Source organism: Rhipicephalus microplus, chromosome 2 (assembly GCF_043290135.1).
Source record: "Rhipicephalus microplus isolate Deutch F79 chromosome 2, USDA_Rmic, whole genome shotgun sequence".
NCBI classification, from domain to species: domain Eukaryota; kingdom Metazoa; phylum Arthropoda; class Arachnida; order Ixodida; family Ixodidae; genus Rhipicephalus; species Rhipicephalus microplus.
In genome coordinates, this window is record NC_134701.1 from 27,414,455 (window position 1) to 27,558,633 (window position 144,179).

At 45.8% G+C, this 144,179-nt stretch overlaps 1 protein-coding gene and 1 long non-coding RNA gene across 4 annotated transcripts; one reads left to right on the forward strand and one right to left on the reverse strand.

Moving 5' to 3' along the window:
- Positions 1-8,895: 8,895 nt before the first annotated feature.
- crim (QVR superfamily protein crim) lies at positions 8,896-71,661 on the forward strand. Of its 3 annotated transcripts, XM_075886342.1 has the most exons (5): positions 8,896-8,966; positions 10,023-10,072; positions 23,090-23,227; positions 60,333-60,486; positions 68,072-68,579. In XM_075886342.1, exons 3-5 carry the CDS (start codon positions 23,101-23,103, stop codon positions 68,217-68,219), a joined length of 429 nt encoding a protein of 142 aa, XP_075742457.1. In that variant the 5' UTR covers positions 8,896-8,966; positions 10,023-10,072; positions 23,090-23,100; the 3' UTR covers positions 68,220-68,579. The 3 variants fall into 3 exon arrangements, with proteins under 3 accessions (XP_075742457.1, XP_075742456.1, XP_075742455.1); XM_075886341.1 differs by lacking the exons at positions 8,896-8,966; positions 10,023-10,072; positions 68,072-68,579 and adding exons at positions 14,209-14,774; positions 68,606-71,661; XM_075886340.1 differs by lacking the exons at positions 8,896-8,966; positions 10,023-10,072 and adding an exon at positions 14,209-14,774.
- A 50,274-nt stretch (positions 71,662-121,935) lies between these two features.
- Positions 121,936-125,279, reverse strand: LOC142796189 (uncharacterized). Its single transcript, XR_012893603.1, has 3 exons — positions 124,742-125,279; positions 122,700-122,780; positions 121,936-122,618 (listed from the first exon to the last, which is right to left on the reverse strand). It is a non-coding gene; the product is annotated as an uncharacterized LOC142796189 (long non-coding RNA).
- Between the last annotated feature and the right edge of the window lie 18,900 nt (positions 125,280-144,179).

Sequence of the window (144,179 nt, forward strand, 5' to 3'; positions counted from 1 at the left end):
CGGGGCTTTATTTACGTGGCCGATTTCATTGTGCTGCCAGAATGTTCAAGGGAACTCATTATAGGAATGGATTTTTTGCGAGCTAGTGGCGCCGTAATTAACCTGCGTAGATCCAGCGTGTCGTTTTCGACTGAACGAGCTATACCTGTGGAGGAATCTGAGGAACGACGCCTAACTGTTCTACGCGTTGTTCATGATGACGTAACTGTGCCGCCACGCTGCAGTGTAATGGTGCTCGTAGAAAATGACGCATTGTACAACTGCGAAGGCATAGCAGATACAAATGCAGGACTGTTTTAAACAAAGGTGTCTGCGTAGCTAGGGGTCTTGTTCACTTGACGAAAGGCCGTGCAGATGTCCTACTCACAAATTTCTCCAATGAACTTCAACACATCGCTCAAGGCACGGCTATTGCCTATTTACATGACTTCTGTATGGCGACTGAACTATGCAGCTTAACGACATCAACCACTCGACCAGTGGCCTGCAACATCGACACATTCGTGACCGTCAATCATAGGCTTCCGGACAGTCAAAAGAAACAGATTTACGCCTTAGTAAAAGAATTCTCTGATCGCTTTTCAATTGCCTCGAAGGTCGAGCGCACATCAATTACGAAACACAGAATAATAACGCAAGACGACACGAGGCCTATATGCCAGCATCCATATCGGGTGTCACAGAAAGAACGGCAAATTATCAAGAAGCAAGTGGAGGAGATGCTTTCGGATGATGTCATCCAGCCTTCGAATAGTCCATGGGCGTCCCCCGTAGTGCTCGTTAAGAAGAAAGACAACACACTTAGATTCTGTGTCGACTACAGAAAACTGAACAGTGTAACTAAACGAGATGTCTACCCCTCGCCACGTATCGACGATACACTGATCCGCAAAGTTTTTCTCCTACTTAGATCTAAAAAGCGGATATTGGCAAATAGAGGTCGACGAGCGGGACCGTGAAAAAACGGCATTCGTAACACCAGATGGCCTCTACGAATTCAAAGTGCTTTCATTCGGCCTCTGTTCCACACCAGCAACGTTCCAGCGAATGATAGACACTGTCCTTGCCGGATTGAAATGGCAGTCATGCCTAGTGTATTTGGATGACCTGGTGGTATTCTCTGCAACGTTTGACAAACATCTAGAGCGACTACGCACAGTATTGGAAGCCATCCGGTCAGCAAAATTGACAATCAAACCCGAAAAATGCCACTTCGGCTTCGAAGAGCTGCGATTCCTTGGACATGTCATTAGTTCCGATGGTGTTTTCGTCCCGATCCCGAAAAGACAGCCGCTGTTCAGAGGTTCCCTACACCCAGAGACAAAAAGTCAGTGCATCGATTTTTGGGTTTATGTGCCTACTATAGGCGATTTGTTGAAAATTTCTCAAAGATTGCGGATCCTCTTACAAAACTGACGAAAGGCAACGTGCCCTTCACATGGGAAAGCGAACAATAGAAAGCTTTTGACAAATTAAGAAAACGACTACAGTGTTCACCAATACTTGCCCATTTTGATGAGACAGCCGACACTGAAGTCCATACCGATGCCAGCAATGTCGGCCTCAGCGCCATCTTTGTCCAGTGGCAAAATGGTCAAGAGAAAGTGTTAGCCTATGCCAGCCGCAAACTATCAAAAGCTGAGGCTAACTACTCTGCAACTGAAACAGTGTGCCTCGCAGTCATCTGGACAATAAACAAGTTTCGACCCTACCTTTATGATAGACCGTTCAGAGCTGTCAGTGACCACCATGCTCTATGCTGGCTGGCAAATCTCAAGGACCCGTCAGGTCGACTAGCAAGATGGAGCCTCAGGCTTCAGGAGTATGACATTACGGTCGTGTACAAATCTGGAAGGAAACACAGTGATGCCGACTGCCTGTCACGCTCTCCCGTCGATCCAAGTGTACCTGAAGAGGAAGACTTCCCGTTTCTAGGCGTTGTCGACGCATCCGAAATAGCTCAACTACAATGAGATGACCCGGATTTGCTGGCGCTTATACAACACCTGCAGGGTCTCGACGTTCAAGTCCCTCGCATATTCTCCAGAGGGCTCTCCACGTTCTGCCTTCGAGGAAGTGTCCTTTACAGGAGGAACTTCGAACCTAATGGTGAAACGTTTTTACTAGTCGTGCCCACAGCCATGCGAGAGGAAATTCTGCACGCATGCCACGACGAGCCAACATCTGGACACATGGGTGTGAGCCGAACATTCGCCAGGATTCGCCTGAAATACTATTGGCCTAAGTTGCTCGCATCAGTGCAGCGCTACGTGAAAACTTGTTGTCAATGTCAACGGCGCAAAACTCCACCCGTAAAACCAGCCGACCTCCTCCAGCCAATAGACCTTCCAGATGCCCCATTCCAACAAGTCAGCATGGGCTTCCTAGGACCTTTCCCGACATCGTGTCCAGGCAAGAAATGAATAGTCGTAGCCACAGACTATCTGACCCGTTATGCTGAGACTGACTCTCTGTACAGTGCAACAGCTGCCGAAGTCACCAAGTTCTTTGTGAACAACATAGTGCTCAGACATGGTGCGCCCATCGTCGGGGCACCGCATTTACTGCAGACCTAATGCAATGCCTGATGCGCATGACAAATACCAATCACAGAAGAACGGCGTATCACCCTCAGTCAAATGGCTTAACCGAACGCCTCAACCGAACTCTGACCGACATGCTATCAATGTATGTCGATGTTGAACATAAACAGTCGGAAATATTACCCTACGTAACATTCGCATATAATACAGCCGTGTTGGTGACGTATTCGTAATACCGAATACGCCACCAACAGCATGTCGATTCTAGTCTGTACAACAAGCGACGCAGTGACGCACTTTATCATCCCGGTGACAAAGTGTGGCTATGGATACCAGTGCGCTGCGGCGGACTCTCTGAAAAGCTTCTTTGCCGATACTTCGGCACATATGAAGTACTCAACCGTATCAGCAACGTCACTTGTGAAGTCAGAACCACTGGACACGTGAGTTCAAGACGCCGCAATGCCACAGAAGTGGTACACGTAGTCCGCATGAAACCCTATCATGACAGATCGTCGAAAAACGAGTGAGAGTGCGCATGTATCTTTTCACTGTCTTAAGCATGGGAACGATGCGTCTGAGGAGGGGGATAATGCCGCGACAGGTTGGCTACGTTCAAGTAGCCCGCCGCAATCATCGTGGCAAGAGCACAAGCAAAACCCGGCTGGCATGCGCTACGCGTTCGGGCACTCCGGCAACGAGGAAGAGAAAGATAGTTGGATCTGTGCCACTCGGCTACTCGGACTTGACGACCATAGTCTTTAGAATCGTGGGCACAAGTTCGCCCTAATAAATATGCTTGTTTTTTAACCTGTATGCCTCAGCATCGCTACAATATTAAAAAAGCAGAACTCGATAGAGAACAAACAGGGCTAGATGACACTCTAGCTGACATTAAGAAAAAAAAAGGGTGAACCTGGGCAGGTCAAGCAATGTGAGGGAGAGACAAGTGACCAGTTAGAGAGATTGTGTGGCTACGAAAATATGGAAAAAATAACTGAGAAAGGCAGAAGGCTAGATAGGATTTGCATGCATAAGATTGAATAAGCTTGCACCGGGTTGGGAAAATTGTAGGTAACTGGGAGAAGCCTTTGTATAGCATTGGACATAAAAAAAGGCTGATATACAAGAAGAGCATGCGTTATCGAGCTGTTGCACATCGCATGTTGGTTTCAATACCAACAGGTTATTCAACTCGCATCGCAGTGCTACTGCTTACGTATTGTAGTTGTACTACCAACTACTTTTCGACATGTTTCTAGCAACGTTGAAACATATCTGGAAGATTTACTAGAACCATGTACAGCCATGTCCCCGACTCTGTACAGTGCATCTGCCGCCAGGCTTAATCCGTGGTACCTTGCAGAAGTTGTGGGCTCGGACATGGTGCGCCCAGGAGCACGCGTGACCTAATAGACATGCAGGGCTGTTTTGAACAAGAGAGACCAAGTTGAAAGGTGTGCCTCTTTAACCGTAGATGCATGGTTCCTCAGGGTGCTTTCAGCATGTGAATTCTGAGAGATGATGCGTTTCGACTGATAACACATGCCTGACTAGACATTTGTTATTGTGCCTGGTCAAGTATGATACGGTTGGCATTGCAAAACTTCTTTAGCACCAACCACTCCAGTTCTAAACTAAAGCACATTGCATGAAGGAGATAAAAAAATAAGCGCGCCTGCCACCACACTTCAGATTTTAAAATTTTGCATATTTGCTAACACAATCAAACGAAGGCATGACTTCTCCGAAAGGCCATGTTCTACAAGAAGTGAGTGCTCTTTTTGGGGAAGTTGCGCCTTCATTTGGTAATGTTAACGAAAGTATGCGAAATCATAATTTGTGGCAGCAGGTGTGCTTTCTTTACCTGCTTCGTTCTATTTGCTTCAGTTTGGACCTGGAGTGGCTGGCACTGAAGAAGTTTCGCGATGCCAAGTGTTCAGCAGCCCACATCACTGAGGCAAACTGGAACCTGAAGATGAGGCATGCCCGCTGTTCCACACTGAAGAAGCCTGCTCGCATGACCCGGGGGCCTCACTGGGCTTGGAAATGTTCACATTGCAGAAAGTGTACTACGCTATGTACTCAATAAGGGCCCAAAATTTAGCCACGAACCTCTGTTGTTGGCTCACTAATTACTGGCATTGCACCGACAAGTTGCGGCAAAAGTCGATGTTGCAGTTTGGGACTATTGCTTACAAGACAATGTCTAAGCTCTAGCAAGAACAGGGGAAAAACACTTTTCGTCAGTAGGATACGTTGGTGGGTGTTGTCATTCTTCAAGTGCAACGATTTGTGCCCATTTCAAGTGGATAAAAGTAGTGGCTTCGTAGTAATGAATCTAGATTTGTGTAACGTTCAAGGCAAGACAAGCAGTCTACATGAACTTCGTCAAGTTAAAAGTCATCAAAACAAGAGTTTTGAAAAGCAAGGCAGTGGCTCTGAGTAAGGACTTGGAACTTGCACAACTAGCAGAGTCTATAGCATACTGCAGCTAGCAAAAAGAACACCCTTTCTGTGTTTGCTACGGCCAAGGCGCATAAGCCGGTGTTTCATTCAGGACAATTGTGAGTGATTGAGGTATCTGGCAGAACATGATTAGTCAGTTTTTAATGAAGCGGCTAGACTCAGTTGCCATGAGAGACCCATTTTAAACTGAGAATTTCTCATGCATCATCCACTTTCTTCAAAGAATCCTTCGATGGGTACTTGTTCTTGGTAGATGTTGACGACTCATTTCATTCTGTCCTGCACGGTGAATTGTTTTTCTACATAAGAAGTTGCACAGACGAGAGTGGTGTGGTTGCCTTCAGAAATGCCGCGGACATGGCAGTATAAGCTTTTATGGCCCTTCTCAAGTTTTATGTTAAAGGTAGCTCGTATGTTGCTCCTGTGTTGTGCAATTTCTTATGTTTGACCGTAACTGCTTTTATTATGTTCCACCAACATTTTAATTTGTGGGAGGTTATGGAAGTTTTTACGGACGATGATAATTTTTTTATTATTTTAAAGAAACTAACCACCGTCTTATATTAGCCCATTGTTAACTTTGTTCTAGCAGGCTTTCGCAGACTGAAAAAGAATTGGTGTTTACACATGAGTTGAAGGCTTGTGTCTTTGCAGTTTTTGGCTTAGCGCATTACCTTGCAGAGTCGTCACGGCTGTTGGCTTTTTTGTCTAGGTGTGCTGAAAAATTGCTTCCATACGAGTTAACGCATTCCAAAACTCTGAAAAGGGCCATTGCTGAACAATGCCCAGAGTATGCATGTGCAGGGTCGTGCTCACAAGTTATGCAGAAGACTTTTCAAAACCGATTGGACAGGTTGTCTGTGGTTGGTTTCCTTTGCATGCTCCTTAACGCTGTAGCTGAGTTGCTCCACCAGACTATCAAGAGAGAACGCCCCGGTACTGGGGTAGAGCAAGAGCGCAGAACAGCGAGACCTGAAGTTGTACCGTGTATGCACCGAGCTGCACACGACCTAAAAATGGTTACTAACAGAGATGGTATGCCGATTATTTTTTCTGCGCCACTAAAATCATCTCAGCTTTCTCATGTATACTATATGATGGAAGCAACAAAGGCATGCCAATCATGCACAAAATGTGTCAACGTGGTCATTTATGAGTTCGCACTATCCTACGGCAAAAGATCGTTGGCAAGGCAAGAATATGCGTGAATGAGCATGCACAGAAACGTGAGCTTTTTTAAAAGATAAAGATGGGGCACATTTGCTGACACATTGCGATTCTCATAAGTGTGAGCCGTACCTGGATAAGGTTTGGATTATTGGCAGAAGCAGGGCCACAACTACTCGAGAATGCATGGATGCATTCTGTATAAAATCACGAGGTTCATTAGGTATCAGTGATACTTTGTCTTTCTGGTAGGTAGAGAACAAGTTCACAGATTGTGATTAGTTAGTATGCTCTCAATGTGAGCCTAGCTTACTCCACACATGTGTGCCTATAATTTTTGATGCAGGATATGATGAATAAACTGTCAAAACTTTGAGCTCCCCTAGACCCCTTTTGTCATTATTTGGTCATTAAAAACAGCCATATCTTTATGGCTTCTACTAGAACATGGACCGATTAGAATAGCAAAGAGTACTTCTAGCCTGACCTTTGTGTCTTAAAAATCCATAGGGGCAAATTTCACATAGAGAGACATCGTGTCTGGGTAATGCAGACTAAGGAGACATGAGGCTATGACAAGTTACCGATATGCAATGTCAAGGAGAATGAATGCAGTGATTGTGCAAGCATTCCAAGCTAGAAAAAGGCTAAGAGTGACCAGTGGCTTCTGTCGCATAAGCCATGAAATAACAAAAACAACCACCGTCACCTCTGCCACCATCTGGAACGTAAAAGCACTACCAAAGGCGGCATTCATTGTTCTTCCGCACAGGCTTACGGCATGCAGCTCCATAAAAGTAAAGCGAGGGCACATAAATGCTTCAATGTGGTAGTGTCAGAGCGCATACTCAAATCTGTTGCAGGAAATCTGCTGCAGGAAAAAAAGGAAAATCTGTTGCAGGAAATCATTTAAAAAATTTTAAAGCAGTCTGAAGACAACATATTCTACAGATTTTTGCTCGTGAATGGAAATTCTTCACTAAATTAGAAACTTTGTAAGATGGTTTTGCTAGATAGAGTTTTATTAATATTTATTTATAAAAATTACACATTGGGGAGCCAAGAAAATTTTGTAAACGGGGGTGGGTGCTAGAGACGACGTTTTGACAAGTAGACTTGTCTTTTACAAGGCCCAACAAAATTTTGAAAAATTTCGCTCAATACAAGAACCATATTACTTTATCATTGTGCCTATCCCAAGAAATTAAGTTATTTATAATATAGAGGAGCCGAGAAATGTAATTTCATGCTATTTAACGTTGCACACACGCACCAACAAAGACCAAAAGCTTGTATGGTGCACTGACTACTAAGCGGGGACAAATGTGCTAATCTGATAGTGAAGTAAACATCACATCCTTTGACACGCACAAAAACTAGTAATAAGACCCAAAATGACATTGTACTTCTTAAAGAATAAAATGTCCTTCAATTTTACATGTGATACTTAATTTAGCAAGACCAAACATATACATGAGCTTGAACATATTGTAACACAAGGCAGGACTACACAGACACTAGAGAAGGGACAAATCGCTCTTGTGCGTGCATAGTGGTGCGCTGTGTTGAAATATGTTAAAGTACTGCCACCAACTGGCCCAGCTTTCAGTCCTTCTTTGTACATGTGCTTATTTGCGGACGTCCATTTATTACATACCTAGCTACCCAGTATGATGCACCTTTTCTGCATAATTTTGATAGAATAGCTTTGTATATGTAGTAAACTGTTTTTCTTGCATGCTCGTCTACGGATGCAACCAGCAGCCAAGAAGCTAGAGACCACAAGAGCGCACAGAAAGGGTTTGAGCATTCGCACGTGCGATCATACCGGTGTCACACGGGCACGTTTGATTGCAATCAGCACGGGCGTCCGCGCCAAATCGATCCGGCGCAGCAGCGACAGACCTGTCGATCTCGATCAAAAGTATTCGAGTGACACCAGTATTAGTCACCGCTAGCCGCCCAAACTAATCGGATCAAACACGGTGCAGCCGTCATCTAACTGCGATATAAAAGGGTACGACATAGCAAACAAGAACCCGTGTGACAGTGGTGTTGTCAGTACAGTGTGTCAGACCTTAAATCTCATTCGGAAATATGTCTGCACAAACATGATCACGCCTACGCGGGTGTAATTCAACGCTACAGCTCGCATAAACCAGCCAACACTAACGTATCATCAAATTAGCAGGAAACTAAATTTGTCAAACAAACCACCACACAGCACACACAAGACAGCCAGCACTTGAGCATGTCACATCGACGCGGGATATCGGTCATTCAACGCTACCGCTTGCTCGAAACACCCACGGCGCTCGATCTCCCCCTTTGAAGGATCGGTCGGCCGAGAATCACAGCCACATCACTACATTCGCAAGGAATAATACCGCATACACACCGCCGCACAACACCAAAATCAACCTTGACTAAACTAGTGGAAACGCTGACAGTCGACGTCGGCGCACCGCTAAGGACTAAAGCACAGAACACCTACCAGTTTAGAGAAGGGAAACTGTACCTTTGGGCTGTTGTATCAAAATAACATGCAAATTCGTAGCGGCGGCGTACTGAACTGCAATACCGCGAGGTAAGGTGACGCTAGTAGTACTATCATCATCAATAAACAGACGCATTTTTTTTTGCTGCAGGGAGGAGCTCGCAGCTGGTTCGCGCTCCTCGCTTCCTCTGGGTTTTTTTTTTTTTTTTCGCTGCCCAATCGCGTTTCGCGTCTGTGATTATCGCCAGGGGAGCTAGCTGGCCTCGACTGGCAAAAACAACGTCAATCAAGTAAGGTTTGCATCGTTTATTGCGAGTGTCCAAGCCGGTACAATCAATGTGTACGGTCTGGTCCGAACAAAACAAGTCACTCATACATATCGAAAGCTTTCAACCTATGTGTAAAGACTCTTAAAAGCTAACAAGCATATGCATATAACTGAACATCGAAATCGCTGAATGAACGTCGCTCTCATTGTGTTGCGGCGCTCGAGTTTAATAGCGTGGCTTCAGGGCAAGGGTCCGATTCTGCCTTCACACGCGGCGCTTGCCCCGTAATGCTAATCTTAAAAACCAAAACTACAAAAAAAATTTTCGGCCAAATTTAGCGGCAGCCTGGCAACAACTACCCTTCCAGTCTGGCAAACACTTATGCAACGCCAAAAGGAACCTTGCCTGCATGATGTGGAATCGGGAAGGCAACTTGTACATAGCCGATAGATAGCTCGCGCAGTTAGAGCAATGTAGTTTTGCTAAATTTGTTAAATAAGCAATTGCGGATGCGTGCATTTCTGAATCATTCTCGCTCTACAATGCTACATTGAGTACTTCACAATTCTGCAATGTCGTGTCGAGAGAGTAGGCACTAGTTCTAATACTCAGCCGTAAGCCCATATCATAGGTATTATGTATTTAGGGGATGGGCCTAAAATATTTCAGACTTGCTACATTTATTATTAGAGTTGAGTTACACAGTTACCACAGCTAGAATTTCTCGTCGCAGGTAATGACCAGTCTGCTGAGTATGCAGCGAACATGTATGCTAAAGGGACACTTATGAGGTGTGTGCTTACAGATCGAAAAGGCCCAATTCTAAGAAAATAAGCTTCAGGTATGCATTGTACAATTTTGTTGTTTTTACATCTTTGTTGGTGCTCTTACGGAACACTATCTGCTCAGCTCTGAGCACAATCTCTTTTTTTGCATAGACATATAGATAGAACTTGAGTACTCTCTTGCAAGCTAGCACTCCTGAAATCAGTTGGTAATACATGATGTGAATCTGTCTGAATACTGGATCAATAAAGGTCACATTTATTACACACTTGTTATTGTTTACTTTTTCAGTATACTTGTGCTTGAAAGCTGAAGTTGTTTTTTCCCTGCTACTTCTAGAGGTTAGTACTTGAAATACATATTATCTTGCAGTGTGGCTGTGAATAAGTCAAGATCAAGTATGTTTCAACTACCAGTGTGATTTCCTAGATTTTTTCATGATCGTAGGGCACATAATTTCACTTCGTAGTGGTAGACACTATAGTTATGGCAACTTAATTTCAACAGAAACAGATGTGCTCAAAAAAATCTTGGATGTTTCTCTGCTATACGAAAAAAAAAAGTACCACATGCAATGAACACAAGCTTGCTCTTCACGACAGCACTCACGTCTCTGAGGAAGCTGCGCTGCAAGTGCTCATCACTTTTACGATTTATTATTTTAGGAGCCCATTGAACATGTGCAAAGCAAAAGCAATTGAGTACAGCCCTATGAGCTTTGGTGCATCTTTTTGCAAACTTGTATGAGTTAAACACAGTTAAGACAAAACAATTCTGGGTGTTGTTCTTAAACTGTCACAAGGCACAACCTAATGTCGGAAAGCCTGTTAATGCCCCTCTCTGCTGGGGTGTTCATTTTGCAATTAATAATTTCTGACGATTGACATGTCAATGATGAAGTGATCGTGAGTCATACAGTAGTGGGCAAATTTAGATTGACTCTGGCTTCCAGGGGTTCAGACAAATGACACTGTAGCATCACAGGACACAAGAAGGGTTGTCGAAACATTTGCTCTGACACCTTATGTTAACAGATTTTTCATATTTTCAAGCTTCCATTTTTTAAGGGTCAGTTTAGTTAACCTGCACCAATCGAAACTGTTTCACAGCTGTGCACGAGAAGTTCAGAACTTGTGCAGCAAGAGTTCAGCAGTGCGGCATCACAAGTGAATAACAAGGCGCCGACAAGATGGAATCCTTATTTTTGTTCGCTATTTAATGAGGCGCAAACATCGTGGCTAAACACGCCGCATCTGCAGTGGTGGGCACAGTACCTACGGCTAATGCTATGTTGTTTGTTAAGCTGTGCGTGCGGCTGCACCAAACCAGCGCCGTCAGAGCAGAAGGTACAGGAAAGTCATGAACTAGTTTTGGTGCTGTACCTCTCCTGTGCTTTTCGAAATGAATGGCACTATTTAGAAGGTGTCATTGCTGCGCCATGAAACTAAAGAAGAGGAGCAGCACTTTGTAAAATGGATCATGTGGTGCAGGTGAATCGAACAAACCCTTAAGCACACAAGCGTCTTAGCGTTTCACACCCATCAAAATATGGCCACTGAGGCTGGGATCAAACAGTGTGTTGTTGAGCTCAGCAGTGCCACACAATCTAACTAATAGTGTTGCAGTTTCAACATTATTGAAATGTAGACTCCATGCCATGGTAGACAGCCAATGCTTGTGGTCAATCTAAAGCACTCCTCCACAATATGCATGGTAAAGCATTCACAAATACAGCATTACATGTGTGAGGTTCGAGATGACCTGTTGTAGTGGACATTCAGATGTTTCAACGTGCTTGCAGAGTGGACATTCGGGGGTAGTCATCCTGTCATTGCATGGAAGTCTGGAAAAACAAGTAACATCACCAGATATCAATGCATGAAATTTTTCAAAGTAAACAAATAAACTCAGTTAATTAGTAAACAGCAGTATTTTATACATATATGTAGTGGTACCTCATAACACGTATATCACTCAGGGCTGCTTCTTCACAAGGCATGTCATGTAGCAGGTTCCTTGCCCAATGTACACATTACACATTTGCTTCCATGTCAGGTGGGCCAGGAGGCTGTGGCAGAAAAAGAAGTATTTCTCATTTATGTGACGCTTCCTTTGTCGCACTATAGCAAAACCAGACCCATAATTATGTGATGTTTTTCAAACGCGACTGCAGTAAACTATTAACTGGTAGGTTTTTTGCACTAATATATGGGCTAGCTAAGAAGACACATGCGAGGCGACGGTGATTTATTTGCCTTCTTTTATGGCAACGGCCTGGTTGGTGTGACCTGGTGATAAAATTTCAGAATCAGCTATTGAGTCAGCGACTCGTTCCCACGTGAAGCTATGCACACCGCAAGTAACGCACGTTTTTCGTGTTACAGATTGAGACGTTCAACAATTTTAAAATTTAATACTGCAATGCGCTGCCACCGTGTGACGCCTACGCAGTCGTTGGCAAAAAAAAAAAAACTACATATGTTGAAATGAACCAACTAGCCCCGCAAGCAGCCATCCTTAAAGAACTGAAGTGGTTTCTACTCACCGGTCCGGGCTTGCAACGGGTGTTCATCCGGTGAAAGCTTCAACGGTCGCTTCGTTCCCTGAAAGTCACTCCAATTCCCTTCGCGAAAGCATTTGAACGAGTCAAAATAAACAGAATGAGAAAGAATGTGTCGGTCGGCACAGACTCGAAATATTTACAGCGAAACGAAACAGTCCGAGACACCTCCGAACGTACCGCGAGCCGTTACCTGCCGTCGCAACCGTTGGCCGCTGCAAACTTTGAAATGAGGATAATGATGTCGATAGGCTGCTACTGACATCGAGTCAGCTGCAGTAAAAACTACTACAAAAAGTTGATGACGCAGCACATGTTTAGGAAAAACTGCTTGTTAGAAGAACAAAATGTTTTTATTCTGTACGGGTACGCAAACATGTAGTATTTGATCATTTTAAAATAAAACTTAGCCCCGACGAAGGCGCTTTGAGATGTTCGCGCGATTAGGGTGCCTAGGCAGCGTGCGGTCGCCAGAAAAGCACCTAGGGCGCAGCCACTCGTATTAGTTCGCGCCATGACTCGCCGTGGCGCTGCAGTCACTGTCTGCAACGGTGCTGGAATGTAATGTCGCGAGAGGAATATGGAAAGGGGTCATGGTTCTAGGTGTGACGTTGAACAGCGTGGTCTTCTGCATGAGATCAGAAGTTCAAGCAAGACTAGGACGTAGAATAGGTTGGCTTGCTTTAGGAGCTCACGGGAATACACCAAGTGAAGGAGTACAAGGTGATATGGGATGGACATCATTTGAAGGCAGGGAAGCTAGCAGCAAGATAAAATTTGAGAAGCGATTGAGAGAAATGGGGGAAGAGCGTTGGGCTAGAAAGGTATTTAGCTACCTGTGCATGAAGAATTTCGATACAAAATGGAGGAAGCGAGCCAGGAAATAGACGGGTAAATACTTGGAAAACAGCAGGGGGCCAAACCAAAAGGAACTATCGGTTAGGAAGATGGTGAAGGAAACGGAGACTGATATGTAGAGAATTGGCATGCTTATAAGTCCGCACTGGAGATCTATCAAACGTTTAGGCAGAAAATTGCCAAGGAAAGGATCTATGATAATACTCGGGATAGTTTTCTACTGTTTGAGGCCAGGACGGGAGTATTGCGAACCAAGACATATCGGGCCAAATACGGTGGTGGTGGTAGTGGTTAGAAGATGAGAAAAGGCACCTAATTTCTGCAACCCGGTCGGGAGCACGGCACAGTGCCTCCAAATACGGAGGGGTAGACACGGTATGCAGTGCGTGTGGAGAGGAGGAGGAAACTGCCAAACACTTGATAATGTTCTGTAAAGGGCTTCACCCTGTAGTTAAGGATGATGGCGCAGGGTTTTTCAAAGCACTAGTGTTTAGGGACAGGGAGGGCAAAATAGACTTTAAGCGGGTAGAATTAACTAAAAGGGGGTTATCCAATTGGTAGCTAAAGTCAAGCCACGAGTGAAAATTAAAACTTTCATTGCAAAGTACCAGTGCTCAACCTCACCATATAAAGAAAAAAAAAGATCAATCTAGTTTTTGGTTTACTAAACATTTTGGCTGGGTGTAGCCACCACCTGATTTAAAGGGCACAGCTATATCATTCCATCCATCCATTCATAGCAGACGATGCACGGTGGTATGCACTTGTGCGTGCGCGTTTCTGCAATTTTTTGTTTGTTTATTACGGGTAGACCGAGCAACCCACAAATTTGACGAATTGAAGCAACATTCTAGCTGTGAAAAGCACCGTGGTGATTGGCTCTGGGATTTTCATTACAGTAACTCCATCTGCGTGAGCGCTTTTGGGTCCCCGTCTAAGCGCAGGCGAACGCGAGCAATATGCGACACACCGATAGGCGCGATCGGCGTCCACGAATCCCACAAACGGCGAATGCGTTTCTAGCCGAGGAGGTCGTGCTCATAACGAGCCTCATGCCGCCGCCGGTCGAAAGTGCCTCGGCGCACACCTCTACTAGAGTGTACTAGTACACACTAACTCTATATAGGTGTTCTCTGACCACGGTGGTTGAGTTAAGGGTGCGACCACCGTGGTTATAACTTTGGTCATCAAATAATTTTGGCCTAGCTGCATTCCACAGGCCAAAGTTATTTTCCTTCCTTCATTAGGCGTATCAAGTTTGTTGCTCGCATTCTGAGCGCGTCTTAATTCATTCAGTCTTCGGCAACGCGTAAATTAAAAAAAGACCTGCGAGCAGTTGGACGTGACGTGACGCTGCTGCTTCAATCGGTCGACTAAGCGGCTCATTAGCATAGCTCACGGCGTTCTCAAGGGAAGCCCATTTGAGCTTGTGCCGGCCAACGCCCTGCGTCTATGGTGCCGCCATCTGCCGCTTACCATCATCATTCGCTGCTCGCATGGTTGCTCCTACGTGTTCCGACTCGTACCAACCAACGGATATGCTTGCTCGAATGTGTTTCAAGCGGCTGTAACGAAGATGGTGCTAGTGACTTTTGGCACCGTGCTGCTCGTCATGTGCCATGTCGGTAAGCGAGCGGCTGTCACTGTGGCGTGCATTATGTTTTGATCAACATATGCGTCCATGGTCCTCAAAGTTACCCTCGATATCATTTCTACTTTTATTCTGTCAAAGGGATGAGTAACGCCGGACGATCCATACATGATCTTTTGTGATGTGTCAAGTATTGCTTCGTACTACGCCACTTATTCCAGCCTGATACCTAAAACTATAGTTGCTAGAAGGTTTTCTAGCTGCTGTACTAAAACAGCGCTACTAGGCACAAAGCAGGCCGTGCTTAGCGTTCCGCGCAGAGCGATCGGAAGTGCTCGAGTCAACAGTGGTGCCTCGTCGCTTGCGATGCGATTCGTTGATTAACATGAGACTTCACCTTTTAGAACATAGTGCAGTAATATTCGCCTTACTATAAAACGCCTTACGAAAATGCGTTCATTGAAGGCGTTTCCTGCTCTACGCACGTTCACCCCTCCATGTTCCTGTGTGAAAGTATGCGTGCACCGCAAATACTTATCAAAAAGAATGCTATGTGAAATGCACCGCTGATGGCCCGGTGCACGACGATCGCTTGATCCCTGACAGAAGTGATAGTGGCAAAATCATGAGAACCGCAAAGGGATTCCAAACGTAAAAGTAAAAAAAAAAAAATGTTAGTTGGGTCTAGCCTGACAACAACACAAAACCGGCTTGTTAATCGTTCTGATCCGATTGGCAGCTGTGGTGCAGTACAATAAAAAAAAAAAAATGCAGCTGTGGCGCAATAGGTCAAAGCGGCACAGTAAGGGCTGGTGAGGTTGGCGGTTCGAGCCTCATTGCAGTCTTTGTTACTTTTTTTTGTTCGCGCATGTATTGTTTAAACATTTATGCGGCCTCATCGGCCTCCCGTCATCCCGACTTACTGCTTCTGGTGGTGGTCTTATTCACAGGCCCTTTAATATTAGATCTTTGATGTTGTAGAACTGGCTATGTTTATTATGATATAGTGTTTTGCGAGCTATTGCTCTTGATCGGCGAGACGCAAAACGACTCGAAAAATTCAAATGCAGCTGGCTGCATTGGTTTCTCCGGCACACGTGTTAGGAATGTCGATTTCCACAGTTTATCAATGTTTTGATGACAGAAAGGCTCACTGCAACGTAGTCTCAGGAATCTTTTTTTATGTCGCTCAGTGTACCATCACCTGGCGAGGTAACCTGCAGGCCACTTCAAAATATTGACGTGCCACCACAATGTTCTAGGCAATCAGCACTTGATGAACGACGCCCAAGGGGAAGTGCTAACGGCGTTAGCCCATCTAACTACAAAACAGCTTGTCTGCCTTGCTGAATAACATGCGCTGCCTGTGACAGCACAGGATCATTTACGTAGCAACGGATGAGAACGGCCGTACGTGTTCGCACTTAACAAAAAGCCGGCAAAGCAGTAGCTTTGGCGTTCGGAGATCATAGGCTTCATAAGAACACTACAATAAAGTTGTTTCCATCCTTTGTAAGAACACTTCGCAGACGCACTGGGATTTCATGCATGTGCGTCCAGTCAGTCACGCGTAAACTGTGCAAAAGCATTCATTTCATCGTCGACCTTGCCCTTCGCAACCATCAAATCTCGGCAGCAAGGACAATTTTCCTTTGACAACACCTCACTTGGCATTGCAATCTAGAAAATGCAGTGCGTCCAACTACAATAAGTCGCACTTCATACTGAGAAACTTCATGGCACACACACTCAGATAAAGCTGCGGCGCGGTGGACGGCCGCGCTAGCCCTAACCTCCAGGTTCAACTAGGCATCCAGCAATTACACGAAGCAGCGACAACAGAGGGTCTCGGTCCTCCTTGGAGGTGGCTTAGGCCATGGCCATGGCCACGACTTTGTCGGAGTTTTTACCACCAATACGCATTGAAGGCAGCTACCATTTTGCAGCCGTAGTGCCCATGGTGCCTTCTGTATTTAAGATACTTGTAATATGTGTTTAATGAACAAATATAGGTTGATTGACTTGCCAAACACCTGCTTAGTAAAATTTTTGAAGGTTTAACACATTATAAATTAATAATTTACACATTTATATAGCTTTGATAATAATCTTTAAAGGGAAGTCACTTCCGTGCGGCGCAGGAGCCACTTCTGTGTGGGGCTGGCTGCTGCAGCGCTGGAGACGCTGCCATAAACATTGGCCGTCATTCTTCCCTGTAATGTAAATGTCCAGCAAAGTGGCATAAACACCACATATGCTGGGTGAGGCAGGGGTATGTCTTGTATTACTTCAGAGTAAGGCGAGTTGCTGTGGTAGAGCGTGATGGGTTCTGCACATTTTATTGTTTAACAGCAAATAAAGACACACACATTGCTTGGTTGTCCTCGCTCCATGTGCCGTGAGACTACTGCACCAGCTAGCCCAACGCTCTACCTTATACCCTATTGAAAATCCTAGGTAATGGTGGATGCCGAAATCGTTGGTGGATATAGTAGAAAGAGTGCTGGATATGGTGGAAATAATAGTGGATATGGTGGAAGCTGTAGTGGTCATAATGGCTGATGACGGCGAGAATGGAAATAATGGTGGCAGAAGGTGGTGGGGTGGTGAAGCAAAGGGCGGGGACAGTAGAAAATTCCAGCTCTGGGTGGTGATGCAAAACATGTTTGGTGAAAGGCTTGGTGAACAAGCTGAATGACGGTGGCGTGATGGAAGCTTTGTGAATGATGGTGGAATAATGAAAAAGCACATGACAGTATGTGAAATCATTTATTTATAGTGTTTCATTCTTGAATGCTCAGAGTAGTATCTTTATGGTCAAAAGAAACCAATGCTGCTCATTATGCTTTCTAGCACGTTTCTTTTAAATTCCTGCGGTGTCAACAACGCCTCAATTTTTGTGGAGCGTAGAATGCGACCGTGAATGTTTACACTTTTGCACATACTTACATCAGTTTGACATGCGCAATATGTTCCTTTGTTGTGATGTTCAGTAAACTTCAGAGGAGATTTATAAATCTCCTCAGAAGTTTACTACAACAGAAGACTAGAGGTGTCGCTGTGAACAGTGACAGTAAATGTTTTACACCGCTGCGCAGTTGTCGATAAATAAATGAGCTCCAGTTCGCAATTGCCCCTTCAGCGGTAGACCGGAATACAGCGGTCACTTGATGTCGTTACTCTAGAAACGCAACTCTGGCAATTCTTGCACACTCAATTGCTTGAGCCGTACTTTTCAGTTAAAAAAGTGCATGCGACTCTAAAATGCATAAACTTTTATCTTCGATATGCGTCGAGACGAGCCCCAACGAGTTTAACTCATGTCGTTCTACGACCATGATTTACGACACCCTTCGTTCTACGACCATGATTTCCGCCAAGTGTTATCGGCTCTTCTGGGTTGCAGAATACACAATTTCGGCAAGTAAGAATGACAATACAGCACATCCGTGGCATCATTTAGCCTAAATGAAGCCTTTTTTTTATTGTCCACTGTGTCCTCTCTAGAAGCGACCATCATCGACGTGACGCTGTTATCACTTCTATCAAACGTACACCTCCCCTTACCGACATCCGCCGGTCGCACTCGCTGGCACTTCTCTGGCTCTTATGCAAGAAGACGGACTTGCCAATTCGTATGCTATACCATAATATATCCGATGCACTGCATTCGTTTTGGCCAACCGGCTGCGGCGGCTGCATTTCCGATGGAGGCGGAAATGTCGAGGCCCGTGTGCTCAGATTTGGGTGCACGTTAAAAAACCCCAGGTGGTCAAAATTTCCGGAGCCCTTCACTACGGCGTCTCTCATAATCATATGGTGGTTTTGGGACGTTAAACCCCACAAATCAATCATCGTTTTGGCCAAGCCGTTATGTAGTTGTTGCTAACGATAGAGCTACAGCAGTGCACTAGCAACAGCTACAGGTGCTGGCTCGTGCAGTTATGTTTCCTTCGATGTAGTGAGACGGGAGGGCCGGGGTCTCCTTTTTGTTTTCCACATTTCGTTTCGGTGCCAAAACTTACCCGGTCGTCTGGCCATCGACTTTCATCAATCGGCCTACTATGAATTGTGGGGGAGCATGCGCGCTCAGCCTCCTTTTCCTTTTTACGGCAGTGCGAAAGCCTAGTTGCGGAAATACCCGCATGGCCGGCGCTCCCGATTGCCCCCTTTTCCGGCACGTGGAACGGGTTTCCCCACCTCAGGGAGAAAAGGTATTATTCTTGTCAGGGAGAGGGAAACCGGGGAAGAGGACAAATCTGGCGTGCGGACGGCCGCACGGTCTCTCTGACACCGGCCCGGAACGAAGGGGGTCGGACCCGCAACCCCCCCCCCCCCCCCCCGCGAGCCGAAGACGTCAACAACGGAGTGTCTACTCTTGTTTCTTGACTATCTCCTCTCGACATTTGCGCGCTTTTGCTAACGCCTAGCAATAAAGTGTCGTTTTGTTGATTTTGCCTGTTGCCTTATTCATCCGAACCCGTGTAGCTGCAATGACACGAGCTACGGATAGGGGACGTTAATCGTGCACGGTACGACTGTGTGTGGCTGAAACATTAGTTAGGCTTCTGTGTCAGCGGTACATAGGACAGACGCCCTACAGAATATAGCATGATTTCTACCGAACTGCCATCACTAAGGCCACCTCGGCGCTCAATGCCTTATTAGCCGACTCAGGGACGCTAGCTTTCTGGCTGCAGAAGGTCCTCACTATCATTGTGACGAAAAACGCCTCCCTGAACAATGTCGACAGGGAAATCCAGGCTGACCTTGACTACGACGAGGACTTGGAAAGAGACCTGGCCACAGCCAGCGAGTGCGAGGACAAAGTTGTCTGCACTCAAGGGAGAGCTTGCTGCGGCCACGAACCCTACCCGCATTCGTCACCGACACAACCAATGCACCTAGTAATCCACTCGCATCCACATCAGAGCCTGCTGAAACTTTCTCTTCAATCATGTCCTCAGCCCCTCTCGCCTCGACATTGCAGCAGGCCGCAACATCACTTTCAACCGGCCTCATGACTCCTCTCGCATCGACGTCACAGCAGGCCGCGACTTTGCCTTCGACCGGCCTTCCGAGCCCAACGCCTACTACCACTCCAACGAGCTTTGAGTACACGTCGAATGACCTGTCACTTTCCACAAGGTACATCATGGAGAGTTCGATAGCCAAGGGAACCCCAGGTGCATAATGTGCATTGGCTACGAGGACCCGGTTTCTCATGGCCTCAACGACAACTTTCTAAAGCAGTGCTACTTTCCAGACCCAAAAGACAAATGCATGGGCTATTCGTTGCACGGCATCGTGTAACTCCAGAAATGGCCTCGTGAACAACAACATGTGGAGCCCTACCACTCGCCCTACATGCTCCTCAAGCCCGTTCCTAGTGTTAAGGTCTCCTGTTTATTTATTTATTGCATACTGCCAGCCACCTCTTGGTGGCCAAGGCAGGAGTGATACAAACTTTCATACTTGCAGCCACATATAACACTACACTTCACAGCACAGAAATAAAATCACCACATAACAGGTTTTCGTGGAACATGAATACTCGGGTTACAGGAGCAACACAAGAGCGGTATCAAAAATACAATCCAAATTTTTGTTCCTAACACGAAGTGTAAAAACATCATTAGAAGAATTGAAATCTGCACATACGACCAGACAGCTTTTACTACAAACAGGCAGTGGCAGCTGATAAGAATGCGTCGGGCGCTGCGATGCTGGTGACGTCATGAGGTAGTTCATTCCAGTCGGAAATTGTTCGTGGAAAGAATGAATATCGCCGAGAATTTGTTTTTGTAAGCGGCACCACTATGGTGTTATCATGCTTGTTCCGAGTTTTTCGCGATGTATTGCAGTGCATGTAAGTGTTAAAGGCGAGTCCTGAGTGTCCGTTGACTATGTTATAAAGGAATTTTAAGCGATGTAGCTTTCTACGGGACTCCAATGTGGGAAGAGCGGATCTATTACGGAGTTCAGTGACTGAACAGTGTCTACTGTACGCGTGGTACATAAACCGAAGGGATTTATTTTGGACTCGTTCTAGTAAGTATATTTCTGTTTGTGTGTGAGGATCCCATACAACGTCAGCATATTCCAACAATGGGCGTACCAATGTAGTGTAAGCAACTAGTTTTGTTTTGCTGGTGCAGTGCCTCATGCGATGCTTTAAAAACCACAATCGCCGCAGTGCTGCTGATGTTATACCTTATAAGACCAAGCAAGTCGAGGATTGGGGCGGCGAGCAGTAGTGGTGCTATGAGCCGCACTCAACCGAGTACATGCACACCACGACTGCTTATTAAATCGCTGAATACCAAAAGAAAGTGGCACATAGCACAAGAGACCTGCACTAGATGTACCATCGTTGCACCACACAGCTCCAGCACTACACCATGCACATCATGTAGGAAACCCGTGGTAACAAGGACTCTTGCGAAGCGGGACACACCGTGATGGTTATGTCTTCGGGAGACTTCTGCAACGATATCTCCAAGAATGCCATCATGACTCAGACTCATGCACATGACAATGTCAGCCCAATATGCATCATTGTTTGCGATGCCATGACGGATGCTGACAATCTGCTACCGGAAACCAAGCATGTAGATGTATTTCTACTACCTTCAAACGCAGCTGAGATTCTCGTCCTTGGCTAGGTTGCCGCATGATGGAATCAGGATGTTTCGGCATCGTTGTCATCCTCGTCAAGCGAAGAAAAGGAAGAATCGTTGTCGGCTTCAGAGTCTCATGCAGATCAGACGCATTTGTGAGCCAGGCACACACTAAGAACTACCTGACTGCCAAAATAGTCAAGCTGCGCATGATCGCACGTGCGTACGACAGGAGGCCGATGCCGGACTCTTTTCACTTCAAGAAGCCGTTTAAGCAGCAGAGAACAGACCAGGATGTACAGAGAACAGACCAGGATGTGGTTTTTACATTGTGTCAATGCAACCAGCCATGCCAAGCAGGATTTGGTTTGATTGATTAATTGGGTTCTAACGTCCCAAAACCACCATATGAGAGACGCCATAGTGGAGGGCTTCAGAAATTTCGACCACCTGGGGCTCTTTAATGTGCACCCAAATCGGAGCACACAGGCTTACAACATTTCCGCATTCATCGGAAATACAGCCACCGCAGCCAGAATTTGATCCCGCGACCTGCAGGTCAGCAGCATAGTGCCTTAGCCACTAGACCACCACGGTGGGGTGCCAAGCAGGATAGCAAGCACACCAGGTCCCAGGACGAAAAACTAATGATGACGTATAATGTGACTGCGAAGTCATTAAGGCACTACAGTGAGAATGAACGACTTTCCCTGCAAGACAAGCCGCTGCCTCCCCAAGCTTCACCGTCATTGGCGAAGCCCTTCGATCGCCATGTAACACCTCCTGGCAGACTCAAAGCTTTCTTAAAACATGTGCAACTTTGCCAGCTGCGTGAGTGTGTTACAAATAAAGGAGGAAGAAGAGGCGGTAGGCACGAGCAACAGTGATAGGTGCTGGCTTGCTCCATTGTTCTGTTACTTTGGATGTTGCCAGACGTGCAGGTCCACGTCTCCTCTTCATTTTTCACTGAGACATCATTCTAGTTGTCTACTTTTTGCACTCATCAGTGTTTCAGTTGCAGTGTTACTGTTGAAAATTGTTGAATCACATTGTGCCAGAATAATTACTAGGAGCTGGCTTTTTGAAATCTCGGCAATGGGTTCTTCACACGAAGAACTTTAATTGAACATAACTGCCTTACTCCACTCAACAAAGGTTAATTCAGCTTCCTAATTTCTATTCTAAATTATGTCTTTAAAAATCCGAAAATGCCTGCCACTGCAGAAAAAGCAAACGTGAAGACAGTGAGCAAATATTGCGTTTTTTTTATTTTTGAAGGTTACTGACATGTTTCGTTCTGGATTAAAAGCTGTTAGCACAGTGCTTGTCTCGCCTTTTTTCTCTTCCAAGGTTTCTGTTATGTTAAGTAAACTCACCCAAGAATAAGATTTTATGGAGACCTTATTGGCTGTAAAAAAGACTGTTCCAAATATTGGCTCTATCGACCTTCGCTGTTCAGGGATTCTACGCATACACCAAGGTTGAAAGGTAGGCGTTGAAAAACCTGAACACCGTCTCTGTTGTGCAAGTGCTCAAGCTTAGCTAATACTATTAGGTCTGAGACACTTGCACATTGTAGCATTGCCTGAAGGTGGACTTGTTTGTAATAGTTTTTTCCTCTGTAATGTTGTGCATATTTTATTGCGTATTACACATGGCAAGAAGGCAGGCAATGCCATGCCCGGTGTTTTTTTTTAGGTCTCAGCGTTCTTGTCGCTTGGTATTGCAGGAGCAGGGGAAATGTGGTGCTATTCCTGCATCAGCAACCAACCGGGCTGCAAGGATGAGGTGAACTGGCTCATTCACCATGCCATCACGTGCCCTCGAGATGATGACAAGTGTGTGAAGATTATCGAACGCAAGGGCTGTAAGTTTGACCACGATGCACCTTTTCTTAAGATGCAGTTACCATAACTTTGTAGTTTCTGGTAATGTATTTATGAGCTTAAAGGGAAATGCGAGTTGTAACACTTTCTGTTTTTGTTTGCTGTTACAAGTTCGATTTCTCTACTTTTACAATAAAAAAAAACTTGAAAATTTTAATTTATCTTCAATTAAGTTAAGATCGTTTTTAAAAGGCACAAGGTGGCTACCGAAAAATTGGCAGATCCCATGTACAGTGGGAATCGATGATATGCGAAGCACGAATGAGGAAGGTTCACGTTAAAGTTAGCTCAAGGTTACGAGGTGGACATAAATTATGCCATTTATCACTTCCATGTCATGATTGTCATGTTTGGACGTGTAATTAGACAGTTATAGTTCCCCGTTAGCATGATAGCCGAGGTTATAGAGGTTAAGGGAATGATGTTACCATGCAGCAAACATTCGTTGCGGACAGTGTCTTATATTTTAGTGGGATAGCGTTTTTGTGGTTTACATGCGCCAGCTCGAATGGTGGCGCCACCTACCGAATGGTTAATACGTTAAAGAACAGTGAAAAGGAAAAGAAAACGAGAATGTTTGGCAGTGCCACCACGCGAAGCAATGTTACAAGTTCATTTTAGTAATAATAAAGTAAATAAGTGGGAACCACGCATCAAACGGGAAAACATTTAAGTCGCCGATTTGTTAACATCGATCTTCTAGTTAGCCCTAGAGACGTTCTAAATTAGATGCTAACTCAAAAATTACACCAGCGTATTCGTAACACTTGTTCATGAAAGCTAACTGAAGGCAAGCGAAGCCATTTTAAACAGTCGTTTGCTGCGAACAAAGTGAATCTTTCAGCAACTTCACCAAAGTCACTTCAAAGCGGGCGTCCGATAGTGCCGCCATGTTTTTATGTACACTATGTACACCTACTTGAAAACGGTAACATTAAATCTGAAAAGTGACGCGTATTGTAAGCGGTACAAGTAACAAACATACTGTGGTAAAAAAATGCTGCCCTGGAGAGTGTGCGGCATGCTTTGACGTAGAAAATTGGTGTGCGGGGCCGATTTAGTATTTAAAGGTGCGCGAGAATCATCATGATGGTCATAGCGGTAAAACTATGAGCGCGCCTATGCACGTGCTCGTGCGCGTTCCACGTGAAAAAGCTCCCGAGCCACGGGGACAGCTCGGCTAACCACAGAGAGCAGAGAGCAAGGACAAGTTCGGGCCACGCCCCGGCTGCTCGTTCTGACCCTCCGTGTCCGGGCCTCGTCTCGGCGTTGAAGTCCTCGGGTGCGTCCTGGACTGGGCATCGCCCCATCTCGCCACCCACATTGGTCTGAAGCGGCGTTCGTCCTGGCCAGCTGCTGTTCTGGTCTCGGAGCGAGACGCTGTCCCAGGTCTGTTCGCGGCAGTCGGCGGTACGCTGTTCTCGGTGGTGTATAGGCAAGCCGAGGCGTTGACCACCGTACTGGGATGCCCCTGGCGGTTATCTTCTAGACCGGGCCCCGCCTCGGTACGAACTCCGCAAGCACAAGGCACACCGCCTCCTGACTACCAGAGAGCTCAAGGTCAAGCGCAACGTTCACGCCCCAAGAGTAGAATGTGAGTGGACGAACAAGAACATTAACTCCCTTTCGCGTAGGACCGTGAACGCGTGTATATATGTGTGAGTTTATGTTGTGTGTATCCCTTTGTTCGTCTTCGTGTATATAAAAGTCTCTCGTTGTCCTCGAACGTCCTCTGTCCTCATCTGGTTAACCTGCGCCCACAGTTGCCCACAAATTTTGGCGAGCCTGCCAGGATAGATTGGCCTTACCTTCTTGCCGAGAGCCAGACGGGCGGGACGAACCGATGGATTTAGAGAAATCGCACGCGATCGGAACGGACATGGGTCTAATAGAATCGGCACTGCAGGAATGGGTTGACGCGGAGCGCGTTATCGAAATGGACCTTCGTGCACAAGTTCGCGATGAGCAGCGAGAAAAGATAGCGCTGGAGGAAAGACGGCTGCAAGCCGAGGAGCGCGTTTTGTTGTTGAAGCTAAAGTTGCAAGAGCAGAAGACTGGTTCGAACACGGGAGAGATAGGGAGACCGGTAAGCAATGACGCTGTGTCCCCAGCTGTAATGGATAGCTGTGGCCCGCACAAGCTATTGCCACCGTTCAACAAGATGCGAGATGACCTCGACGCATATCTGCAGCGTTTTGAGCGCGTTGCGGTGCCTCAGGAGTGGCCTCGGAGCAAATGGGCCTTTTCGCTCAGCTTGTGCCTGACGGGAGAGGCGTTATCCGTGATTAGTCGACTTGACTCTGCTTCCGCCACCGACTATGATCAGGTGAAGGCAACATTGCTGTTACGATTCCGCTATACGGCTGAAGGATACCGTGAGAAATTTCGCAAGACGAGACCAGAGGACAAGGAGACGGGGCTCCAATATGCTTCTCGCATGCAGGTCATTTCGACCGTTGGATGGAGCTGGCAAATGTCGAGAAAACATATGACGCTCTTCTCGATGTAATGATTTCAGAACAGTTCATGAAGGGATGCTCACCCACCCTTAGGGTATTTCTGAAGGAGAGGAACTGTAAGAAATTGCACTCTTTAGCGCAGAACGCAGACTGCTTTCTGGAAGCCCAAGATTTGTTCAATTTGGGCAAGGATAAGCTATCTAAGGAGAGCTCAGCAGATGCTCGTATAGCAGAAACTGCGAAGCGCCAGTTCAAGGGCCAAAGTCTCTGTTTCTTGTGCAATAAGACAGGGCACCGTGCGTCTGAATGTTGGTCTCGGACAAGAAATAACCAGTCGGCAACAAGCTGGTCGAGTGGCAGAAACGGCTCGTCTGTGGAGACAACTCGAACCCAGGGAAAGCAGTTGGCGTCGTGCACGCTGTCACCCAAAGAAGGAGACAACGCTGACACACCGGAGAAACCGGATGAAGGGTACGTCGTACTCCAGACTGGGGAGACTATCCCGGTCGTGAATATGACGTCGACGCATACCCCAACTGTGGCTGATGTGGGAACTCGGCCTGTAGTGAGAGGATTGCTTGAGGGCAAAACTGTATCTGTACTTCGAGATACGGGATGCAACACGGTAGTGGTACGAGAAAGGCTCGTCTCGAAAGGGAAGTTTACGGGCACTACAAGTCCGGTTTTTCTGCTCGACAGAACAGTGCACAACTTGCCGGAGGCAATCGTTTCTATTGACACACCGTTCTTCACCGGTGTCGTGCGAGGTAAATGCATGAAGAACCCTCTTTACGATGTCGTGCTAGGCAACATCGAAGGTGCCTGATCTACAGAGCTAAAATATTCGCACAAGCCTCAACAGCATCGTGAGAGGCATCGTGATTACAGCGGAGGGAAGGTAGTCAGAAAACTCGCTAACTCGCCCGTGCCCATCATCGCGGACGACACGCAAAGTGATGTCGGAAAGGATTCAGGCTGCTTACCAATGACAGTAGAGACAACTTGCACACCTCATAGACCCGCAGATCAAGTACCACTAGGTGATAGTGCTGCAGCAGTGAAAGAAACACGCGCCACAACCAGGCTACCTGTTCTGAAAGCCACTGCCACAATCATAGATAAAGTGACGCTTGAGGAATACCAAAGAAATGACCCATCGTTACGGCAGTGTTATGAGAGTCTTGGTAAAAAGTTAATAGTAAAGAATCGCGAAACCTGCTTCTTTCTTGTAAATGGTATCTTTTTTCTTGTAGATTGTATCGGAAACACAAGCTACTCTCGGAGAAGGAACTCGAACAACTGGTCGTACCGAGACAACTGCGAGAGACTGTGCTCAAACTAGCCCATGAAGGTATCCTCGCGGGACACCAAGGGATATCCCGAACAACTGACCGTATTCTTGCCGAATTCTTCTGGCCAGGTGTTCAATCAGAAACCAAGAGGTTTGTGAAGTCCTGCGATATCTGTCAGCGGACTGTCCCGCGCCATTTGGTTGTTCGGGCTCCGCTAGGTACCATGCCAATCATTGAGACCCCGTTTTCACGTGTGGGCTTCGACATCATCGGTCCTTTGTCACCGACATCTTCCAAGGGCAACAGGTACATTCTAACCATGGTGAATTTTGCAACGAGATATCCAGATGCCATCGCACTTCCTTCGAGTGAAAGCAAGGTCGTGGCAGAGGGACTAATGGAAATGCTGTCGCGAGTTGGTCTACCACGCGAAATTGTAAGCGACCGCGGGACAAGCTTCATGTCGTTGGTTATGAAGGAGTTCAGTCGGCTACTATCTATCAGGCAATTACCGACAACCCCTTACCATCCGATGGCAAACGGGTTAGTGGAACGATTCAACGGCACGTTGAAGCAAATGCTCCGCCGAATGAGTCGGGAAAGCCCGAAAAATTGGGACCGCTACCTCGGCCCCCTCCTTTTCGCGTATCGGGAGATGCCGCAAAAGAGTACCGGATACTCGCCGTTCGAGTTGCTTTATGGCCGATACGTTCGCGGCCCAATGACGATTTTGAGAGACTTGTGGACTAACCCAAAGTTGGATGACGCGACCAAGTCAACCTACGAATACATCGTGGAATTTCGGGAAGGTCTGCAACGAACCTGTGAAATAGCATCTCAGGACCTTGCGAAGGCACATGTTCGTCAGAAGACTTACTATGATCGCAAGGCGAAGAAGCGGGACTTAAGCGTGGGTGACAAAGTTCTCGTGCTGCTACCCGCCGATAACAACAAACTGATACTAACATGGAAGGGCCCCTTCATTTACTGCGACAGACAAGAAAAGCCCATTGGATTATGCTGTGCACCTCGGTGACCGAACAACTGTCTTCCACATCAACATGCTCAAAAAGTACGAGCTGCGGAATGCCTCGCCATCGTGTGGGGTGTCCAAAATTTCATGTGTACCTCTACGGCAGGCCATTCGTTTTGCAATCAGACCACCAGCCACTGAAATACATCAACTCTGCCCACAAATCAACACACGAGTGCTACACTGGACTCTAGGCTTGATGGACCACGACTTCCACGTAGAATACATTCAGGGCTCAGATAATGTCGGTGCCGACTATCTTAGCCGCACATCTCTTACTACTGACTAGGCTGTCCGATTACTCGTGTAGACACACAAAGAACTCATGACGCGGGTAATACGTTGTCTACTCTATGAACCATGCCTACCCTTCTTATCCCACCGTTTCGCTGTTCTTGAACTGGGGGAAAGATGTGGTAAAAAAACGCTGCCCTGGAGAGTGTGCGGCATGCTTTGACGTAGAAAAACTGTGTGCGGGGCCGATTTAGTATTTCAAGGTGCGCGGCAATCATCATGATGGTGATAACGGTAAAACTATGAGCGCGCCTATGCGCGTGCTCGTGCGCGTACCACGTGAAAAGCCAGATGAGGACAGAGGACGTTCGAGGACAACGAAAGACTTTCATATACACGAAGACGGACAAAGGGATACACACAACATAAACTCACACATATATACACGCGTTCACGGTCCTACGCGAAAGGGAGTTAATGTTCTTGTTCGTCCACTCACATTCTACTCTTGGTGCGTGAACGTTGCGCTTGACCTTGAGCTCTCTGGTAGTCAGGAGGCGGTGTGCCTTGTGCTTGCGGAGTTCGTACCGAGGCGGGGCCCGGTCTAGAAGATAACCGCCAGGGGCGTCCCAGTACGGTGGTCAACGCCTGGGCTTGCCTGTACACCACCGAGAACAGCGTACCGCCGACTGCCGCAAACAGACCTGGGACAGCGTCTCGCTCCGAGACCAGAACAGCAGCTGGCCGTGACGAACGCCGCTTCAGACCAACGTGGGTGGCTAGGTGGGGCGATGCCCAGTCCAGGACTCACCCGAGGACTTCAACGCCGAGACAAGGCCCGGACACGGAGGGTCAGAACGAGCAGCCGGGGCTTGGCCCGAACTTGTCCTTGCTCTCTGCTGTCTGTGGTTAGCCGAGCTGTCCCCGTGGCTCGGGAGCTTTTTCACGTGGAACGCGCACGAGCTTGCGCATAGGCGCGCTCATAGTTTTACCGCTATCACCATCATGATGATTCCCGCGCACCTTGAAATCCTAAATCGGCCCCACACACCGATTTTCTACGTCAAAGCATGATGCACACTCTTCAGGGCAGCGTTTTTTTACCACACATACACATCTGCACATGCCCACTTCGGTCCCACTATCACGGTACACCCGGTATCCTGGTAAGCCCGGTATACATAACTGTCTATTAACCTTTGTCGTCTATTCACGTCACGTCATACCAAATTTGATATATTAGGTAGAGCTAGCGAAACGGCTGCGAGCACGCCATGAGCGTAGGTAGCAGTCATTTAAAACATTACATGCGGAGTATGATTATGTTTTGACAAGTCATTTGCTTTTGTTGTCTATGAACATCACGTAATACCAAATTTGGTATATGTGGAGTTAACGAAACGGGCGCGAGCACGCTATGAACGTAGCATATAGTGATGATTTACATGACACGCATATCATGATTATCATGTTTGGACATGTCATTTACCTTACTAGCTGAAGTGCATTGAACTTGAGAATAAGGCACGATTCTGTATATTTTCTTTCTCTTGCGGACCGGAAGTTTGCAGGATGTAGAGTTTGAGATTGTTGAAGTTGTGTCCTGTTTCTTCAAAATGCTGCGCCACTGCTTTCCGTAATTTCTTTGCCGTGTCTGCGCGATGATCATTTAATTTAACATTAACAGGCTGTCCTTTTTCACCAATGTACTGTTTAGGGCAATTTGAACATTCAATCATGTAGATAACATTTTCACTACTGCAGATAAAACTAAATTTTATATTCTAGACATAATCACTTCTGCTGCTTTCAACTATCATGTTATACTGAAGGTGTTTGCAAGTCTTTCTTGCATCTTGGATGGGAGCAAGGTGTTACTTGGGCAGTAGAATGAGACTTGCTTCCACATGCACTAACAGCGTCTCTCATAATCATATCGTGATTTTGCGATGTAAAACGCCATATTATTATTATTTAATTTATATTAGGATAAATGAAGTCCCAAGCAGCAAAAGTGACGTCGAAAAGAAGTTTGTTGTCATGATAGAAGTTATATCATGTATCAGGATAAAAAAAAATCACGGCATATCCATGAAGTGAATGATGATGAGTGGGCGCAGCAGTGAAATTGTTTGGTACTGCCGTAAGGGCACGCTTGAGCCTCTCGTGGTATGCACTATATTTTTGCCGTAACTGTGTCTGAAGTTTTTTCTTCTACATGTAGGGGGCTTTGAAAAGTGTTTGCTGTACGTGGATGCAGTTTGTAGGGGATTTTGAGGCTGCTTGGCCCAGAAGCTCACAGAGAAGGTGCGAAGCCAGACGAGGAACCTTTTTTTATTGACCGGAACCCGGGCCGCAACTGCCCGCTGCCTCGTGCCACTCCTCTCACACCCGATCATCGTCCTCCTCTTCCTTCTGTCATTGGCAGGCTCGCAACTGCTGCTCTAATATGCCCCCGCCCCTTTGGCAAAATGGAAAGGGCGACGTCGATGTGGTAGCTGCTAGCCCTGGCCACAACGGACCGCACGTAGCACAAAAGACCACATGTCGGCATAGTGGATCCGCGCACAGAGGCGAACTCCGCTGCCACCACAAGACAGAGGCGCACCGGTCTCAGTTAAGCTAATGACTATGGTCGTTAGTGGCAGCATGATGGGAAGCCGATTCTGACATCTTTTGCCGTTGTAGCTGCCTGGACCTCTCACCTCTGGGTGGCGGCCACTCCTCCATGTAGTAGTCGTTGAACGCTCGCGAGCTCGGCAGCCGTGGAAGCGTGACGTCCCCGCAGAGGCTCTTGACTGCTAAAGCTTCCGGCGCTCACGTCTCCGCTTTCGCTGATGTTTATGCCAAATCGCCTTTCTCGACGAAATTTCGGACCTCGATGATAGCCACTTCGCGCTCCAGGGCACACACGCCAGTGCAGTCATTTGCGTTGACCGCAGGTTTTTTCTTTAACGTGTCCACCTTTTCTGTTGCTCTCTCCAAGGATTCCTGCAGCTGTGTCTCCTTTCGTTCCTACTTGGTTTATTTATCTGTTTTCTGCTGCCTTGCCTCAAGCTGCTCCATCAGCCACTTGTTCTCTGTCTCAGCTGAGTCCAGCACCCGCTTCAGCTTCGCAAGCTTTTCCTTCATAGTCTCTAGTTCATCCTTGCACCTCCTTAGGCTGTGCTTGAGAGCTGTCTCAGAATGCGACACAATACAGAGCTGCGTCTCTAGATTGGAGACCTTTGCTGAGAAAGTCTTCTCACCAACTTCGAGCTCCTTAATCGGCTCCTGGTTCTTATTGTACTCGGGCTCCTTCTTGTTCAGTTCCACTATTCGTGCCTACGCTTGACTAGCATCTCGGTGACGGTCCCGCTGGGCCTGGGTGATTTGTGCACAGAGGTCAGCTGCTTGCATTCATAGCTCGTCCAGCTGAGATTCCTGGAATGCACGCTGCTGCTTAAGCTCCTTTTCGTGAATACACCGCATGTTTGCCAGCTCTGTGTTTCTCTCCAGCAACTGCATTTCGAACCGGACAGTTCGAAATGCAGTTGACGTTGAGGGGTGAATGGGTGGGGACATTGAGTTAAACCCTGGTCCGACTACGGCAGAGGTACTAAATCAAATTTTGGATGGTCAGAAAGACATAAAGGCCAAATACAGGCTATTGAGACGTCGCAAAATCAAAGTAACACAGCTATACAAGAGCTTAAGTCACGAATAGATTCAATGGAAAGCGCAACAGCCCAGTTCGCAAACTGAAAAGAAGCTGTGACAGAAGGCAGAATAACAAACCTCGACCGCTTATTGCAATGTTTTCAACGTACAAAGATAAACAGACGATCTTAGCCAACGCTAAGAAGCTAAAAGACTCCAGTATTAGTATATCGGAAGATTTCTCAGAGGCAGTGCGCAGGAAAAGAAAGTTTCTCTGGGAATTCGGCAAAAGGAATGCTTCTAACGGTGCTCGTGTACATCTGAAATATGATAAACTGTTTTTAAATGGGCAAATATACGTGTCCGATGAAAGTCGCGGCCAGGTTGTGCAAACTACATGACGCATGGGCAGCTCTATAGCAGATGTAGCTTTCCTGGTTGTCAAGTGCCGTAGCATCAAAAACAAAGTGGAAGATTTCTATAACCTGCTTTGCATGATAAAATCAAGCATTGTGCTTGGAACCGAATCATGACTAGATGCTGACGTAAGAGACGCCGAGGCCTTTCCAAGCTGTTACAACTGCTTTAGGAACGATAGAAATCGTCATGGTGGTGGGGTCTTTATACTTGCTGATAGTTCGCTGTCTTGTTCCGCACTTGATCTAGGTGGCGGCACTTGTGAGGATGTAAGGTGCAAGATCAGATTGCCAGATGGAAAAACAGTATCAGTGTGCTCATTTTATAGGCCTCCTGCAAGTTCTACAACCGATTTTGTCATGACCGATTTTTTAAAGACACTAGAGACCGTCCATACTGATTATCTTGTTAGAGGCCGGGACTTTAATATTTCAGAGCTTTCGTGGAATGATCAGTCTTCCAGTGCAAGGGCTACATCTGTAGCAGCAAGGGAAATGTTGGACATGCTTAACAGCTTTTCTTTAACTCAGATGGTAAAGCAAAGCAGGAGACAAAATAATATCTTAGATTTATTTTTAACTAATCAGCCAAACTGGGTAAAAACGGTTTTCGTGGTACCGGGCATTAGTGACTATAAAGCTATTTTGTGTGAAATAAAGCTAACATACGAAAAGACTCGGAGAGCCGCATCAAGAAAGATGTATAATTACAGCCAGGGAAACGTAAACCAGATAGGCCTTGCATTGGAAGCTTTCTTTCCAGTTACAGACCGATATCCCTGACAAGTATAGCCTGCAAAATATTAGAGCACGTCTTGTGCAGCAATGTAATGACACACATAACCAATCAAAATCTTCTTAATCCAAGACAGCATGGTTTTAGACGAGAGCTTTCTTGTATAACTCAATTAACAGAATTTGTTCACAAAGTTTGTACTTCACTGGGTGAAAGCTCCTTTGTTGATTTGATATTTGTAGACTTCAGGAAAGTGTTCAACCTCGTAGATCACGGGCTGCTTGTATGTAAGCTACGTTGGTTTAATATCAATGAACAGGTGATAACATGAATTTGCGAATATTTTTCCTTGCGTTCTCAATACGTAGTGGTAAATGGCGCAAAATCGGGTATGGCTAGCGTAACATCTGGTGTCCCTCAGGGCTCAGTGTTGGGCCCCTTGCTCTTTTTATTATTCATAAATGATTTTCCCGACACCATCGCTTCTTTCATCAGATTGTTTGCTGATGATCTAATAATATATAGCGAAGTTACAAGCGTCGATGATACCGTTCTTTTACAAAATGATTCAACGAAAATGGAAAACTTGTGCCGTGATTCACATATGCAAATAAACGTGCAGAAAACTTCATATGTGTTTCACAAAAAACGTATGGCATCGACACTTTATAGTCTGTCTGGTTCTCTGTTACAAACTGTTTCAGAGTGTAAGTACTTGGGCATATTCCTTACATCATCCATGTGTTGGCACAGGCGCGTCAATTACGTTACTGTAAAGGCATGTAAGGTGTTGGGATTCTCGCGGCGTAACACAAAGCTGTTTCCTCAGCAGGCCCGCGATCTTCTCTACAAGAGCTACGTCAGACCAATATTAGAGTATGGGTGCACTGTGTGGGATCCTCCCACAAATGCCGATTGCGACAAGCTTGAGCGAGTTCAGAACATGGCTGCAAGATACGTTATCGGTAGCCATGAGAGAAACCTTAGCATTACTGCTACAAAGGAAACATTAAAATGGGAGCTTCTAGAAGAAAGAAGGCAAATATTGCACTTGAAGCTTTTTGACAATATATATCATGGCCACATTGGAATAGACCGTAATCAGTATATTCTTCAGCCCCATTATGTATCAAGACGAACAGATCATGAGCTCAAGGTTAGAGAATATAGCTGCAGGACTAATCTTTTTAAAAGCACTTTTTTCCCCAAAACTATTTCTGAATAGAATCGTCTGCCTGCTGACAAGGTCAGCATAATAAATAACGAAGCTTTTGCGGCCGCTCTTTGACATCTTATTCTGTGTTCAGCTGCAGCCGAATTTTATGCAGTGTTTAGTTCTTATCGCATCGTTTTTGTATTTTTGATGTTTGTACAGTATAAATTTCATTTTTGTTTTCTCTCTTCGTCTAGGTTAGCTGATCCTTATGAAATTCATGTGTGTTGACAACAATGTATGCCGCTATTTCTCCTTAGTTTTTCACTACCGATGTTCTTGAAGTGTATGATTTATAAATTCTCTGTTTAACCCCCCCCCCCCCTCACTGTAATGCCTAAATGGCACTGTGGGTGTGAGTGTAAATAAAAAAGACAGACTGCTGTTGCTGATTCCTCAGGTGCTGCTCGGCATCAGCGAGCAGCTTCTCCCAACTGTGAACCTCGTCTTCCAGGCCAGAAATGTGGTGGTCCTTCTCATCAATGATGGTGGTTGCCCTGGATTTGTACACGTTTTGCGTGTGCTTGAGCCCCTCATGTTCATGAGTCAAGCGTCCCAACTCACACTTCAGCTGGCTGATGCAGGTAGCGTGCTGCAAGGTAACTTGCTTGAGATGACCCACTTCAGCCGCAAGGGCCGCCTTGTGCCTCTCGAGGTCACGAACATGAGCTTGTTCTCCTACCTTGTTGTAATACATGACGGCATCCGCAAGTTCATATTTGCCATCTGCGCTGCAGCCTGCTTCCTTCCAGTCTGCAGCACCATCTCTCTCAACGAAATAGTCGCCCTCCCTGTGCTGCTCGTCTTCTGTCTCAAGATCAATGCACTGCACGTTGAGTTGTCTTTTTCTGTTTCTTTGCTTCCTTTTCTTCCTATTCTCAACGTCACCAATAGAGCCATCTGCCGCAACGACTTCTCACGCTGCAGTGCTGTCTCGTCGCGTGGCGTCTCTGCACATTGTGTTCATTGCCATGCCGACCTCGGCGACGCTCCATGCCTTGCCTCTGCGACAATGAGTAGGGCCAGAGTTGATGGCTCGGCAATTTGCTGAGCAAAGCGAGCAAGTTCCTCGAAAAGAAAGGAGCGACCTAACAGGTACTGCTTGAAACAGGGGTGACATCGCTGCATTACATGCGAGACCTTAATAGCCTCTGGTGCAGTGGGGTCCCAACGGAAGAGCTTCTGCATGGCCCAAACATAATCTCGCAGACCCTCCTCTGGGTGTTGCGTTTGGGTGCCGAGCTCACGCCTGATACGATATTCGGAAGCGACCGGTAGAAATTCTTCCAGGAATGCTGCGACGAACTGGTTCCAGGACTGAAAGAGTGGTTGAAGCTGCCGGCATCGTTCGGCGTTACCACGCAGAGCACCTGGGAGGACCCGCCGGAGCACCTCGGACTCTGAGACGCTGCTAACGGTGGAGTACATGAAAAGATTGTCAATGAAGTCGAGGACAAATTTCCTCGAGTCTTGACCGGAAAAAGTGGGCAGCGTTAGCGTCGTCGTCAGGGCCATGGTCCCAGACTGCCAGGTACCGCGATGTCCGTGGCCCAGGGGCAGGGTTCTTCCCACTGGGGGCCAAATATAGGGTGTTTTGAGGCTGCTCAGCCCAGAACACCGCAGGGAAGACGCGGAGCCAGACGAGGAACCTCCTTTATTGACTGGAACCCAGGTCACAACTGCCCGCTGCCGGCCGCTGTCACGTGCCGCTCCGTGCACCCCCGATCGTCATCCTCCTCTTCCTTGTCATTGCTTCCTTGTCTCTTCCTTGCTCGCAGCTGCCCCTCCCATAAGTTTCAATAAAGAGTACCGCAAAATGGTATGTGGACTGATATGTGGTCTTTTTTATAATTTACAAGTTGTTATATCTGGGGTCTGTACAAGTGGTTTCAACTGTAGCTGTAAGGGTCGTGTTGGCTTGGAAGCAAGTACAAATTACAGAACTTCAACTTCAGCCTGTATGGAAATTAGAGTGCCTGTTGCTTTCTCTTTGTGCACTGGGCTTCTCCCACACAATTCGTCTTAGCTAATGAAATATTTTATTTCAATTCAGATTACTGCTTACGTTAAGTGCCTGAGAAAGGGTAAGAATACCAGGAAACAGGGCTTTACACAGTCATTATTCCAATCAATATATTAATAATTTGTGTGTCACCAGTACTGTTTGACCAAGTGTTGGCTTAGGCTCTTGAAAGTGCAAAAGTACACAGAATGTGATCGGCATGTTGTTTTGACTTTTGGTAAGTTTAACTGTTAAATCAGGTTTACACCCACCATCTTGGTGGACGATATTTCAAAAAATTTTTGACACGCGAAGGGGCTGTCCTTAATGCATGAGCTACATACAAACGACAAAATTAAGCTTTTCGGTATGAGCTCACTCAGTCAGAAGAGCCTATTCGCCTCATTCGTGCAAAGAGTTGATGCCATATGTTGCTGCTCAGTCCTCAGCAGTGATGATGATATCAAGTGCAAAGTACTTTTTTGGCTCGGGCTGTCGTATGCTGTTGTCTCGCCAGGCATAACACAGGCAAAACCATGTACAAGATTAGGAAACAACAGGAAGCAAGGGTGAAAAAAGAAGGGGAAAAGTAAGCAAAAAATATAAATAGAAAAAGGCTGCAAATACTGGAAAGGAGAAAAGGGGAGAGGAGGAAAGAAAGAAGACCACCTTTTAGCTTTTGAGGCTTGGTTGGCATCACTAGTGCGAGGCTGCCTTGATTTTACTTTTTCAGGCAGGGAAAATTCTATCTCGACTACTTTCGAAATACCCGAGCTATCCTAAAAATTAAGAAGACATATGTGTAGCGACATTGGGGAATATTTAAGCCACTGAATGAGCGGCATTAGAAGTCTTTTCAAGCATGTCCAGCATCGTTGATTCACTTACTTGCATTTATAAGCAAAAAAGAGCTGTGCGCTCCATTGCCAATGTTCCACGCTTATCTTTTACAAAATATCTGTTCGTAAAGTGTGATATTCTACCTGTGTTCTTTTTATATGATTGTCGCTTAATTTTAACCTACAAGTCGTACCTATAGTCCAATATTTTTATTACACTTTCCTTGACTGATTGGAATATAAACCGCAGTATTCATCATACCAACCAGGCATAAGGAAAAATGGCATGTTCCTACACCTCGAAATAAATATGATGAACAATCATTAAAACATACTGTGCCAGTCATACTTAATAAGCTTACAGAGGCCGAAACTGCAAGTTCGAAAAGCTCTTTACCCTATGTTCTTTGCTTAAATAGCTGAAATTTGGAGCTTTTAGCACTAATGACAGAAAATGACATGAGATTACTAGAAGAGACCTGGTAAACATTTCGTAAATGCTTTGTTTTTCAGTATGCATATCGTATATTTTATAAATTGAAAAGGAGGAAAGGGTGGCGGGGTACTTATCTGAAGTAATGTACAGTGTATTATTAACTCCCCAGGAAGTTTTGACCACCTGGTTAGCGTCTGTAAGAATGCGATTACCGCAGTCAGGATCGAACGTGCATCAGAGCGCTGTGCCACCGCGGTACGTGGTTATGTTGAATGTGTGTTTATAGGTTCCGCAATTGTGCAGCACTTCTTTTTTTGGTATCATGTATGAATATGTTTCACAAGATTCATGGCAGCAAGCTGCTGGCATATCGTTTGAAAGAACGACGAACCCAGCCTTGAAGGGCGAGCGCACACAACAGGATTTAAAAACACACAAGCTTGTACCTGTATTAGTTTAGTGAAGCAGCTTGGCTCGAAAGGAAAACCAAGACGCACATGCCCTACACGTGATGCAGCTGGTACGGATGAAAACACTGTGCATGAGACAATCCAATAATAATTAAGTACTAACACGCCCATGTGCAGTAAAAACTATGAAGATATTGCACAGTATGTTACATTCTAATTACCTTTCTCTAAAAATGATGATCAGTCTCTTTTCATGATAACGATATCGAAGTTACATATCAGAACAGTGTTTTTATTGCGATAGCAATTATATGGGCACTCTCGGCGGGATTTTGCTGCTCGGCGTTGCTGTCACTCATCGTATATATATTCATATTTATATATAAATATAAATGCAAGAAAGAAAAGTAATCCAGAAAATGACCTGGCTTGCGAAATCAAATGTGGGACCTCTGAATAGTCAGTGCGAGGTGTTAGCCACTGAGCCACAAAGGAGCACCTCCTTCAACGTTCAAACGGCAAACTGTTTATATCTACCCCGTACCGCTGGTGACGGGCATCTTGGGGGAACTATGGTGGTTGAGCATTACCAGCAAGATGGTGCAATGAGCGCGCGTCGTCACACCGCTACAACGCGGCGGCGCGCGCTCTTATCTCCCACTAGTACTTTGCCCTGTGGAGAGGGTGCAGGGTGGGCCTCACACGAGCGCTTATTTCACGGTGGGGACAATCCGATCGTACGTCTTGACGGGATGGTGCTTTCTCCCGAACGATTCTGTTGTTGTTACGGGGCGCTCAAAGGTCACTGCAATTGTTGCACAGTATCCGTTTGCGAAAAGGGCGAGTTTTTTAAACACAGTGAAGTAACAACTGATATGCCTATTCTCATTCATCTGTACCTGTGAGAACGTTTCGTGCGTCATTTGTGCGTGAGAAACGCGGGGCATGTTTTGATCTGCTTGCCATTCTATGGGTAACCTTCGAATTCGCTGCTATCGCGATCATCGCTTTGCCTTTGCGGCAAAGCTTTGACATTTTTTTGCATTTTATATGCTTCAGTCAGTACGGTATGATATGAAAAACTTTGTTAAGGTCCTGAGGATCAGTCCAGGACTGATGCTGGCTGCTCCCACGTCGGGACAGAGCAACCAAGCTCCTCTGCCACCGCACGGGCCCTCTAGACAGCCCTGAGTTGGTCCGCCAGCGCGTCACTGTGCAGCATTCGCTGCCACCGCTATTCACCAGGAGAAGCCGCACTGGCTAATGCCAAGCAGCGCTAGAGCATGTGTTCAAAATCGAGCAAGCTCCCACACTTACTACAATAGATCAAAATCCTGCAGTCCGGGTTAATTTTGTTCATGATGGCTGAGTTGGAGTAAGTTCGTGTCTGCAGAAGTCTTAATGCAACCGCCTGTGGCCTGTTAAGTCTAGAATGTGGCAAGGGGAATTCCCTTCGTTCTAAAAAATAATGTTTGGTTATATCATTGTACATTAACGTACAATGATATAACCAATCAACCTGGTACCGTTGTCTGCATCGTTTATCCGCGGTCAGGTGTCGACCTCCACAAAGCTTGCAACAAGGCTCACAGTTATGGTTCTCTGCAGGATTCCGAGCATCGCATCCTTGCATTCAAGGCATTTGGGCACAGGACAGACATCCACCTGATGTCGCAGTTTCCCACACATAGCATACGTTGACTTGCTTGCAGTACAAGTAACAACGCACCAAAGTTGGCCCATGCCTTAGAAAAATGGGGACTCTTAAGCCATGAAACACAATGATTACAGAGCCGGTATTCTTGATTCTTTTGACAGCCAGAGCCAGTGGATTGTGTTCATTTGCACTTGAACGGAACATCGTTGTTTCGCTAAAGTGCAGCTGGTTCATTCATAATGTTTACATGGCGAATGACCCCTTTACACGTAGTGTGTGGGGCATTCTCATATATACTGACTTCAAAACCCTTGTCTGCCACCCTTACTGACCTAATTCTGGCATAGCGTTCAACGTTGCTCCTTTCTGGCATACTAGCCACCAAGATATTTTGCCTGGTCTTCTTTCATCTGCTCAGTAGCGAAGCCTGCCGCCTCGAGGATAGCCCTGCCCACAGTTGTAGAGCCTACTTTCTTGAAATTCAATCCACTCTGTCAGCGAATTGATGTGCTCTTCCGGCATTGTTGGCATTCGCGACTCCTTCAGAATGCGTTGCTTAATTGCAAAGCCTCTGCGTCATCCATCTGTGCCCCGTCGTTCAGCTAGCTTGCCTTGTGAACCATCATCACCTGGTGCAGGCTTCGTCGGAAGTCTTGATTTTTGGTCGGACACTGTCAGCCATTCTAGATCTTCAGTAAATTTCTCTGCCAACAGCACTTCCCCTTCTACTTGCATAGCTTCCATGCCGGACGGCATAGCAGGACGGCATGGCAGCTATGCCGGCATAGCTGCCATGCCGTCTTGCCACGAAGGGCTGCCAGACGCTGTGCCTAGCGCTTGGCCAACGCAGCGGCAGCAGAAAAGTTGAGATAATGTCCTGAAAAGCAGTGGCCCACTTCAAAGTTCGATATCTGCTGAATCCTGTCATCTTCACGTATCTGATGACATCAAATATGCACCACACATTGACAAAAATGCTGCGGAAACATTTGCAGAAGACTGAGCCGAAGTGGACGCATCCGCTCTTCTTAGCAACCGCAGTGTCTCCCTTCAGTCAGCTCCCCCTCGCATTCATTTCGTTGCTGGACATCATTAAGAGGATACTAAAGTCAAATAACAATTTACGTCGGAGGGAAAGCTCAATGTATGATATCTAAAACAACAACATTATCAACAGCAGTGCCCTACTTACCGGGAAGTTAAGGTAAGTGCACAAAAACACATGCGCCGCAGTAGGAAATTCTCAAAACGATCCCGATGACATTAGACGGACCGCTTACATTTAATCACTAGTAAATGATCTTGCTGCACTAAATAAAGAACCTTCTGTGCGTCAGGAGACGCAATAAAATGCTGCTTGTTTGTTTCTGTTTCATTCATGGAAAAAAGAACCGCCGGACGTTAGCATGGGGAATGGCACGAGTAGTTCAAAATTTCGATTTCCGTGCAGTTATACTGGACAGGTGGTGCCATCTGCCGGGGTGCAGTTAAACCAAAAAAACGTCTGCAATTTTGGAACCAATGGCAGGAAATTGATCAATGGCGATTGTCGTTGCTGTGGCTCCTGCTGCTTCTGGTCTGCTGCCACTAGCACAGTAAAGCCGGGCAACGTGCATAGCAATAGGGACGTGAGTCGGTCTGGTTGGTCTGCTTCTTGAGGCGGGTAATTTGAAGGGCGCTAATCCGATGCGGACCACTAAAATGTTATTTTATTTCAAGATAGATTCTTCCTTGGCACGAAAGTAACACTACAAAGTTTCTGGGGCACTATTTCAACCATCGACGTTAACTTATTAGTAGTTGTCTTTAGTGTCCTTTTAAAAACAGGCGAGCAACTGCACACTCTGCAGAGGAGACGAGTCTCCTCCTGCTGATCCGACAGACGTTTCATGTTATTTGAGCACCTCGCTTGTCCTATGCTCATTCTACCACAACACAAAGAATGGCTAACAGCCCCGTTTTTCCCTTTTCTCTTCCTCTTGCTCCTGTTGCAAGGAAGCAGTATGCAATACGTATGACATCTGACAAAATAATGAGCCCTTAAATTTGCACTTCTTTTCTGACATTTGCAAGTAATTCGGTTAATTTATTATATGGCCTGTAGTGCAAATGCTCCTTGATCTCCGGTTTTTGATGATCTCACAAAATCGCGAAAGTATTGCATGGCGCCAAGAATTCGTCAGCTTCTTTTTCACACTATGATAAATCCTCTACTTTTACTCGTCTGCTGTACTCTCTTTTACGGGTACCTGAAGTTTCATCTGTTTTTTTTTTAACATCTTTATTTCGATTCAGCACTGCGGCCTTTCAACGGGTAACTCAACCCTGCAGCCTTTCAACGAAGGCTCTCCAAGTGCAGCCTAATACCCTCCTCCGTAATGTCATAGATATGCGTGACCCCCGAAAAATTCACCTTCTTTCTACTGAAGGTTTTTTGAAGCAATAAAAAGGGGGGGTTAGCTAGAGGGGCTCACCGAGAAGTATTTTTCTTTGCGAGTGTTTCAGGAGGAATTTTCCAGCTCTTTAGGGGCGAAGCTCCTTTAAGGGCCCGTAAACCACCTCCAATATTTTTTTCAAGCATTTCAAGTGAATGCGCGCATCGTGTGCAGAATTCCGTCGCGACCAATTATTCTGCATGTTGCAGCGCTATGAGCTGCCGGTGCGCCACTAATTCCAAGAAACAGTCCCTTCTCCTTTCCAGGCCTTTCGAGCATCCGCAGTGCTGCCAACTCTGGGGAAATTTCTCTAGATCTAGGGAATTTTGGCTGTACTTCGGGCAAAAGAGAAATTTGTCAATATCTAGGGAAATATTTTGCTTCCACATGAAGCAAGCATATCGACGGAGGATCCTCCCGCTCACAATTTCTTCTTTGTTTCTTCTTGCACCTTTTCTCTTTTACAATCCCTCTATACTCATTCAAAGGCACTGCGCCATGCCTAGTAGCCGTTTCGAAAGGTGCAAGGGGGGGACAGGGGTGATCTCCGCCCTCAATGCTGTTTCAGTGCTCTCATCTCCCCCACTATTCTGTGCTGCCAGTGTTCGATGTCGACTACCTGAATCCTAGTTCGAGCCAAAGAAACAAAAACTACTAAGTATATGTTTTGATTTACACCAACCTCCCATTTTCTCGCCTTTCATCCGCGGTGTTATTTCTTTGTTTTTTTTTTTATCAGTTTCCCTTCTTTGCAAACGCTGTCATGTTGCCAGTGAGCTGCCCCGTGGAGCAATGTGATTGCGCCATAGTCACCAAGGCTTCTGTGAAAAGCGCGGCCCGAGCAACAGGCTGCATGTTCGCGGTTATTTTCACAGCTCAAAAAAAAACTGAAAAAAAAGTGTGGCTGGTGGAAGAGTGCAAGGAGATACTTGAATGAATATATGGCACTCAACATTTCTAATACACATTTTTTTTGCAACCATTCAGCAGGTTGCGAGGGATGAACTGTGAACTGGCTTGATATGCTTTCATGGTTAAACTATTTTTTTTCACGAAACCCTGTATGAGACATCATGACAAAGCTTGAGAGTATGTTTTTCAAGACATTGCTTATAAGTTATGTAACCGTGCACTACTTCATGTTTTATATGAAGATCACCAAGCATTTTCTGCAGGAGGGTTGCAAAATAACAGAATTTATCGATTTTTAAGCTTGCTTGCCGATATATTTCATGTACTGCATTTTATATGCTCGTTCTGGTTATTATTCTTCTTATTATTATTATTATTAATATTACTATTATTATGATTAATATTATTATTATGTCTCTTGCTTGCTATTACAAGTGCACTGTATCGTAGTGTAAGATTTCTGTTTTACAATCAACAGCTAGTATTGCTCCTAAATATTATTTAGATAATTTATCTCTTCTTTGGCCTATATGAAATGCTTTGTAATATATGTACTGTTTCTTGAAATGTAGCACGATTGTGTGTAGACGGAATGATTGCTTTTTTCTTGGTGATTTGTACAAAATACTGCCATACACGTCCTCGCCCCCCCCCCCCTGCCCCATGCGATGACCGCTTTACCTTCATCAAACACGTCTAACTCCGCTGTTACTACACTGTTTCAAAAAAATTCAGCTCGGTGTTTGTCATACACTCGTGCACAATTTCCCCACCACAACTGAATTTCAACCTCTGGGTGGTTTACGGTCCCTTTAAGGCATAGGTCGGTCGTCCCCGATATATGTAGTACGTAACCACTTCGTTCCAGGATTCACTGCTAGGTGATAGTTGTAGGCAGAATAAACCAATGCTGATGTTATAAACAGATGCGAGATGGCGGTGCTTGAATTGTTCACCGGATTGGCAAACGAACAGTCGCACGGATGCACAATCAGACAAACAGACAGACAGATGCATGAACGGACTCGCGGATTGACAGACGAACGCAGGGCAGATGGATGCACGCACGAAAGGACAGATAGACACATGTATAGACGGAAGCGCGTACGAACTGACGGACGCTTCGCCCCATTCATCATCGTTCAGTCCGTGAATATGCTGTAATTTTTTTTTTTAATGCGGAGTAGCTGTCGAATTGCACACATGCACTTGTCATTGGAACACCTTGTTGGGAATGGTGCCAGAGTTAAGAAAAAAGTGGAGTCGCCTGTTTTGCAAATAAGTCGCCGAGGAGCTGCGGGCGTGCTGATAGCCATCCGAATATGTGCGTTGTCCTCCCGACACGCGAAGTGAGGTGCCATGCAGTCCAACGCTGCAAGGGGTTCTACGAAAACTGCGATAGTTTCCGGCCACGACACCCCCCTTGACGAGAGCGGTGTCACTGTGGACGACAACCAGCCCTGCTGATTGAACGTGGCCAGCAGGGGGCCATCAGCATGGGACCCATGACCCACGGGTTTTCTCACATCAAGGAAGAGACACCCTGGTGCCACCGGTGAAGTGAAGTGTGGTGGCCACGCCCTAGTGAAAGACGTTGACCTAGGTGGGCGTGCGTTATGTGCACACGAAATCTTCGTCTGGTTTCATGAGATGTTCGTTATGTAGTGAAATGCTCGTCCTGTAATTATTGTAAATAAACTTAAGTTTCCTTTAGTTGACAAGCTTCCTCGACACCATCTTTCCGAGTCTCTGGTGCCAAAACAGCTAGACGCAACACTTCAACAACCTCTAGAACCACTGATATATCTATACAGAGTTGAAAGCCATTTCGTAATCTATGTCATATAAAGGGTTCTTTTTTATTCGGCAGTTTTATGAACTATTTGATTTCTCATATAATGATGATGATCTATGGTAAATACTATCCTAAATAATGGAAGGAATAAAATGCAAACGAGATAGAGAGAAGAGACTGGACGAATGCCTAGGCGTTCCTCCAATCTCTTCTTGTGTCCGTCACATTTGCACCTTATTCCTTCTGCAAGGGAGTTTAATAGCGACACCAGGTAGTAAGCAGGCAGCCGGTACGGACAGAAATGCTCGAGCATTCCAGCGTCTACAGCTCGTGCACACACTCGCGCTTCGCACTCCGAGAGAGATGGTCCCACTAGTCAGTGCCTTGTGAATTCCCCACTACAATACCCCGGCGACGAAGACGAGCCATCCTGGCAACTCAAGGTGACGAGAGAACAGGAGGGTCGTAGCAGGGCTTGAGGCGACTGACGTGGACCGTCTCACGACCAAGGCTGCGCTCGTCCTTGGATGGCTTGAGCGGTTCAATCACATAGGTGACAGAAGAAGGGTGCTGTATGACGCGGTAAGGGCCCGTATACTTCGGTGCAAACTTGGGAGTCGGTCCAGGAGAGTGGAAAGACAGTCGGAGCCACACAAGAGAAACGACGGGGAAAGTGTCCTGAACAAGATCACGGCCGTGGCGATCTTTTTGGAGGGCTTGATTATCGGCTGTGAATGACCGTGCAAGCTGACGACACTCTTCGGCATGTTCTGCCATTTCAGAAACAGGGCTGAACTCGGAGGCATCAGGATTGTATGGCAGAATTGTGTCGAGTGTGCTGCATGGGTCATGACCATATAAAAGAAAAAATGGAGAAAAGCCTGTTGTTGATTTAATCGTCGTATTGTAGGCATACGTCACGAAAGGAAGGACAACGTCCCAATTAGAGTGGTCGGAATCAATATACATAGCGAGCATGTCTCCGAGGGCTCTATTAAAACGTTTCGTTAGGCCGTTCGTCTGAGGGTGGTAGGTTGTTGATGTGCGGTGTATCGTACGGCATGAGTGTAAGAGCTGCTGCAGATCTTCGGACAAAAATACGCGGCCCCTGTCACTCAGGAGCTCCCGTGATGCACCATGACGAAGAACAAACCAGTGCAAGATGAAGCTTGCAACGTCACGAGGACCAGCCGAAGGTAGCGCTGCCGTTTCGGCGTACCTTGTCAGATGGTCGGCAGCCACAATCACCCATCGATTACCACCAACAGAGCACGGTAGCGGGCTGTATAGGTCAATCCCAACACGGTCAAATGGACGTGCAGGACATAGTAAAGGGTGCAGTTGACCGGGTGAATGAGGTAATGTCTTGCGCTGCTGACACAGGGAACATGAGCGAATGTGTTTGCGTACAAACGTGTACATACCCCGCCAGTAGTAACATTGGCGGATCCGTTCATACGTCTTTAGCGCACCAGCGTGTGCGTGTTGCGGCTCAGCATGAAAATATTCGCAGTTATCAGAGCGCATATGGCTGGGTATGACTAGCAGCCATTTACGACCCACTACTTGATAGTTGCGACGGTATAACAGGCCATCTCGTATGGCAAAATGCGTTGCTTGGCGGCGAAGAGCACGCGGGTAACCGGAAGTTGATGCGTCAGAAAGCATATTCAAGAGCGGGACAATCCAAGGGTCTTTCTTCTGTTCAAATGACATGTCTGTGACGCTGACGGCAGAGAGGGGAAGGTCAAGGGCTGATATTTCCGTATCATCAGATTTCACGGGTGATCGTGAAAGCGCATCTGCGTCAGAGTGCTTTCGCCCCGATCGGTAGACGACGCGTATGTCGAATTCTTGGAGGCGGAGTGCCCAACGTCTGAGGCGACCAGAAGGATCTTTCAGTGAAGCCGACCAACAGAGTGCATGATAGTCTGTTACCACGTCAAAAGTTTGGCTGTAATAAGGGCGAAACTTGTTTAACGCCCACACAATCGCCAGGCACTTTTTTTCCGTAACAGAATAGTTGGCTTCTGCCTTAGTGAGGGTGCGGCTGGCATAGGTGACCACATACTCCGAAAAACCTGGTTTGCGTTGCGCCAGTACTGCACCAAAACAGATGCCACTTGCATCCGTGTGTACTTTGGTCGGCGCAGTAGGGTCGTAATGACGTAGTACGGGTGGTGAGGTAAGGAGTTGGCGCAGTGTTGTGACGGATTCGTCACAGGCTTTTGTCCAATTCGAAAGATCTGCAGGGCCAGCAAGGAGTTTGGTGAGCGGAGCGATGATGGAAGCAAAGTTCCGGACAAACCGATGAAAATAGGAGCACAGGCCCACAAAGCTCTGTAATCCTTTAAGGATTGTGTGCTTAGGAAATTCGGCAACAGCACGAAGCTTGTCAGGGTCGGGAAGGATGCCGGCTTTCGAGACGACATGACCAAGTATGGTGAGTTGTTTAGCCCCGAAGTGACATTTCTTCAGGTTAAACTGAAGCCTGGCGTTTGTAACGCACTGTAAAATTTTACGCAGGCGAGTGAGATGCGAAGTGAAATCGGGTGAAAAGACCACAACGTCATCAAGATAGCACAAGCATATGTTCCATTTGAGACCGCGTAAAATGCTGTCCATCATTCGCTCGAATGTGGCGGGCGCATTTCAGCGTCCGAATGGCATTACGGTGAATTCATAGAGACCATCTGGTGTGACGAACGCCGTTTTTGGATGATCAGACTCAGCCATTGGGACCTGCCAATAACCTGAGTGAAGGTCAAGCGAGGAAAAGAATTCTGCACCTTGGAGACAATTGAGAGCATCATATATGCGGGGAAGAGGGTAAACATCTTCCCTCGTAATGTTGTTTAGGCGCTTGTAGTCTACACAGAACTGTATCGAACCATCCCTTTTTTTGACGAGTACAACTGTTGAAGACCAAGGAGTACAAGAAGGCTTGATGACTCAATACTGTAGCATGTCGTCTATTTGTTCTGCAATTACGCGACGCTCCGCCGGGGACACACGATAGGGGCGCTGGCGCAAAGGAGTACTCTTTCCTGTGTCAATTGTGTGCACCACGGCGTTCGCTCTTCCTAGAACCGCTTGGGGAAAGTCGAACGAATGCCTGAATTCGTGCAACAGGGTAACAAGCTGCTCTCGTTGAGCCGGGGCTAGATGACAGTCAATAGAACGATGAAATGCATCGGACGACACACTGTTCGAGGCAAAGTGAGGAACCAATGCGTTCAGCTCCATATTCGGCTTGGTGTCGAAGAAATCGGCAGGCACGATAGTACCTTCATCGATAAGCTGAATGTAGCCGAGCGTCTCGTTGCGGCGCAAACTGGGGGGGGGCACGAGTTCGGATTGGAAATAAATATTCCGGTAGTATCTTGACAAAGCGCAAGAACGGCGAATGGCAGCGATGTGTGATGGCGGCTACCGAAGATGTGAGATGGCGTGAATAGGACGGTAGCATCAGAAAGTGAAGTGCAGCAGGCAGGGACAAACTGGGCGCTGAAAGGAGGAAGGTCTATGTCCGTCGCGACGACAAGGTTAGCCACACTAGATACGGCCACATTAACAGAAGGCGCATCACGAAACGGTAACAGCTCTAGTTCGGCCCGAGCGCAGTCCACGACGGCGTGATGACGTCATAAGAAATCCCATCTTAGGATGACATCATGGGAACATGAAGCCAACACGTGAAATTCAATGATGTACAACACGTCTCGAATAACCACTTTTGCCGTACATGCCGCGACGGGCTCAATTTGTTGGGCACTCGCAGTGCTAAGAGAAACTACGGGAGAAAACATCGTCACTTTACGAAGAGAGCGGCAGAGTCTTTGACTAATCACAGATATCGCGGCACCAGTATCGATAAGTGCAAGTTTTCGTACACCTTCCACGATTACATCGATAAGATTCGCGGGAGACAGGCGAGGACTTAAACGATTAGATGATGATGCAGCTCGTGACTCGTGCCTCCGGAGCTGTGGCAGTTAGTTTTCCGTCTCAATGGAGGTGGGTCGTCGACGCATAGGCGACAAGGAACGACGACTTGGTGAAGGGGAAGGCGAGCGGGAAGTAGAACGTCGAGAAGCAGAGGTTCGGGTGCCGGAAGCAACTTGCGCATGGCGTTCGTGAACTTCAGGTGGCACGTGAGGCGCATGGTATGGAGGCCGAAAGAAGTAGTCAGGGTATCTTGGTATATTAGCTGCGAAGTGCCGACGACATAGATGCGCAACGTGACCTGGAATCCCGCAAAAGTAACACATCGGCCGGTTGTCAGCAGTGCGCCAAGGATTTCCAGCGTGCTGCTGTGTAGCTGGAAACGGCGTGGTGGAAGGTCGCACAGCTTGTGGCGTATACAATGGCAGACCAGGCGGAGGCATTGCCGCGACGACCGCATAAGTCAGTGGCGCGGCAACAGGTGTTGATGGAGAGGCAGGCGTAGGTAATGGCAACGCCTCGGAGACCTGCTCCTGAATAGCCTGTCTGATTGTCGGCGTTAGACGGTTCGTTGGTGTTCTGTGGTCGGCTGATACGAGAGACACGAAAGCTGCCGGGTGACCTCTTCACGTACATATTCTTTTATCTGCTCCAGCAGGGTGCTGTCACCACCGACGGCCAGGGAAGCGAGAGAGTCGTCTGCTGTCGTTGACCTCCGAACTAATGCATGTTGCTTGCGAATCTCTTCCGAGTTCTGGCACAAGGTCACAAGTTCGGATGCCGTACTTGGGCCCTTTGCCAGCAACATTTAAAAGGCACCATCGTCTATTCCTTTCAAGATATGCCTGATCTTGTCTTGTTCGGTCATCTCATGGTTAAAGCGCCGGCATAAATCGATAACATCTTCAATGTAGCTAGTGAAGTTCTCGCCCTGAATTTGTGCTTGTCCGCGTAGGCGCTGTTCAGCACGCAGCTTGCGCACTGCGGGGCGATCGAACACAGCTGCAAGGTGGTCCTGAAAGCGGCCCAAGTGGTAAATTCAGTACGATAGTTTGTAAACCACAGGCTGGCGACGTCTTTGAGATAAAATGGAACGTACTCCAATTTCGAGGGTTCGTCCCACTTGTTGGCGGCGCTCACCTTTTCAAACAGCTGCAACCAGTCTTCCACATCTTGGTCCTTGGTGCCGCTGAAGAAGGGGGGATTTCGTTGGCGCAGGGTGGTAGGTACGATGACCAGTTGAGATTGGGCCGTGCTCTGCAGGGGGGTGCCTTGCTCGGTCGTCTGATCAGGCATTGCTGATGCAGTGGGCAGCTTCCGGCTTCAAAGTTCCAGGTTTGCGTACCCCACACACTTCCACCACTTTGCAAGGGAGTTTAATAGCGACGCCAGGTAGTAGGCAGGCAGCCGGTACGGACAGAAATGCTCGAGCAGTCCAGCGTCTACAGCTCGTGCACACACTCGTGCTTCGCACTCCGCGAGAGATGGTCCGACTAGTCAGTGCCTTGCGAATTCCCCACTACACTTCCAATAATTAGTATAGTAATTTATTATAGATCATCGTCATATGAGCAGTCAAATAGTTCATAAAACCGCCGGTTCAAACGAGATGAAGAAAGGAGACTGGACGAATGCCTAGGCCGTCGCCCAGTCTCTTTTTGTGTCCATCTCATTTGCACCTTATTTCCTTTGTTAAATATGCACCAACTTTCCAGCAAAAAGTTCCACTATCCTTAAGACAATTCAGATTCCTCGTACAACATGTGAAAGGAAGTTCATCTGTCTGTATAATTCTTGGGTGTATGGTGCAATAGATCTTGATGGAATCCGCGACTTCAACTGAGAGCTCACCACCCAGCGACCATGCCTGGAAACGGTGCTAACAGGATCAACCTTGATAAGAGACATGTTGCCACGTTGTGTGTTGAGAAGCAGCCGTATAGTTCCTTTTTTTCTTTTTTGCCGTGCCTCACGGGTGAGCTGGAAAAAAAAAGAAAGCGATGTTCAAGGGCTATTGTCTGTGCCATAATGTGTGGCATCGCGTTGGAAAGATGGCAATGTATCGTTATATCACTTCCCGAAGGATGCAGGCGACATGCGACGAAGAACAGTGCAAATTTGAAACTTACACATTGGAAAGAAGCTGACGGACGCTATAGTAGTTTGTTCTAATCAATTTGCTCGCGACGGCTTAATTCTCATCGGTGAGTGTACCATTATTTAGCTTGTGTGAATTATCTATAGTCTGGTTTCTCTAAGCGCAAAGTATAGTTTCTTTTATATAAGCAAGTGCTTCAAGAAATTGGTTGCATTACGTTTGTGAGAGTATTTTTCGGATATGCTTGTTTTCTGTACAAGTCATGGTGCTACCCCTTTTCATTTGAGCTGCTGTAACCTTTCTCCCCGAACGTCTTTGATTTCGCATGTGTATATAAACATGCACGCAAACGTGCGCACGAAGGTCATGTATGCATATCATGGTTGTATGTATGTTTGTGAATATATACATAATGTCTGTGCGTAAAGTGCATGCATGTATCTCCTTTGAATATCAGCTACTGCCAACATGAACAAGTGTGTTCGAAAACACACGACCTTATTCATTAGAAAATTCATGACATAATTGGGAACGAAAAGAAAGTAGCACTCTTATTGCAATCAAAACTACGGTTTGCCTTATCTTAAGATAAACTATCCCAGGCATAGCCCTGTTTTATAATCACATGAATGGCATGAGTATTTAGCTTTTGACGACACAACGAAACTCAACAAGATGCATGCTATCGGCAGCACGAGTCTCAGTGTAGTTACCTCAAAAACTGATAAGGCCTTGCCTTCAGCAGTGTAGCAACGCAGCGTAAAAGTGCTAGCACATTTCGGAGAGGCCCACTACACACGAGCAGTTGCCTTCAAGTTTGGGCTCGCTAGACAGGTTCTTTAACTTGAAGTAAATCTGATCCAGTTTGCTGAAGAGGCTCGATTTTTGCACGCACAGGGCAACTATTCTTCTGTTTCGCCTGTGAAATCCTTTATGTCGATGAAAACGAGGCAGTCTACAATCAGCACACTTTCGCCTTCGGCAAAGCAACGCGATTCAATGCTACAATAAAAAAAACTTCAGCACAGCGCCAAGTGAAAGTACCGTGTGGACCCCATTAACCGCAGCCAACTTTGTTTTTTCGACTACTGTTGCTAGCACACGGAGTGGCTTATGGTGTTATGAGTGAAATAAAGTGCAATAGATCACGTCGGGATTCATGGAGACTTCTCGCGTATGCGCACGATGGCAAATTTTAGGGAGAAGAGGAAAGGCATGGGGATGGTTGTTACGTTCGTGTGACAATAAACCAATGAAAAGCACGAAAACAGCTAAGGAATCAGGCAGAACAAGTGCTGGACTAAGAACTAGATGTTTGTTAAAACCTGCGCATGCATGAACAGCCAGCGCATGCGTAAATAGGCTATTTAAGCCAAGTAGCATTGCAAAATTTACAGTAGAAAACCAAGAAGCAGGTCAAGGTGTCGCAAACAGCCCATTTCTATAAACCGCCGAAACATAAATGTCATGTGCACCTTTTGACTAGGCTCCAAATTTTTCATCTCAGACAAACTGAGGGATCACATCATACATGACCCTCTCCCCCTTTTTTTATTATTTCGAAAGGCTTGGCAACCTTCATGTTTATTTTTGTTTCTTAATTCCTTTGCTCTGCAGACGTACGCAAGTTTCGAAATTTCCTTGTCATATACGGCCATGTCTGCAGCTGTATGGTCCTATCGGCTTCAATGACAGGCTGCATGAACACCGCACTCCCTAAAGGTATATTGGTGAAAACTTACCTCGGCGTTGCAAAGGGTCGGCTCGGCGCCCCGGATTTCGAATCAGAGAGTGTCATTAATAATTGCAACAATAATTGAGGTTGAACTTGAAGCTTTAGAGCCTGAAAATAAAACAAAACATGGCAAAGTGTCACCCCTAAATCGCACCTCAGTTTTCTTATAAAGAATTTGCGTTGCTACATAGTGAGTGCACTTGGCATTGATATTATTACAAAAAAGAAGAGACGCTATATCGACGAGGCTGTGGATTAGATGTATTTGAAACCAGCGGTAATGGCGTGACCAGTTGACCAGCGATCGAGCGGAGACAACCCTTCGCCTTTTTTGTCAGGCACACATGCGTGTCGCCCCCTAGAATATCAATATGCACACATGTAGCATAATCCCCAGCGGCAGAAGCGCTGTCACAGTGCATCGAAATGTCAGTTGCTAGGAAAGTGGTAGGGTTTTAAGGGCGCAACATGTACAATATCGGTAGCCTGCTGGTCACATGAAGGCGACGGGGTGACAGGACCAATTTCATATATCACAGAAGTAACCACATGAAGGACTCGGCATGGACCTGTGTAGCGAGTAAGCAGTTTTTCTGACAAGCCAACTTGACGGGTCGGAGACCAGAGCAGGACCAAAGAACCGAGGAGAAAGTGTACGTCGCGGTGTCGTTGGTCATACAAACGCCGTTGCTTTTCTTGAGAGGTCAGAAGGCAAATGCGGGTGATTTCGCGTGTGTGAGCGGCCCTAGTGATAGCATCCATGGCATATTCACTGGTCGGTACTGCAGGGGGCGGTATGGCAGTGTCGAGAGCCAATGTTGGTCCTCGGCCAAGCAGCAGAAAAAATGGAGAGTAACTGGCAGTGTCATGGCACGAAGAATTGTAGGCAGTTGTGATGTACGGCAACGCAAGATCCCAGTCGGTGTGGCTGGTAGAAACATACTTAGCGAGCATGTCTGTAAAAGTTCGATTTAGACGCTCCGTGAGCCTATTGGTTTGCGGATGGTATGACCTAGTTAACTTCTGTCTCGTTTGACAGGACTGCAAGATGTCGGCTATGACCTTCAACAAAAAGGTGCGGCCACGGTCTGTAAGCAGCTGTCGTGGGGCTCCGTGTTGCAAATTAACGTCCTTGAGGAGGAAGTCGGCTATGTCAGTGGCGCAGCTTGGAAGAGCTCGTGTGATGGCATAACACGTGGCGTAGTCGGTGGCCACGGCTATCTACTTGTCACCCGAGTAAGACAAGGGGAAAGGGCCAAGTAGGTCCAAGCCAACGTGGAAGGACGGTTCTGACGGAGTGTCAAGTGGTTGAAGGCGTTCGACGGGAAGTGTCGATGGCATTTTGCGGTGCTGACATTTCTCACAAGCCGCAACTTCTGACTGAGCGTGCAAGCCCTGACCAAAAGAAGCGTCGGCGTACTCGGTCGTAAATGCATGAAACACCAAGGTGACCGGCAGTCGGAAGGTAATGAAGTTCATGTAGAACTTCCGAGCGAAGTTGTTTCGGAATGACAAGCAGCAGAGCCGGTCCATCCGGCTCAAAATTTTGGCGGTATAATACACCATCGTGAAGCACGAATGAGCGATGGGACTGATTAAAAAATGGTGATTCGAGGCGCCTAATGATAGCATGCAAGGACGCATCACAGCGCTGCTCGTCACCGATGCACGTCATTTGCGAAATGGAAAAGACGCAATAAGCCGTGTCGGTGTCAGGTATAGTGCTCGACTCAGCAACCGGGTAGCGGGACAGGCACTCTGCGTGCTGATGTAGGCGTCCGAACTTGTACGTCACGATGTAGGTATACTCTTGCAGTGGCAGAGCCCAGCGCCCGAGCCGGCCAGTAGGACCCATCAGTGACGTAAGCCAATATATCGCATGATGGTCAGTTATTACAGAGAAATTTGTGCCATATAAATATGGACAGAACTTTGAGACTGCCCAAACAAGAGCAAGACATTCACGTTCTGTAATGAAATAGTTGCGCTCAGCAGCTCTGAGGAGGCGGCTAGCGTATGCGACGGTCGTGTTCCCGTTGGCGTTGGGCTAGGACGGCTCCGATCTCGTGACCACTAGCATCGGTTCGGACTTCTGTCGGAGTGGATGGGTCAAAGTGAGTCAATATAGGTGGAGTCGTCAGAAGCGTTATTAGGTGAGAAAAAGCAGCAGCTTGTTCGGTACCCCACCTAAAGGTGACGTCTTTTTTCAGAAGCTCAGTGAGGGGTCGAGCGATGGTTGCAAAATCTTTCACAAACCTTCTAAAGTATAAAAAAAGTACTACTAGACTCCGGACGTCTTTGACTGACTTGGGTACAGAAAAACAGGTGACTGCACGAATTTTCTCCGGGTCCGACTGCACTTCAGAGGTGTCGACAAGGTGGCCCAACACAGTAATTTGCCGGCGTCCGAAGTGGCACTTGGACAAGTTTAATTGAAGGCCTGCAGTGCAGAATATGTCCAAAATAGCTGACAAATGCTGAATAAGGGTCTCAAATGTTGGGGAATATACAACGACATCGTCCAGATAACAAAGGCATGTTGACCAGTTTAACCCTAGCAGCAAAGAGTTCTTCGCGTCCTCGAACGTGGCTGGGGCATTGCATAGCCCAAACGGCATAACCTTGAACTGATATAGGCCGTCCGGAGTTACAAGCGCAGTCTTCTCGTGGTCTTTTTCGTCGACAGCAATCGGCCTATTGAAGAAAAGTATCCGACTCTGTGGAGACAATCGAGAGCGTCATCGAAGGGGGGGAAAGGGTAAACATCCTTTTTCGTGATTCTATTCAGATGGCAGTAATCCATGCAGAAGTGCCACATACCACCCTTTTTTTTTTTTTTTAACGAGCACAACAGGGGATGCTCAAAGGCTTAAAAAGGGTTAAATAATACCTTTGGCTAGCATAGTGGTGACTTCTTGTTGAGTTACTTCACACTCGGTGGCAGACACCCGGTATGGTCGCCGATAAATGGGATGAGAATCACCTGTGTTAATGCGGTACTTGACGAGTGAAGTCTGGCTGAGTAGACGGCTGTCTATGTCTGTCGAATATGTCGCGGTATGGAGCCAGAAGGCGGCATAGCGCGGCTGACTTCTCAGGTTTGAGGTCTGGGGCGATCATGGAGCGTAAGGTAGCATCGAGGCACGTGGCATCCTGCGAGTGACGTGGGTGATCGGGATATGCGTCTGCCGCCAAACAGGTGATGTGGTCGTCAATTAAGGGCCTTAGCGTGGCAACCGATATTACTTGAGGTAGCACTTGTTTTATGAAAGCAAAATTGATAACAGGTAAATATGTTCGGTTAGAGGCCATGGTTACGACGGAGTGTGGGACAGTAATGTCACACGCCAAGAGAACATCAGGAATCGGCATCACGATATAATCGCCGTCGAGCACGGGAGAAGGTGTTGCCAATTCAATGAATGTGAGAGCTTTAGGTGGTATCCGGAAGGAGTCAGTGGTGCAGAGGCTGTTCGGGAGTACAGGGTGAGAATCTGGGAGAAGAGGAAGTTCTAGGCAGAGAGTACCGGCGGCACAATCGATCAGGGCAGAATGCGTCGATAGGAAGTTTATGCCGAATATTAGGTCGTGAGGGCAGTTTTCAAACACTGTAAATAAAACGGGGACATGGCGGCCGGCAATACTAACATGAGCGGTACACATTCCAGTGATGGCCGCTGTTCCACCATCAGCGACACAGAGGGCTTTAGTCGCTGTAGGCGTGAGGACTTTTTTGAGTAGGCAACACAGATGAGCACTCATTATTTACACTTGAGCTCCCGTATTAACTAATGCCGTCAAACAAATACCGTCCACATACACGTCAATCAAGTTCATATTAGTGGGGAGCATCAACGGAGGATTTGGATGAGTTGCAATTGATGCAGCACTACCTGCCGGAGCTGCATGATCTAGTTTTCCGTCCGAGAGGATCCATAGTTGACCGGCGACAATTGGTGGCGTGGTTGGAGTGATAGGGAACAGCGGCATTGAGGTGTCGGCGAATGAGCGGTGTAGCGGCTGTTAGGGACGTCGGAAAAAGGGTACGCACGACTGCGCGAATACCGATGGGAGTCCTCATATGGGAGAGAAAAGAAAAATAAGCTTCAGTTTGAGGGCATCTAAGTGCTGCGGCAGAAGCGGGAGATATGGCCAACTCAGTGACAGCGGAAGCAGATCGATTTGTCGTCTGCAGTTCTCCATTCCGTCGGATTGCAGGATCGTGAAGAAAATGTGAGTCATGGCGTGGTGCATTTATTGTCATTGGACTGGAAGCATGTCGGGAGACAGAGCAGGCCATAGAAGAACTAAGCTTTGCGATTTCCTGCCTCATGACGGCTTGAATAACGGAGACCGCTGGAGGCGTTTGTGCGGCATTGTCGAGCGAATGTGGAGGAAATTGTGCCGGACTTGACGCCTCAAGCTTCCGTCAAACTATACATGTCATGCTGTCCTGCATGGGTGGTGCGGCACCGAGATCGGTGCAGGTTGATGTAACAGCCGTGTTTGGTAGCCACGTAAATTGAGGCAGAACACAGCGGCTTTGGCCGTTTCGAAGTGGCGGCATTCCTTAATAATTATATCTACGGTCGTGACATTAGTGTACACAAGCAAGTTGAGAACGTTGTCTGCGATGCCCTTGAGTATGTGGCCCACCTTGTCACTCTCTGTCATGCCTCTGTGCGACGGGCTCTTATCTTTCGATGGGGAAAATTGTGTGCCTTGAACTTTCACTGGCACGATTGATTAGTTGCTGGGCCCACATGGGCCTGCACAGGCACCGGCACAGGCATTTTCGCTGCACAGGCACCGTTTGCGAAAAGAGTCCGCTTTACACAGTGAAGTAACAACTGGGACACTGCCATATTTACTTGCATAATCCACGACCTCGCATAATTCTCGCACCCGTCAACATCGCCCAACAAAAATACGATTTCTTTTTTTCTTCGAGTAATTATCGCACCATCTGAAACTGCCGCAATAATGTCGTCGGCTCGTTCCAGCCACTGATGATGATTGCGTGCGCCATCTGGCGCCATCTCTTAAGCATTAAGCGTGCTATTATTGCACGGAGATTCAATTCTATCCAAGCCAAGCCAAAGTGGAAAGTGTGCGTTGTGGCGGGCTTTGTATGTTGTGTCGGTAATCTTGTCACGTTATGGGGCGGTACTGAAGCTACACGGCTGCTTTCAAGTTGAAAGTGTCAGATCATGCACTAAACAACGGCAACAGGGCTGCTGGTAGGCCCTTCGGAGTCTACGATTTTTGTGTTCACTACTGGCGACAGCAGCTGAAAGCCAGCAAGACGCGTTGGACCTGCCGTGTGCCTAAAACTGGGATTGATGGTAAACTTTATTTCCTCATAAGGAAACTGCGGACAATTCTGGTAAATAGCCATCAGCCCAATACTGACGTCCTACGCTAACTTCTTGAGGGCTCCTGTTGAGCGACGTACGCAACCGCTACGCCCACAAGCTTTGCGTATGGTATTCTAATTCTCGTCTATTTTCTTTCTATTTTCTTCTCGTCTTTTTGTGCCTCAAATAAATATTGCCTTGTGCTAAACCTGTGCTTTTACTGTTTAGGTAAGTTTTAATTAGTACCTTCCTAAGCTTGCTGTTAGTTGCTGGCGTGAGAATCCTGACTTACGGCCACTTTGTTTTCTTTTTCGCTCTGTAAGTTCTCATGGAAAGTTTTCCCTGCGTAGTTCTCGCACCCCCCAACTTTGCATCGGTTTTCACCAATAAAAGTGCGAGGATTATGCGAGTAAATACGGTAGTTAGTTTGCACTCATCTGTACGTGGGATTACGTTTTGTGCGTTTTTGTTTAAACAGCGCGGTAATGGAACGGTAAACGTTAGTTCGTTGTCGTACTGTCTGCGTTCTTTTTGTGCGTCATTTGTACGTGAGCATTGCACTGCATGTTTGGATCTGCTTGCCGTTCTCAGCATTACATTCCAAGTTGTGTCTATCGCATTCGTTGCTTCACCCTTACAACGAAACTGTAACTTTCTGTTTCTTTTTTTTTCTTTTTGGGGATGAGGGGGGTAATGCATCAATAATCACATTCCTGCTCACAAGGAGTCATAATTTTGCTTCTTTGCAAAAAAATTGTGCGCTGCTTGTACCGGTTGTTAACACCTTACCGTATTAGATAGTACTACATCGCCATATTATCTTGTCGGAAGCGGTGTTGCGGCAGGGATTACTTGTTTCTCAGTCTGGCTCACAGTGAGAACGCTTGGGATGTGCGGGGGCTCACCAGCACAGGTGTGGTGAACAAAAGGCTACGGGATTTGGCAACAAAGGTGCATGCATAGGCGAACGGCTTAGTACTTTGTCTGCTCAGCCACTTTTCATTATCTTCCCTTTTGGTCAGGTGTCGTCAACTGACTGGCCATCCTTTGCTTGCCCCAGACATAACTATAGGCCTCGTTGTTAAAAAGGTCACCTCACAATTACATCATTACGGCTCTTAATTGCCTCGATGTGGTCGTGTCTGTTCATGTGCTCTTAATGGTGGTGGTGAAAACTCAATACACTTGCAGTACTGCAGTGGATTTCGCGGTTGGGGGAGCTCAGGCAAGGGATCCGCGGCGGCTGCCACTCAACAAGTTGGGTCCGTCAGTGAGAACCTTGACTCAGCTGATCGTCCATGTTCTCGTCGGCCAGCGGCTCCTCCCATCACTACACTGTAGGATGTTGCCCAATGTGATTCTCTCTTTAAAATAGGCAACATTACCCCAAACAATATTAAACGCAGAAAAGAAATATGAAAGCTTAGTTCGTCAGGGCTATACGAACTGAAGTTGGACACCAACAGTGCATCATGTTACATAGATGTTGCAAAAGCCGGGTGAGTAGGAAAATATGTGTAGTAACTTGTGTGCCTTTTGTAATTAGTGGCTGGCTTTAAACCATAAAGTTGTTATGATAATTACATGTTCTGGCACCCAATGACAATGTACACTTGTACCATGCCATATTTCTGCAATATTGCATGTTGCATTGTGAAGCCTGTATACTAGGCTCATGCGTTTCTAAAGCATGAGTGGTATTTTCACTGCAGTCATAAGCAGGAGGAAGTTAATTTAACTGTATTAACAAGCAAGCTCGTAACTGTGTAGTAGAACACTTGCTTGTCATGCAAGTGGCCTTGGTTCGATCCTCATTCGGACCCGGAAATTTTTTTATTATTTTTTTCAGGCATGCACGAGATGGATGATTTTTCGCTTACAACCGACACCCACGCCGATGCCAGAATTTCTATAAAACCAGCTCTTTAACGCTATCGCAGTAATGTTTCTGAAATAATTTTGTGTTCAGTTTAAAAAGAAAGCCTTTCTTGGTGCCTCTTGACAGCGGCTGAGCCAGCATTCCAGTTATTTTGTGCAATTCACACACAATACGCTATGTTGCGTAGCTGTGGCCATCGCTTCGCATCCACAATGCCACACTTATTTATCACTGAATATTTGGTAGCTGTGCTCTGTGGCAAACAAAAGTTTTGGTTGCACATTAAAATACCCATTACGTCAGCAAACACCATGTGGGCAGGTGTACCTAGATGGAAAATCTTCTCCTTGCGAACCTGCGTTTATTATAAGTACAGATGTTTGGGCGAGTTTATACTGATCCATGTTGGCGATTGTCTGTTTTGTGCTCTTAAATACCAACATGGCTATTTATTCAAATATGAACCATTGTTAGTCGTCCAAAATGTACATGGCTAGATTATGTTGGCCCAAGATGCACTAACTTGCCATAAGTATGAGTCTCAGTGAACAACCTCCGTTGCAGCGGAAGTACTGTATACACGAGACTGCCTGTCCAATCTGGAAGCATACCGGCACGACATCCCTGCAGACACTTACGAGGGCTGCCGGCCTGCAGCTGAGAGCCCCAAGCTGGCCGTCTACGTTGACAATAACATTAAGGAACTCGAGCTGAAGCGGTAAGTTTTTTTCTTCTTTAAATAGATAGAAGAAAAACACTTGCTCAACCTAAGCACAGATTCTTGAAACACATAAAAAGTTTTGTAATTGTACTATACATGTTCATGGTATTTTCTTGAATACCCATGAATTTTGTGCACAAATGCTGTCTGTCAAATATTTACCGAGGGACTTGCCTTTCATGGTAAGTATGGATTTATCTGACAGGCTCCCTTTAAGGTGGTGGTCCCACTCCGGCCGCAACCACTCCACCTTTTACGCATTGTTTGCGGATCCACTGGGCTTGCTACGTTTCACAAAGCTGAATTGGGCTACTTCAGAAAGCTTACTATCCTCTCTTTTCAATGACATCTGATTTTATTGCCTGGTCAGAAGCGTTTCTTAGTAGCAATGAAAATTAGTGTGAGCAACAGTAGTACTTTCGCTGTATAAGCTTTTGTTGTACTGCGAGTAGGGCGAAACTATTCAACGTAAAAAAGCGGAATTCACTGTGCCTTTAGACGAAGTGCTATTCAAGGTTTCTATGAAGAGATATTGGACTTAAACTCATTAGTAATTTATTCACATTCTAATGAAAATTGCTGAAATTATGGAGGTTTGTGTAGGAATATCTTTTTTTCTTCACAAAACAGAACCATAATAATTAGTGGCTATGTAGACTACATTAGGCTCATTTTTCATACGAAGTCGAATAATGCTCTGACGAAAACTTGATAAATTATTATTGTGTCAATGGGGCAGTTTATGGCTATACTTAATCACACCTTACCGATGAAGCGACAAAACTCTACTATCTGATACTCTGAACTTCTATATAATGAAGCAGCAGGCCCCTTTCTGTGATTCTACGAAAAAAATTCTTTTATCTTTATTGGGGAACATACAAGACAGCATTGAATATAGCTAATTTTTCTGCTGGCCAGTTCCGTAGAAACTCGTTTTTTTTTTTTTTCTTCTTTCAGACGCTAACTACCTACAAGTATTGCACATTAGTAGATGTATATTGTGTCTTGTATCTATTTGTGCTCAATAACTTGGCCACTCCGTGCTTCAAACTAAATATTTTCAATGAATCATAAATCTCACAGGGGTTTTTTGGTGGTAGCTCCATCTATTTAATGAAAAATCAAGTTGTTTTAATGTGAGTTCAAACAATCGCAGAATGTGGCACAATTAAACATAATGTAACTGGTACAACAGGTTTGGATTATATCTCCAGGCTTCATAGTTTGCCTCACTGGGCAAGTCTAGTCCCCACGCGTAACAGACAGCAGCCATAAAAGGTGAAGGCTGAAAATGAATCCTTTTCACTCGCACCACTTCAGCAGGTGGGGTGGTGTCATCAAGTGGCAAATGGTTTTGGTACGCCGGAAAATTGTGTGTTCGTCACACATTCAAAGAACCAGCGTTCACCGCCGCGTCTTTAGTAATGTCCATCTCTTCGGGGTTCAGCTGCTCGCGTTTTGCGCGTTATTTTGTGTTTTTTCATGCCTGTGAGGTTTGAAATTGTGAAAGGAAAGAGGCTGACATGCCATGCGAATGATATGTATGTAGTGCTGCTTCAAAGGGGCACAATATTTTTTCTTTCTTGCCTTGCATATGAAGACTGTTCAGATTTCGCATACTCGACAAAATACAAAAGTACCACAAAGTACAATAGAGAACCGTCAGCTCTGAGCTGAGTATTGGTCAATACTTTGGCATTCATACCAGTGGTTCGGTGCTCACTGTCCACTCTGTACATCCTTTTGTCCCTCTACCACTTCAAGAAACTGGCACACTGATTCGCACAAATATTGTCACACAAATCGCACTTCTACATCAGCATTTTCGGTGGATCTTCTCAAATCTTGTAATTGCCGAGAATAGCAGAGTAAGCCTGTATGGTCAACGAAGAATAACCTGACTTCGATGCCAATGAGAATGGCCACATGAAAAAAATAGTTCTGATACATATACTGGAGCATTGACGAACATTTTCAATGCGAAGCATTTCTTTGCGAACTGCAAGCACTTTTGGCATCTATCTATCTATCTATCTATCTATCTATCTATCTATCTATCTATCTATCTATCTATCTATCTATCTATCTATCTATCTATCTATCTATCTATCTTTCTATCTATCTTTCTATCTATTTATAAATATAGGTATATATCGATTAATCTATCTATTCATCTAGCCGCTTACGTGTTCTCATGATTGCGTGAACCAAAATTAGTATAGGAGAATAAGATAATTTCACAAATATGATGGGATAGTCAAGACATGAATACTTTCATGATTCCGTCGTCGTCGCCTAAGCTGTCAAACACCTTCCACTGGAGAGTGGCACAAACCTGCGGGCGGGTATGTGCCACTGGCATGCGGGTATGTGCCACAGGTGATTGACACTTAGAATCTACCCAGCAACGACAAGAACACATAGGAACAATTTTAACATGTGAGCATTAAGAAAAACATGACATCGTCAACGCTGATCCGATGAATGCAAAGAATAAATGCCAAGGTTTCAGCAGGAATCGAACCCAAGCATTATACATGGCAATCAAGCATTCTACCACAAAGCCTCGCCAGGTCTCAGAACTACTTTTAAAATAGACCCTAATGTTCATGAAACGTCAATTTTGGTTGCCGTGCTGACTATTCAATTATATCATGATTACATATGTACTCCTACGATGCAGTCGTGATGTTGAGTTAACTTCAATTATAGTTAGGTGCCATGCACTAAAGTCGATTTATGTAAGAGCGTTCAGGGGGAGGGGGGGTACCATCTTCGGGAGCACCAGCGCTTCATATCGCTTCTGGTGTTGCTAATACTCATGTTCCCTGTTGACATCATCGTGCAAGTGCAAAAAACTGATTATGCAAACATCTGCGACAAGTGTCTGTGCATGCAAGATATATTTAGCGTAATTTCATGACGTGTTGCGATATAAAAATTGCAACATGGTAACCTTCCCTATGCATGCTTCCCATAACGTCGATTATTAAGGTACGTAGAATACGTCGTTTTTTGTTTTTTTTTTGAAAAACTGTTGCGGCAACCTAAATGGCAAACTTGTTGACGGTGCCTGTAAGTCAATATGAAGAAAACCCACAACCTTTCTGAACAAATAGGTGTATTCCTGCTGACATAGCAGAAGCATAAAACAAAACTGGATTCTGTAACTGTTTCACTCCCAGAAAAGTTATGCGTTTCGATTTCTTTAGAAATGCCAGCATGCTTGTGCTTGCTAGAAAAAAAAAAAGAAAAATTAAACGATCATTTCGTATGGAACCTTTTTTCAAAAGCGCTTCCTATATTTACCGATCGGCCCCATCTTGAGACGTCATGCCATTTTCGCAGGCACACTACTCTGCAACGACTCTTTTACAATAAAACCATATGTCACTGAAAAAAGTAGAAAAACAAAAATATTGCATGCAACACGTGATTTTTAGTACACTGTATTCTTGTTAACACGTGTATACACATCTGTAACACATGTGTAATTATTACACATGTTAACACATGTGTAATAATTACACTTGCATAATTGTAACACATCAGCTTTTTTTTATCGAGTACATTCGAAAATCACCGATAGAGGTGTATTTTCTTTTTTCCTTTGAATGGCAACTGATCTAGCAGAAAAGGAATAAATCTTGGATAGCATGTAGAAGTTTAAATACGTGCACAATTTATGCTACACTAACTCGATAATCTATACAATGAGAAAAATTAGCAAATAAGTATAGCTTATGCAGCCACTGCATGTTTAGACCCTATATCTTACTTTATAAGCACCCTTGAGTGACCCCAGAGTGCTACGTAACTCTCATTGATAATCTTAGCATCGCTGGTGTCGTCTGGCAGACATACACGTGAGAAGAGTTCCCCTTCGAAGGGCGGTCAATGGTTAATCGCAGCGCCCCCCTTCCTATCAATGCAGTGTATGGGTGCACATTCTAGGCACACAGCACGGGACAGACTCCGCGCACTGACTATTAGGGGACAAGGGGGGGGGGGGGGGGTGCGCCCGTCGTGTCCCCCTCGTGTGCACGCCTATGCTGACAGATGTACCTACCGTTTCATACATCAGGTGCAACGCTGTGAAAGCTATGCAAGAAGGTCGGCAAGAAACATGTGTGACTTCGCGCGTCTCGCACTTAGCTTTCATCGATGTAAACGCTCGTGCGAGACGAGCACAAACGTGCCTGCAGAGCGTCGCTAAAGGCTACAAGTAAAACATCAAGAAATAAGAGCCAAGACAAGTCGTACAACGGAGCGTTTTTATCTCCGACACACAAAGCAGAAAGAAGAAAATAAATCATGTCTCAGAAGCAAAAATAATCGTACTATTTTCTAGTGTGAACGCATTCATTTCAAGAATTCTCCTTAACCTTGAGAGCGTTGCACTTAATGTAGGAAACGGAGTATAAGAAAAGACATTCGTAGAACACGTGAGCATGGGCTCAGATGTGTGGCTTTTATGTGGGTGCCGTCATAATCCCTTATGATTTTTGAATATGCATAACCCTCCTTTCTCCTGCCCTCCCACTAAGTGTGATGCTGATCTCGATTGTGCTGGTAATCGATAATCTGTGTGTTCGTGAGATTGCCTCACATTTAGCAATCTGTTCTTGGCAAAAATGAAGAATTTTCTCAAGCAAACACTTCGTGGGTGCTTACTTTACCATGATTTAGGCAATAGCACAAAGATGGTGAAAGGAAGATGGGAAACAGCGTGAACCAACTTATGGATTATGTCACGTCATCCCATGTACCCGGGGGTCCACGTAATTCTCATAAAAAGTTTAGAAAAACCATGGGCTTGAGGAGCTTCTAACTCCTCTATATTAGTGTAAATAATCTGTTCAACAAATCATTAACAAGAGGCACTTCATTTATGTAACCTTTTTATTGTAGTTGGAAAGGGTGAAATTTAGCAAATAACATCAGGATCCTCGGGCTATCTTGTGCTGAAATATGCCTGGCTGTTTTGAAGAGTAAGCTACATTGGCTGAGGTTGAGCAATTTCACAGGGCAAGAAAAAAAAAACAAGAAAAACAAACAAAGGACGTGCTCACGCAACGATACATCAAGCCAGTGCCAAGGTCACTACATCAAAAAAAAGGTTAGCGGCGATGCCAGTGCACTCAGACACTTCAAAGCGTTTGGTTGATGGTTCAATCGTTATTTCATGGACGTGAGTGAGTCAGAGAGACAGAAAGAGTGTGTGTTTATATATGTGTGTGTTTACGCACGTGTGTTTACACTTTAATGTAACGACGCCGGTTCCAATCTGCCAGCTGTCACTGCGGCACCTTTCGCTGTGTCGTTGGAACGATGGCCGCAGTGGGCGGGTTGTAGGTGAAAGACGTCGTCTGCGTTTGTGCTCTTTGGTTTTCATCGAATGATTTTCGCTGCCTCGCGCGACATACGAGACACCCGCTCGTGCAAGTATGCTAGACACCCACTCGTGCAAGTATGCACGAGCAATTTTCTCGCTTTTTGCAAGCATGGATGAGTTGTGTCGTCTGGTGTCTTCTTTCGAACTATTGCGAGAAGGAGGGAGTAGAACCACCACCTTAAAGGGGCCCTGCAACACCTTTTGAGCCTGGTCAGAGAACGTTGCCGATCTGTAGTAGAGGCTGCCGACAACACGTGAGCCAAATAATATAGCGCAGCACGCGGCCTTGAATTCACAATAAATTATCAGTCAGCTAAAAATTGTTTTCTCGTCTCTCGATAAATCACAGAATAAACCCAAAAATCACTCGAAAAAGTGCTCAAGGTCAGGAGACTCGCGTGACGTTTATTGTTTGCTTCTCCCATTCCTGCCTGCTTAGCTTCCAGCACTTTCGTCAGGACGAGAGAGGAAAGAATGCGATTGCAGCATGTGACAAATCTTTGTAACTCCGCTCATACTGGACAGATTCTTATCATTTTTGCAGCGTTGATTTTTTGAGGTAATATGCTTTGCCAGTGAATTGATTTCATGGTTACTCAATAAACTGTTTCAAGGTCTCTTTAAAGACTATATGCTAGGAAATGTCTCGATCATACTACTGGAAACTTCACCGTGAGGGGAGGGATGTAATTGACAATCACTCTCTTCTCACCTTGTTCTCCACCGTTCTTGGTTTACCTCATGACAAAACCTTCAGCTCGTAGACTTGTGGGTGTTGGTAATTCATTTTAATACTTTAGCACATTTGGTAATGAGACAAGGAGATATAGCGCCATTTTCATCTCGTTCTTCTGTCCTCTGCTAAAATACTAGAATACCCCGGGGTGTTCGACTGCTTTTTTTTAATGATTTGTCGAGTGAATGATAAAAAATGTAGAGCTTGATATCTTCAAGTGTACTCTTTAGCTCAAAGAACATCTGCACCCAGTGATGACTAAAAAAACAAGAATGCTTTGTGCTAGCTGGATACTACAAGTAAGACATTTTGAGAAATGCTGCTGACTGTATTGCTAATGCTCTTTGTGGTTGGCTCCATGCAGTGCTTTTTATCGTTCTTTTTACTACAGACTTTACAGATACAGTGGATATTTGCCAAGCAGCAGCTCATACTGCACAAGTTCAATCTGTATGCTCAATAATATGAGGTGTGTGGTGCCTCTAGACCAGGGCTCTCACAGTCATCTCAGCTAACGGGTCACAGTCACGAAATTTAGTTGAACAAAAGGTCAGCTAACGATGCCCTCCTGAACAAAGGCACCCTTCTCATATATGGGTTATTTCTCAAGGGAATTGTGTGTCATATTTCTAGAAAGATATTGATACAGATATTTAGAGTGACTGTCGTCTCAATGCCGATTCTGAAATAAGGAGTTCCTGTTTCTCGGTTGTGTTCCACTATAAGGTGCCTGCATGGAGTGCAACATGGAAACAAAGCCTGAGACAAGTCGCGTCTATGTAGTTGACACATTTACAGAGAAACAATATGGAATGAAGACAGTCGTGTGCAGTTTGCGCACTGCTACAAACAGGTTAGCAGGCCACTTGTGAAGGAACTACGGTCGACTCCCGTTAATGCGAAGTTCAGGGGAACTGTGAAAAACTTCGAATAAAACAAACTTCCAGTTAAATAAAATGCACAAAAAACTGCACTTTTATTGCTTCAAACTTGACAGTTGGTACTCCACCTCTTGAGCTCTAATTGCAAACTGCTTTAGTATCTGGTGACTGAGTCAGAGGACCAGGGCAGCCATCCAAATAAACCATAATATTTCAGCATATTTTCCCACATTGTTAACTTCTGTGCATGTTAAGAGTTACAGAGACTGGATACAAGCTACTTCTTTCTTTAAGCGTACTCGAAGAAAGAATTTTCTAGTATTCTTTAGGGCGTCCTTGGAAGCCATAGATCCTGCAGAACCTGTATGAACCGTCTTCTTTGCTGTTGCTGCTTGTGTTTCCCCGGCCAGCTGTGTACCATCTGCCAAGATTGAAATTGAAAGAACAGTGAATACCTTCAAGTCTTTCATGCACCACTTTCAGTACCAGTGTTTCACCACATAGCGTTCCTGCTTTTCACTTGATGTGCTGACATTTTGTCACTGCTTTTTAAATGATTTCTTGCAGTACACAGTTGTCGGAGGCCATCCTTCTCCAGCTATTCACATCATTTCTGAAGTTGCCCAGGGCTCACTTAGTGGCCGGCTTCTGTTTCCAATCTCTGGCCATCACCTTCTTGCTGAAATTTCATCATCAGTTAGTCATTTGCAGATGATTGCATTCTCTACAGACAAATCTCTACTGTCAAAAATCTGTCATTTCTGCAAGACTATTTAATCTGATTTACATGAGCAAAAATGGTTAACTGTATCAGAACAAAATTCGTACGTGTGTTTAGAAAATGATTTATGCTTCTCACACACACAAAACACTGCTGCTCTCACAGACAGTGAATCTTAGGGAGGCATGAGAAACATGCAGTACCCACAAGTGTCTACCATATGTCTACCCATTTTTGCTGTATGTGTACTATCGAGTCTCACATTTACCACTTGTTGCCTTTCTCCTACCCTCATGTAATGCCCCATGAGGGCTGAACAAATGATAATGATAAATAAAAAATAAGATTGACGAAGAGCATGCGTATGTCTATCCTTGCAGGGACTACTACTCGTCTGTGGAGTACTGCTTCTGTGAGTTCTACTACTGGTGTAACAGTGCACATGGTATGCTACCTGAGGTGCCCCTGCTGCTGCTGCTGCTGTTGCTGTTGCAATCGCTGCTGATATGGTAGCCATAAAGGACGGTTGGCTCAGTGTGTCACATGCAATGTTTGTGCTGAACCCAGTTCAGCACAAAGGTTTCAGTATCAAGTATCTTTGAATCTCGCTCCGGGTGCTAAGTAGACAGATGCCTGAAATGGGTGAACAGACGAAAGGAAAAAAAAAAAAAAAACAGCTCTCGCTAGGAGTTGTCCATCAGGTGTGGCATCTGCAGGTGCCTTAGCCCATTGTGTTTGTCATTCCTGGTTGTCTTTTATGTAAGCGGACTGAATGTGTCATTGCGACACTGTACCTTTTGTGGAAAAATAACCATAAAAAGAAAATTTTCACTCTAATCTGCGAAGGCAGGATAGGTCGAGATGACCAAAGCATGGCAGTGTAACTTGAAGGGGCACTAAAGGCAAATGTTAAGGTGATGATGATTGTCAAAATTGTAGTCCAAAATTCCTCGTTTGAATGAAATGCTTATTTTGTAATGGAATCACCTTTTAATGGTCTGCATAGCACTAGCACAATTCAGATTACCCTCCTGAACGGGCCTTCAGGTGTACCCATTGCCTTGCCCAAAGTTGGCCGCCTTTACTGTGTGGCCACCTGCACTAGTAGCAGCAGAGCAGAAGCCACAGAAGCAACGGCCATCCAGGCTTGCTGCAATGGATGTCGTTAGTGAACTTGACCACAAGACTTTTGCTCGCGATGCTGGCGCAGAGGCACGGCACTGAGCCACTTCAAGCATTCGTTTTGCAGCACCCAGTGAAAAGTAACGTTAGTTTTCTCGCTGCAGCTCAAGCGCTGTGCACCTCTGATAGCATCACATGCACGCAGCATTTTTTCTGACGTTTCGTCACTGTGACTTTAGGAAGTGTGCATACCGATACTACCACTGAGATGCGCGGTTCATCGTAAGGGGAACTGCTCACCCTGTTCCCGGTAGTAACGTCAAGTGGTTCTTTTTTACATGAATCAGACAGAAAAGGACAAGGGGCGTTTATTATGTAGTCTAATGCACAGAAGGTTTTCTTTTTATAGCAACTGTAAAGTTTCCTAAAATTAACTAAGGGGACACTGGCAGTTCAGCCGCCATGAGTATGATGGGTAGCACGCAAATTTGCCTAGTCTTCCTACTTGCAGGCTTCGAACACACTTGTGGCTTTGTTTCTTGGTGTGTTTTGGTTTCATTTTGAGTAGAAGACTGGACCGTTGGGAACTTTGTGCCCCTATTTGAATAGGTGAGTCCAAAAGGTGAAGGTGGCAAAGTGTAACTGCTTAACATTTGCCAATTGTCCTTTTGTGACAAAGCAGCTCTAGGCCACATTAAGCCAAACTGAGGTAAAAGTACAAAAGTTATACAAATTTGTGTGCTACCCATCGTTCTCAGCTGGCGTGCATTCCTGCTCCTATAGCGTTCCCTGTAGTCTGTTTATAAAAAACTCTGTGGTTAATTGTACTCGGGACTCTTGATGTCATCGAGGTCACACCAAAATATGGCGCATATGGTGTCATACATTTACATTAACTTCTTGATTAGTAGAGCATTGCTGTTGATAATGTTGACGTTTTAGACGGCCAGAAACATTGGTCTTTTACTTTTACATAAACTGATATTTGCTGTTAGTGTGCCTTTATAAAAAATTGCCTTGCTCTAGATGATATATTCGTCAATGGTATAACAGAATAGTGGCATAAGTCTAGACCTTATTGGTGAAAGTTTATGTGCCTTTGAAGTGAAATGGTGCTGTTTTCTAAGGTTGCACCCGACCATGACATCCAAGATTATGAGCGTCCTTAATGGTCTTGATGTGGTGCATTGTCATTGGAATCCTGTGTGTTATCGGACTGTTATGACTGATTCCAAGATACTTTAGGCTGAGGTGAATACTCGACTTGCACATGCAAGCTCAAGAATGTAGAATGTACAGTTGGCATCTTTATTGTTGTAGCATCATGGAAGCTTTGCCATGGGGAGAGTCTGAAAGGACATTGAAAAAGAAGAGAAATAAGACTACTATATCGTAATTTTGCACTGAAGTATATATGTTAGTAAATGCGACAAACTTTATTCAATGCTTGCGTGAGTGCCTTGTTAGCAGTGTTTTACGAGAACAGTATTTGAGCATTGTACTAATGTGCAAAATTTCTGTAGAGCTAAACAAGCAAGGTGGTTGTAAGACTTGAGTTTTACTGTGGCTGAAAATCTCCCTGTCTGCACAGTTCTTTGCTCTCATTTAGCCCATTTTATTTTAGTCATTTTTTCTAGGATACTGCATTTCTAACATACAATAGACAATGACAATATTGTAAAAAAAGTTCTTTGACTTTCGTGGCCATACTCAACGTTTTGGAACAAAAGCATTGTGTGTGAAATATGACACATCAAAGGGCTGTATTCCAGTAAATTGCTGTATTGAAATGACCCTGCCTGCTAATGTTAGACCTTTACATGTCTTAAAATGCGGGAAGACTTCTTATGCTCTGTGATTTTTGTCAACACTATGTACAAGCATCAAAAATAAGAAGCAGTCATCAAGCAGGCACTTTCACTTTCTTTTGTATGACTGTGAAGTTCTAAATCAGGGGTTGAGAACCCCTTTAAGACAGACGGCAAAGTGTCCTTGCAGGCAAAGGGAAAACTTTTGTCAAATTGCAATTGACAATGCTTCAGAAAAAAAAAAAAAACGGAAATACACATCCTGTTCATTTTCAGCATTAATGTCACAAGGGTGCAATTTACCCATGTAGCTTACAAGTAAAAACCTCGCTTTATCGTTTTATAATATGAAGGTCAAAGGAAGCCAAACTGTGTAATTTTCAATTATATTGAAACAAAGTGGCTTGAAGTTTTTTGTGCATTGTTTATTTGAGCATTTTGTGTTTGATTTGTGGGCTGTCCGTAAGCCTGCGTGTGACATTCCAATAAAAACCTTTGACGGGGTTCTTTTTTTCTGCACTTGTGTTTACACAGGATAAATAAGTGTCTTATTTCATTTAAAACTGTTGGATTGGTAATGATTTTGTGAAAAGTCTCTCTCATGAATAAGTTTTACATCACAGTGATGTATAAAATTTAATTAATGTGGTGTTTAGAAACTTGCAGAATGATGTTCTTTTCTGTTAGGTTGCCTGAAAGAAAACAGTCTCATAAAGTTTCTAATGAACTATTAAATAAATTCTTAGATGAGAATCCTTTTTCTTGTTTAGCTGGCATTCAATGCGGCCAGTTTAAGGACTCCGGAGTTGGGTAAAATTTTTTAAATTCTAAATTTTATAGCTTTCTTGTTTGGGAAGGTACGGCCTTCCTTAACAATATAAAGTGTCTCACACATTATCATGTTGTTTAATTGAGCCATAAAGACCAGGTTTTGTAGACCAACTGACGAGCAACTAAGCCTTCTTTTCTCAGATGGTGCACAACCTAAGCTTCCTGCCTGTAGTAAACTTTTGAAAAATCGAAACTCGTAGTTTCTTTTATCTTAGCAGGTTCATAAAAAGCATTTGGGCTACTCCAAAGCACATGGTGCAGTTATTTTTTTAACATGAGTGACATTTGCAGAGTCCACTTTCCTTGAGCACGTGAGACCCACGTGGTTACGGGATTGTGTGCATTTATTTTGTATTCAGTTGCACTTTTGTTCATTTTGTTGCGATGATTACAGATATTCTCATATTGAGAAACCAAATAAATTGTTTAAAAACTGCAGTGTAATTGGACATTGGCACGCTTCAGCTAATAACATGAGCGAGATCGGGAGCACTCGTGTTAGTACTTCAGCAAGTAAACTTCGTCCTCACTCAGCACTGCTGCAAGGGAAAAACATTACCTGTAGTGATAATGGCTATGCTTTGATTTCTGTGGAACTCCTACAAACTGTGATTACGAGCAACTGTCCTTGGACAGACTGCCGGGAAACCATGGCATTCATGCAGAGCACAATGGACCGTGTTCCTTGAAATGCAAGCTTTGCCACCTCAGTAACCATTCCAACTTTCAAAACAGCCTGCATGGCCTAAGTAATTTTCTCAGTGTCGTTTGACATATCATCAAGGTGAACGCTATGAAATGGTTTGTTGAGATCGACTGTCGTTGACGCTGTTTGGTCAGGAAGACGCAAGGATATGACAAAGTCAGCCAGGAAAGTAAGAAATCAAGAACTGTGACACACTGATTTGTGGGCTGACTATGTGGCGTATTGCTATTCATTAAACTGGTTCAGCACATCTTTATTTCTAACAAAACGGGAAATAAACTTGGTTTTCTTCTTTAACTCAATATTTTGCAAGTAAAAGGCAGATTTCTAACTATACAAAGCTTCTGATCTAGAATGGTTTACATATGTATAATAGTTTTCATTTTCCTGACAGTTTTATTTTAAAAAATAACAAAAATTACCTGCATTGCTACACTATTACAAAAAATTGTAATTGAACGTCAAGTGGAGACACCAAGAAGTGAAATTAAATAAACTCGAACTCTTTACATGTCGTTCTTACTGAGAAAATGAGTCGTTAGGAAGCCTTAAAATACACAGGAAGTACGGGAAACGTGCAGCACCTACAGGTTGCGTAACAGTCCACTGCACCAATGCCAGTTTTGATTCAGGCAGTTTACGATTCAGAGCAATTTTCGGAGCAGGAAAAAGAAGCTTGAGGTGGATTTGGAACTAAAGGAAGTGTACTTTGAAACAGATAGCGAAACTTAGGATCATTTAGTGCAATACATGTCTAAGTGTCAGGTAAATATTCCTATTAGTGTTCAAGGTTTTGCTGCAGTGTAAGCAAGGTCAACATCCAGAGAGGCGGCATTAATCAAGTTCTTAGCACGAAATACTGTCACATTCTTGCTTCACTGCCCTGCACAAGACCTGCGTGATGTGCACAAGTGAAGAGTTTCTGACGAGGATGCGTTCAGGACAAGGTAAGCATAGCAAATGGAATATGACGAGTGTCATAAGGCCATTGGAAAAAAAAAAAGGAGAACTTCATTAAACCAGGAGTCTATCAATTAAAGATGCCAAAGCTAACTTGATGGTTGCTAGTCAGAACATACTTTTTGAAATTGCCTGTGCAGATAGTACCTGAAAAGATCCCCACAACTCTCTCGTGGATGAAGCTCCACCGTACTCGATAATTGTTCGAAGCGTAAGAACCGAGTGACATTCTCATTTCAAGTGTTTTGAGCTCAGCACTTGCTTCCCCTTTTCTAAAGATTCAGAAAATATTCTAAAAATGAACTGGTACTTTGTCAACAGCTAGTACAAAGGGGTCGGGGATCAATCCAAACACGAAGAGCAATGCTTATTTTTAGGCAGCTGTAAAGAAAACAGCTGGTACAAAGGGGTCAGGGATCAATCCAAACTCGAAGAGCAATGCACTTCTTCAAGGCAACCTTGAAGGAGATGAGGCCGCTTGTCTAAATGCTCGCTTATTTAAAGACTACACTGTTCACCTTAGTATGGTGAGTAGGAGTCACCGTGCTAGAGTGACATGGCTAGCCAAAGGCTATGGCGTTGAGGCGGAAGGAATGCGGCCGTGTTCTTTTAGATGCCAAGCATCTCTCACGTGTGTAACGCCGTACGTACGACCGTACAAATGCGCCGCTACGCGTTCCCCTCGCCGCAGGTGTTGGAGTGGTGCAAAATAGGTCAAGTCGCAGTTGCTAGTTGACATCAACTCTCCCTTACCCGCAGCAGCTGCCGGCTCCTCCGTCCACTCACAGTACACCTCTTGCTTCACCCTCTCCACCGCCCGCAACGCTCGACCGCACGCCGAGTGAAAACTCCTTCGGCTCCTGTATCTGCGATTAAACTTGAACGAAACCCTACCCACCTCTCCTCTATTTGTGTTTCAAACAAACGTTTACTCGAACGCTCTGCCGAGTTCTGCTTTAAACCGTTCTTTCAGCACCGGAGTCGACGCCTGTTTCAACCGGGTGCGCATGGCAGCTGCTTTGCATCCCATCGGGTTCCTTTCAGAGAGATGGTCTATTTCGCGGGGGAGGGGAGTCAATGCGCGGAGTGCGAACAAACGACGGGCACGCTGAGCCCGCTCGCAAGCGCAGTGCTCAGCACGTGTGAAGTAATCATCAGAGGCTGGATTTATAGGCACTAAAAAAGTGTTTTAGTTGCCAAAAGCAAAAATGTTTTAGGTGCTCAAAATAAAAAAAATATAGGCATAATGAAGTTTCACGCGAATTCAAATAATTTCAAGCGATGTGCGTGACCTCTACCTATGACTGAAGAACAAGAAAAGTCCATTTTGCTATGCTGGCACAAATGCGCTAACATTTGAACGTAAACATGCAATGGTACGTCCCATAAACCTGCTTTGTGGAGCTAGCGAAACGGCCGCAAGCACAGGCTCAATATACTCCAACGTAGCATCACAGGTAGCATTGACGCGCGCGCATGCTGGGCACAGTGACGCTACGTTAGCAAAACGCGAGCACTCTATACATCTTTTCACAGGAAGGAAAAAAAAAAACGCCATGATGGCCTGTGCGCGCGAGTACAAAGGCTAAGGGCGCAGCGTTGCCAGCGCATTTTCGAGGGGACGCGCCAATTTGCACAGCCCAAGGAGGGCTATGGCGGCGCCCAGGGAGGCGTTTATGAAAAGGTGAATAGTCCGACGCTAGGCGCGAACAGCGTCCGTCAGCGTGGCCCGACGGCAACCAGCGCGAAATTCACGCCGCGGGAGACACATAGCGCGATTTGGCAGCCGATGCGGCGCGCGACGCCACGTATGACACATGGGGTGAACAGCCGTCAGCACTCGGGCTCCGCCCACATACGGCCCCTCAGCTTGCACGCTTGGACGACATCGTATCCCCTTGATTAAGCGCAAAATAAAGAAGATCACGCAGTCATGCCTTGTTGTCTAATAATATCGCCAACAAAGCTGCGCCTTCGAAAGCGACAAACATCGACACAGCCCACATTCATTATCGACTCCAAGCGTAGGCCTAGCAAGGCCGACGTTCTCGGTAGCGCCGCTCTCTTTCCAACATGAGCTCGTTGTCCAGCGCTTCTTTTTACCAACACGATAAAAAATCGCACACTTCCAAGAGTGGAAGCTTGGGCTAGTTAGTGCGTAGTCATATTTGCGAGATTGTTTCAGCGTGCGAACAACGAAAAAAGGACAGGGTAGAAGAACGAGCGCTGAGCGCTCTTCTGTCTACCCTGTCCTTTTTCTTTTGTTCGCGCGCTGAAACAAATTTGCAAATAAGACTCGCACACTTTTATGACGCTTTCACCCGTGCAACTGGCTTAATCGACGGCTTCGATGTAAAAAGCAAAGGTGGGAACGAAGCGGGCCGGTTCACCGAGACCGCCGGTACGTCTGTTTGTTTACCTGCGAAATGGACTTCCATCCCGGCTCTACATTTCGTCGTTGGTTCGGAAACCAGCGTTGCCTTGCAGAAATAGCACACTTCAAGCACCACTTTATTCAATCATGAGTTATTTCACGCCAGAAACAGTCTATCAAATATTTTTGATGCCACTGGCAACGGCAATATCCAAAAAATACGAGGGCCATCAGAGCGGCGAGGCAGAAACTTGCGACGACGCCCACCTGTAGCTACCCTTGACACGCTCCCGCGCTGCCATAGGCTGCGGCCGCCAAACCGGCGCAGCTGCCGTGCAAGTTGGAGAGAGAGAGAGAGAAACAACATTTTTTGTGCATCCGGCGTGCGGGAAGTCTTGGATGCACGCGCGGCGTGTGAAACTTGCCGAATGCATCCTCGGCTTCATCTTCAGTGCCAACACAGCAGCCGCAGGCATAATCCAAGCCAGCACGCTCCAAGAAAACGCAGCCGCAGAGTGTCAGCAGCCATCACCCTGCCGCCCTCTCCCTGGCTCTGCGCCATCATCCTGAACTATAGGGTGAAGCCCTTTACAGAACATTATCAAGTGTTCGGCAGTTTCTTCTTCCTCTCCACACGCACTGCAGACTGTGTCTACCCCTTCGTATTTGGCCCGATATGTCTTGGTTCGCAATACTCCCGTCCTGGCCTCAAACAGCAGAGAACTACCCCTAGTATAATCATAGATCCTTTCTTCGGCAATTTCCTGCTTAAAAGTTCGATAGATCTCTAGTGCGGACTTCTTAATCATGCCAATTCTCCACATCTCAGTCTCCGTTTCCTTCACTTTCTTCTTAACCGATAGTTCTTTTTGGTTTGGCCACCTGCTGTTTTCTAAGTAGTTACCAGTCAATTTCCTGGTTCGCTTCCTCCATTTTGTATCGACATTTTTCATGTACAAGTAGCCGAAAACCTTCATAGCCCGACGCTCCTCCCCCATTTCTCTCAATCGCTTCTCAAATTTTATCTTGCTGCTAGCTTCCCTGCCCTCAAATGATGTCCATCCCATATCACCTTGTACTCCCTGATTTGGTGTATTCCCATGAGCTCCTAAAGCAAGCCTACCTATTCCACATTGCTTAATTTCCAGTCTTGCTTGAACTTCTGATCTCATGCACAAGACCGCATTGCCGAACGTCAGCCCAGGAACCACGACCCCTTTCCATATTCCTCTTACAACATCATACCTATCGTAATTCCACAGTGCCCTATTTTTCATCACTGCTGCATTCCTGTTACCTTTAGTCGTCACGTATATTTTGTGTTCCCTTAGGTACTCGGTCCCATTGCTTATCCATACGCCCAGATATTTGTATTTATCTGTTATCTCTAGCGTGACCTCCTGTATTCTTAGCTCACTACCTTCGTTATCATTAAAAATCGTAACTGCTGATTTTTCCTTATTGAATCTAAAATCTAACCTATCTCCCTCATTACCGCAGATGTCCATCAATCTCTGCAAATCTTCCCTGTTGTTGGCCATTAGCACTATATCATCTGCGTACATTAATGCTGGCAGTGCCTGATCAATGAGTTTTCCTTGTTTGACTAAAGAGAGGTTGTAGCCAAGTCCACTTCCCTCTAATTTGGCCTCTAATCCTTGTAGGTACATCATGAATAACAAGGGTGACAGTGGACACCCCTGCCTAAGTCCCCGTTTCACCCCTGTGGGCTTGGATACCTGTTTTTCCCACTTTATAACTACCTTGTTACTTTTATAGATTTCCTTTAAAAGATTAGTGACTCCATCTTCCACACCCAGTGTGTCTAGTATTTCTCACAAGTTCTCGTGAACTACGCTATCGTACGCTCCCTTGATATCCAAAAATGCTAGCCACAGGGGCCTGAGTTCCTTTTCTGCTATTTCGATGCACTGCGTCAGTGAGAACAGATTGTCTTCCAACCTCCTGTGTTTCCGAAACCCATTCTACAGTTCCCCCAGCAACCCCTCATCCTCTATCCATGCCTGCAATTTTTCCTTTATAATCTGCATCGCCAGCCTGTAGACCACTGTAGCACCCTCTCGACATGCAGCGCCGCTTGTGGCATCTTAGTGCAGTCATCACATGCACGGCCAGCCTCTCTCGTACGGAATGCGTGCACTCAGCACACTAAGCAGTATATTTCTAGACACTATAGTTTTATAATGCCGTTTGCAAGCGTTGCGGGTACCATATGAGCTTTAGAATAGCTGCTGCGATCCGCAACGCACGATCGCAGCGACACCGTAGCCTCGAAACCAGCGCTTGCGGGCCACATGCGGGCCGCCATCACCACACGCAATTTCGAAATTTTTGCGTACGGTCCGCGAACGCGAACGCCGACTCGCGTTACGACGCATGCGCAGTAGCAGCGACCGCACCACAAGGGCTCGCGGTGGGCTATTCTAAAGCTCCCTAATTTCCGGTGCAATCTCGTTGCTGTCGACACCTACCCTACCGTTGATCTGACCGCCCTACTTCAGGTTGGAACGATCTGCGCGACCAAGGTTCGAGCGAAACAACTCGACCTGAACACTTGTGTTGGCATGGTCTTTGGAGAGGACCCAACTATCCCCTTCGAGGACCTCGCCGACAACATTGAATCACCTGTGCCCCTCTTGTCCGGTGTTCGCAGAGGCAACTGCCTCACCCTCACCTTTGCTGTGACTACCGTCCCGCCAGATATAGTGCTTTACAAGCAAAGGCGCCCAGTTTGACCCCGTCAGCCCCGGCCTTTGCAGTGCTCCCGTTGCGGCCGTTGCGGGCACGCTACCGCCACCTGCTATCGGGACGAACGGTGCCGGCGCTGTGGCGTCAAGCACGTCCCAGGAACGTGTGCAGCACACCCTCGTTGCATAAACTGCAGCGGGAAACACCCTCCAACCGAGCCCCGCAGTCTAGCCTGGCAGCTTCATCGCAGGGCCGCGGTTATCATGGCCTCAACCGAGGGTACCGTGACTCACCGCCAAGCCCTGCAGCACGCAAGGACCCCTGGCAGCAACGCCTCCATCATCAAGAGACGCTCCTTCCAATATGCGCTCGCTGGTACCGGCGGCGTATTCGGAATTGCTGGCTCCGCATCACACGAAAGAGGAAAAAGAAAGAGTGCGAGGAGGACGCCAGCGTCAGGAGTGCTCGCGCGCTATTGGTTGCTCTCTGTAGGGGATGTGCACGCCTGTAGGTGACGTGCTGGTGACGCACGCACGCACCCGCGATGGAATGTGCGGAGTTTTTCCGGCTGTTCCATCGTAGGGAAGCACCCACAACCTGCCGCCACACTCTTTCTCTACCTTTCCGTTCTGCCTTTCTGCATCTCTCTTTCTCTCTCCCTGTAAGAGCTGAGCCGAACCGTGCTACCCACAAGAGTTGTAGAAGAGTGACTTTTTTGTTTTGTTTTATTCAATCAACCACTACATCATACGCGCCACTGCTGGCACAGTCGCCGCTCATGTGCGAGTTTAAGTTCGAAATTACCATCTAACGTTCAATCACATGCATCGCACTTCTGTCACACACCATACTAGTTCCAACTGCCCTTGCAGAAACGCGATTCCGACTGTCATGGCAGATGCCCAGATGCTCACGTCTGAATTAGACGCCTACACATCAAACATGAAGCGTGTTTCGGTCAACGACGCAGCTCCGAATGACATGGAAGCCTAGCGCACACTTCGTGCGAAATAGAGGCCAGTTCGGCCGGCCCATCTGACGTTAAGTGCCTCATCGTCGACCTCTGCTTGGACGGATGCGCCCGAGTGGCTCACCATCTACAGCAAAGCAACTAATAGGACGATCCACGTCGTATCAGTTGCAATCCACGTCGTATTAGTTTCATTGCTGCTGTTTGTGCTGAAGGCTTCACGGAGGCACTTCACCTTGACAGTCGGAACCTCTTCGCTCATTGAAACCATCACCGTGCTCGCCTTCTTATCGAAATTCACTCGCTCGCGCCCTCGACGCACGGTATCGATCCATTCGAGACACCGAATGGGCGAGGGTGCTTCGGCACAATGGAACAGCCGTAAACATTGCTCTGTGTTTCCGTGACTCCGCGACGACTACAGTGACTGCAGGCGTGTCTTCGGGAGATCGGCGGCTGAGCGAAAATTCGCCCCATGTATTTACTTCAAATGATCACGAAGCGGGCAATCTTGGGGGAGTCAACAATGCCCTCTGCGAGGCTTCCGCTGGCGTCTGAATAGGCAGCTCGAGCACCCAACTGAAGTCTTTTCTTCGCTACCTTATCGTGTAACCCAGACCCCGTCCCTCGTACCACGGATTATAGCGGGGGCTGCACCGCTTAGCCGGAGAGGGTCTATGGCAGAGCGGGGGGCATGGCTGAAAATGAGGTGCAGGTGTGTAAGTTTAGCCGGTGTCGCTGCGTCACCAGCGCGCGCGTCACCAGCAATTCACCTCCAGAGGCGAACCAATAGCGCACGAGCAATCCTGAGGCTGGCACTGGCGTCCTCCTCTCACTCTTTCTTTTCCCTCTTTCGTGCGATGCGGGGCCAGCAATTCCAAATACGCGTACCGGTGACACTACCTCGGAAGCCGATCGTCCTATAACGAGTGCGTCCATCGTCCCCACTACAACGACGATGGCCCCGCCCTCATCCACAGCTCAGCCGGCTCCTACTGTCATCCAAAAGCGCTCGACAGCGACGCAGACACCGCAACCGCCGGTTCCTGTCGCCGTCACCAGAAGCCCGACGACTGAGTCCGCTACGTCGACATCGCCGCAACGTGAGATCCAAACTAGGAACGACAGCCTCACTAGTCTCGCTGCGGGACTTCGGGTGGCGCCCAGGGCCCTACAGTGTATAGGTGTTCTGTGGCCCTACCAGTTGGCTCCCGCGAGCGCAATCTCGCGGTTGTCAAGGGGGTTATACTAAAACTTCTGGAGTGGCGGTCCCGAATACCCACCCATGTCTCGAAGTGAAGCCGCGGCGGCCATATTGCTCAGGGCAGAAGGAAATGGCGCCTGCTTTGAAGCGCCGTGATGCTCGCCGTGCGTTTCGTTATTGCTACAAAAGCACCTGTTTAATATTTTTAGAAGGCGAGGGAACGTGGGAAGGACTTTAATGCACATATGCTTTAATTTTTCTTGGACATTTGGCGTTTTAGAGACGCGGCGCGGCGTCTGTGTTGTTCATACGACCTTCGAGTGGCTCCTGCTTCCTACAATGATATTCAAGTGAATTTTTCGAGTGCGCGTTCAGCTTTGTTTGTGTCGCATCAGTGAAAGTGCCAGGACTATTTTCATGCCAAAACCTGCTGCGTGAGTGGACTATTTTCACGTTTTGGAACGTTTTTTCTCCGGAGCCGGCCACCGCCTGGGCTAAGCCTAACGAGGTAAGCCCACGCCGGCGCGACGCCAGCCGCGTCGCCGTTCCCGGGTGCCCTTTTCGCTCTTCTCAGGGCTTATTTTCAGAAAAAATGGAATATCAGGTGGTGGGGGAGGACATAACCCCCGAAGAGGTGACAGAAGACCGAGGTTGGCAGTCTGCAGGCGCCAGAAGAGCTGGCGCGCGCTCGGCAGGCGCTAATCCTAATGGTGCTACTCTCAACGAGACGAAGTCGACAACGGCCGAGGCCCCGCGAGGCCGCAACAGTGGCAATAACATCAAGGCTAGAATCATCCGCGCTGGCCGGATGCCCCACCTCCCCAAGGAGGATACGAAGATCGTGATTCGGCCCCGCGGAGGCCTCAATATTGTCAAGACCGGCTGCACCGTGGTGGCTGATGCAATCCTGGCAGCCACAAGCCTCTGCGCCGAAGATTTGCGGGCCGACACGCTATGCCCCAACGTGCAGCAGAATATTATGGTTGTCAGCACACCTAGAAGGGAAAATGCCAACCACTACGTCAAAATTCGGCAGATCGTCGTCATGGGCCGAACATACGAGGTCAGTGCCTACGAGGCCGCCCCTCATTTCACGTGCAAGGGCGTGATCCGAGGTATTCCACTCGTAGACGGCCCGAATGATATTGACAACAAGATCGTAAATGAAAGAAATCCGCTCGCCCTGGCAGCCAAGCGCATAGGCAGCACCGGTACGGTAATCGTCGCCTTCGACGGTCATAGAGTCCCAAACTTTGTACGCTACGGCCCCACCCTTGTGCAATGTTTGCTTTATCGCAAGAAAATAGACATTTGCTACGCTTGTGGTCGGCTCGGTCACCGTGCTGATGTGTGTCCCAGCCCAGGCGACGTCGTATGTCGGGGCTGTGGGGCTTCAAATCCTGACGCACAACACAAGTGTACCCCCAAGTGCAGGCTGTGTGGTGGGCAACACCTCACGGCTGACAAGGACTCTAGGCAAAGATTCCAGATCCCGTATGTCGTGCGACGAAGGCGCTGGGAAAAGTCTCGCGCCACCGATCAAGACCAAGCCTTGGCACCACCATCACCCCCCCCCCCCCCGGATGGGCAGGACTTCCAGCAGTCACGTGGTTCCGGGGGCCGTTCCAGGCGACGTTCTCGGTCCCATTCCAGGGGCCGTTCCCGGTCCAGGAGCCGCTCCCGGTCCCGAGGAGGAGCCCGGCGCTACAAGTCTGGGAGCCGCTCCAGGTCTCGATCCAGGTCTACCGGGCGTCAACAGCAGCCTAGCGGGGTGTCAGCGAGAAGCAAGAAGTCGGGCTCTGTAACCTGGGCCGACACGGTCCGAGGAGGGCCAGCTGAGGTACTGTCGGGGTCACTCCCAGAGCATGCAGAGAGCGCGCGCGAGATTTACCAGCTGAAACGCGAGAACGCAGAGATGAAGGAAACCATAAACAGGCTTTTGTCCGAAATTGCTGAGATTAAGAACGCGAGAAACCCACCACCGCAACCCGCCGTCGCATGCGTCGCCGATACAATGCCCTTACCCATGGAGGTGCACAGCACTAAAGCCGGCGACAGCAGCAGTGAGGGTCAAAGTGCTCCCAAGAAGAGGGCCGTCGCCCACGAACAGGAAGGTGTAGCGATTCGAGTCAGGTCTGAGCGTCGAGACACGCTATCCGCGCTCAGTGAAAGCATCAATAAGCTCGGGGAGAATTTCGCCCAGCTGCAGATCACCCTGGCCGCGCAAAACGACCGAGTATTTAAAGTAGAGTTGTTTCTCGAAAGCGTAGTGAAACCAGCTCTGACCTCAACCGCCGTCGTACAACCCCAGTCCGGCGCTACGGGCCCCATCGTCCACGCTATTCTTAGCCAATCTGAGGGCAGCACCAGCCCACAAAAGCACCAAGATGGCCAAGCCAAGTGAGACGTTTCTTATTTGGCAATGGAACTGCAGGGGCTTCCCTAGTAAAAAGGCGTCCTTGCAGCAGTACATTCGATGCTCTAGCGAAAAACCCCTCGTCATTCTGCTTCAGGAAACATTAACTCCAAACGTCACACTGACTGGTTACAAGCCCGCCTCGCGTTATTCCGATGGCCGGGGCGTCTGCACCTTGGTCAGTAACAAGCTCACACACATCTCTCACGACCTCAAAATGGCCACCAGCAGCGCCGAATATGTCATGACCGAGATTCTGCCGCGCAGCTCGGACCGAAGCAGCATCTTTTTTCTCAACGTGTACAGTAGTCCTAAGGACCGACGGCAGCGCTTCAGGGCCCTCATAAAGAAGGCCGTCAACTTGGCAGGTCCCAACCCCGTGGTTGTGGCGGGAGATTTTAATGCTCCGCACCACACTTGGGGCTACCCGTACAATACCAGCAAGGGCGCGGAACTGTGGCAGAACGCGACGGACATGGACCTGACTCTAATCACCGACAAGGCCTTTCCAACTCGGTTGGGCACCTCATCCTGCAGAGACTCCACTCCCGACCTGACCTTCGTCAAGAATCTCCCCGATGTACAGTGGGCCAACTCAAACATTGACTTAGGTAGCGACCATTACGTCCTGGTGACGCAGTTTTTAATGGTCCGAAAGAGGGCACGGGAGTTTTCTTGGACAAACTGGGACCAGTTTTGCAAAGTCCGCAACGACCGACCCCTACCTGCAACCAGGCCAAGCCTACAGGAGTGGATTAGCCAGCTCAGAGAGGACGTCATAAGTACCACCAAGACTATTAGTACTGACCTTCCGGTTGAAAAAATGGATAGCCGCCTTGCCCACCTGCTAGAGGCCAAGCAGTCACTTCTCGCCCGCTGGAAAGGCCAGCGCCTTTCCAGCGGGCGAGAAGTGGGGATGTATCCACGCTGGCGCACATGTGGGGATGTATCCACGCTGGCGCACATGCTCTGGGAGTGCAAGGCAATGTACACTAACCCCAACACTACATCGGTCAGGTGGGAGGCGGCCCTTCGCAGCTCCCTCCTGGCCGACCAACTTTGGGCCGTCCAGCAGGCCCGCGGAGCGGCCGATAGGCTTGGCCTAACGGTCCCGACGTGGGAGACGCCCGCTGCGCGCTGACGCGCGCCTTGCAGGACCTCAATAAAGTTTCGCAACCAATTTGGCGTTTTAGGCATGTTGAAAAAAAAAAGCCACGCCTGCACGGAACGCGCAGCACAGTCACAGCGAAAGCTAGTAGAGTGGCCCTTCAGAGCCTTCTCTAAACACTCTTTGGGATGCTACAAGGACACTGCTGGGTACCCACAGCGCCATAAATAATCATAACTTTTCTGTAATAGGCCAGCGTTCACTATGCTATCCTTCGCCATTCATTGGAGAATCATACGCGATATTTGCTACACACTTGTTGGAAATTTAGTGCATCTTATTATCCAGTGGCTGATGACGATGAAGAAATATGCGCGAAGTGGTTATGCGCCACAGTTAATAGGTGATCAAGAACAAGTTTTTTAATGGATGGGAGCATTGGACGACCAAGTCGTTACGCCATTCGCATTGTGTGACGCCTGGCTGTTCCTTGATGTTCTAAAAACTTTATTACTCATATTAACGCGATTACTTTCCCGACATCAAGCCTGCCTAAAACCAGTTTAGAAACGAGTTCCAAGCACTGGCGCGGCTCAGTAGTAGAATACTGGGCTGGCACCCAGTGGACCCGGGTTGGACTCTTAATGTGTCATTGATATTTTTAATTTACCGAGTTCTTTTTTTTGTTCAATACAATTACCAGTGGCGGTGGCGGACACGGCTCTACGCGTGACCCGTGTTCTAATCTCATAACAGCTTTCACTAGAAAAAGGAAAAAAAAGTACTCAGGCATATCACACACACACACACACACACACACACACACACACACACACACACACACACACACACACACACACACACACACACACACACACACACACACACACACACACACACACACACACACACACACACACACACACACACACACACACACACACACACACACACACACACACACACACACACACACACACACACACACACACACACACACACACACACACACACACACACACACACACACACACACACACATATATATATATATATATATAGTACGGGATATGGCACAACGGGAGCGTTGTCAACAAGAATAAATATATTTATTTCCCAACAGTTTCGGGAGGGGTCCTCCCTTCATCAGTGCATGAGTTGTTGTTGTTGTTTCCCTGTGCAAATGGCTCGTACCCAAAGAATGGGATTCGCCGATTATAAGGTGAATTTGCCCTAAACTTTCAGCAATGCGTCATTCCTACAAATTTTTTGTAACTTAATTTTGATTTGAAATACCGATATGAAGTTTGCAGAAAAACAAAGAAGAAAAATAGTGAGACGGTAATTTAGCAAGAAAATCGTTTAGTCGCAGTGATGTATTCTTGAACGGCGAATAAAACATCCCTGTGGCTGAAACCCAGTGTAGAGGCTCCAAATAAAAGAAGATCAGGTTGTGATAGTTGCAAGCCCAGTCTTTGAAGAGGTGGTGCTAGTATGCTTTGCCTGAATAAATCGAAACGGCGACAATGTAATAAAGATGACTGATCGTTTCCTCTTGATTACAGTAAATGCACATAGGGGAATTCAATATGCCTGATCTATGCAAGTAAAAATTGAGGGAGGTAACGCAGCAACGAAATTTCGTGATGACAACTTCCATCATCCTTGAGTTAGTCAGTTCACTGCGCCAGGGAAATAACAAGTGTTTGTACTCTGGAGAAGCCGTCAGTGCAGGGTCAGATAAAGTTTGCCTTATTTTAAGTGTGCGAAATCGCGCCACCGTAATGTATACTGTATGAGGTAAAATATGAATAATTGGTGTCGAAAGGGATGCCTTAGCAAGAGAATCAGCTATTTCATTTAACAACAAACCTTTGTGCCCTGGTGTCCAGATTAAATGAATACTTCGGTGATGACAGGGAATCAATGATTTAAAAAGTTTCACTATAGGTGAGTGACCAGGTGCGGACAGAGAAGAGCACACTGATAATGAATCAGTTATGACTGCTACGACTGGAATGGAAATATTTACCTTTCGCAAAGCTAACATTATTGCCATGAATTCAGCCAGAAAGACAGGAAGAAAATCCAGTAAGCGAAGTGAAAATGACCAATCAAGTACGGTACGGGGTAATATATTCCAACGCCTGATTTTTCATGTGATGAGATGCGTCCGTTGCTATAATGACATTTGTTGGCAGAGTATTTAAATGGTCCTGCAATAAACCATTTAAAATGCCTGTAGGCAATAGCTTAGCATGACTTGGGAAGATATCATGGTAAACAATTTCTGGAGAATTTTGTTGCTCAATTAAAGGAATCAGATCACGAAGTTGTACATTTAGAGGCTCAAGTAACGATTGAACAAATACTATTTGTGGTTTGTGAAATCTGGGCTAATGCACGGAGAAGAATGGGTCAGTATTGGAAATAAAAATAATTTGTTCAGGGTTAAGCGGTGCTTCATATAGTCGTAAAAAGGTCTACGCAGTAAGAATGTTAAAGCGACATAGTAAGGTTGGTATTCGTGCTTCAAGGTATAACACTGCATTTGCAGTATACTTTGGAAGTCCTAAGCAGAACCGTGAAGCCTCTCTTCCAACAGAACGAGTGGCCGAAGTTTGTAGGCTGGCGCACCAGAAAAGAGAATGCAGCCAAACTCCAACACAGGTCGGACATATGTTTTATATATAATCGAAAGTGCCTTTCTTCTCATACCTGATCTACAATTGCTCAACCTCCGCAATACGCCCATCGCGCGTACTGATTTTGTCACGATGTATTCAATGTGAGGGCGCCAATTTAGATGTTCATTATACATAACTCCAAGATATTTCAATGATTGTTCTTGTGGCATATCTTGAAGCTTGTAATCAATAGATATGTGCACGGGATCTTTGATAGGAAAAACGAGAATAGCGCATTTACCGGTATTGAGGTTCAACATCAATCCATCCAGCCAATGTTCTATTTCATCAAGATATGCTTGCAAGATAGTGTAGATACAGTGGAAGCTTCATGTGCCATAGCAAAGAAAGCAATGTCATCGGCATAAACATAGGTTTTCACATCTGGATGAACAGGGATGGTATTAAGCAATATGTTGAATAAAACCGGGGAAAGTAGTGACCCCTGAGGTACACCTCGGGTTTGCTTGTGCTTACAGGAAGAGAAACCGCCTTGATAACAATAGAATTCTCTTCTACTTAGAAATTCCGTCACCCATGCTACTATATAAGGTGGAAGTCCATGACTCCATAACTGATTAGTCAAGATAGAATACTCTACACTATTGTATGCTTTACATATGTCTAACGTTACTAAAGCCGCAAAGTGCTTTTTGAGACGGGCAATATAAATACGACTTTCCAGATCTACATGTGCATGCCATATGGAATATCCAGATCTAAAGCCAATTAGGGAAGAACACAACAGTTGTTTCTCGTTAATAAACATAATAATACGACCATGAAGTACCCTTTCAATAAGTTTTACTACATTAGATATTAAGGCTATCGGTCGTATATTGTCTAAATTATAGCCTGCCCCCTGTTTCTTAAGCAATGGTATAATTTTCGCAATCTTCCATTCAGAAGGGATCCATGCTCTTCTAAGGGAATAATTGACGAGACCTAACAGATCATTCGGATATTCCCTGTGAAGTATTTTTAGCATTGTATTTGTTATTCTATCGGGGCCTGGTGCTGCATTTGGCAATCTTTCCATAGCCTGATTTAATCCGTAAGTCGATATTTCTGTGTAGTTATAGATGGTTGTTGTGTAAGCCGAATTAGGAAGATGAGTTGAGAACATGTTTTCTAATTCTTTAGCCAACTGATTCAATGATTCCTGTAGTTCCTGTGAGGTGCGAACTACTGAGTCAACATTTCCTGGTATCGGGGTCTTCTTCCTACTACGAAGGAAATTGAATAAAGCACGTTTGTTATTTGATTTAGACAGGTACTCGAAATGTTCTTGGTCATATTACTCTTTTGCTCGCGATACAGTGCGTTTAAATGTTGCCGCAATGAACTGATAATCCTTCCAATTTTTTGGACTCTGATTACATATAAGTCTTTTCCATGCAGCTTTTCTTCTTCTATAATCTCGTGTGCACTCATTATTCCACCATCTACTAGGTTGGGCACTTTTGGATGACAACGAAGCAATTACAAATTCTGAAGTGTTCTTGGAGATTTTTAAAGCAGAACAGAGATTTCTGCCGAGGTCTTCATTTTAACCATTGGACACTGCCCTAATGTTGGAACGCAAGCAGTCGTTAAATTTTTGTAATTGATCAATGTTTTCTCTGTCCTTTCAATAGATTTCACAGCACATGAGATTTCAAAGTATACAGGAAGATGGTCACTGTTTGAAGAGAAATCAATTGTTTTCCAAGACTTTATTGAAACACTTGGGCTGCAAAACGTGAGATCTAATACCGATCGTGTCCGTCCGTGAACAAATGTAGGCTGTCTATCGTTTAGGCAGGTAAGGTTTTTATTAATCATCCAGTCCCACAGAAGAGTACCAGAAGGGTCTGTTCGAAATCCCCATGAAACATGATGTGAGTTGAAATTGCCAGTCAGAAGGAACTCATTCTTGCAATTAGCTAAGGCAGTATCTAATTGTTGAGTATTATGCAAAGCCGTTGGAAAATATGCGTTTATAAGTGAAAAAGGGTGGTGCCCTGGTAGACAGAGGTCTATTGCCAAAATTTCACGGTCTGTGGACATAAGCTGAAAAGCTATGCTCGCTGTGCGGCAAAATTTATTCGAGACTAGTATAATTAGACCACCTCCTAGTGATGGATGGTCTAACCAAAATGCTCTAAAATTGTTTAAATGATAATTCTTAACAGGCTTAAGCCAGGTTTCTTGTATCAGGATTATATCCGGATATAACTGATTAATTAAGCAATGTAAGTAAGCAGAAGCAGAAATAAAAGACCTACAATTCCACTGTAGTACTTTCAAGGTATCTATGTTGACGAGCGAAACACTTCAGCAATGGCAGCTTCTAAAATACTCTCCTTAATAAGTGCACTGGCATTTTCGCTGCCCTTTTTGGGTTTTGTGTTTGGGCAAGGAGATTTTAAAGGAGATTCAGTGCGCATCTGACGCCTGAAATCTTGGCATACGTTCATTTCATTCTGATCCTCCGCGTGGGTCGACGTAGAAGGTATGGACAGAATTGGGGTTTTCTCCTCTCGGGATTGCCGCTGTGGGGCTAAATTCGGTATCTCTTCCACTGCACAAGGTGCCGACTTGGCCAGCCGTACTGCTACTGCAGAAGCCAACTGTGTCATCTGTGAGCAAAACACTTGAGAGATGCACTAACTTACGCTCGTAACTATGTGTTCCAATGCTTTCGACATCGCCTTTTCTACTGCAGCCTCAATAAGATTAAGAATATTCGTCTCACTTAGTTGTTCGTGCCTCTACGCGACTCCGGAATATCCTGAGGCCCCATCCTTCACAACTGTTATTGCTTCTCGCCGCGAGCAACGACGTCTGTCCATGATTTCTAGAAGTTGCATTTTATTAGACCTTGCGGTGCAGTTCAGATAATCGGCCGCGTGATTTCCTGCACAGAGGCACCATTTTTTGGTTTCGGCGTTGCACTCCTTCGATGGGTGGGTATCGCCACAGATGCGGCAACGTGAAATTGATTTACAGCCCCCTTCACTGTGACCAAAACGCCAACAGTTTTGACATTGGAGAGGACGAGAAGCGAGACGTTCGACTCTGAAAATGAGCGGCCATATTTTCAACTCAGATGGACAGGAAGTGCCGGCAAAGGTAGCAATAACCGACTCAGTGGGGACTTTCTCACCGTTAACTAATCGGTTGCATCGGTACACAGCTATAACCCCAGCATCAGACAGCTTTTCCAGAGTCTCAGCAGGCGTTAATGTAGAGTCGACTCCTCGTACAATTCCCTTAGTGCACGCTAAATGAGGCGGGATAAATGCACTCACTGGGACTGAAGCAAATGTCTTGCATTTTGGGATGTCAGAAACGCACGAAGGATCTGACGATCTGCATACCAAACCACCTCTTCCGAACTGACGAAGATCACTTATCAGCTGAAAGTGCGGCGTCATGGCCTGCAACTCCACCTGGATCGCCTTCGGGTTGTTAAGGCTAATAAATCCACCACTCGAGGGCACCAGTGCAACAGGGATCCTGCCAACGCCACTGCGTAAAAAATATTCCAATGGCAATTCATCATTAGGCAAGGAGGCTGACCATGGGCTGTGACCTTGGCCAGGAGATGAATTAGACATTAGCACTAATTCGATTGCTTAAAGAAGTAATATGCAACGTCAGCTAGTTTCAACAGGTCAAATTCAGCCAAAGCTTAGCCAAACCACCCTCAGAAAGAGTCCGAAAAGACGAGCCCGGCTTCCAATGGCGTCGGTAACTGAACCTTCTGGCAGTACAAAAAGAAGAATGAGTTATACTAACATGAACTTCCAAACTTCGTTGCTGTCGCGTCCCTCTCGCCTTGAAAGATGTTTGCGAGAGTCAGAGAGAACTAAACAAAGAAAGGAAGAAAGAAAAAAGAGAAGAAAATAGACAAAAAAAGGAAGAAAGAAAAAGAAAGAAAAGAAAGAAAGTTAAAAAAAAAGAGGAAGAACCACTGTCAACACTGAGAGCGAAACCAAATGTCCGTGTACGTCCACATCCGGTTCTTATTCTGTGCTGATCAGTTCTCGACGTGTGTGGGACCACCCAAGATTGTTGCCGCGGGGGCGGGAGGAGTCCGTGACGGCGTGCGTAAGGAAAGGGTTTCCCCTTAATGGGTCGGTCGGCTATTTACCTTTCATCTTCGTCCGTTTCCCTTCAATGGTCATCAAGTGGTAGGCGAACATAAACACTTTGTATGTGCATGTAAAAAAGAAAAAATGAAAAAGAAGAAAAAACAACAAAAAAAAGAGAAAGGACAGTGTACACATACGAGTCAGTCAGAAAAAATAAGCATGGTCTCCAGCTATCAATCTTTGTCACCAATTTCCTCCTGGCTTACTTCTCGGAGGCAGGAGAGTCTTCCGGGGTCCTCGTTGATGCCGGCTACTAATGTTCCAAATTTGAAAAAAAAAAAATATGCCTCACGCTGTTCGTGCTCGCGCCTGTTTGAGAAACCGGACCGCAAAAGAGTTACGCTGATATTTTCAAAACTGTGGTTTGGCAGGCGCAGATGTCTAGATAAAGGTAGCTTCGGCAGTGAAGTGGCGTGGTACCGGTGATTATTTAACCGCAGCCGAAATGGCGTGTCTGTTTGGCCGATATATTCTTGTCCGCAGATGTTGCAATGCAGCATGTATACTACCTTACTGGAGTCACAATTAAGGCTTTCAGTTATGCAGAATTCGAAATCCGAGAAGTTCGCTTTGGATTCACGTGTTGAGACCATCTGTGGGCATACCTTGCATTGAGCTTTTCCGCAGGGATGGCACCCTGATTGAATTTTTGGGGTGTTTGTTTTTTCTCTGACAAGAATGTCCTTCTGATTTTTATCCCTGTGGTACACCACGTGAGGTGGCTTCGCGAAAATAGAAGTTAGTCGTTTGCTTTGCCTGATTATGTTGAAATGGTCGGAAAGTATGTTGTTGATTCGTGGCGCTGATGAGGAGTAAGTTAGTACAAGGTTCGTTTGGGAAGTCGTTTTAGATACTCTGTTTGGTCCCTTAATTATTTCATTCCTGTTCACGTTGCGAGCACGTAGTATGGCATCGCCAAGAATGTCTTCCGGATAATTTTGTTTCAATAGGAATGCTTTAGGTGTTCTGCGTGTCTGTCAAATTCCCGCATATCGGGGCATATTCTTCGGTACCGGTACGCCTGAGAATATGCAATACCCGTTTTGCAATGCTTTGGGTGGCTGCTGTTGAAATGTAGGTACATTTGACGGTCTGTACGCTTTTTGTAAAGGTTTGTAAGAAGCGGTCATTTTTTACTACAACAGGGGCGTCCAAGAAGTTAATGCTAGTTTTGGAAATTTTGTGCGTGAATTTAATTGACGGGTGGCACTGGTTAAAATCTTCTATGAAGCGGAAAAGACTTCCCTCATCGTGGTTCCATATCATAAAAATATCGTCTTAGTATCTTCTGTAGTAGAAAGGTTTCACGGTGCGTCCCTCAATGAATGGGATTTCAAGTGAAGCCATAAAGGTGCTCGCGAAGTTTGGGGCCATTTTCGTGCCCATTGCAGTGCCACTGACCTGAAGGAAATGCTTGCCATTGAACTCAATATGGTTATAATTTAGTACAAATTCAAGAAGTGTAAACAGTACCTCGCTATTACACTAGTTGATGAGTCAGATTTTACACATTCAGAAACCATAGCCGCTATTCTGTCATGGTGGAATATGTTGGTGTACAGTGAGCAGACGTCCATGGTCACCAGAAAACTACCGCCTGGGATGTCGAGACTTGATGTTTCGCAGATGAAGTGGTTTGTGTCCTTTAGGTAATAGGGAAAATTTGGGGGGATGTTTTTTATTAAGGAATTGAAGAATTCTGATATAATTTCTGTTGATGTGCTATTACTGGATACTATCGGACGTCCCGGATTGCCTGCCTTGTGTATTTTGGGGAGCAAATAGAATCTACCGGAAACAGAATAGGCCGGTAACATTGCTTTTAACATTTTGCCGGTAATTTTCTCGTCCCGGCGGAGATTATTTAGGGTTACTTGTATCTTCCTTTTAAATTCGGGAGTCGGGTCCATTGGAAGTTCTTTGTAGAATTTTGTGTCTGATAGTTGTCGTTCCCCTTCCTTTAAGTAGACCGACGTGTTTAGAATTACGATGCAGCCCCCTTTATCTGCCGGTTTGATGGTAATTTCAGTGTTTTTTCGTAGATAATCGAGTGCCCTTCGTTCTGACTTTGATATGTTGTTTCGAGATGGCCGATTTTTTTCATACGCTCTGATGATATCTTTTTGAACTGCTGATATATACATATAGAGGTGTTTGTCCCTCTGCTCACCTGGACACCATGACTTGTCACCACCAATCAATTTATTCTCGTCCGTGCAGTCCTTGCGATCATGAAAGTATTCACAGAGGTGGAAATTACGCGCAAAGTTATCGAGGTCTTGGTACAGTTCAAATTCATTGAATCTACCGGATGATGGACAAAAGGTTAAGCCTCTCGACAAAAGTTGAAGCTGAGCGGGTGTGAGCGTTGTGTTGGACAGATTGAGGACATTTTTCTCATAAGTTTTTAACTGCTCTTGGCTATCACGTGGCACGGGAGTGTCAGCGTGATATTCGAGAGTAAGGGTGTTTTGATTAGGATTGCACTGTAGTTTCGAGTTCCCATTTTTCTCCTCAAATTTCGGTTGTGGTACGGGTGGTCCCTGGCGTTCTTGTATGGCCTCATTCCTATTTTCCTGTTGCAGAGCAGTGGAGCTTCTCCAGTCCCGATTGACTTTTCTATCTTTTACTACTGAAATTTCGCCTCGCTTTTTAGTTCATATCTTTCCAGTTCTTTTGCCTCATGCTCTCCGAGATTACATACCAATTTCTGCGTGGCCTCCGTGACACTGAATTCGGTAGCCTTACGCTCACTATGGTCTGCAATGACCCAAGTCAGTTTCAAGGACGCTTCAAGTAATATTTTTTCCCACTTCTCCCTTTCTGCTTCACTTAGTGTAGACATTGAGGGGTTGCAGGCTAGGCGGAGGCCCTTAGGTGCAATTTCGTGAGATAGATATTTGGTTAGTTGTTCCGCGTGGTTTTCGTATTGCACCCGTTTTTGAATGATTTTCCTAATCGATAGAAATGAATGGGACCATGCGTGTTTAAGACTGCCCGTACCTTTTGTTTCCCCGTGTCATTTGGAAGCCACCGCCTTGGTCTTCGCCGCATTCGTCCACCTGGTGTTGTAAGGCCTCGCTGGTGGTAGTGGCGACATCATCACTGCTGGGGCCCTGCGAGCAAGCGAGCCAGCGAGTCCCATCAGTGAGTCGGAGATCGGCGGCAACTGCTTGCACGGCAAACTCCAGTGCCAAACCCACTCAACAACAGGGAGCCGAGGGACACGAAGAGCCATCCAGGGTCCCAGCAGATGCTGATGCTGATGACCTCTGATGGATGGCGCTTACCCACAAAGGGGGATGGGCCAAGAACCGGGTGGCAGGATACTTAAATGAAACTAAACTGAAAATGAAGCCAATCTGAAAAAGTAGCTTAAAATAATACTACCAAAAACAAAAATGTGTGCTGGGCAAGCGGTCAAACCATCTTTTGTTTTTGAAAGACATAACTACGAATTACAAACTAAAGATCTGAAAAGGTAGTGGTTCACTAGCGTGGTAATCTTTTAGTTGCGTTGATGTAATCAAACACAGCGGAGCATACATCCCTGTGGCAGTAACCAAATGAAGTTCCGCCAAGTGATAAAATTACTGGTAAATTTACTTGTGTTCCTAGCTTTTGTAATGGGGCTACTAAAAATCTTTATCTCTGATAAAAATAACGATGACAGAATAAAAAGAAATGTTCAATTGTTTCAATTTCGTTGCACCAAATGCATAGCGGTGACGCCTTGAGCTGAGCTTTATTAAGGTAATAATTTAGTTGTGGAACTGCACAGCGCAATCTGGTATAAGTGACCTCTAACTGGCGAGATAAACACCACTGCTTATTCCAGCAATAGCTCAAATGCTCGAAATCTTTGAATTTATCCAAATTACCTTTTCCCCAATGCAGGCAAGCATTTCGGAACCTTAGCGCCAGCAGTGACGACGAATTCTGTTACCAAGAAAGACGTTTATCCACTGCCGCGCATCGATGACGCTCTAGACTGCCTGCATTGCGCGTCCTACTTTTCATCTGTCGACCTGAGATCAGGTTACTGGCAAATTCCGATGCACGCAGCTGACAAAGAAAAGACGGCATTCGTTACGACCGACGGACTTTACGAGTTCAACGTTATGCCATTCGGATTATGCAATGCTCCTGCTACATTCGAAAGATTTATGGACTCTATATTGCGTGGTTTAAAATGGCATATATGCATGTGTTACGTTGATGATGTCGTAATTTTTGGACGTACGTTTGAGGAGCACAACACTCGCCTAGACCTCGTGCTAAGCTGCAATGAAAAAGCTGGCCTTGTAATGAATTCGAAAAAGTGCCACTTTGGCGAGCGACAGACCTTGGTGTTAGGACATCTCGTCGACAAAGATGGCATTAGACCTGACCCACAAAAGACCGCGGCCGTTAAATCGTTCGAGCGTCCTAAATCTGTGAAACAACTGCGTAGCTTCATCGGGCTCTGCTCGTATTTCCGCCGGTTCGTACCCAAGTTTGCGGATGTGGTTCACCCCCTGACGAGCCTTCTACGCAAGAACAGCCTGTTTCAGTGGACCTCCGAGTGTGATGCCGCTTTTCACAAGCTGAAGTGTTTGTTAACTTCGCAGCCAGTACTTCGGCACTTCAATCCTTCGTCGCCCACGGAAATTCACACAGGTGCAAGTGGCATCGGTATCGGTGCCGTTTTCGTTCAGCGTTCTGGCAAGAAAGAACACGTTGTCGCGTACGCAAGTCGTTCTTTAAGCAAGCCTGAACGCAACTACACAGTGACCGAACAGGAATGAATAGCGGTAGTCTTTGCCGTGCAATGGTTTCGCTCATACATCTATGGTCGCCCGTTCACTATCGTCACAGATCACCATTCCCTGTGTTGGCTGATCAACCTTCGTGACCCATCCGGCCGCCTCGCACGATGGGCCATTCGTTTGCAAGAACATGTCTTCACCATCTCATACAAGACTGGCCGTCTACACGCTGATGCGGATTGCCTCTCCAGAATGCCGCTACCATTGACAGACTGTGAAGCCGATAACTTTGACCACCTTATCGCTTCTCTGTCGTCTGGCTTTCCTGATGCCGTGACTTTCGCCGCTGAGTAGCGTAATGACCCAAGCTTAAAAGCTCTCTTCCCTGGAGCGAGAAATTCATTAAGCGAAGGCCGATTCTGCGTCCGAAATGGTCTTCTTTACCAGAGAAACTTCTCCACGACGGGCGCCCGCTTTCTGCTAGTTGTTCCTGCGTCCCTCCAAACGTCTGTTCTGCGTCTCACGCATGATGACCCCACCTCTGGCCATCTAGGCACCGCACGAACACTTAGTCGCACGAAAGAGTGGTTCTATTGACCGAAAATGAGCAAAACAATTCAGAACTACGTGGCCAGCTGTACGCAGTGCCAGAGACACAAGCGGCCATCCTCGGGTCCAGTTGGTCACCTGCAACCGGTAAAGCCTCCCGGTTCCCCTTTTGAAAAGGTTGGCATTGATCTGATGGGACCATTTCCACGCTCCTCAAAAGGTAACCGGTGGATAATTGTATGCGCCGACTACCTGACGCGGTACTGCGAGACGGCTGCCTTATGCTCCGCCACGGCAGTCCAGGTTTCGGAGTTCCTGTTGCATTCAGTCATCCTCCGACACGGACCTCCTCGCGTGATAATAAGTGACCGTGGACGACAAGTTACCGCTGATATTGTTGAATCATTACTTCGTTTGTGTGCTTCCAAGTTCCGACACTCAACTGCGTATCATCCGCAAACTAATGGTCTCACCGAGCGCACAAACCGAACTTTGATCAACATGTTGTCAATGTACGTCGCCTCTGACCACAAAAACTGGGATGAAGTATTACCATTCGTCACGTACGCCTTCAACACGTCGAAACACGAAACGACAGGCTATAGCCCTTTCTATCTGCTCTACACTCGTTCACCTCGACATACGCTGGACACTATCTTTCCTTTTGTCATCCATGATGATTTAACAATTGCGGAAACCTTGTGTCGTGCGGAAGAGACCCGTCGACTTGCCTGCTTACGTACACTGGCAGCGCAAGAGTCATCCAAAACTCGCTACGACAGTCAACACAGGCATGTAACCTATGCCCCCGGTGATCTAGTGTGGGTGTGGACCCCAATACGCAGGCGTGGTTTGAGCCAAAAGCTACTGGCACACTACGCCGGTCCTTTCGTGATAGTCCATCGTCTCAGCGAGGTCAACTATGAAATTGCACGTGTCACCACTAGTGGCCGACGTTCATGCAAGACGGAGGTGACGCATGTTGCCCGCCTGAAGCCGTTTACACGAAGGATGCAAGAATGACTCGCCTAGAGGGCGTAGTCTGAGAGAGGAGGAATGATACAAAGTATCACTACCAGGAAAAACAAGGGAAGCGTGGGCAGAGAAGGAAGACGACGTTGCCTCCACTGCGATCCCCCTGAGTGGGCACGAGCCATGGCGGTGATGATCATCATTATACTGTGATCGCGGACTCAGGGCCCATTAACCCCCCCCCCCCCCCTTAAGTTATCTTAATTTGTGTAACAATATTACTAGAAGCGTCCTTGCAACTGAATCGGGTCATTGCGCACCATAGTGAGCGTAAGGCCGCCGAATTCAGTGTCACGGAGGCCACACAGAAATTGGTATGTAATCTCGGAGAGCATGAGGCAAGAGAACTGGAAAGATATGAACTAAAAAGTGAGGCGAAATTTCAGTAGTAAAAGATAGAAAATTCAATCGGGACTGAAGAAGCTCCACTGCTCTGCAACAGGAAAATAGGAATGAGGCCATACAAGAACGCCAGGGACCACCCGTACCACAACCGAAATTTGAGGAGAAAAATGGAAACTCGAAACTACAGTGCAATCCTAATCAAAACACCTTTACTCTCGAATATGACGCTGACACTCCCGTGCCACGTGATAGCCAGGAGCAGTCAAAAACTTATGAGAAAAATGTCCTCAATCTGTCCAACACAACGCTCACACCCGCTCAGCTTCAACTTTTGTCGAGAGGCTTAACCTTTTGTCCATCATCCGGTAGATTCAATGAATTTGAACTGTACCAAGACCTCGATAACTTTGCGCGTAATTTCCACCTCTGTGAATACTTTCATGATCGCAAGGACTGCACGGACGAGAATAAATTGATTGGTGGTGACAAGTCATGGTGTCCAGGTGAGCAGAGGGACAAACAGCTCTATATGTATATATCAGCAGTTCAAAAAGATATCATCAGAGCGTATGAAAAAAATCGGCCATCTCGAAACAACATATCAAAGTCAGAACGAAGGGCACTCGATGAACTACGAAAAAACACTGAAATTACCATCAAACCGGCAGATAAAAGGGGCTGCATAGTAATTCTAAACACGTCGGACTACTTAAAGGAAGAATATGACAATATCGGACACAAAATTCTACAAAGAACTTCCAATGGACCCGACTCCCGAATTTGAAAGGGAGATACAAGTAACCCTAAATAATCTCCGCCGGGACGAGAAAATTACCGGCAAAATGTTAAAAGCAATGTTACCGACCCATTCTGTTCCCGGTAGTTTTTATTTGCTCCCCAAAGTACACAAGGCAGGCAATCCGGGACGTCCGATAGTATCCAGTAATAGCACATCAACAGAAATTATATCAGAATTCTTCAATTCCTTAATAAAAAACATCCCCCCAAATTTTCCTTATTACCTAAAGGACACAAACCACTTCATCTGCGAAACTTCAAGTCTCGACATCCCAGGCAGTAGTTCTCTGGTGACCAAGGATGTCTGCTCACTGTACACCAACACACCCCACCATGACGGAATAGCGGCTATGGTTTCTGAATATGTAAAATCTGACTCATCAACTAGTGTAAGTGGCAAAGTACTGTTTACACTTCTTGAACTTGTACTAAATTATAACAGTTTTGAGTTCAATGGCAAGCATTTCCTTCAGGTCAGTGGCACTGCAATGGGCACGAAAATGGCCCCGAACTTCGCGAGCACCTTTATGGCTTCACTTGTAATCCCATTCATTGAGGGACGCACCGTGAAACCTTTCTACTACAGGAGATACTTAGACGATATTTTTATAATATGGAACCACGATGAGGGAAGTATTTTCCGCTTCATAGAAGATATTAATCAGTGCCACCCGTCAATTAGAGTCACGCACAAAATTTCCAAAACTAGCATCAACTTCTTGGACGCCCCTGTTGTGGTCAAAAATGACCGCTTGTCAACAAACCTTTACAAAAAGCGTACAGACCGTCAAATGTACCTACATTTCAACAGCAGCCACTTAAAGCATTGCAAAACGGGTATTGCATATTCTCAGGCCTGCCAGTATCGAAGAATATGCCCCGATATGCGGGAATTTGACAGACACGCAGAACACCTAAAGCATTCCTATTGAAACAAAATTATCCGGAAGACATTCTTGACGATGCCATACTACGTGCTCGCAACGTGCACAGGAATGATATAATTAAGGGACCAAACAGAGTATCTAAAACGACTTCCCAAACGAACCTTGTACTAACTCACTCCTCATCAGCGCCACGAATCAACAACATACTTTCCCGCCATTTCAACATAATCAGGCAAAGGAAACGACTAACTTCTATTTTCGCGAAGCCACCTCACGTGGTGTACCGCAGGGATAAAAATCAGAGGGACATTCTTGTCAGAGCAAAAATAAACACCCCAAAAATTCAATCAGGGTGCCATCCCTGCGGAAAAGCTCGATGCAAGGTATGCCCACAGATGGTCACAACACGTGAATCCAAAGCGAACTTCTCGGATTTCGAATTTTGCATAAATGAAAACCCTTATTGTGACTCCAGTAAGGTAGTAAGCATGCTACTTTGCAACATCTGCGTACAAGAATATATCGGCCAAACAGACACGCCATTTCGGCTGCGGTTCAATAATCACCGGTACCACGCCACTTCACTGCCGAAGCTACCTTTATCTAGACATCTGCGCCTGCCAAACCACAGCTTTGAAAATATCAGCGTAACTCTTTTGCAGTCCGGTTTCTCAAACAGGCGTGAGCACGAACAGCGTGAGGCATATTTTATTTTCAAATTTCGAACATTAGTAGCCGGCATCAACGAGGACCCCGGAAGACTCTCCTGCCTCCGAGAAGTAACCCAGGAAGAAATTGGTGACAAAGACTGATAGCTGAAGAACATGCTTGTTTTTTCTGACTGACTCGTACGTGCACACTGTCCTTTTTTGTTTTTTGTTGTTGTTTTCTTATTTTTTCATTTTTTCTTTCTTTACATGCACATACAAAGTGTTTATGTTCGCCTACCACTTGATGACCATTGAAGGGAAACGGACGAAGTTGAAAGGTAAAGAGCCGACCAACCCATTAAGGGGAAACCCTTTCCTTACGCACGCCGTCACGGACCCCTCCCGCCACCGCGGCAACAATCTTGGGTGGCCCCACACACGTCGAGAACTGACCAGCACAGGATAAGTACCGGATGTGGACATACACGGACATTTGGTTTCGCTCTCAGTGTTGACAGTGGTTCTTCCTCTTTTTTACTTTCTTTCTTTTCTTTCTCTTTCTGACTTCTTTTTCTTTTTTCTTCTCTTTTTTTCTTTCTTCCTTTCTTTTTTAGTTCTCTCTCACTCTCGCAAACGTCTTTCAAGGCGAGAGGGACGCGACAGCAACGAAGTTTGGAAGTTCATGTTAGTATAACTCATTCTTCTTTTTGTACCGCCAGAAGGTTCAGTTACCGACGCCATTGGAAGCCGGGCTCGTCTTTTGGGACTCTTTCTGAGGGTGGTTTGGCTGAGCTTTGGCTGAATTTGACCTGTTGAAACTAGCTGAAGTTGTATATCACTTCTTTAAGCAATCGAATTAGTGCTAATGTCTAATTCATCTCCTGGCCAAGGTTCCTACGGGCTATGGCACAACGCTCCCGTTGTGCCATAGCCCGTACCTTCACGAAGACTAACTGGCCCATTGAATTATTACTCCTACTATATAAATCAATATATATATATATATATATATATATATATATATATATATATATATATATATATATATATATATATATATATATATATATATATATATATATATATATATATATATATATATATATATGCAGAAGAATAACTTCGGTTGCCGCAAGGTTATAAATATGAAAGTAGATGCGCTTTCACATAACAACTGTTATGTGACGGGGTTCCTGTCGGAAGCCCGTCACATACGGAACGGGGTTCCTGTCGAAACGTCGGCACAATAAACAGTTGTTAGTTGAAAGCGCATCTACTTTCATATATATATATATATATATATGTATTATATATATATATATATAGATATATATATATATATTTATTTATTTATTTATATATATGTACACACTTGCCTTAAGTAGAACTAATCAGTGCGGGCACGCAGCGAAAGTATGTTTCATTCTCACAGATCTAGCCCTTGGCGAATAACAGTGCAGCGTGTGTGCAAACCCTTTTTATTAAAAAGGGGGGCGGGGGGGGGGAGTATTCGCGTACCATACGCCTTTTCATGTACTCGTTCGAGAAGCTTCTGGATATACGGAAAAAACGATGCTTGGAAAACTTACGATCCTTCATCTGATAATATGTTCTGCTCCATAATCTGGCCAATAAAATTACGACAAGCCTTAATATATTTTAAAAGTCCCCATTGCTACGATGGCTTACCGTTCTTTTTCAGCTGTTAATTGTACCTGGTTCGTGATTCATTCAGTTTTTGTTTTTCTTTACCTGTACCACTCCTTTAATTTGTGGGTGAAATTTGAGGGTAGCGGGATTTTGACAGCTCCACGAATGAGAGTCGCTTTAGGTGAAAGTGCATTTCCTTGAATTTTCAGAGGAGCTCGTTTCCTTTTTCTCCTACATAAAGAGATGCATATCGCAACATTAGAAATTGCGGCATTGGGAGCGTAGTGCTCACGAAAATATCAGAAACTCAGAATCCCAGAATTGCAGAGTCGGCGCTACATAACCAACCTTTACTAAACGAAGCGCTCACTTGATTAAGCACACTCCCGTACAAGCTTTTGTAAGTGCGCATGGTAATGATGCAAATGCGATAATAATGTTACAAGATTGCGTCTCATTATTTACCCTGTCTCATCGAAGCAGCCTGCTTCAGCCTTATAAGTCGCCATAAGTCGTCATTCTTTTTTCGAACTTAGTCTTCTCGCCTCAGAGCGCACTCTTATGTGCTGCGTAATATATGACGTCTTTAGAAATCCTGGAGCCTACAAAAATTATTCTTAGTGTCATTGTGCCCCCGCACGCCAAAAAAATCCATGTCTTCGCGAATGCAGTCGTATAGTCGCTAAAATATAGGAGAATAAGCGAATGAGCGAAGCATGCCTACTTAAACATCCAAAGCTGAGCCCAGTGTCCGCTTCACACAATTCGCGCAGCCAAATACTACCCAAGAGCCCAACATCGTCGTCTCAAAATGTGATCATAGACGTATTCAGAAGCGCCTTGTTCAATTAGAGCATGACACGCAACATTACTAGCACTAAATCAACACGAAAGCCACGCACGCTAAAATGCGCCTTTCCATTTTCTGCCCTGATCAATATGGCGGCGTTGACTTCAGCCACGGAGCCTCTCCGCCACTCCAGAAGTTTTAATATAACCTAATTGGCTGTTGTGCCCATACTCGCCTTCGAGACAATGGTTATAGCGCGAGAACAAAACGACGACACAGAGACAAGAAGGACACGGAAGACACGAGTGCTAACTTCCAACAGAGTTTATTGTGCAGAACACGAAAATATATATAGAGGAGACAGTAACCATGTGATAAAAACCACATGGCACAAAGAGCAGAACATGAGGAAGAGAGAAACAAAGACAAAAAACAAAAGCACAGAAAAACGGCAAAGAAAAATTTATAAGAAAACGAAACAGAAAAGTAAAGATCATATAAATACTTGCGCGCACCGAAACCTTCGAGGAACCTGAGTTCCTTATTCTCGGACAGAGCCACGAAGGGCTTGCTAATACAAGGCACCTGGTCGCGTGCCATCTGCGCGGCCTCGACAATGACTCGGGTGCGCTCATCTCTGTGCTTGTAAAGCGTCGCTGTGGCCTTGAAAAGGGGCACATAATTGCACTCAGTGCAGTGCTGAGCAAGAAAACCATCTTTCCCGTTTCTAACATTGTTAGCGTGTTCTCTTAGCCGATCGTTCAGACACCTTCCAATCGTTCCGTCATAACAAGCACCGCATGAAAGGGGGGTCCTATAGACAACTTCCCAAGAGCAAGCCGCATACCTGTTTCTATGTTGAACTCTGCATTCCGTTGATGACTGCGTTTTCAGGGGGTTTGTAGATTTGGTAAAGCTGATTAATTTGAACGGTGCCGAGAACAGGACGCGAACTCCAACAAGTTTTTCGATTTTCTTGAGCCTGTGCGATATCTGGTGTTTGTATGGAATCACGGCTATCCTTTCACGTTCTGTATTCGTGTTGCTCGGATTCTGTCACTGCCTCTGCTCTGCCTTATTAGTCCGCAGGATAGTCTCAGCATTGGAAGCGATAAACGCCTCGGGGAAACCCGAAGCTTTAAGCCGGGAAACTTGAGCTTTGAAGCTCGCAGAGATATTGTGGGCGCACGACCTATTTAAGGCATTCTCAAGACAGCTTCGTGCTATGCCTCGCTTGACTAACTTGCTGTTAGCGGAAAAAAAAGTAGAGGTTTCTGCGCACGTGATTCATAACACCAACAGATGTGCTGTGAACTAAAAACCAGTCTTAAATCCAAAAAGCGTAACTTGTCATTCTCGGGCATTTCATGTGTCAACACAAGAGGCTTTAAACAATCTTCGAACACACCTATCGTTTGAGTCGCAATTGAATGGAACAGAGAAGAATTACAATTTAGTAGAACAAAGAAATCATCCGTGTATCTGAATACTTTGATGACATGCGAGCCTTCTAAAGTTTCCTGCAGTTTTTTGCCCATTTTTGACAATAGGAGATCACTGAGCAGAGATACTTTGCAAGAGCCGATTGAAACGCCCTTTTTCTGCAGATAAATGCAATCATTCCATTGAACGAAAGTAAAGGTAAGGTACAGCAAAACCAGGTCAAGAAAATATCAAGCACTGATGCCAGTTTTTAATTGGAAGTTCAATTCCCCAAAAACTGGCGGCGGCGTTGTCGGCGCACGCCGGTTTTTTCATCGGCGGCGGCGGCGCCGGCGGCGCGGAAACCGAAACTGAAAATTCAAAATGCTTTTCTGCCACAGGTTAGTGAATTAGTTGAAATTCAGGGAATTTCATCCAAATAGCGTAAATGACACTTACAGATGTGTCAGCATCACGCTGAATGCAAAGCGTTTTGTAAAATAGTTTTTATTTCGCTTTCATAATAAAATACGCGTATTGCAATCTTTGTCCATGTTCTACCACGAATGTGCAGCACTTTGCTTGTTTTTTTTTAATTTACTATGTAGCAGTTTGTTTCTGTTGTTGGCTACGTCAAACTTCATGAAACCTTCTTTTATTGAACATTGAGCAAGCACCGACGCACGTCACTCAGTTCGATTTTTTCGAATCGGATCTCACTTTTACATTGTACGCTGCACGAAAAAAGAAGCACCTATGCTACGAGTTTTCTTATTGCGATTGCAGGAAACCACTCTTTTGAGTATCTGTAATGCCTTGAATGTTATTTCCTTCAAACTAATCAAAATACCTACTTTTCACAATGTGAGAATGTTTCATGCAGCGGTATAAGATGCAGAAGAAAACAAATTTGCGCATTTAGTCAACTAGTCCTCACCGCAGTGTTCAATGAATGAAATGTAGACATGGGCGTGGGCAAGGCGGGTGGTGCAAAAGGGGCACTTGACCCCTTCAAGCCGCACCAGCATTTGCTACCCACTCTAGCGACACCAACACGACCCCCTCCCTCTGCCGTATTGCAAGTTGAAAAAATGGTTTGCATCCCCCACCCGCCAAGACAAAAACCTGTCAATGGTCACATGTGCAGATGAGAGCAAATGCAACATTTGCTCAGATACACAGTCCATACTGGTCACGACCTAGACGCCCGTTGACCACGCCTGCAGAGAACCTCGACTCCCCGACCCCTTTGTGCTTGGTCAGGGGAGGGGGACACCCCTTGCAAGTGGACCCCATTAAAATTTCTCTTAAAAACTTCACAAATAATTATGCTTGATAAGTATGTATAAAACATTCAACGTTTTAATGCTTTTTTGTAGCGTGTACACGTGCTCAATACCCATCAGCTGTGTGAGACAATTGAAATCGCAACTGCCACTGTTGACTGGTTTCGGAAAATACTCAATAGAAGAATGCAATTACGAGTGCTAGGAACCTACGTTCGTTTGTCAATTTGATTTCTAGGCATGATTTTAATTCTTATATAAACAAAAAAACCTGCAACATAAAAAAACAAAATGGCTGCTATTGCAAGATGTGTGTCCCCCTTCGTGATTTTTCTAGACTTGCGCGTCTGCAAGGCACATCTGGTGCCACAAACTTGAAATTGTCCCTCCTCCTCCCCACGACATCTCCCAAGTTAGTCTCAGTCTAAGTGAGTCCAAAGTAAAATATTTTCATATATGGTTATTGAGTTAGTCTGAATGAGTTCTATTTATTTTGCCAACCTATGCCGTACGTGCACTCTTTTTTGTATTTCGCAGAGGGTAGTCTGAGTGTTGTTTGCAAAATTTACTATAACCTTGCTCGTTTGAATGGCTAATTCGGTTTTGATATTAGGCAAAATCGTTTGTTCCAGGTGTTAAAAGCTGAACAATATTGCTGTTACTTTTCTGTCATACATGCATCCAGAAACCTTGCCGAAATGTTCTATTTGCATTTCTTCCAGGTAGCGGCGCAAGGGGTTGGCACGGGGGAGCTGGAGCCCCCCCCCCCTCAATTTTCACTCGCTTCCCACTGCACCCCCCCCCCCCCCCCACAAGAGAGAACATAGTCACAACACAATGGCTAAGTTCCCTGCCTCCCTGCCCACCCTTCAGGAACTCATAATGAGTGCCCCACTAGTAAAATAATCCCGACGCTGCCCCTGATTTATTTTTTTTGTGTTGTTAAGCTATGCATAAATACCTGAGTAAGAAAATGCTTGTTCTGGAGAGGGTATATTATGCATGTTATTTTAGAGGATTAAATTTTTTTTATTTTTTGAGAAAAACACGGGCTTAAGAAAATCGTAATTTGAGTCCACATGAGATGAAATTTACACCATGTTGGGCTCCAAGTGAAAATTAACTTTATACCTCAATATAGAGCAAACAAACAGCTTTATGTGGCAAGTGTTATCACTGGGTTATTCCACGCCATTTCTCCAAACCTTGGCGCTTCACCATTAGAAATTAGCTTTAAAAAGCTGAGGATCATCTATTTATAGAGCAGGAGATTTTCCCCTGAAATGTTTCTTGACATACATTTTTTAGTACCTTAAGACGCATGCGAATCGTTTTCGGAAAGCTTGAAGCTTGACTCGTAAAATGTATTGCCAAAAATCCGTTCTACATTCTCAATAGAATTTTTACTAACTCCTATATTAAAATGGAGAAAAGTTTGTTCAATTGAACAGGGGTGTCCTTTTAACTTGAAAAAAATTTTACGAACCCTTTCATGGGTTTTTAATGCTGCCTTCAGGAAGAGAAATATGGCTCATATTGGAGATTTTTTCCATAGACAGATAATAGCGAAATGAAATAGATTATAATAACGAATGGTCAAGTAGTTTTCCTGTAGGCGAAAAAGAATTTTAAACGCACGTAATGCAAAATAGTGCGGGCAACTGGCGTCAAAATGTGCTAAAAAAGCTTTTTTTTTGCTCATGAGTGGTCATAAGTTTAACATTGACGTGTTCCAGGTAAAAATATACTGAACTGTCGATTTAGTAGTGATTTTTATTGCCTACTGACTGGAAGTTTTTGTTTACTTTTTGTTTTAGGGGAGAAAATTATTCACTAGTTATATTCGGCTTATCTAAGTTATCTGTGTGCTTGCACGTGTTCATACCTTGTAACAATGAATCCTAGCATGAAGTACACGCTGCGTGGAAGTGAGGAGCATTTAGAGAACATATTAAGCTTTGTTCAGGTTAATTGAAGTGATTTATTAGAGAGTATTAGCTTCCGTTCCTATCATAATTCCGAAAATGAAGACGCCGATTTATTAAAAGGTCGAATGTCAAAAAGCTGAAAATTTTAAATGGCATAAAACCGAAACACCTAAAACAGCAAATGCTGGAAAATCAAAATGCTGAAAAGACGTATTGAAGAAAATCCCTTGAACAATGCACGCGAATACCCCCGATTCGGAGGGAAATGGACGAAGATGTGGCGGGGTGTGTTCCCAAAAAGGAAAGCCAATACCTTGTTGCAGTTGTGGTCATGTTCATGTGTTTGAAAAGAATGTGTATTCTAGGCACTATTGGAGGTGCGAGAAGTGAGGAGACTGCAACGCCAGAGTGACTACCGACTTTCCTGTAGAAGGTACTCGCATGGCAATCTCGAAGAAAGTGATCTACGACAGCCATGCACTTTCGGCTTATTGCTACCATAAAGAGGAAGTAAGCCAGACTCGAAGACATCGTCAAGGAAACGACAACCCCGCCGCTTTCAGAGCAAGAAACAAGGGTTACGCAAAATCGATTGATGCTGCTCTGCGCAACCCGTACAATGACGACGTTTCAAGTTTTCGACAATGAATTGCACACAAGCTGTTTGCGATAAGCAAGAAATCACTCTGATGTGCGATTGGAGGTGGAAAAGTTTATAGTTTGCTATTTCTATGAAGGCTTGAGATAAATGTAAGGGACAACTGGAAATGAGGGTGAACGAGTGTGCTGGCGTAACTTCCAATTTAGCTAGGTGCTTCATCTTCCAGTATAGCTAGGTGATGCAGACTTTTTGATATTTCGGCGTTTAGATAGTTAGGTATTTTGATTTTTTGACATCTTACACTTTCGGTATCTTGTATATTCGGCTTTTTGATTTTTCGGTGTTCTAAATTCAGCATTACAGAAGTTCGTCATTTTGATTTTCGGAATTTCAAGTGCCACATTATTATAGCTTTAGTCAACAATAAATGCGAACCCTACCCAGATGCAGCTCTCCGATTACCGGGAAGTGATACCATCCTGTGCGATAAAAGCAAAGAATCCTAAAAAAACGTTCCATGGCAGAAAAGTCACAGTTATGAACTAACTGAATAGTATTGGAGGGACCATGTTTAATTAACCTATAATCATGTGTTGGTTTATAGTTGCAACTTATCTGCCGCGAAGCATACTTTTTTATTTTCGCGGATTCTTTGCATGATCGTTGTGCTATATCAATTTATAAATCTTCGGGTGTAATTAACGAGGTGCTTGACACGTCGGCATCATTTCACAGTGTCACAAGATATCCACGAGGTGCACTCTAAAAGTATTCGAATTCCTCGTTGACTAAAGCTAACACTTGCATGGAAATAAGTTGAATAAGTACTTAGAGAGCTGGATATGCTGTCCAGATGTTTTTCGCGTCTGCTCAGCTTGCACTTATTGCTAGGATGCATTGCTTAAAGTATAAATCAACCACCTTCATATAAACACATGCGAGGACTGGAATTCGTAGAACGCCAATTCAAAATTACTTCACTCACTAAAAACAAAAAAAGCTTTTTTGAAAAAACTTACAGTCGGTACACAGGGCAGGCTGCTAGCAAATGCGCTGTTAGTATATTTATGTCTAGACACATCAATGTTAAATTTACAACCTAATGTGGCGCATCATTCGCTCAACATCTTTCTGCAGAACACCACAGTCTAGATGGTCCTTCAATTAGCAAGTCCTTCAATTAGCAGAAGTGGTCTCTTACGATGTGCTTTACTTTTCCAAGTGTGTCAGGCGTATAGTCTTCTATGCAGCCCCCTAGAATAGGGTTAATTGAAGGACTCATTGAAGAAGAGATACAAGCTAGTTTTCTTTTTGTACCAGTACCAAATTGCAGATCGGCGCTATACTGCCGCGTGCTCCACATAGCCCCACTCAGTTAATAGACAAACGCCATGATGAAAAATAGCAATGGGCAAAGTGCATGGTTTAACCCAACACCCTCAAGACTAGAGGGTTTCGTTACACTGTACGTACAGACAATAACATAAAGGCTTTTACTTGCCGTCTTCGCGCTCGCGATGATCAAGAGCTGTAACATGCAACATCTGTGCACCGGGCCCCAGTGCATAAACCGGGTTTTCAGCAAAAATATGTCGCTTCTTTTAATCAAAATATGCCGGATTGAAAATGCCTGGTGATCGAATGCTTGGTAGTCTGTAGAAATTCCGGTCACTGCGTTGATATGGCTTATTGTACACCATTCTATAGAAGTGGTAGCGGGGCTTAACACTCATGAACCATGGAAAAGCACGAAAGAGAACAAGTACTTCCACGCGCGAACTTAGTTTTAAAAATGTAGGAGCGATTTCCTTTTTCTTGGAGTATCATTTCTAGAAGTCATGCGCGGCGAGTAAATATTTGTAGTACTTTAACCCAAATAAATGCGACTAACAACCACCTCATACCTCGGCTATATAATGAAAATATACTAGAATCACAAGACTTTCAAAGAAAAGAAGCTATCGCATACACTGCACGCCTTTTTATCGCAGATGCACGTTACGTACGTCATTGCGATTACTACCAATTTCCTCTCGGAATGAAACTGTGCGTGCTTGTGTGCGTGTGTCTGTAGATGTTAAGATCGGCCTCCCTGGCTGGGCGCCGTTTGGTCGCGGGGGACGATTGCAGCTAAGCCTACCTTGATTTGTTCCGGGTCAACGCTCTCGAGGTGCGCCCAAAGTGGGGACAACACGAAAGTCATACTTCGAATTCTTTAGGGAATGTTGGCTCCCCTCGTCAAAAACTCTTTGGACACGCCTGACCGACGATGGCTTAGGAAGAGCTGTTTGAAATCGAGGCTGCTTGATTTGTTCGACGTGCCACGAGACACGCTTGGGATCCGTCGTCAGGCATGTTTCCCACACTCTGTGGTGCTTGCAAGTCTTCCATTCCCTCAAGCCCTAGCCTGCCTAGCACTGCAGGCCCTATTCTGCACGTGCGATGCAATGTTATTGCACTGTGCTGTGTTGTGCGTATTATTGCACTGTTACTTACGTTGTGTTTCTCTCTCGCCGTGTGGCGAACTGAAAGTGCATTCTCTCTCTTTCCTGGGTTGAAAAGAAGGCAGTATTTGACTTTTTCTCGCTTTCTCCCTCTCGCTTTCTTTTATCCTTATTCGCTGCGCCCTGCGCTCCCTGCTGGGCTGCAGAAATTAGGCGCCTTCTTCTAACCACTACCCCCCCCCCCCCCGTTCGGCGGACGGAGATGAAGACGACAATAGACCTCTACCGGGGTACGTCACCGCGTGACGTCACCGGTGCACGTGCAAGGCGGTGGTTGGCAAAACACTCCTGCTGGTGCCTGTGCCTGTGTGGGTGCAGTGGCTCGGTGCTTGGGGCAATTTTTTTCTTCTTTTTGAAAGCGTAATCTTCATCTCACAGGGGCAACATTAGCTGTGGCATGTGTCAGAGAACATCTAGGTGTCTGGTGAAGTGCATGATGAAATATTTGCTACACGTGGCGGTCTGCGCGAGGAACAGCGGCATCTTCTTTGAAAATGTGCAGTGTTGACGGTGGCGTGTAGTGTGCGTTAAAAGGCATCGACAATATTGGTTCATCTTTACAGACGGTAAAATTGGGAATATTGTGCATGGTGTGTGCAGTGTGAATAATGCGATGCGTCCTGTTTGCGAAAACACTGGTATTCATTGTGGGCAGGTTTCAATATCACATTGACGCTATAACTTTACTATCTGACATTTTTGTCAAGGTAAAAATGCATTTGACGCGATTATCCGCGAGTGGGTACATCTCAACGTATGCGCGGCTTGCAGAAGAATAAAAATGCATGATCTCCTGGTGATATATACGACTAAGCATCAGCTATAAGAATGTTGTAGCGTTGTCGAATCTGCTTATATGCTTCACCACGGCTATAACTCGTAATATCGGATACCTCATACGTGTTAATGGAAACAGCGGAGATTTTGGTGTCTCATCTACATTGTACTTTTACGACTCGATCCTTATGAAGTGAAAATGCGCGTTAGAAGTGTTTGTATCAGGCCCAAAGGAGCGATAGGTACGAAAACACGTTATAGGTGTCAAATGCAGCAAGATAACTGTGCCAGATAATACTATATATAACATCAAGATGTCCAGTTTTACATAACATGAATTTTTACTGGGTTATTGAGAAACGCAGCGGCAGAACTTCACTTTGATTTTCACGAGGATATGTTAACTTCAGCCTAACCAATGGAAAGAAGTGGTGTTTTTTTTTTTTCATTCATCTCCGATGAGACTTTTGGGCAATGAGTGAGAATCTTATCCGTGAAGCAATACTTTTTTGCAGACTAGTTGGTTCATACTTGAAAAATTGAATTGCTGCACAAACTTGAAGAAAAAACAAGAGAGACAGGAAAGAGCGCAGTTTTTTTTTCGCTCTTTCCTGTCTTTCTTGTTTTTTCTTCAAGTTTGTGCAGCAATTCAATTTTTCAAACTTATCCGTGACTTTGCGCACAGCAGCTCAAAACCATGCTGCCGCCAATGCTGTACCTCGTATTGCACATGCCACGATGGAAGTTGAGTAAGTTTACAGCCATGCCATGCAAATATTTCTCAAAGTGCCAGTAATCGTGTACATTCAAAAGGTTCGCTTTCAAAAAATATCAGATTTTTTTTTATGGCTATCATCTACGTGGGTGAAGCCCACTGCATGTTAGTCGCGTCTCTCAGTACTCTAAACAGTTTCTCCGTCCAACCAACTGCGATGAGCAAATTTCCACACAATCGGCAGTAACCCTTCCGCGACCCCCTTCTTTCAAAAGCTGTGACTTTAGAACATAGCAATGTAGAAATTTCTGTCGAAAGAATCCAGACAAGCCGCTCTGCTATGCATAAAGATGCCGCCGGAGGAACTTTCTAGCCAACCAGCACCTGTTTCGAGAGAGGGTGTAGGGGGTGGGCTGCGCGCAGTGACATCACACTGTTTACAAAGAGGGAGAGGTCTATTCCTTTGGACTGCCCTGAACCAACGTTACTAGATCCTGCCAGTTCTCAAACTGCGGAGCTCCTCCTGACGCCGTTCCGTTGCGCTCCGCGTGGGGGCGCGTGCGACGGAGTTTGCCCGACAAGTTGCGGCAAGTCGCGACAGACACGGACGGCCGGATGACCGTTGTAAACAGCCCGCTACAGTGTGCTTGGTAACGTTTGCGCGAGTACCCGCAGATGTTTGTGGACTGTGATAACAAGTGTATGAACCATGCCACGCTGTTTCGTGCCCGGGTGTAAAAGCGGGTACGATTCCGTTCTACCTTCGGGTGAGAAGAGACATTTTTTCAGGCCGCCCCGAGACGCCGAACGCCTTGCACTATGGCAGCGAGCAGTACCCAGGCAGGACAAAAAGCTTTCAAGCACGTGTTCTGTTTGTGACCTTCACTTCAGCGATGAAGACATTTCGAAAGTCTTCGAGCACAACATTTGTGGTGAGCTGGTAATGATGCCGCGCGACAAATGGGCACTGAAAGACGACGCCGTGCCTCGGCTGTTTCCGAATTGCCCGAGTTACCTTTCCAAACCGACACGGAAACGCAAGGCTCCTGCTCGCAGACTCTTCCCGGCAAAAAGCAAGCGTCGAAAAGGACAAGGTGAGCAGTTGATTTCAGCAGTTGGTCATAGCAACAACGAAGCAGAAAACATCGGGACGACGGATAGTAGTGAACCTTTGTTTGACATGCTAACTCGCTTGGCCGAAGGGGGACAGAAGATTGAAGGTTGGTTTCTTGGCGTTGCTGAACAAACGGCACTACTGTACAAGCTTAGCATAAGAAGTAACATTCCCCGTGTGGAAACGTCAGTGGTGCTGTCGGAGAACCTCGAAGTAACTGTCTGCGCAAATGGTCGAATCATGCCTCGCAGCGTCTACGCCGGGGAGCCGAGCATTGAAATGAACTCGTTTGATGACTTGAAATGTTTGATCCGGTACATTGAAAAGCTTAAGCTGTGCCAGGGACGCCATGCTGAAAAGTACCCGAAGATCGCATCATCACTGGTGGCCAAAAAAGAAGGTGAAAAGTGGAGACGCAACACCTGCACTGTATTGAGCTTTAACGCTACATGTGCTCAATGTAGGACCTTGAACAAGCTTTTTCTGCAGCGTACAAAGCAGCGCGAAGACTGCAGGAAAAAGCAGAGGGTTTGCTTGAAGTCGCTGAGAATAAAAGTTCCTCTTTTTTGCTCAGTTTTTGTTTGCAGTAACGAATATCCGCAAACATTGGCCGCACGTTCGCGGGCAGCTTCGCCGCTATAGCTTTGCTTTTCATTCCGCTCATATATATATATATATATATATATATATACACACATGAAGTTTATTGCTACATAAACACAAAACATCCATAAGTAGCAAGGATGGTGGAATAAAAGCTGCTTAAAGGCAGCTTGACTAGTCCCACCTCCCCATACAATAGCAGCAGCAACATGACAAGAATTCACACAAAAAATGCACTTGTTGACAACCTTAAAGTAGATACACAGAGCAAGGCATTAAATAAATGGAAATTTAGCTCATTCATAGAAAAAAAAAACGACAGCATACTTATTTTGAAAACACAAAATTAATGTTTACATTAATAGTAACAGTTGAAATTATGCGTATTTAGAAATGTAATGTATGTAATGTAATACATAAAGCATGACCCCATTCTTCGAAGAGGTCCCTAGTGGTAGTTTAAATTTGAGACGCATTGAACGAGTATTTCAAGGTAAAGAACGGCCATTTACAACGCGCGCCGCCGGCTTCCTGCTGCACAGCAACGGGCTAACCTAAGGCCCCTAGATGAAACAAAGGTAGCGACACCCTCCCTTTTCCTCCTCGCTTATTTGCCTGAAGCGCCCCCAAGAAGGGTCAAAGCGTGCATAAAAAAGCGAACGTTTGTGTTCAGTTACTACGGCGGATAGAAACAATTATACCAAATGAGAAGTAAATGAGACTTAGGATAAAAGGTTACTTAGTTGAAAATAAGCGGTACAACATAAGAAGAAGCGTGATGTGTGTTACCCAACTGGCAACGTTGTGCAAGTTTTATATTTCACACCATTAGCCATGGCGTCTCGCATCGTACGTCGTAGTTCGTCCAGTTCTCCGAATGTGTTTTGCTCGCTCATGTGATGTGGCACAGTTAACGTTCTTATTGCTGGATCCTGTGTCCCTGACTTACCACAGGGCAGCACTTTGTTGTGACGTTGTGACGAGTGATCATAGCCGCTTGTGAGCACACAAGGAAAAACCGCGGCCAGTCTGGAACGAACGCTTGACTAGCAGCACTGCGATTACAGCTTTTTCTGAAAAAATACGTCCACTTTCGCAATCAGGATGCCAGGTAATCGTGTGCATGTTATATTATCTGGGTGACTATGAAAGAGACTGCGGCACCGCAATGCGGGTGCACGCAACTTAACGACAAGTTAGGGTTCTACGAGTGGGGTGTCCCGGCACTACAGCGTGCGCGTGCAGAGACGTTTGTGAGTGACAACAGACACGCACGTTGTACCCTTTGTGACTCATCGCCGCATTCACTGTCCCGAAGTGATGAACTTTGCGACGATGTCGTCGCCCCACCATCAGCGGCAAGTAGCAGAAATGTGCTGGAATACTGAACGATGGGCATTAGAAAAGCGTGATAGTGGGCGCGGCTTTTCCAGCAAACTCGCTGTAGCACTGGTCTTCCCGCATGTTAACCAAATGCTGGCGCACCACTAGCGCTTCTCTGTTGTGCACGTGATTGTGCCGTTTGTAACCGTCATTGTTAACTCGTTCGACAGAGTGGCTAGAGTGGCTACATTCCCGCACACCCGAACACTTTACAGAGTGCACCCGAGCCAGTACGGGCTGTAATTTCAGTCAGAAGCACCGACCAGCACTTCGCCCTCACCTCACCTCCAGCATGCACCCCCACCCTATGCCACCCCTTAGAAAGCGATGGAAGGATCTTGCCAAGGTTCCTTGTTTTAACTAGGGACCTTAGATCTTGCTTCCCTGCCCGCAGTGGAACAATAATATTTAGAATTCCAGTGTAATTTCTTGAGCACTTATTACCATTTAGTGAATATAATCTTAGAGACAGCCCCATAGCTAAACCTTTTTCCACAAAGGTATATGTCCACTTTTTTGGTTAATATTTTAAGCAGCTGTGCAGTGTTCAGCTGTTTCCCGTGATATTCAAAGTACAATGTAGCTGTGGTAACATATGGGGCTAATTTCAAAGCAAACCAAAAGCTTGACAAGTAGTTGAGCAACCCCCGAAGAACAATAAAGTAAAAAAATGTTACTGTAACGTTAACAGACAGCTAGAGATGACAGACGAAGTGTCGAATGCTGCTATTCTGGTGGAAATTGTGAAAAAAAAAACTGCAGATGGGTACGGCTAAGGCGCCCAGATAAAACAAAGTTGCTTAAATAGGAACCTTAGGCGACACATGTAACTGGTAGGGATGATAACTGATACACATACACAAATATAGAATGAGTGGTTATGAAATTATTAAACGTGGAAGTGCACGCTCAATTGAGGGGACGCAAGCAGCGTCAACACAAGAACGCTGGAAGGGGCGTTCGTTCTGCAAAGGACAAAAATAGGGCGCTGATGCATCAATAGATGCACTGAGCTACGTACAACGGCACTATTTCAACATCCTATGTAAATCGGGACACTGGAATGTTAAAGGAACAATGAGGCACAATGTTGACTACAAATATTTATTCTTGTTACTTCGTTACAATCTCTGGCAACATTTTCATAGCAGGCACCTATGAATAAACAAGCATGTCCTGGGCTGTTGCAAAGGCACGCAAACCACACCAAGACATATCATTTGTCAGTAAACAATAAAACTATGAAGAAAATTGCAGCATGTGACATTCAATGCAGAACATTGCTTGACCATTGCCTGAACAACAGGTTCTAGAGGAAGACTCACTGTTACATTTTTTCAACATGAACATGCGTGCTTTGAAACCTACAATGAATGACCTAGCAACACACTGTACTGACAATTTGCACAGACACGAATGCCTTAATGGCATGAACAAAGGTGAACATGCAAACCGATTTCCACTGCAGCTTGTTGTCATATACATGAGGTGTATAACAGCAAGATTCACTGAGTAACTTTTGGATCAATAATATGTGTTTTCAAATATACAGGTGATGACACAGTAGAGCATTGCACTAACCATTTCCGCAGACTTCCATACAAATGTAAGCATGGGATCATGAAAGTTAAACAATGCACACTACATACACAGACGTGTTACAATACAGTTTGTGATGTCACATGACGTACTAGTGAAAGGCGCATTCAATAATGCTTGCAAAAATGACCTGTGTGATTTGAGATGTCTAGTAAAACACTGGAGTAACAATTTCCACAAACTTATACACGAATGTCTGCATGGCAGGAACACTTCAACGGTGTATGTAAACTGCAGATAAGTTGTTGCCACGTTGTGCGTATGCCTAGAGGACAGTATGGTGAAGTAACGTTTGGAAAAAAACTGATATTTCCGAAGTGACGGTAAGTTGCATTGTAACAGTTAGCTACCGTTTCCACTAGCTATACAAGTGCCCTGTGGATTAAACGTAGCAGTACAGTTTATATATCCACACATTACCGCAAAACCTTGGTCGTACGTTACATAACAGATAAAAGACAGGCATGTTAATCATTGCTTGGAGGAGTAACTAGACTGTTTGAACAAGTATTCAATGGACACTTTGCACTTACGATTTGCACAAGTGATGGTAATGCCTTCATGGTGCAAATGAAATGAAACATTACCTTGTGTAAAGAGATGTTCCTAAGGTGCCTCTCGTTCATTTGTCGTGCGAGCTTATAGGAAGGTAAATTGGGCATTGTGTGTATATGTGTGTTTTGAAGAGGATGCAATGAGTACATGAAAACATTGCACGGAAAATTTTCGCATTGTACATGACTGCATCCATGGCAGAAGATGAAAAGGTACAGGTTATTTATATCGCGCTCATCTATGTGACTTGCTGTCATGTTACATTGTAAACTACAGAAGGATACCTTAAGAGTTGTCCCGTGCCGGAACCATGTTCTAAAACGATGAAAAATACAGCAATCACATACCAAAACAGGTTGTGCTTTGGTCCTTATACTTGCGCTTACTTGAATGGCATGGTACACGTGGGATAGTGCTGTGAACCTAGGCAGCACAAATTTTTTTAAGGAATGTAAATCTAGTCAGGATGTTGTCAACAAGTTGACAATGGCAGCATTAAGGAACTCGGACAGTATGGCTCTTGGTACTTCAGTTTCTCAAGCACGCACGACGTGCAAGATTGGAAGATTTTGACAAGGCTATTGAAGGTGCGCAGGCAGCTAGATAGAATAAAAATGCGTTCTCCAAGGAGCTCTCCTGGCACGCACGCCACATTGGCTGCAAGGGCGCTTTCTACACTGCTATTTTTTAAGGAAGGTTGGCCACTGCAGCTCTCATTTCTACACTTTTACTTCCACATTTATTGTCGATTAGCACGCTTAGAGCCAATGTCTCTTTTCTTACTTGTATGTGCATCCTTGCGGAGAAGAACACGGAAAGAATAGCCTCCAATACATGATGACAGTGTGGAAACAAGGTATTACACGATATCGCACTTTTAACAGCAATTTTGGTGGCTGATAGAGGAACATGATTATGGATATGCTGCTCTTTATTTTTTTGAAAGTGAGACTCCGCTACCTTTAGAACTTCTACAACTGCTTCAGAAGCTACACACAACGCTAACTTTTCTTTGTACGATTTCAGCTGTGTGAGTCGCGGAACGTCTTTGTTCCCTGTCATGGCACTTACACCAGCATCACAGTCTTTTACTAACTTCTTAGCACTGTGAACAACATACCCTGCGAAGTACAAAAATGACTCGTGCTTCAACATATTCATGTCATGAATGTCAGCAGGAATTAAATCTGTTTGTGTGGTGCTGTCCTCATTGTCTGAGCTCAAACCAGCAAGTAAAAAGCCACCGTCCTTAGTGTAGCTGCCATCAGCACTAGCGTGTAGAAACTGTGCTAGCGTTGCGGAACGCAACGCGCACTTAAATTCATATAACCTGGGAATCGGATGCTTAGCTATAAGAGTAGAGAAGAAATTTTCCAGCGCATCTTGACAAAATCTGCTAAGGAACAGAAAGCGGAATTTGCAAAATGATAGGAAATGCTCCTGCAGCTCAAGTACAGAGAGCGTACTGAAAATAGCCCCTGTCTGCACAGGCTTCCATGGGGCATTTTTGACGGTGCCGATAGAGAGCCCTTCAAAAAGTACAAAAAAATTCTTGAGAAAGTCAATACTTGCCTGCCTCTCTGTCTCAATAACTTTACTCAAGACAAGTTTGGTTGTTCGTGATGTCATGATGCGGAGTCACTTGGCCACAGTTTCAATAAACCAAGCAGTGGCAAGCGCGGACTTCTCTAGCATGCCCTTCTCAACAAGGACGCGCAGTGCAGCCCAAGTATCCACATTGAAAAGACTGTAGGCAGGGCCCACCTTCATTTTTTCGTAATGACCAGGGTCAACACAAGTTTGTTTTGGGTGCGGAGCCAATTTGAAGTCTCCTTTACTGTCAATTTCAATGAGTTTTTTTATTGGTTCAATGAGAACCGCATTTGTGGAGAGACCAGCTTTTACAACAATCTCATCAGGAAGATACAAAGTTTGGCCCCTGGTGAGGTGATTGCGCAGATTTTTCAACAGGTGAGGGGCATCTGCTATAAACCATAGCTTCCGATTCGAATCGCAGGGGTGTGCAGCACTGCAATTTGGCCGACTGTGCTTGCCGACTTTGACAAGAAATAACCTCCATAGAGCCTGATTGCCAACACCCATATCTGAAACAACAGCATCTATTTCAAGGCCAATGTCTTCACATGCTCTTATCATTTTCAAGAGTTCTTGCTTGACAGAGAGTGCATGAAAACAATTTCCAGTCAAATGGTGCCCAATGACCTGCTTCCACCTGGTAGTAACACCACCCAGCATAAATATGAGGCCATGGGTAGCCAAGGTGTCTGCAGGGAGTCTGCCATCTGCCAAGGGAATCGTAGGTCTGCCCAGTACTGCGTCAGCCGAAGGATCATATATGAGGCTTAGGGTGATCTGCATTTCATCCATCATGAGGCACGCATGGCGCTCGTACTCTGTCATGCAGTTGACCTGCGCATGATTGGAAGATACGAATAACTAACATGAAAGGTTAGGCAGGAAATAAAAGAAGTGTTAGTGTTTAAGTACATTACGTCGCACAAGTAGGCTGCAATAAGGTGCCATAACGTAAACAGCCCCACAGTCAAAGGTAATCATTCCGTTAACGTTAAGGTCACCTCCATAGAAGCACTGCCCAACCAAGCATCCATTTGAATGAGGTCCACCAATGTAATGAAATAACTGCTTATCATGACACAAACACATGAGCCGTCGAAAGATACCACTGAGAGCTTGCAATGCGCAAAAGCGTCGTCAGGAATATGCATTATCAGTCAATCAGTGATGATTCGTGGTTTTGGCGCAGCGCACCGATTCGGTACGCTTGTCACAACCAGAACGTGCAATGAACACTTTCGTTATTTTATATAACAACACACTTTATCTGGCCAATATCTCGCGCTACCTTACACTATAAACTATAAGCTTCCTATCACAAAACTCTCTTGCATCCTGTCATGATCAGGCAACTATCAAATGGATGTTTGGTGGCTTAGATTGTATTGTAGTGTCTTGCAATGCCTAGGTTGTTATTAGATGGGTTTCAGCTAAAATGAGAACTCTATGCTATGTAACTTCCATTCAGGCAACCATGAAGTGCTAACCATTTTTCGGGAACACCGTGATTGTGTTATGAGGCATGCCAGCATAAGTAAAAAAATACAAACAAAAATTTAAAATATCGAAACTTCCATAGTGCTGCAAAATGGACAAATTCGTTACGATTACCTTAACAGCGAGAGAGTCCATAATGTCCACCAGCAGCCCTGGACGAAACTTGCAGTGCTCAATGTGACGTTGAAGTGTACGCTGTGAAGGCAATGGCTGGCCGAGCTCCTTGACCATATCATAGCCCCTCGAGCCGCAGGATAGGCGAATCTTCAGTTCTTTGGTCAATGTTTCGTTGGACCACACTGTGCCTCTTGGTGAACGATGCAAGCTGGTGAACTGGTCTTCATTTATGTACGAAGACAGGTGAAGCATAAGTTTCTTGTGCTCCCGCTCTTTCACCCTCGCCTTAGCCTTCGCAATAGTCAGCTGTAGTTCCAGAGCGTTTATTCTGGCCAACAGAGCTGCATGTGAAGCTGTACCTGCAAGTAAAGGATGTATACCTAAATAAAAAACAATGACATCTGGGTTATTCTACGTGAAACGTCCAAGTCATTTCAGCTACCATCTCAAATGTATTTAAAAATAGTACAGATCTGTTGAACTGAAAACAGTCTGCTGCTAGATTCTCTTGGAGGAAATCTCTTTTTTTTATCGCGTGGGAATCCTTCCGAATTTTGGAGAGTATCGTCGGAGTGTTGTTTACGAAAATAATTTATGGCGAGAGTGTTGCATCTCGTTGCAATACCAAGTTTAGTCTACATATTAAGGAAATGCGTTTGTGTAAAGCAGGGGTCTCAAACTCACCTCAGCCAGTGAGCTGAAGACACTACATTGAGTACTGCAAGGGCAGGCGCAGTGTGAACTAGTGGGCGAGGGGATCGGTGGGTGCGTTTGAACAATATGACAGCTATAGTTGCCTTTTGAAAGAGCGGTTTCCCCATATTACATATGTTTCTAACTTACGAAGGGTATTTAGAGTCAGGGTTCGAGAAATAACGATACCTATCTTCGTAATGACTGAAATCGACGCCAATTCTTGAATGAAGAGTTTTCGTTCCACGACCATGTTTCAACGTGTGATGGCCTAATGGACTGCATCACGAAAAGAATGCTTGAGGCCGGCCATGTCTGTGGAGCTCATGATTACACTTATTAAGAAAATGAAAAAAAAAGAAATACGGGACGAAGACAGTCCTCTGCAAGCTGCAGTCAGCATGTTTCAGACCCCTGGAGCGAGTTCGCAGCTTAACAATACATATTATTGCTTTTTTAACACGAAAGAGTTATATACTGCGGTCCACCAAGCCAAGTTCAAGCAAAAGTTCAACATCGCTGCAGCGAAATTCAAGCACCCTTAGAGCAAATGCTGTGTCTTTATACAGCAATAAATAAGCATGGCGCCGATCAGCTTAGCTGTGTATCGACATTGCGTAGATTAGTGCAAGCTTCGAGCCATTTTTAAAAAAAAAAGCTCTTCCATTCAGTTCCACGCCGTCATGGAATTCGTGAAGCGTGTATACATCTGTAGCTTCATATGGACAGTGATAGCTAAAAACAATCACGGGAATGTATAAATTTTATTTTCGCAACAAAACATAAACAAATTCCCTGCGCATAAACTGCAGCGTTACGAGTTTCAAGTAATTGGAAGCTTCAAAATACCTGACGCTTCACCTAAGCACATGCAGTGTGAATGCGCTTCCTTAAATAGCACTGCAAGTGCATCACATGGTATCATAAATGCGAGTAAGTTGCATAACTTAGGTCTGCTTCAAAAGACAACCGTGCGTCAGCTTAGCTGTGCAGTGAAATTACAATAAAGTACTAGCAGCCGATACAGTTTAAGCAGGTCTACCTTTTTCAGTATTCTTTGTTTACAACCATTATGTGTGTAGCAACGAACTCCAAGTGGCCCAGCTGTGCATGCGCAGAATCACTGCAGTGTTTTTTATTTTTCGTTGTGGAACTACGCAAGCCAATTTCATGGTCATGAGGAGATACTTCCACTAGGATGATGCATTTACGAACATACAAAATAAAGTGCTAATAAAAAAAAAACTTAAAACCATGTAGTGCGAGTACACAACTCTTTTTTATGCAGCAAATTGAGTTGGTTTCTATAGCCCCGTAGTAAAATTGTGCAATAGTGGGACTAAACTTCAAAAATTGTTTTCTCCACTAAAAGAAAAAAATAGTTACGTGCATGATGCAATAAACATACACCTGCTTACTTGGTATACTGCACGCAGAACTCTGTTGCACAATGTCCAGAGTACCTTGGCCAACCACTTCTGCTTCAATTCAAAGGTGGGGCGTATCCTCTGGGGACATTTCTACAAGATAGAAGCCATCCATCTCGGTTAATTACAAGCATTACTTCCACGTCTACACCATGAATGTCACCGCAGTCGTACCTTGAGTATCACTCTCATGAGATCCGTGAAAGTAGCAATGGTCATGTCCTATTGAGCTGCTGTCAATGCTCATGCCATTTCCTGAAAATGTCGTTCATAAATGAGCAGACACTATAAAATCAAACGAGACAAGAGTAGTACAATTGATTGAAATGCCGTTTTATTCAACCATTCTAGCAGCTGCTTTCACTTAAACCGCTCCAAAGAAGTCGACGCTTTGTTAACAAACTTCGAAGTCTCCTTATACGCCAACCTAGCAAATTCACTGCACTCATTGTATTAGCGTTTCAATGTTTATTGTCACACAGTTCCTCAACTCCGGCATCTGAACACAAAACTAGCGTGTATGCCACACTGATGGGATGCCTGATGAATACGTGAGACACAACATTGCTTCGAGTCTTACGCGTATGCTTTCATGTACACGTAATCACAATCAATGGACACATTCTTTTTTACTGTGTGCATGTAACATTTGTCGCTACAAATATCGAAAAGGGCGCATCGATTGCACAAACCAGAGACCATGTTCAGCTGTGCAAATTAAGGCAGGGCAGTTGAAGTTCATGCAACAGTGCACGTAATATTGCTGCAAGATTTAAACATGCACAAAAGGAAAACAAAATGCATTGGATTTTGTTGCATGGCCTCCAACTGCTACCACGTAGATTGCATGCGACAATGCGTACATGTGTTTTATTTGTGCACCAAAATGCATTTCTAACTTGGTGAAATGAAGCGCTATAAACGGACCAACAAAAAGAGAGACACAGAGGAGAAATGACTGCATTTTCAACTGTTTGCAGTAGCAAGGAGCGTACAACCCTTAAATGCTGTTTGCTGCCAAGCGGCTGTCATTTCGAAACTCCGAATCCGTAATGCGTCATTTCAGCAATGGTGGCTTCAGCTTAAGAAAATCAGTTTTCGATTAGGGGATGTCTGAAGCACTCAATTACTCGATGGCCCCAACGGGCAATGCACAAAACAACCAACACAGAGGGCCAGGTGCCCCAAGCATCGCAGTGGTCTCAGCGGCTCACAAAGCTTCGATGCGGTCGCTAACCCCTGTTGTCACTTACACATGACAACATTAACGCAACTGATCATGCGGTGTGCTTCATACGTGCGTACATCTTTAATGAGTCCCTTTGCTGCAGCCCCAGAAAGTTATATTGTAAAATTATGCGTAACGCATAAAGCATGCGACTTTTCCCTCATTAATGCATGCGAGTCCGTAAGAAATACACCAGGTTATTTCGAACAAAGTGATTAGCTCTTGCAAGTGATTCCTTGTAACGTATTGATGACATAAATAACGTTAAAACTGAATTTTCTCTCTCTCCGTACATGTTGATTTTTTTCACAGTCTATAGATTTCTTGCGAATGCAGAATGTTCTTTAATTCAAACGTGAAGACAAAACGTTCCTGTGCCGGCGTTACCACTCACAAATAAAGTGGGGGTAGGAGGGGGGGGTGGGGGTGGGATGGTATGCTGGCAGTGCAATTTAGCAATCTTGCAGCATCGCGTGAAAGCGGGATCAGCTGTGATGCATTTTTACTCCACTGCGCCTTTCAGTGTAGTCATCCCGTGCTTACCGCAGGAACCAAATATCGGTCGCGTACAGCCCGACAATCTTTTTCAGTAGCTATGTTCAAGTTGCTATGTTTGTTTGTCTACCTAAAAACTAAACTTGTAATGCTCCTACAAGATATCGAGCAGTGCGATTATTCAGATAATGCAGCACGAGTAATACAAACAGCGCAATGACATACCTGAAAGCAGAGGTCTTTTCGTGCGCCTTCGCTGCCGGGAAGGCTTAATAAGCGTTGGCACAGCGTCGCGTCTGAGCTTCTTTACGCCGCGTTCAAGAGCAAGGGGCGCAAACTGGTCTGGCGTGAAATGCTCCTGAAAGTGCAGTCATTTAAGCTGTATTAAACCGTACATGCATACGCACAAATATTTGTAACGAAGGTCACGTACTAGACGCGCGTTAGACGCGCGTTGTGTAGCGTTTCAACAAAAGCCGATAAATCAACTCACCTCGCAAAGCCGCGTCGACGGCGTTGCACGGAAGTCCTCGCGTGAAATGTTTTATAGCCACACTTCACGGCGTGCACTATTCCGGATGCCACGAGGTATGTTGTAGAGCGAGAAACCATCTTCTGTTTTGTTGCTGCAGCCTACAGCACAACAACCCGGCATTGTTCAAAAATTGGCAAGTACTTAACGTACTCAAGATCTACTGCGAAGCATGCTTGGCCGAGCGACTTCACGCCAAATGGAACGCTCCTCTTCTACAGCTGATGTCTTGGATACAATAAGGTCCCTAGTCTAGGGACCTTAGGATACGATCTCGTCTTTCGTCGCGGCAAGAATCCAACTGGAACCATATGCACATGCGCACTTGTTTTGAACCTTTTGCTTTATAATAAATATCACCACCATCCACTAATACCATCACGTGCAACGAATTCACCTATCACAGACCTTGGATGGCAGAGAAAAAGAGGAGTAATCGAGAGAGTGAGGAGGACGGCTCGAGAACAATGAGTGACGCTACCTTGTTTCATCTAGGGACCTTAGGCTAACCGTGGCCACCGCGCCGTCTGGTGAGCGGAAACGAAACGGGGCCACGCATCGACGGCAGCCGCCGTGGGAGTTTGAGAACTGGCAGGATCTAGTAACATTGCCCTGAACTGAATGGACATGCAGTCTGTCAGTTTACAGTGATCTGCACGTAGTGATCTGTAAGGTTTGTTTTTCAACCAAAAAGTCTCGTTCACAGACTACTTTTCTTTCTCATTTTGAAACCGCGAGTACAACAAAATGTCACCTCTCCAAATTCCAGCGAAGGCACGCGAGTACAAGATCTCAAAAAGGGGAATGGCAAAAATGAATTGAGCGAGAAAAGCAGTCTGTGAACGAGAGTTTTAAAAAACTAACATAACAGAATAGCTGCCTTACAGATTATTGCAAACTGTCCATTGTTTTCTCTTGCAGAACATTTTGGGAAGACCAGGGCTTGAAACGCGAGCACCGAGGCGCTCTGAACCAGCTCTCGGAAGCTCTCATCAAGCTTCCATGATGCTACCATCAACATATAGTATTACGCTACCTTTAGTGTGTAAATAGTGTATATAAACGTTGCTCTTATCAGCACCGGCTACTCTGCTCGACTTCTACCCGAGACGGGGGCGCTGCGAGCGCTCAATGGTGACGGACGCACTCCACATCGCCTCCGTAGATTTTCTGCTATTTCTGTGGATATCCACCTTGGTAACCCTAAAACTTGGATTTATCGTCACCGCCAAGTTCTCCGCTTCGCCTAGACAACACCTTCGTCCAGGTGGGTCCAGTTTTGACAACTTGAGGGACGTCCTTCACTCCCAGCTACAACGCCGCCTCGCTAAGGGCTCTCAGCCCGGCGATGGCGGCCGCTAACGTGGTTACGGGCTATGATCCTACCTCAAGCCAAATGCTGTCCATGGAGATTTCATCCTCCGAAAACACTATGCCATCAGAAGATGAATACCTCGACGACATGGTGAGACTGTGGCAACGCAAGCAAGCGAAATCGAAGTCTGCGTCTCAACAACAACGAGACGCCACGGCGGGCCACCATTCCCCAGCCTTGCAAGGAACGCCGGTGCGCCATCCCTCCGGTGGTGTGCCTACCTCTGCTCCGTCCTCGCAGCCAGCGAAGCAACGCAAGTGGCGTCCGCGTCAGACTCCTCGCCTCTCTCGCGACGACTACATCGTAGTAGTTAAACCTCACGTTCCCTGCGAGCTACGCACATTTGTCCCGGCCGATCGCGCGGGCGACGCCATCCGCAGCTACCTCGGCGACCAGATTACCACGCAAATTCAAGTGTGGCCAATCTGGGAACAGAACATCTTGGTCTGTAGCACCACCATTTTGCCTATGGCACAGCGACTCCTCGGGGACTTCCAGCTGCAAGTGGGGGATCAGCAGCTGCCCGTTCGAGGCCACGCCAAGGCACCAGGGGATACATGCAAAGGCGTCATCAATGTAAACCCTGCTGAAAGCCCGGAGAAGATAAAGTCTGAACTGTATTGGCCTCAAGGTACTATCCTTGCGGTCCGCAAACTCGGAGATTCCGCGGCGGCGGTGGTGACTTTCGAGGGCACGAAGTTACCCCGCTTCCTCTTCTACCACTGCGTGGCGACGTATATCCGTGCCTACAAGAAAACGGTCCCTGTATGCACCAAGTGCGGTACCATCGGTCATCGACCACCTCAGTGCCATCACGACGCTCCAACCCAGTGTGCCAAATGTGGAACCCCCGCACCTGCAGGTCTCAATGCCCACGACTGCCACCCCAAGTGCCTCCTCTGCCACGGCGCCCATGAGACTGGGACCAGTGGCTGCATGGCAAAATACCGAAAATATCGGAAACGCAAGCAGCCCTCAACATCTCCTCGAGGGACCACCTCATGTTCGTCACAGCCAGACAGCAGCACAAACCTGCATCATTCGACTCCACCACTCCACGCCGACTCTCAAGCATTCCCACCGCTCGAAGCACCAGCGGCGGTACCTCAGGTGAGCAGTTGGGCAGAGAAAGGTGCTTCTAAGCCTCTCTCACCCCATTCTGTCGATCCTCCTTCTCCCGAACTTGCGGCCCTTCGCCAGCAAGTTGCGGCACTTCAAAAGCAAAATTCTCTTTTAACTAAACAACTCGAACTCTTAAATAAGCGACTTCAACCCCAACAACAGTGTACTGCAAGGCCATCCGGTATTGCCTCCTCTGTCCAGGCGGCTACGCCAGCTACGTCCAAGCTTAGTCCTCGCGCTAAGTCCACTCCCATTAAACCGCCGGTTCAAGCAGCCATGTGTACTCCAGCACTCGGAACCGGTGCCACATCTACTCCAGAAGCTCTTGAGGCTCCTGGGGCACCTCAGGTTCTCTTGCCCGCTAACCAAACTCTCCCTAGCGAAGAGCACACCCCGCGCGTAGAGGAACGCCTCACGCGCGTCGAAGCTTCGATTAATCACCTCCTCACCAGCTTCTCGGTCCAACGCATAGTAGTAGAGGTTACCCAGGCTATTCAAGCCTGGGCAATCACCCAGTTTCAACCCAAGGCATCGCGCTCCCGCTCCTGCTCGATGAGCAGTGAGGGTACAGCTCCACGGCGTCGTCGTAAGGTGGCTACCACCACCCCGCCGTCGGATAATCCGGCCTCCGTGCCCCTCCCTGCCTCTGAGGATTCCGAGCGGAACATGGAGGACCAAATATAAAACCTAGGACAGTCACGATGGCTACCAATCGTACGTCCCGTTCAAACATTGCGTCTAAATTCGAGATCATACAGTGGAACCCTGGAGGCTTCGGGAACAGGCGAAAGCGTTCACATCTTTCCCTTTTCCTCAGCTCACTTGGCTCTCAGCCGGCCGTCTTGGCGCTCCAAGAATCTGGCCCTGCTCCATCCCTTTCTGGATACTGCTCCTATGTAGGCGGCACCACCACATGCCTCCTCGTGCATAAAGCTTACACGGCGATACAGATCGACCTCGATCTGGATCTTCCTTACGACTACTGCATGATATCAGTGCTGTCTCAGCGGAGGGGCCAACCATCAATACATATCTTAAACGTGTACTGTCCCCCTCGCCTTGCGAGGGCTTCGTTTGCGCATCTCTTCCATCGGGCACTGCGTATAGCGGCCCGACAACCACTGGTGATTGTCGGGGACTTTAATGCCCCCAGCCCTCACTGGGGTTACCACTACGAGAAGGCCCGAGGCAGAGAGCTCAAGGAGCTCATTTCCTCGCTGAGCCTGACGCTTCTTACCGATCCGGCACAACCCACACGTTCCGGCAACTCGGTCACGCGAGACACATGCCCCGACCTCTCCCTCACCCGTCACATCCGCGATGCTACATGGGAAAATTTAGGCGAAAACCTAGGCAGCGATCACTTTTTACTCCGCATTTCGTTCACACCGCGGCAGAAAATGCGCCAACACTGGGGCCAAGCCCGTCTCACCGATTGGACTCAGTTCAGAATGCAACCATTCCCCGCCGGCCTCTCCTCGACCGAATATGCAGCGTGGGCATCATACGCTCTTCATATAAAACAAGCGAACACTCGCACCCTTGCAACCTCTAATTTGACTCCTGCAATCGATCCACACCTCCTACATCTTCGGCACGCTCGCCGCGGGCTCACAAGGCGCTGGAAACGCAACAAACTTAATCGGAAACTTCGCGCTCGCGTTGAGGCGCTCACAGCAGAGGCGGCCGCATACTCCGCACAACTTTCCGATGCTAACTGGGCAGACACCTGTTCGAAGGCTGCAAACCAGATGAGCTCTAAGAGTGCGTGGCGACTCTTTAGAAGCCTTCTCGATCCCTCCACCACCAGGGGAGAAACGCAACGCCAGCTCCACCGTGTTCTGCATGCATTTCAGGGCACTACGGATGAACTCGCGCGAGAACTTTGTGACCGCTACATCTGCCGCACAATTGATCCCGCAGGCCCAGCATATACGTATTCCGGCGCCCCTAACACCGACCTCGACGCCCCATACACGCTTTCTGATTTACGATTTGCACTCTTGAAAATGCGACGGGGCACGGCCCCTGGACGCGACGGAATCACAGTATCGCTCCTGGCAAATCTTCCCGACCAAGCACACCTCTCACTACTCCAGCTTATAAATTCGATATGGGACGGTTCTCCGCTTCCAACGGAATGGACCACATCGGTCGTGACATTCATTCCCAAATCGGCAAAGTCCGTTAGTATTGAGGCACTGAGATTCATCTCACTTACGTCTTGCGCAGGCAAACTCATGGAAACCATGGTTCGCGAACGCCTTTCCGCCTACTTGGAGGCCAGGAGCACCTTTGCCGACACGATGTTTGGCTTTCGCCCGCATCTGTCGGCGCAGGACATCCTGCTCCAGCTTCAACACGATATCATAGAGCCGACTACTATGCGCCATAACGATAAAGCCGTGCTCGCTCTCGATCTCCGCGGGGCGTTCGACAACGTCAAAACAGCACTATACTCACTAACCTGTCTACCACAAACTGCGGGCAGAAGACTTTCAACTACATTCGCGCCTTTCTATCACATCGCACCGCCTTCATTCGCCTTAATTCTACCGAACACGGCCCGTACTTATTAGGCATGCGGGGTACACCTCAAGGGGCAGTCCTGTCTCCTCTACTTTTTAACCTGGCGATGATGAACCTCCCCTCTCTTCTAAGCGAGGTCGAGGGAATACAACACGCACTATATGCGGACGATATCACAATCTGGACCAACACCGGCTCCTTAGCGCAAATCGAAGAACGCCTGTAAAAGGCTGCCCTTCTGGTGGACACCTACGCAGGTTCATGCGGCCGCATGAACCTGCGTAGGTGTCCAGCTAAATCGGCTCTTCTCTCAGTCTCTCCGCTACCGCCGCCTCAAATTTTTCTTCCGTCCGGGCCCGTCCCGTCAGTACAAAATATTCGGGTTCTTGGCCTTCCCCTCACATCGTCCTTGGATCCAAAGGGCACAATAGCAGGCCTCAGACGCACCAGCGAACAGGTGAGCCGCATGATACGGCGAGTTTCTACCAAGCGCGGCGGCCTCCGCGGGTCTCAGTCCCTCCGATTGGCCCACGCGTTTGTGACCAGTCGCGTCCTCTACGCCTTGTCTTACCTCCGCCTGCGTCGTCGACACGAGCACCAGCTGGACGTCCTTCTTCGTTCAGTATACAAACGCGCTCTGGACCTACCTATTGCAACTTCCAACAGCCGATTCACGGCTCTGGGGGTACACAACACCTTTGCAGAGATGCGCGAAGCTCATCGCGTTAACCAAATCAATCGACTGTCGCAGACGCCTTCAGGGCGCCGTCTTCTACACAGACTTGGCCTTAACCCGATATCTGACCAAGACCCTCTGCAGCCGGTACCAGAGCTCTTGCGTCAAAAGCTATGGGTGGAACCTCTACCCCGTAATATGAACCCTGACCTCCATCCTGGCCGTAGACTAGCACGTGCCGCGGCCCTTCATACGCGACACTCCGATCATCCTGGTGTTTTCTACATGGACGTCTCGGGGTCCCTCCCCCTCGGGTCACTTCACGGCTGCCGTGATTACAGAGGGCAAACACGTAGATGGCCTCTCCTTTCGAGCAGACACAGTAACGCACGCTGAAGAGGTTGCCATAGCTTTGGCCGCCTCTCACCCTGCTTCACGCACCATCCTGACGGACTTGCGCTCGGCCTGTTCTCAGTACCTTCAGGGTTCCATTGCTCCGCTGGTGGCTAGCCTACTACAGGCAGCCTCTTGGCGCTTTAACCCTCATCCCATTCGTATAGTGTGGACCCCAGGCCACTCGGGCCTGCCCGGCAACGAGGCGGCAAATGCCGCTGCCTGCGCTTCTCCTGTCCGGGCCGTTGCCCCTCCATGTCCCGAGACGGAATCTGGCAATACCAACCTGACGTGCTTTCGCGAAATTTTGGCTTATTACCGGGCTTCGCGCCGCCTCTACCCGGACCCCGCACGCGGTTTGGAGAAAGCGGACGAACGACTGCTACGCCGCCTGCAGACGAACACCTTTATCAGTCCGGCGGTCGCCAGGCACTTTTTGCCGGCAATCAATGGCACCTGCTCGACCTGTCATGTCCTCGCCGACACATATCACGTCGTAGCATCGTGCCCAGTTAATACCGTCCCTTTCTCATCCCCTTTTCCTATCCCAACCAGAGAGGCTTGGGAGGAGCACCTGCTCGGCTGCTCTACCTTGGCTGCACAACGCTCCTTGGTGGAGCGCGCACGGGCAGCTTCCAGCTCCACTGGCGTCCCGGAATAGGGTCTTGCCACTCTATCACGCCGATGGGCCACGTCGGCACTCTCTAGTAAACTTTTTCTGAAATAAATGTTTTTTACCACCACCTACCCGAGACTTGGCTAGCTCCTTCGAATACATCACGAGCAAGCAAAAGGGCACGGAGTTGTACAGGCGAAAGTGTGCAAAATCACATCGCTTTTATTACGTGACATATTCGTTCTCCGCTGCATTCGCCCGCTCGTGTCCACAGATAACGTTCCAGTTTGTATAGCGAAGACACACCGTTGATTGCGGTCACGTCATTGAATATCAATTAAACAGCGGTTGCATGATTTATTTGCACATTACTTCACCATAAAGTATGGTGAAGTAATTTGTTACTTGGCCACCTGAGGAGCTTTCTAAATTTACTTACTGTTTATCAAGACCTGAATATAATGTTAAGATTTATTTGGTTGATTCTGAGCATTACCTTCGCAACAGAAGTACATCAACACTGCCCGCAACATTTATTATTCATCTTGCCCAGTGCCAGTAGGTCCGTTCAAGTTACGTGATGAAAACCAGTTTGCTGGACTATGTCATATATGACATGTTGCTCGAATTTCGGTCTCTGCATTTTTGATGAATCCAGCCGTCTTTTGTAAAGTCTCTAATGGTAAGTTTTTTTCAAATTTTGTTTTGTTATTTTTAAACCTGGTGGCCTCAGACAAGCTTAATACGCCTCTTCTCACCACTGGATAGCGTTGTTACGCGCGGCACCTGGGACGACGGGGGAGAGAGGCGTTCTTTGTTCATCGAACAAGTCACCAAAGGGCTGCCAGCCTGCTGTCCGCCGTGTTTTGTCCATCTTAGCCGGGAAGTGAGGTGGCATTCCGACACCATAAGACGTTCGACGAGACGACCACAATGGTTTCTTGGCTTCACAGGTGCAGTGTGGTGGCCACACCCAATCAAAGACGTTGACTTGAGCGAGTGTGAGCGGCACCATCAGAAATGGTGTGTGTGTCCCGTGATTCAACAGCTCATTCTGGACCCATTCCCTGATTTAGTCAAAACGCACATTTTATAATGAGCCACCCAGCTCATTCGCGAGAGATCTCTCACCATGTCTGTACAGAATGTAATAAATCCTCTGTTAAGTTTGCCATCCTACTCCTGAGTGCACATGCGTTCTCTTGTCTGTCTCTCTACAACCCCTTTCTTGCCCCTATTTCTCCACCCCCAGTGCTGGGCAGCAAACCGGATGCGAAGATCTGGTTGATCCCCCAGCGTTCCTTTCTCTCTCTCGACATCTTACTGCCTTGGCATCTTCATCCCGGATATCTGATGCCTGAAAAGGCCGGTACTAACGGAGTTTAAAGAATAAAACAGATGGGGAATATTTTCTGCGGCATGTTGAGACGCTGCATATGAGTGGTCATCCTCGAAAATTATCAACCTTAACACCAAAGACAGGTGATGATATACCCTGAGTAGGTTCGAAGATGTATTATGCCTCGACGCTTCTAATCTCGATTAAACTTCTCCCTTTCGATTTCATCCTTCGGAGCTTTTTGTAGTTCTTCACCTAACGAACTGCATTCGTGCTGCACTGCTACTACTTCATTTCCTCTGTATATACGCCCTGTTTCGGGCACGATCATAGGCTGCCATCTTGAACTGATAATTACGCTGTTTTGAATCCATATGAATATTCGAATAGTGCTACGGTGAACTCGCATGCATCAACACGCTGGGCCAGTACGTTCAACGTCGTATGGTCATAATCATTGCTAATTACGACATAGAAAACCAGCAAAAATTGCTTTTAAGCCTAAGATGGCAGCGTCTATGCTTTACTGTAACTGTTACATTTATTTTTTGTCAATTTGTCCAATATATCATTTCATGCAGCGACCGCAGAACTTGTGCCGCTGTTCATAGTGGTACTCTCGGTCTCTGAAGCTGGATAAAGATAACTAAGAAGCCTGGTTTTTGCTGGCTACATAAAATGTGAAACCAAGCTATAAATTAAGATGAAGAAGAAAAAGACAAATCTGTGAAAAGTCAGTATTGGCGCATAAATGGCGCACCGATTGCGCCGATGAAAATCATCGGCGGCGGTGGTGGCGGCGCGCCGATCAGTTCGCGTCGGCGGCGGCGGTGCGGTGAAAACTCTAGGCGGCGGCGCGCCGACCAGTCGGCGCACACCTCTACCTTTTTCCGCCCTACTTCCGAGCTGTGTGGACGTCACGGGGTAAGAATAGAGGTGTGCGCCGACTGGTCGGCGCGCCGCCGCCGAGAGTTTTCGCCACGCCGCCGCCGCCGACGTTTTATATCGGCGCGATCGGCGCGCCATTTATGCGCCAGTACTGACTTTTCATAGATTTGTCTTCTTTTTCATCTTGATTAATAGCTTCGTTTCACATTTCATGTAGCCAGTAAAAATCAGGCTTCTTAGTTATCTTCATCCAGCTTCAGAGACCGAAAGTACCACTAAGAACAGCGGCACAAGTTACACGGCCGCTGCATGAAAAGACATATTCGACAAATTGACTAAAAATAAATGTAACAGTTACAGTAAAGCGTAGACACTACCATCTTACGCTTAAAAACAATTTTCGCTGTTTTTGTGTTGTAATTAGCTATGATTATGGTCACACGACGTTGAATGTGATGGCCCAGCGTTTTGCTGCGTGCGAGTTCACCATAGTACCATTCAAATATTCATACGGATGCAAAACGGCATCATTATCAGTCCAAGATGGCAGCCTATAATTGTGCCCGAAACAGTTCGTATATACAGAAAAAATGAAGTGGTAGCAGTGCAGCACGAATGCAGCGCGTTAGATGAAGAACTACATAGAGCCCCGAAGGATGAAATCGAAAGAGAGAAGTTTAATGAAGATTAAAAGCGTCGAGGCATAATACATGCTCGAACCTACTCAGGGTACATCAGCGCCTGTCCGCGGTGTTAAAGTTGATAATTTTCGAGGATGACCACTTATATGCAGCGTCTGAACATGCTGCAGAAAATATTCACCATCTGTTTTATTTTTTATCTTATCTATTTGTACCGGCCTTTTAAGACATTCAATATCCGGGATGAAGATGCCAAGACAGTAAGATGGCAAGAAGGAAAGAGGAAGGCTGGGGGATTTACCATCTCTTGGCATCCGGTTTGCTGCCCAGAACTGGGGGTGGAGAAATAGGGGCAAGAAAGGGCGTGTAGAGAGAGAATGGAAAACGCGTGTGCACTCAGGAGTAACATGGCAAACTTGGCAGAGGATTTATTACATTTTGTACAGACAGGGCGAGAGATCTCTTGCGAATGAGCTGGGTGGCTCACTATAAAGTGTGCGTTTTGACTAAATCAGGGAATGGGTCAAGAATGCGCTGTTGAATCACGGGACACACACACCTTTTCTGACAGTGCCGCTCACACTCGCTCAAGTCAACGTCTTTGATTGGGGCGTGGCCACCACACTGCACCGGTGACACCAAGAAACCATTGTGATCGTCTCTTCGAACGTATTATGTTGTCGGAATGCCACCTCACTTTACGGCTAAGATGGACGATACACGGCGGACAGCAGGCTGGCAGCCCTTCGGTGACTTGTTTGATGGACCAAGAACGCGGCCCTCCCCCGTCGGCCCAGGCACCGCGCGTAACAACGGCTATCCAGTGGTGAGAAGCAGCGCAATAAGCTTGTCTGAGGCCACCAGGTTTAAAAATAACAAAACAAAATTTGAAAAAAAACTTACCAGTAGAGACTTTACAAAAGACGGCTGGATTCATCAAAAATGCAGAGACCGAAATTCGAGCAACATGACATATATGACATAGTCCAGCAAACTGGTTTTCATCACGTAACTTGAACGGACCTACTGGCACTGGGAGAGGTTAAGAATGATTGTCGCGCACAGATGTACATCCGCTGCGAAGGTAATGCTCAAAATCAACCAAATAAAACCTAACATGATTTTAAAGTCTTGGTAAAAACGTAAGTCAAGTTAGAAAGCTCCTTAGGAGGCCAAATCATAAATTACTTCACCATACTTTATGAAGAAGTAATTTGCAAATAAATAATGCAACCACTGTTTAATTGACATTCAGTGACGTGACCGCAATCAACGATGTGTCGTCGCTATAAAAACTGGAAAGTTATATGTGGGCACAATCGGGCGAATGTGGCGGAGAATGAATATGTCACGTAATAAAAGCGATGTGATGTTGGACATTTTCATCTTAACAACTCCGTGCCCTTTTGCTTGCTCGTGATTTATTCGAAGGAGCTAGCCAAGTCTAGGGTAGAAGTCGACGATAGTTATAGCGCGAGAACAAAACGACGACACAGAGACAAGAAGGACACGAAAGACTTGTCTCTGTGTCGTCGTTTTGTTCTCGCGCTATAACTATCGTCATGCCATACCAACTAGCCCAAGCTGCCACACTTCTAAGTTACATAGAAGTCGAGTAGAGTAGCCGGGGCTGATAATAGGAACGTTTATATACACTATTTACACACTAAAGGTAGCGTAATACTATATGTTGATGGTAGCATCATGGAAGCTTGATGAGAGCTTCTGAGAGCTGGTTCAGAGCGTCTCGGTGCTCGCGTTTTAAGCCGTGGTCTTCCTAAAAGTGTCTGCAGGAGAAAACAATGGACAGTTTGCAATAATCTGCAAGGTAGCTTTTCTGTAAGGTTAGTTTTCCAACCAAAAACTCTCGTTCACAGACTGCATTTCTCGCTCATTTTGTTTTTGCCATTCACCTTTTTGAGATCTTGTTCTGCTCGCGTGCCTTCGCTGTAATTTGGAGAGGTGACATTTTGTTGTACTCGCGTGCTCGCGTGCATTCGCTGGAATTCGAAAAGGTAAAGGCACAATGAGGGAGAAAAGCAGTCTGTGAACGAGAGTTTTTGGTTGGAAAATAAACGTTACAAGAAAGCCGCCTTGCATATCACTGTAAACGGACAGACTGCACGTTCATTCAGTCCAGGGCAGTCCAAAGAAATTGTCGTCTTCATCTCCATCCCCGTATTGGAGGGGGGGGGGGGTAGTGGTTAGAAGTAGGCGCCAAATTTCTGCAGCCCAACAGGGAGCACGGCGCAGTGAATAAGGATAAAAAAAACGAGAGAGAGAAAGAGAGAGAAAGTCAAAGACTGCCTTCTTTTCTACCCAGAAAATAGAAAGGATGCACGTTCAGTTCGTCCCACAGCGAGAGAGAAACACAACGTAGGTCATAATGCAATAATACGCACAACACAGCACAGTTCAATAACGTTGCATCGCAAGTACAGAATAGGGTCTGCAGCCCTATGCAGGCTAGGGCCTTGGGGAGTGGAAGACTTGAAAGCACCACAGAGTGTGGGAAACATACCTGACGACGCATCCCAAGCTCTCGGCTAATTGTTCAGTGCATCTCGTGGCACGTCAAACAAATCAAGCAGCCTCGATTTCCAACAGCTCTTCCTAGGCCGTCAGTCAGTCAGGTATGTCCAAAGAGTTTTTGACGAGGGGAGGCAACAGCCAAAAAGAATTCGAAGTATGACTTTCGTGTTCTCGCCTCTTTTGGAGCACCTCGAGAGCGTTGACCCGGAACAAATCATGGTAGGCTAAGCTGCAATCGTCCTTCGCGTCCAAGCGGCGCCGAGTCAAAGAGGCAGATCTTAATATTTTCTACAGACACACGCACAAAGAACGCACAGCTTCACTCCGATAGGAAATTGGTTGTGGTCGAAGTGACGTACGCAACGTGCATCTGCTATAAGAAGGCGTGCAGTGTATGCCATAGCTTCTTGTCTTAGAAAGTCTTGGAATTCTATTATATATTCATTATATAGCTGAAGTATGAGGCGTTTGTTAGTCGCATATATTTGGGCTAAAGTACTACAAATGTTTATTCGCCGCGCATGATTTCTGGAAATGATACTCCTGAATGTTGCGCCAAGAAAAAGGAAATCGCTCCAACATTTTTTTTAGACTAAGCTCGCACGTGGGAGTACTTGTTCTCTGTCTGTGCTTTTCCATGGTTCATGAATATTAAGCCCCGCGGCCGCTTCTATAGAATGGTGTACAATGAGCCGTATCAACGCTGTGACAGGATTTTCTACAGACTACCAAGCATTCGATCACCAGACATTTTCCCTCCGGTATATTTCGATTAAAAGAAGCGACATATTTTTGCTGAAAACCCGGTTTATGCACTGGGGCCCGGTGCACAGATGTTGCACACTACAACTATTGACCATCGCGAACACGAAGATTGCAAGTAAAAGCCTTTATGCTATTCTCTGTACGGCCGGTGTAACGAAACCCTCTAGTTTTGAGGTTAGTGGGTTAAACCATGCACTTTGCTCATTTCTATTTTTCATCATGGCGTTTGTCTATTCACTGAGTGGTGCTATGTGGAGCACGCGGCAGTAGTGCCGATGTGCTTTTTGGTTCTGTTACAAAAAGAAAACTAGCTAGCTTGTATCTCTTCTTCAATGAGTCCTTCAATTAAACCTATTCTAGGGGGCTGCATAGAAGACTATACGCATGACGCAGTTGGAAAAGTAAAGCACGTTGTAAGAAACCACTTCTGCTAATTGAAGGACTTGTGGACCATTACCATCTAGACTGTAGTGTTCTGCAGAAATATGTTGAGCCAATGACGCACCGCATAAGGTTCTAAATTTAACATTGGTGTGTACAGAGCACATTTGCTAGCAGCCTGCCCTGTGTACCGACAGTAAGCTTTTTTTTTCAATGAAGCTCTTTTTTGTTTTTAGAGAGCTAAATATTTTTGAATTGGCGATCTACTGATCTCAGTCCTTGCATGTGTTTATATTAGGGTGGTTGGTTGTGGTGGTTCCTAGCCTTAAGTGCAATCCTAGCATTAAGTACAAGCTGAGTGGACGCGAGAAACATCTAGACATCATATACAGCCCTCTAAGTACTTATTCAAATTCCTTGCATTAAGTGCAATCCTAGCATTAAGTACAAGTTGAGTGGACGCGAGAAACATCTAGACATCATATACAGCCCTCTAAGTACTTATTCAAATTATTTCCGCGCAAGTATTAGCTTTAGTCATTGAGGAATTCGAATACATTTAGAGTGCACTAAGTGGATCTCTCGTGGCACTGTGAAGGAATACCGACGTGTAAAGTACCTGGTTAATCACACCCGAAGATTTATAAATTGATAAACACAACGAGCAAGGTATCCGCGAAAATAAAGAAAGTATGTTTCGTGGCGGATGAGTTGCAATGATAAGCCAACACATGATTACTGCTTAATCAAACATGGTCCCTCAAATACTATTCAGTTAGTTCATAACTGTGACTTCTTTGCCATGCAACTTTTTTTTCTCATGGATTCTTTGCTTTTGTCGCACAGGTTGGTATTATTTCCCGGTAAGCGGAGCGCTGCACGTGGTTTAAATGCACCTGGGTAGAGTTCGCATTTTTTTCTTGACTAAAGCAATGATAATGTGGCACTCGAAACACTGAAAATCAAAATGACGAACTATTGGAATGCCGAAAGTTAGTACACAAAAAATTCAAAAAGCCGTATAAACAAGATACCGAAAGTGTAAAATGTCAATGGCGCTCTTCTTTCTTCTCTTCTGCTCTTCCTGCTTCACGATATGTTTTTTGCGCCTCACTCTTCTGCACCAAGTCAAAAAATCAAAACACCTAACTACCGAAACGCCGAAATATCAAAATGTCTGCTCCACCTAGCTATACTGAAAGATGAGGTACCTACCTAAATTAGAGGTTACGCCAGCACACTCTTTCACCCTCATTTCCAGTTGTCCCTTTACATTTATCTCAAGCCTTCATTCAAATAGCAAACTATATATTTTCCACCTCCAATCGCACATCAGAGTAATTTCTTGCTTATCGCAAACAGCTTGTGTGCAATTCGTTGTCGAAAAATTGAAACGTCGTCATTGTCAGGGTAGCCCAGAGCAGCATAGAGCGATTTTGCAAACAGAACGCAAACAGAGCATTTTGGCAGGATTTCTGGATGCTTGTATGACAGAAAAATAGCAGCATAGCAGCAATATTGTTCACCTTTTAACACCTGGAACAAACAATTTTGCTTGATATGAAAACCAAATTCGCCATTCAAACGAGCAAGGTTATAGTAAATTTCGCAAACAACACTCAGACTACACCCTGCGGAATACGGAAAGATCCCACGTACGGCATAGGTTGGCAAAATAAGTGGAACTCACTCAGACTAAAAATGAGCGATATTCGACGGGGTCTGGCTCACACAATAAACGTCGAAGGTGCACCATTAAAAAACACATGTGAAAGAATTGCAATTGCCAAGCAACCTATATATATATATATATATATATATATATATATATATATATATATATATATATATATATATATATATATATATATATATATATTGAAATAACTTGAAGATAGCACATAAGAAAAGGATCGTATTTACCAACGTTTCGGCCGTGGCACGGCCTTCGTCAGAGTAAGGCCGTGCCACGGCCGAAACGTTAGTAAATACGATCCTTTTCTTATGTGCTATCTTCAAGTTATTTCAATATAGAAAATACCCGGACCTGTCGTGCCTTCCCTTCAAGTTATATATATATATATATATATATATATATATATATATATATATATATATATATATATATATATATATATATATATATATATATATATATATATATATATATATATATATATATATATATATATATAGCTTTCAACATACAAAAACAAGTTATTTCCCGTGCCTCTACATAATAATATTAAAGAGAAACCTAACATAACATGCAATTTCCGCGACAGGCACATGCGCGCTGATAGCACTATATACAATGAGTACCACATGAATTGGCTGCTGTAAATACCTGTGCTATTTTGAAAATTGGTGATACTATGCTGGTCCATACATTCGCCTACGCTTGTAATTTGGTCATTGTGCGGAATGGTGTAATATAAAATTTTTGCAGCATAAAATCTGAGAACCATGACTTGACAGGGTAGCGTTCTTTAAAAAGTCTGTTACCTGTCCCGAGTTTCAAATCAGCTAAGGTGCATTCATGGTTCGTTATTCATCAAGTCTTCCTGCAAAACATTGCAAGAAAAACTTGTCTTCATTGCATGCTCTGGTGCTAGTGCACATGTACGTGTTATCCTGCATGAGTTGAGTCTTTCGACAATACCTCATCAGTTGCAATACAGCGACTGTGTTTGCGTCTTTTTAGGTGGGCATGATTGTGTTGTATTGTATGCTGCTTCCTCAAAAATAAAATAATGACTAGGTCGTTAGCTGCCTGGTGCAAAAAAAAAAAAACCGAGATGCAACATTGTTTTCGTCAGTACTCCTCTCTCCACCTCCCCCCCCCCCGCACACACACGCACACGAGAGCTATAAGCGTCCAAGAAGGAAGAGGGGCTGCTTACGGTTGCGCACCTGTCACTCCTTCTCTAAATGTCTCGGTGTGAGGGGGTTTGTAGGAGCAGCGAGGATGTAATGTACGACTGGAATCAAAGGTGAACATTCGATATAAGTCTGCCCGTTTTGCATAGAAACTGAAGGAATGAGAACTCGAACCAATATATATTTAAGGGGAAAAAACCCGACGTTTCGAAGCTGGTCCGGCTTCTTCCTCAGGGGTGAGAGATTGGCTTAAAAACGTCGCTTCTTTTAAATTTGTTTTGGTCAGAGTTTTCTCGTTACTTCACTGTACGACTAGAAGTGGGGATGGTCTCAAAAAAAAGGGTTGCCCCACTGGCTTTCGCAATAATTCATTAGGCAAAGTATCTTCCCTTTTCATCTTGCTGTGGTAATCTCCTTGCCTTCTCATGACCCTCGGCTAAGCTTTGTTTTAGGCTCGGCAGCTCAGGGCGAGGTGACTTTCCACGAACCTTACCTACTTTCCAAACCAGTTACTGCATGCAAGCTTCCCCTGAATAGATGAATGTGTGGTTGAAGAAGAGGAAAAAAGACACTATCTTTCCTAGCTAGACCATGGCTCAGTCGCTCTAAGGGAAGGGGGAGAGTGGAGAAAAGAGTTTAGAAGTAGATAGGAGGAGAAGGTTTGGAAGAACGTGACGGCCATGGCTGCTAGAGCAGAAGGAGAATAGGGGCTGTCCGGAAATGTGGAGCTGCAACATCATACGCACATACCTATGGTCATTCCCACGAGAAAAAGATGTTCTGAATCACCTTTCTTGGGCAAAAATACAGAAAACTAGCTAAACGAGAAAACTAAAATAAATAAAGAAATAACCGACAAGCTAACCACCAATTGTCACCACAGCTGCGGAAGGAAAGAAGGAAAAACGTAATCCGTGACCTTGGCACCAGCGGCTAAACAGAGGCATTTATTCGCAGAACACTGTGTATAAGAAAAGACACAGGAAACACGACACCAATGGCGCCGCAACGACGCCGCGGGTCGACCCAACTTGAGCTCTGGGAACAGCGAACGGAGTGCAATGGCAGAACACTGCGAGACCACTCGCAACATGTTTGCGCCATGCATACCAGTCCCGACGGCACGGTATAGAGCCAACACCTCCTAAAAATTCTTTTAGGAGGTGTTGGTAGAGCTCGTTGTGTTGTTTTGTAGTCTTTCTGCATTCCTTGAAGTGCAAAAAGAGCGCGAAAGGATGGGTACGAGGAACTTGAACATGGAAAACGACTTTGCCATCAAGCTTTTTGCAGCGTGTACTGGACGAACGCAACGACGGGTAACGAACGACAGGAAGTTCTTACGCACTTCAAAAATGACTATGAATTGAATCGTTTTTTATTGAGAATGAAAAAAAATCTTCAAAAACTTGGGCGTTGCTATGTCGGCACAACAATACTGCAGGCCTGTTGGAAAAAGATGGCAGCAATATCTCATAAAGAGACTCGAGAATTAAAAGCCTCTCTGAATGCCGAGAATTAACAGAATTCTTCAACCATGTTACAGCTTGAATAAACGTATTTCCGCGTGTGATGAAGGATCACGTATGGCATGAACGGTGCGTTTCTGCCTCCTTCCTTCTTGAAATATGACCGCGACAATTTTCATTGTACCCTAAATTACGCCGCCGCTGTTTAAATGGTAGTAAATGACATGACAAAAGCCCATGGTCTGTACCATCGCCACATTTTAACAAAACTTGAAATCCAGCCAGATGGCGATTTGTTATCGGGAAATTTTGAGCGCAAACTAATGGTTCCACACGACGTTCACAAGCATCCGTCCTACCTCTATCGTTCTTGTTAACGTCTTGTTCGGCGCTCACAGCTTTCCCAATCACCACAATTATTCAAGAAAAAACTGAAGTGGCATCTGAGGGCACAAGCAGTTCAACGCAATAGAAAAACAGAACGGGTGCTCGATTGCTCGCGAATCGTGCTGCTATCTCGTCTTTGAAGCCACATTAATAATGAAACCGGAGCTTAGCACTCATTCTCCGTTGATTAGGTACATAATCATAGATCAAGCTCAGTGTGGATTCCAATGTCACGTAATAAAGGTGACCTGAAGTGGCACATGCGTCACAACATGCTGCAGAACCCAGTTCCATGCCTTCGTACCATCATGCTCGTTTAATACGAACGTTTGTAGATTGGACTACAGAAACAACTATAAAGACCGAGAATTACCTTATTCTTCCGTTCGTTAGTAACGCCCTTCGTTATGCATTTTTCTGTTCTCTGGGAGCAGGTCACGTGAGTTTTGTAGCATGAATTAACATAAATTGCTGTTTCTATTTTACCACAGTTACTGAACGGGGTACTCTATAAACACATCACCTGCATTAAACTACGTGCCAGCACAATGTATACAATCCTCAATTACGTCGCAAAAAAATACGGGTTTCACGGAAAGAATTTCCTAATGCTTCGTGAGATATTCAACCTTTAAATTTAAAAAATAGCACCATCATGAGCGGGATTGACTCTATGGCCGAATTTCACTGCAAAAAGCGCTTGAATAACTGCACCTTCCAGGTATGCAATATACATTGCATGAGGTTTTAGATGTGTTGTGACATCATTAGTTCAGGTTACATTGTTTTAGCGTAGAATTAGCTTTTTAGTCACGTTTACTATGCTTTTTATAGTTAATATTTCACCTTATCGGTCATTTAGTGACGGTCATTTCATTTCCACATCCTTAAATTAGAGTTATGAATAGTTGATATCCAAGCATTTCTTAAAGATATATGACTGGTGTTTATCAAAGCACCTAGAATGAGTTCCGGGGAGGGAGAGATATGAACAGTTTTATCATTTGAAAAATAAAGTTTTCGGCTTTACAAGCCGGAACGTCAATACGACAACAAGGCACGCCATAGTAGGAGGTTTTAAATATTCGGAACCATGCGTCGGCAAAATAAATGGAGCCTACATAGACTAGCTCAGTAAATGTGCTTTTATCTTAGGACCCGATTTAGGGCCCAGCCTATAGCCGGTATTTTGGTCACATATAGGTGACCAAAAATATTTTTTCTCTGCAAAACATTTCCGCAATATACTGCTTTCAATAAAGTAAATCATCCCGACATTTTTCGAATACACCAAAGATAGCCGCCAAAACTCCTTGGACGTTTGGCGTGGAATGACCGATCAAACTTTACGTCGATACCTATCACTTTTCGTCTCCACTGTCTCTTTCCAAGTTCGTGTTCTTCCTTTC

What these genes read in the sequence shown, in the direction of transcription:
- crim (XM_075886340.1), top strand. Translation starts at nt 14,726, where the DNA reads ATGGTGCTAGTGACTTTTGGCACCGTGCTGCTCGTCATGTGCCATGTC. An exon ending in GCTCGTCATGTGCCATGTCG is followed by an intron (nt 14,775 to 23,089) that starts GTAAGCGAGCGG and finishes TTGGTATTGCAG; the next exon opens with GAGCAGGGGAAATGTGGTGC. An exon ending in AAGGAACTCGAGCTGAAGCG is followed by an intron (nt 60,487 to 68,071) that starts GTAAGTTTTTTT and finishes GATTTCTTGCAG; the next exon opens with TACACAGTTGTCGGAGGCCA.